Source organism: Sycon ciliatum, chromosome 13 (genome assembly GCF_964019385.1).
Source record: "Sycon ciliatum chromosome 13, ocSycCili1.1, whole genome shotgun sequence".
Taxonomy (NCBI): Eukaryota; Metazoa; Porifera; class Calcarea; order Leucosolenida; family Sycettidae; genus Sycon; species Sycon ciliatum.
Window position 1 is genome coordinate 16,872,148 of NC_088655.1, and position 117,500 is coordinate 16,989,647.

Sequence of the window (117,500 nt, forward strand, 5' to 3'; positions counted from 1 at the left end):
GACCAGCTGCCGTATTTAATATCATCAATATTGGCTGAGGCGCTCAGTAGTTTGCGAGTCCTAGAATTTGAAAAATCCGCACAAAATCCCTGAAATGATGTGGCGCTTATTTCAGACAGACAGTAATAAAGGACCTGCACTAGTTTCCGAGAATACGGTGTTCTACCAGCTTTCAATCTCTGCTGTGATATTGGGGCCGGTATTTTCGTCATCCCAGGCCCGTCTGGACAACTGACTGTCCTGTGTTTCGCTCCTCTAGTCATACCCCGTGTTTATAGTCATCTTTGACTTTATACTCAGATGGTGAGACAAGGAAAATGTTAAATTGAAACAAGGAAAACGGTGGGGCACAAGTTTTGCGTCAGAGTCCACCAACTAAAACTTGTCAGTCTGGTGCTACCTTGTGCACGTCTGACTGTTCAGAGCCTGGTTTAGTTGGTGAACTCTGCAGTCCATTCATTGGAAACTGGCACCTTTAAAACTTTTTGATGTCTCCCGCATATAGTTGTAGACATCGTGAAAACAACAGTACATCCTGCATTGTGTGACCCGTGCAATTACATGACTTTTACTCCTTGCCACATTTAAGGCCAGAAAAGTCGAAGAACAGGAAAATAGAAATTCAGCCCGGTTTTACTAAAACTAGGACAGGTATGCCATGGCAAAATGTATGAAGAAGCAGATCCCGAACCCGGATTTTTGAGCTTTAAAGTGGGTTTTTGATCCTCAATTCAGAGCAAATCGGATTTTCAAAAGCCAGCGAGACTGTTTCCGATGAATGGACTGTAACGCATAACTTGTGCCCCGCTGTTATCCTTGCTTCAATTGGACTTTAAAATAATTATGGTATTGATTTGGCTTGTTCCGTGCTCTACAGGTGAGTACATCACCCTGTATCAGCTACAGCGTGACACGTTGCGAAAGCGCTACGAGAAGAAGGACGAGTACATTGATCAGCTACGCGAGGAGCAAGCCAGAATGGAGGTATGCAGTGCGTGCCGTGTTCTGATATGCTGCGGTGTTCGGTCTTTGTGGGAGAACCCAGTCCGACTGAGTCGCATGCAGTTCTTGAATTTGTGTACTAAGTTTTTGAGAAGCCTCCCCACTTTTACTAAGTTTTTGAAAGTTTTCAGTAAAAGGTACCCTAGATATAACATACTATGGGTTATGAAGTACTGTGTTTGCTGACCCTGTACATTCCATTTCAAAACTATAGACGCGTACCTAGGCAAAAACCGTTATGCCAATATCTATACCACATAAAATCTGTGATCACTTTGTGCATAAGATTTTCCAAATTGGGCGTCTGTTATCCGATCGCTCAGAAACTATGTGAGAGTAATTGTGGAGCGGACCTGAGCAATATTCCGAAAACTACCGTATATTCTCTATTATAAGCGCCGTGCTTATATTTTTTCAACACCCCTCTACCCCGTGCTTATATTGGAGACCGCGCTTATATTGGAGACCGTGCTTATATTTTTTCAACCAATACATCGATACAGAGAAAGAAGAAATACATGCTAGATATCATGCATGCCGCATTGATTTCCAACAAGACCGTGCTAATAATAGAGACCGTGCTTATAATGTTTCGAAAGGTGCTCAAAGTGTGCTAGTATTAGAGACTGTGCTAGTAATGGAGACCTGTGCTTATAATAGAGAATATACGGTATTCTCAAAAAGTTCCAGCCAAATTTGAAATATTTCAAAAACACTGCGCGCGTCTATAGTTTTGAAATGGACTGGAGTGTCCTTTCCACTCCACTCGTAAGCATGTCCAGGTGTAAATAGGTCTGTGCACCCACATCGCGAACTTGAACCGTCGTGAACAGTTCCCGGTTTACAGTACGGACGTCTCGCTGTGGTGATCACTTCTTACTGCAGGTGTGGATGTTAAAACCGGGGGGGGGGGGGGGGGGGCAGTGGCGACGACCGAGGCCGGCGCTCTGTCTTAGCGCGTACACTCACTGTGGTCCCCACACACTCAAATGGACCAGCAATGCCCGCGGCTGCAAGGCCAGCGCCCCACAGCCGCTTGACTTCCCTACGGATTTCAACCTCCACAACAGTAGTAGTATACCGCAGGCATGCCGTGCGCTGCCTTTCCTTCATTCAACAGCTTCTGCTTCTGTGTCTGGGTTTTCCCCGTTACTTCCCCCACCGTGCACTTTCCCTGTGCATGTCACTTTGTGATCGTGTCCCCTAGTATACCACAGCCATGCTGTGTAGTGCCTTTTTTCTTCTTCCGTTCAACAGCTTCTGTTCCCGTGTATGTGTGTTTCCCCGTTATTGCCACCCCCCACCACTGTGCACAGGACAAGGTGGAGGAACTGCACAACCTGGTCATGGACCTGGTCGCGGATCGCAAGAGCCTGATCGGCCGGCTCCTGCAGCTCCAGTCTCACATCTCCGCGTACAGCACCATGAACGACGGCACAGCCGCTCTAGGTTCGGAGCTCAACACGCCAGCTCGGCCGTCCACCGGTCCGGGAGGAGGCATGGAAACGAGTACACCGTCGACTGCCGGCCAAGACGCTCTCTCTCCGTCGTCGATGCCGGGCGTCTTCGAGGGTGACGAGAGTGAGTTGTTTGCTCCACACCTCAGCAAGGTCGGATCAACGGACGTTTCCCTGGGGATGACGCCAAGCGGTGAGTTCACGGCTTCTCCATGTTTCTTCCAGTTGTAAGACGTTCCTGCTTGCGGTAACGTACACTGTCTATGTATGCTGCAATGGTTATAACTTTAATATACTGTAAACTGTCTACTGTTTGCGGCGTATTAATGTTTGCTAATTTTTCGAGAAGAGCATAACGCGAATATTAACCATCGTGAAATCAAACTTCAACAGTGGGTGTATGTGTGTGTGGCCACAGTGCTCCGCGAACATTTGCCATCGTAAACTTGCTGGTTCTCAGAGATGGCAAAACTTTAGTGACACGAATATTGGGCGGTTTACAGTACCAGCAAGAGTACATAACCCCCCTCCAGAGTGCGCAAGTTCACTTATCAAATCTGGGACGGCGAAATCCGTGTTGCACGTCCTAATAATGACATCATGAGTAGAGGAAGTGTGGACGTGGTGCGCGGCGTCGATGGAATGAGGCAAGTCCGACCCGAAAATTGACGTACATCACGGATTACGCCGTCCCACAACCCCAGCCCAGTTGCGCACTCTGGGGGTTATGTACTCTTGGGGACCGCTTGTTGACGAGTGGAGCATACGCACCGTGTTTCGCTGGTTATCAGTCGGCCCCGGTTATCAGCAGGCCCCAATACCCAGGGCTTCGATTTACTTGTTCAATGTCAACATGATCAATAGCGGGTAAACCCCGGTTGTAAGTCGACTACTGTACATGTATCTACAAGCAGAAATATTCGTCTGGAATTTATTTTCGTCTCTTTCGTCCAAGGAGCTTTTGGACTAAATTAAATGCCGGACTAATACAGATTTGTCCAGCTGTATTAGTCCGGCATTTAATAACACTCTCATGATCCATGGACGAAATTTACAGCCGGACGAACTCCCTTTCTTTGGACTTCGACGAAATTATTGACCGACGAAATTTATCTTCTTAATAAGAAAGTTCTTATACAGCATCCCTTTTTTAATTCCAATTTTAGATCACGAAGGAACTTGGGTCAACCTATAAGTATAAGGGGCCGTCCGGGGCTACCAATAGTTTTTGCAAAACGAAAAGGTTTAGTATTTTTCAGCACCCACCCACCCACCTATCTTTTCTGCAGGTAAAACGAACTCCAATAAAATATTGATGTCAATTTTCGACATCCAGAAGTAACTGGGCCTTCTCCATCTGGATTCAATAATTATTTTCAAAACGAACCTTCAAACTCACCCACCCCCAAACGAAAACTTTTCGTTTTGAAAATACTTTTGGTAACCTAACCGGATAGATACAGAACTTTTGGTGTAAGCCAACTCAGGACATGCCCGGTGACGTGGCAATTACCCTGATTTCATTGTCAAAGCATTGGTGTACTTACTATGTCGGGCTGACACCTGCACATAGCGCCTAAATAGATGGGAACCACTGAAACCAGTCCGGCCTTCGTCCCTCCCTATCCATGGTTACAAACGTGTGTGGCCATAAATGTGTTTGTGTTTCCATGAAACTTTTCTCTCTCTCTCCCTCCTCTCTCTCTCTCTCTCACTCTCTCTCTCACTCTCTCTCTCTCTCTCTCTCTCTCTCTCTCTCTCTCTCTCACACACACACACACACACACACACACACACACACACACACACGCACTCTCTCTCTCTCTCTCTCTCTCTCTCTCTCTCTCTCTCTCTCTCTCTCACACACACACACACACACACACTCTCTCTCTCTCTCTCCCCCTCCCTCTCCCTCCCTCCCTCCAGCTGATTTCCTCTGCCTCTTTCCCGTCTGCTCTCATTCTTGTACAGAATCCCAGGCCAGCCTGCCAAGTGGCATAGCCACTAGTGAACAACGCGCCGAGAAGATCTTAGCCATTCTTCAAGACCTGAAGCCTAGCATGCATGTTCCCGAGCTGACTGACGAAGACACTGCCCGCAATGGCTCCACGTACGCAGGCCCGCCGCGTATCGGCATCGACATGGAGTTCCACCCGTGCTCGCACTGCGAGGGTCGGCTGGTACGCCTCTAGAATTGGATTGCGTTCGTCTCCGATTGTTTGTACTGGTCTTTTTCACATGAGGAATGCGCTGTGCGCACTTCATTCTTTGGCTGGTATTGGAGCCTTACAAGACATTCTGTTTGAATAGAACTCAGCCCAGAGACCTAACAAACAGTCCATCCTGTCATGCTTCGTTCCTCTGACTTCTACGAGCCAATCCAGCTCTGGTAAGCCAGCATTGTTGATACTGTTCCATCTTTTCCCCCTCTCCCTTCCCTGCTTCATGTCCCGTCGACTTGTTAGCGTTGACGCCATATTTCCTCGGTTACCATGGTTACGGGTCACCTACAGTGCACACCCCCTAGAAAATGTGACGCTTTAAAAAATATTTTATTTATCCCCCCCCCCCCCCCCCCCCGAGCTGAATTTCCGCATTGTCTTCTGGTGCCGTGTAACCGTCTTTGTCCCCCGGCGGCCTTTACTAGTTTTTTTGTTTGTTTGTTGTCCAACGTCAACTCAAAGCACACTGTACGTGGCTCCCTGATATCCGGGACCTGTACTGTACTCTATTTTCACGGATGCCGCGCCATGTCCCAAGCATTCTAATTTACCCGGTCCGTCATTTTCTCTCGATTATTCTTCTGCCCAGTGAAGCTAGTTCGGCCGGGCTCTTCGTTTCGCCAATCCACTGTTAATGTGCAAATATAGTATTTCCTAACCTAATTAATTAGCCCTGCTGGCCAGCTCCCTGTTTTCCTGCTGTTGCTCGTGGCTCACGTGCAAGCATACATACACTAGTCGTGCAATAGCAATCATGTACACCTTATCACGGCTATTTTTGCATTGTAATTTATTGACTGGTCCTGAGGAAGGGTGCTCAGGATGTGTCTGAACCAAGGAGTCGTCGAATGCAGATAAGATTTTCAACTCCTGCCTCGTCTGAGAACCCGGGAGTCGTGAATTACTCTATAATTATGTGACGGCTCCCCGGTCTGAGCCGAGTTGTGCCGGGAGTAAATCAGCTCCTTGGAACTAATGTACACTTGCCATATTAGTAGCAGCAAGAGTGCATGCATAAACGTGTATTGACTCTTGGTAATAGCTAGGGAGTTCAGTTCCGGATTATTAGACTTGGTTGTGTGTACGGACGTGTGTGGTGTGTATGCGTTCGTCTGGTTGCCCCAGCAACTGTTCGGCACGGAGTTGGGAACTCCCTGGTGTAGGGTAGTAGCAAGAGTACATGTACCGTAAAGTACCGCCAGAGCGCCCCCACCTTGATTTTACAGCCAGGGAAAGGAAAATCGTATGGCACAGTCCCACGAAGTTTGTACGGTGTGAGAACCATAGTGTACTAAGGTCACACTAAGGGCACGTTCAGACGACCGTGAACCCCGTCAAACCGTGAATGCCGAAAAACCGTGAAAGACATTCACACTACCGCGTACCGATAACAAACTAACGTTACCGTGAAGTTTTCAGCTCTCACCGCAGCACTGACAAGGGATTTTCCCTTTTTTCCCAGCGCGCATGCAGCCTGAGCACTTTTTTACTGCCGGTAAAAGTTTACTGCAGCAGCAGCTAGCAGCCGCGGCAGTAAAACTTTCCCACCGGTAACGTGCCAGTAACGTCACGTGATCAAATCACCTTGCCGACTCTCCCAATCGGTCACTTTTTATCGGTAGTCTGAACGCGCCCTATAAAGCAGGTTTCTGTGTGGAGCTCGAGCGCGCGCTCGTGTCTGCTCGAAGGTACGGATTGTCTCCACAACGTGCAATATGTGTTCAAAGTTCGTGTCGTATGACCTACAGACAGGAGACCACCTCCACAATACGACCGCGAAAGGACGAGATGGTGGGGCGCTCTGGCGGTACTTTACGGTACATTTATATAGTCTGAGGGGGGGGGGGGGGGTAAAATCTTGGTACTATTTGTAGGGTGTGCACACAGTCATGTACAGTCCATTTCAAAACTATAGACGCGTAGGGTTTTTGAAATAATTTGGCTGGAACTTTTTGAGAATACTTTTCGGAATATTGCTCAGGTCCGCTCCACAATTACTCTCATATAGTTTCTAAACGATTGGATAACAGACGCCCAATTTGGAAAAAATTATGCACAAAGTGATCACAGATTTTATGTGGTGTAGATGCTGGCATAACGGTTTTTGCCTAGGTAGAACTACGCGTCTATATAGTTTTGAAATGGACTGTAGGTGATTGTTACACTATAATTCTGTTATGTACCGTGTGGTACGGATATCAGGTGTGCATTGGGAGGCTATTCACATAGCTTCGTCAGTTGTGTAGTTCTACTACTAAGTACTAGTTCGGGCAGTGATCTGGCGCTGTAGTCTTGATCTGCTTTATTTGTCTTTTCCACCAGCCTATCGTTGCTATAACCAAGAGTACATAACCTGGTGGGGAGTTTTGTACTCTTGCTATCTTTACTTATAAAAGAGAGGCACCTGTGACGTGTGTCTGTGTGTGTGTGTGTGTGTGTGTGTCACGCTCCTTATAAAGAAGAGGCACCTGTGACGTGTGTTTTTGTGTCACGCTGAAGCGCTGCGGATCGCGGAGCAGCGCTGCCCTGAGCACGCGAAGCGTGCGAACAGTGAAGCACAGTGTAGCTAGCGGCCGCAGAAGCACTGAGCACGCGAAGCGTGCGAATCGTGTAGCTAGCTAGCGGATCGCGGAAGCAGCCAACAGAAGCACTGAGCACGCGAAGCATTCGAATCGTGTAGCCACCACCACGTGCTGAGCACGCGAAGCGTGCGAACATGTGTGTATACATATTATAGGTGGTAGCGCTTATAGCAGACACGATCAGTACGAGTACGGAGTAGCAGTAGCAGCCGCGCGCAGAAGCACTGAGCACGCGAAGCGTGCGAATCATGTAGCCACCTAGCCGAAGCCATGGGTACTACTAGGTAGCACTAGCAGCCGCACAAGCGCTGCGGACCACGTGAACCGTTCTCTGCAAATAGAAACATCTGCAACAAAAGGATACAAAGGATCTGCACTGACTGCACTCTGCATCTGATCTGCAGTGAAGAGCGCATCGCACTTTTGTTCGTAAGTTTAGGGTTCACGGCTTGCCACTAAAAGCACCCGTCACGTGCGCCTCCATTTTGGATTATGGACGCGCGCTACAGGCCGCGACAGCGCCTATCGAAGTAAAAAAATATCGACTCGAAGTCTAGCCGGAGAGCGTACTTTTTGAATTTTTCCTTGGCTTCAGTGGCTTCACTTCACTCGGGCTTTGCATTTTTCTGACTGACCTGGACTTGATGATGGCGGCGGTGGCGGTCTTGGCGAAAGATCCAGTTCCATCTGAGACACTCTGTCGTCTTTTCTTATCTGCTGAGGTTCTGGCAAAGCGCAGCTGCATCGAACCTGACTAGATGTAGCTGCACGCATCCTTTGTTTGCCCTGCAAATCTCGATCTGTTGCTGTTTGGCCGCTGATGCCATGGAAGAAAATATTCTTCCTGTAAAGAGGCCGAAATTGAGCTAGGGCACGTCAAGATATGTAGGGTATACAAAGAAAAAGAAATGTCATGGTCGTTTCAGCAGCTCACGACAGCCAACACGCTCCATCGTCGGGATTGGAAGTATCCAGCACGGCTGTTCCGAGCGCTGCTGCTCTTGTTATTCTTCTTCTTCAGAAATTCTCCACACCTTGTCGGCCAAAGTACGCGCGCGCGTGCACGGAAAATAGATGCGCTGAGCCGTTTCTTGTTCGATTTTGACAAACAATGGCTTGTTGTTTTGCTCTCGACCTTGGCTATCCTTCTACCGTTCAGTATTTTACGGAAACGCAACGGCTCCCCCTGTTTTTTTAGCCGAACTTTGGCCAAAGTTACTGGAAAACCCGGAACTCGTTTGAAAAAATACGAACGGTGGAAGTCTTGGAACGTCTTTCGTGCGTGTGGATTCAAAAATTCAGGCAGTTTGAGCCAACCGGAATGAATCCCGTAGAGTTGAAAGTGAGTGATATTGATGGGAAAATGCGATTTGAGCACTGACCGATTGTGTGGGACAGTATTATGCAGTATTATGCACGCGCCTGTCACGTGCATGATGTAGCTGGCGACGCTAGCATGCCAATCCGTGAACCCTAAAGTTTATGAATTTTTTGAGCCGCTTCATCCGCCACCAGGTGATAGACAACCCTGACCAGCCTTCCGATTCCAACCATGAAGAACCTCCCTCACCAGGACTTCAGCGCGCGGTCTGGCCACCACCACGTGCTGAGCACGTGTGCTGTTCATGTACTTGCTTCACCCGCGCATGCCACATTCGGCCAGGCAACGCTGGCCTGGGGTGCTGCTAGTAACTTATGATAATCAGAGAAATCTCATTCTGTGCGTACAAATTGTACGCACAGAAGTACATAGTATTGTAACAATACTACACCAGGACATGTGTACGTGTGTCAAGTGCATTTGCGTATTTGTTGCGTGCTTCCCTTGCGACAGGCGTACATGGGGTGTTTGTGTGTGTGTGTGTGCGTGCACATACAGTACATGCATTTGTGTCTCTGCGTGTCCATGTGTGTGTGTGTGCGTGCACTTAGCCAGTTGGACTGGATGTAATGGTAACAAACACGTATACAATAGACCAATCCCGAAAAGATTGTCTGGGTTCGAAAGGGGGCATGTCAACTGAGAGTACACTGTACAACACATACATGGCACTACCTGATCAGCATGCGGCACAGGACGTGTTTGATAGTTCGCGTGTGAATGCGAGGGTAAGTACACGGTTTCCTCGTTAGTTGCATGCAAGAGAGACGATGCGACAGAAAGCAAAGCCGTTTGTAGTTTTCTCTCTCGCACTGGTAATGGTCTGCTGTTGGAGTTGAAATGCTAAGACATAATCCTTGTTTCGCTCTTCTGTGTAGTGTGAAGAGGTCAACGAACATGTAGAGCTCACTTTGATGAAGTAGGCAAGGCTGTGAGCGCTGTGGCTCAAAGCGATAGGCCCTAAATCTTACGAGATATTTCGAGTGCTATTGTTTGTTGCGAGCGCTTCGTCTTCGATGAGTTCTGCCTCTTTCCTGGCAGCTGCCCTCCTATAGGACCAACCACGAAGTGACTGTACTCATCTGCAGCCGATCAGTGTTATATTGTACAAGAAGATATCGTTTTCGCCAAGCCAGTGCCCCGCCAAAGACCATCGCCGTGTCACACCGTCGGAACGAGTTCATGATGAGAAACATCATTCGCGCGAGCGTGATGAAGAACTATTTCGAAAGACAACATAGTCTTTACCCCCGAGACGACAACTATGCGCACGTCCTGCAAGGGGAGAATGTCACCAGCGACATCAACGAAGACGACGGCAGTATTTCGGAAACCTGGAGTCAGCGGAGGTCGTCAAGCTCCTCCGCGACCCGGTACATGTACAAGACATGTCGACACGAGCGTGCGGAAACACAGCATACACTGTAGTAATGTTGCGAGAGTTTGCGGAAGGAGTCCAAGCTGTCGGGAAATCCATCAGCTCCAAAAGCTACCTGTAGGTGGGCGATGAGAGTCCAGCTTCAGACTACAACAGTCAGGACTTGTAAATAGTTGAACTTTGTGAAGCGGCAGATCGAGTTAGTTAGCTGAAATCGTAGCCTGTTGCAGTATGTCGGCGCTATGTAGCTTGCATTTTTTACGGAGAGTCCATCGCCACGCGAATGTTTCTCTCCTCACCGAGAGCTTGCTGGCCTCCAAACTCCGTCAGGGTCTGCCTAAGGTACCGAAGGTCCTTTGACTAGCTGCTGGCAGGACTCCATCAAATCCTTTAGCTTCAGCTCGGCGAGCAAAAGTCTCTCTCTCCTCCGCCATGAGCTGACACACACAAACTGAATTATAGCAATAAAAACTGCTTTATGGCAGTCTTCTAAAAAAAGTTATTGTGTTCTAGTCCATGGACCCCGTCTAAAAAGTAAGAAATTAACGAAATGTGATGGCCGAAAATTAAAATTTCACACAAAACCTCACAATAATCACAACACTTGAAATGCTGCTTTCAACACTAAACTTGTACTGCACCAACAATTGGCAACATGCATGCATAAGAAAGAGGATCACGAGGGGAAAGGTCTTCTACATGTAGCTTTTCATTCTGTGTGTGATTATTGTGAGGTTTTGTGTGAAATTTTAATTTTCGGCCATCACATTTCGTTAATTTCTTACTTTTTAGACGGGGTCCATGGACTAGAACACAATAACTTTTTTTAGAAGACTGCCATAAAGCAGTTTTTATTGCTATAATTTCTTTTGTTTTTTCTGTCACCAATCAATGGAATGCCCTATATCAATATGTAAATGATGGCCTTCACATCATATCAATACCGTATTATACGCATTGATGTGCAAGCCTTTTCTTGCAGAAAATGGCACTAGCCTAATGCTATTCTTCTGCGAGGAAACATGTGAGTACAGTAGAGTCGCGCGCCCAAGAACGTTGTTTCCAAGGGGTTAGCCTGGCACGTTCTTATTTTTCATGAAATCTGGCTGCGTTCTTATAGCACGTTCTTAGAAACAACCCGTACTGGATCATATGTATCCCACAAGATGCCAGAAAACCAACACCGCCGTTCTTAGCTGTAGGCTGGACGTTCTTGGGCTCCACGTTCTTCAACGCGCGACTCTACTGTAGTGGTCTGGTGGTGGTGATACTTGTTTTATACGGAGGTCATTCTGTGCATGTTGCAGCTTGCTGTTGCAGAATGTCATGACACTGTCATAAAATTGTCTTGCCTTTCAGATAATTCAGATTTCCCCACCCTCGATCAGATTTATTTGAGAAATAAAGCCAGGTGCGTGTCGCAGATGTTTTTGTTGATTCTGTGTTTATAATGGTTTATAATCATGGGTTATCGTGATAAGGTCATCCTGTATCATATTGCACTGAAATGGTAATCCTGTTGATGTCGATACAACTTTTGGAAGTAGTTCAATGACTTCAAACTGTCAGTCCACGATTTTCTAGAACACAGCAAAGGAGGAACAATAAACAATACCGTCATAAAATATAAAACACAAGATTTTCTCATCTTTTTCTATTTCTTGTTTTTCATTAGCTTTAACATGTTCATTCACATTCTTCATCATATGTGAGAACTAGACCTGGTCTAGTGAGAAGGCATTCTACTGCCTGTAATTCTGGTGAAGTAAAATATAGTAACAACAACAACAAACATGTATTAAAATGTAAACAAATACATTGCTGAGTCCGACACCTCGTTCCAACAACTACACTGATCCTGAGGATAAAAGGGGCAAGGCTATGGTTGGAGGTACTGAGAGATAAACAAGGCACTCCACAATAATAAAATGTTACACGTCTTTTGGTGAGTATGAATAATATCCAGTCGAACCTCTTTAGGACGAACACCAATGGACCGATGGTATTAATTCTGTGAGTTTGTCTTAACCTATTTTATAACCAGTGAATACTCAATCTTATTTCTCCAATAGACAGATGAATAGATTTCTTCTTCAGCGAAAGATTCTAAGCCACACCGACTCATCGACTCGTATCGTATGAAACAAACTAGAGAGGTTCTGCAAAACGAAAATGCGTACAAACTTTCGCTCTACATCATGAAGTGCGAAACTTCGCACGAACTTTCGCACCTTTGGACGCGAAACTGATTACTTGCAGGGAACGCGAAATGAACTGTCGTAGGAAATTTCGTGAGATCGGGCCATGGTGTACGTGCACTTGGCCCGCGCAAACTGTGCAGAACGTAAAGTTCGTGCAAAAATTCGTACACACTTTCACAAGGACTGTCGCGAAACTTCGTTCGAATTTTCGTTTTGCAGAACCTCTCTACTGAACCTTTCTTTAGCAACATGACGGCAACTGAAACAGAAAAAGTACGATACATGTACTCCACATTCTTGCAGGTACATGTACTACAAACAGATTGCAGGTCGTATTTCTAGCTTTGGCGGCACGAAACTTTATTTGGGGCAGTGCAATCTCGGCGGTACTCACAAATCAAACAGCCCAGGCTCGAGTAAACAAATCCAATCATACAAGTACGAGATTTTCACGAGACTCCACCCATTGGATTGTTTCGTATGAAGCAAACAACCTCTCCACAATGGAGATTTTCCCTGATATGCGAATTTATTTTGCAAACTCGGTCAATGGGTCCTTGAACCTTTCCCTCCAGATTGGGAACTGCCAACGATAGTATGCCACTGACCAGTGCCTTACTTGTAACGTACCAATGTACAATGAATATAAGTATTTCGAGAACACATCTAACATAAGCCTTACCGTCAAGAAGGTGAACTCGCGTTCTTCATACACTGTAGACAAGGGCAAAGAGACAAAAATGGATCTAAATCCGAATAAAATCAGCACACGTTTCCGTAAATGAAAGGGTGAGCATAAGCAAATGAATCGAAGGAAACCGGTCAACTCAGAGATCATCTGTCATCGAGTATTCCGTAAAAGGTGGCCTCGGCAGCGGAAAAGCTAAATTTAGAAAAGAGATCCTGTCAGCTTTTCCATTATTTATTGCATTCCGCCTAAAATCAGCACACTTTTCGTGAATGAAAGAGTCAACACAAGCAAGTGAATCAAAGGCAACTGGTCAACTCACCTGTAATTGAGTAATATTCCGCGAAAGGAGGTCTCAGCAGCGCCGAAACGAAATAAGCCAGGCCAGGAGACGAAATATCCGAAACAGCTCATGCAAGAAGCAGTTCCAAAGAAGGAAGTTCCTCGCGCATGCACATCCGAACACGGATATCCGCGGACTGAACACAAAGTCTGCTGTGCACGTGCACAGCACGCGGCTACCACCCGTTGGTAGATCTAATACCGAGCACCATACGTAGAGACTTACGTAGCCTAAGTGAAATACCGAGCACCTTACGTAGAAACTTACGTAGCATAGCGGTGTCGTTTTTCTTGCCATGTGAACACAATAATAGAAAAGCTGACAGGATCGCTTTTCTAAATACAAAACGATGCACTTCACACGTGCTGGCTTGCACGCGTGCCCCCTTTCACGAACCCAGACAATCTTTTCGGGATTGGTCTATTTTATTATCATTGACTGTGTGCCATCATTATCATAATAATATTTTATTACTACGTACAAACTTATGTAATGTTGTTACCATGGTTACCATCAACTTCAAAAGTACAGTGGCTGTATTCCATGCAGTGCGGAAGTATTAAACTCAGTAAAAAAAGGTCGCCGCGCCGTGCATGTGGGGCCGACTCAGCTGCATTGTGCTATGGGCCTGGCAAATGACTACACTTTCCGTACGAAGCCCAGCCTGAAAATTTAATAATGAATGGCGATCAATGACTGCGTGCAGGCAGGCAGCACATGCTCAGGGAGAGGATGGCGCAGCTGCATCGTGCTATGGCAAATGGCTTGTGGCTCAATGTAGCTGAACCATCGGACCTTATTTGTCAGCTTGGATCACGTGATCCATCCAGCTGCCGCGTGCGGCAAACAGCCCAAATAGCGCTAACTCTGGCCTGCGAGCGTTTGTTGAGACTAGCGCGCTAGCGCTCTTGACATACACAAACGCGCTAGCCAGAATGCTTTGACTTTGATGGCTTTCAGCTTCTATTTTTTGAAAAGTAGCGCGCTCAGACCAGCTCGCTCACTCTTTTCCTCTTCCATTTTTTTAGGGCTGATAGACGAAGCTTAGGGTCTCTTTGGGTTTGCAACCCTTACCCTCCTGGAAAAAATCATAGTTGCTAGACTGCGACACTTCAGACCAGGTACTATTAGAGCCGCTAATGGACGACGAGCTATTTACCGCTATCCGGAGCTCAAGCATTTGAGCCGCTAAATGGACGAGACTCCTGGGGTAAAGGATGCAGAGAATGAGGAGAAAACACTCGTATGGAGCAGGGAGTAGGTATTGTACTACTTCCTGGTATGGAGCACTGAGAAGCGGTAAGTCTTAGGGCAATTCTTAGCCAGTAATTACTTTCTCGCCATAATTATGTTCTCGTTTTTCGTGTCTTCTGTAATGCCAGTACACTAGCAGTACGACTACACTGTAGGCGAGAGTCCATAAGCCAGAGTGTGCAGCTCTCCATCTATGCAGCATAAACAAATTAATGACAAATTTCCTTTGCCTAAGGGCTGGGTTCCACTGCCGCTCCGCCGCACATCATCCACGGCATGAAACGTCATCATTACGAGCTGGCCCAGCGAGGCCGCGGCTCATCACCAGCTTTCGCTTCGCTGCTTGATACTTCAGTACAAAAAAATGCAAGCCGCGGTCACGGCTTGCATTGTTTCCCGCACTTAATTTGTTTTATTCGGGGGGATTTTAATTCGTTGCACAGGCCAGAATACGAGGATTTTTTTGGATTTCACGCGCGCGCAGGCAGGCAAAATGTCATCAAAAAACGTCGAGCACGATCGCGGTACCGTGAATGGCGAGTGTCACTGGAACCACGCCGCTCTGCTGCATGCAGCCAAGTACCGTGGAGCAGCGGAGCTGCGGAGCCGCAGTGGAACCCGGCCCTAACCAAACTTATAGCAATTTGAAAATGTTTGACAATTTTTCATAAAAACTTGACAACATTGTTCTTCTGTAGAGTGCCGCTGGCAACTCCATCGATGAACTCCATCAATGAGCGCAGGGATAAAGTTTAGAAACCCTTCGAGCGAGAACGTGTTTTCAAAAAGGAAGCACACATATGCCGCGTAACTTCCCCTCTAGTATGGCTCCATCAAAGCCACTCGCTGACTACTTACCAGTAAAATGGGGTTGGACGGTTGTCAGATTAGCTGATATGTTTTCTGCCAACACAACCATAAGCAGTTGTCAACTCTCAAGACTAAAAGAGCTTGCGAAGAAAGTGAGAAACCTTGGCTATGAAAGCACATGAAGCGTCAGAACATAATCGAGCAAACTTGGACCTAGATTACCAGTGTCTGCTCCAGAGCCGGGTCAGTGACCCTGTTTGTGAGTACTTGGACCTTTTGGAAAAAGAACACTGGGTTACCTGCGACCCGGTCGGAAGTCCTGTCGAGTACTATACTTTTTTATACTTCGAGGGTATACCGCCACTGACAGGCTGCATACGTGTGCGGCCAGAGTGCCCAGTGCGAGTACGTTCATACATGTACATCAGGAAGTCGAAAGTAAATTTACGACTCCCTGACACACAGTAGCCGCACTTGAACGCATCTGGCTCTGGCCCAGTGTTGCAGGAGTTGTGCCAGGTAGACGTGTACCCGGTTTGTGTTAAATCTTAGAGCAGGTACTGTATACCCTATCATATCTGTGTACATGGGTATACAGAGTCAGTGTTGTTGCGTCCCACTCAGCACCCTTCTGGTTCATTTCGGCACCAGCACTCTTTGCGTATGCAGAGTTGAGTAGAGTGCAAGTTCGGACCACAAGTACACTGTAGCAGCTAGTAGCAAACCTAACCTGTGCGGTGATGCACGGCATGTGTGTGCATCTACTTCATCCCTGAGGAACACACCTGGTATATTGTGCACAATAGGGCACAGTAAATAATCAGCATGCATCGCAGTTTTCTGCAACATATTCCTGAAGTCACTTTACACCTCAGAAGAATTGCACCGCTGACTGGAATTCGATACCGGTTTAGTTTCTCTCTGGGTCATTATGAATCATAGAAAACCCGTCATACAATAGGTTCAAGCTAAAGTATCGTATCACCATGGTAATTCCTGGAAATTCGGTGTGTTTTCTGCCTTTTGTTAAACAAGCAGCAATGTGCAACAGAAATTACAATGGTGATACAGTAGATTACTGTGTGAAGCGGTGTGAGATGCAGCAAAGGTGAGCCTGTTACTGTGAGTCTATGCCCTAAACAATAAACTTTGCCGTGGGAAGATTATCCTTGGGCTGCACACTCTGCACACTCTGCACACTTATTGCTAGGTATATCATTGGTCTTGTTCGGATCGTCCATTACGTTTGCAGCTGTTCAAACTTGTTTTGTTGTTTATTATTTTATTGATTTATTTATTCTACTTGCCTTTCCTATCTTCTTGTGTTTTAGCATTAGGCGATTTGATCGCAGGACAAGAGAGGAGCTGATGGACGATCTCTCCAGTGTCCCTCTTGGTTCGGAGCAGCGCCGAGTGCTGACGTTGGGACTTGGGTAAGGATGAGTGTTCCCTCATGTTTACAAGTTATCCGTTTTGTCCAACACTAACGGTTATAAGCAGAATACTGCTGAGTCAAAAATGTGCAACAATTAGCACAAAAACTGACTGATGAGATCCTGACATTCAACGACCTGATGCTTAGCTGCATCACGTTTATATCCGTTAGTGTTGGACAAAACGGAGAACTCGTAAACTGATGGTCCTCTTTTTCAATTTTAATCCTTGGCTCTCCATCCGAGTTCCCTCGTGTGTGTAGCTATTATTATTTTTTTGGTGACAGTCAATTTTTCTTCAGACTTTTCCCTCAAACTAGTCAATATTTTTATTTACTTATTTTTTTGCCCAGGGTCTACATTCTACCTTTATTTTACTTAGACTAGGGTTAGCTGTCCGTTTACTAGTACTCATCCACACATATGTGCACATAGGGTCTACACAGAACTCTATCAGTAGATATTTTGTGTATAGGGGGTTGTCTATCCACCGAGATAGCACTATATACTCCCATTCTGTGTGTTCTCTGGTAGCTATGTCCCTTGGAGACTATACAGTGCCAGTGTGGTGACCAAGGTCAGGCCGTGTCTGCACTGGCATTGTCAACTTTGCCTACTGCTACGTGCTCCCCAGTGCTCCATCTGTGTCCTGTAATTTGTTTGGGGAGGGGGGGGGGCAATACCGGTACTTCAGGTGCAGGGGGCAAGGGGGGAATGGGGTGGGGGGACATCATGCCCCCAATAAACCTCTCCAGGCGTTGTTCTGGAGTAGACTAACCATAGGCGGAGTGTACACATGCAGCACATAGTTTGGGAGCTAGAACGCGATCGGACTCAGGCATATTCAAAGGCAGTCTATTGTGATAGTAGTCCTGGACTGATCTCACTATGATGATACAGTCGTTCCTCTCTAATCCGGCACTTGTTTATCCGGAACCCTTGCCAACCGGCGCACTTTCTGACGAAACCGATTTTTTTCGTTCAATTCCTACATCTTAATCCGGCACTTGAATTCCGCCTCCGGCAGTGACTTTTTGAAACGAATCGCTCAAACTGCACGTAGTTTGATTTCATAATCCGGCAGTCGTAAATCGACTGTGCGTGTGTGTGCAAGAGTACGTATACATGTGAACATGTTCTCTGTTGTACTTTATCACTGTGTATATTCCTGGAGAAAAGTTGAGAATATAAAGCCGTGCACCAAAAACTGGGGTCGACACGGAAAAACCCTGCGTTTTGACGTATGATACATGCATGCAATTGGGTAGGGCCGGGTCAGAGGGCAGGCTTTCTTAATCCAGCACCCTCGTTAATCCAGCAGAAAATGCCGTAGCAAAAGGCGCCGGATTAGAGAGGGACGACTGTATAGGTCGTGCCCAGCATCACAATGCCAAACATTATAAATGACTGTTTTTTTTGCCTGAGGGGCTAGATGAGCATGCGGCTAGACTGCCGATGGCAACCAACAGGCTCAAGGCTGTGTTGAGACTTCGTGTGAGCGACCCGAGTCAATTGTTTACTCACCATGACTAGGCATCGCATTGAGCATCGTATGCCCACTAATATATGTCACTGTTCTTAGTCGCACCGGGGGCGCATGCCCGTTTTCAGGAGACTTCTCAAAACACATAAGCCCTGAGTCCTGAAGGTTAGGCCTATTGTTAATCTAAATAGTCCTGGCTACTATCCCGCTGAGTTCACTGACTTTCTACTGAACCCGTATGTACGTGAGGAAAGTACTGTTTTGACCTCGACTACGGATTTCATCAACTTGGTAGAAGGTTTGCCTGTGCGGGACGATCATTTATAATTGAGTATAGATGTGACCAGCCTTTACTACACCAACATCCCCAACGAGCTCGGTTGTCATGGTATATCACACACAGGTGTACAAGGTGGATGCCCCTCGCCCTTCGTACATGGTTATTAACAGCAGTGACTTCCTTGATGTCAGTCATTCGGAAGAAAAATGAGTTCGTGTATGGTAACGATGTGTTTCGGCAGATCCAAGGGACTGCCATGGGTTCGCCTGCAGCAGTGGTCTATGCCGACATTGTTATGCTGTATTTGGAGAAGCGGTACGTTTTGCCGATCTTAGAGGGGGAGGGTTTAGAGGTTCAGGTTTATAGACGCTTTATCATTGCATGGTTGCGAAGGTCAAGTTCAGCGTACTTTAGATAGGATTAATAAGTGTTCAGCCCTCAAGTTTTCTCATGAACTGGCACATGATGGCATTGATTTCCTGGACACCACAGTTTTCCGTAGTAAGGGATACATGGCGGTGAAGCCTCATTTCAAGTTCACCAATCGTTTCCTGTATCTGCTTGTCGGTAGTAACCACCCCTGTAGTATGGGCAAAGGTGTGTTCACTGGGGAGTTGATCCGTATCCGTCGGTCTTCGACCCTTGACCACCACTACGAAGCTGCTGCCGAGCGGCCGAAGCAGGATTTCCGGGCCCGTGTATACAAGCGCTCCATCTTTCATCTTTCAGACCCGTACACTAGGAATGGATGCACAGGGAAGGTATGTTGGTCAAATTGGCATGGGTTTGGGTTATTTCTGTAGTTGTATACAGTGCTCCTCATTGTATTTACCTGGGCCCGGCCTGCTGTCCTTCGCCCGTTGGTCTTGAGGTCCAGGTGTAATACCCCTACCATACAGTCCGGTGGCCAGCGCGGTTGTTGTTACACGGTGGAACATCGGCAAGAGGTTGCTTGCTCGTTTGCCTCATGCTCAGTGTCCTCAGGGAGTTAGTATTTTCCTCCTGTTTGCATTTTGCAGTGTCTATGGTGTCGGTAATTGAGTTTTTGTTTTGTATGCTTTTCTGTGGTGTGTGGCTGTTGTTCACACATCTTTATTTGACTTGCTTCCTGGTGTGGTGTACCTTTTTGTTTTATATTGGTGTTGGTCTGGCTGTAGAGTTCTAGCATCCGTAGCTGCCTCAGGGGGTGCCACTTCTCCCATCAGCGTCGACTAGTCTGCCGGTACGTGGTGCTATATTACGTTTAGTTGTCTGTTCCATCCTGTACGGGCTGTGTCCTGCTGACCACACAGTCTGGGTCTCCATACTTTGCATGTTCTCATCGTGTGTAGTGTTCACACGTACATATATGGACTGTCACACCCAGTACGTATCGCCTATAAGGTTGGCGGCTATAGTAATATACCGGATATAGTGATCAGTTTCTCAAATTCATTTTCATTTGCCATAACTAAGTATACACAGTTATCGCGTATAGTAATAATTGAAAAGAATTCGGGTGGACACACCCATTCCCATAGCGCTGCACATCACATCCGAACCAGTTCCGTTATTTTTACAACGTTTCGGCACTTGGCCATCGTCAGGTAATAACAATGAATACCGTGGAAGCCACACAAGAGCAGTATATACGCAGAGTGTAGCGCCAAAAAAGATGCGAATTATGTCACCTAGTATGCAGAAGGGGGGACAGAGAGAGAGAGAGAAAAGGCGCAACTAGCACATCACGGAGGAGAAGCAGCAGAAGGTAGCGCGCATTGTGCTCTGTGAATGGCGTTACGCAGAGTGTAGCGCCAAAACATAAAATGATGCGAGTTATGTCACCTCTATACAGAGGGGGGGGGGGGGGGGGGGAGAGAGAAGGTGCAACTGTGCACATCACGGAGAAGAAGAGCGCGCCGTTGTACTCTACGAAGTGAGGGTACATGCCAAATAATTATGGTGTTAATTCTAGCACAGGAGGGGAGCACGGAGCCCCATGAGTCAATGCACTATGAGGTTAAACTTCCATGCCAAACTGTTACCACCAGGGACGCGACGAGGCATCAGGAACAGAATGGATTTGAGTGACCCGCCTCATATTATAATTATTCAGTGATATTGAAGTAGCAGCAGGGGAAGCTGAGAAAATTCACAACAAATCCCATCCGGTGCTTATGTTCACATGGGGCTTGGCATCACGAATCTCAATCGCCTCGCGCAGTTTGCGACGGGCTCGATCAGGCTCTCTTCCTATTACTTCAATATGTTGGTGAGACTGGCCGCTTTCTGGAAACTCGCCTGGAAGCACATTATTACATTATTCTTGCATTGATTATAGTGATTGATGTAAAATCAAGTGGTGTCAGAGGAAAACAGGGTGTTACTTCTTCGTGAAGAACTAACTTGTCCAGTGTTGTTTGTTGAGTTCTGCTTGTACAAGTTGCCAAGTATGCCTCCATCGTGAGGAAATGCTGATGTTGTGTGACATGAGCTGTAGCCAGCTATGCAGTGCGTATGTGCACGGCGCCCTGAGTCGTTTGACACCCCACTCGCATACATTGCATGCAGTATCGGTCATAGTGATATATCGCTTATAGTGATAAACTGCTCAAAATCAAACACCAACGCTATAGGCGATACTGACTGTACATGTGGCTGCACGTGTTGTCTCTTTGTCGTACCTGCTGCTGTATTTGTGTCTCTGTGCTGCTGACCCGTACATGCTGCTGCGCTGCTTTGTTGTATTGCTGACACGTGCACCTTTTTGTGCTGATATGATATCGAGTACGCCACTTTTTGTGCTGATGAGGGCACCACTTTCCGATATCATGTTTCCTTTCGCCATGTCAGTTGTCAGTTCTCCCGTCGTCTCCTGAAGTGTAGTAATGAATAGCTCTCTCTCTAGCTCTAGAGAAAAACCACTCGACTAGTCCGTTTGATGTGTGGCGTGGCGAGGGTATAGTAGAGGTGTCATGGCGCATTGCGTGGCAGCTCGTTCTCCAACCGAGACGACATTTGGCGCCCAACGTGGGGCTCAAACCCACGACCCTGAGATTAAGAGTCTCATGCTCTACCGACACATATATGCACGCGGCACCGTTTGTGCTCCTATCCATTTACATATGCTGCTTTCCACACCTGTGCTGACAGTCGGTACGCACCGACTCTGTACGCATGCACGCACACCATTACATTCTGTTGGCATCATATTAGTGAGGTTTTGCATTCCGAAATTCGGCAAAAGATTCGGCACGCGGGAGCGAGGTCGAAAATGCACACGAAGATGCGGCATGTTTGTTCGGAAAAAGCTCACTTTGCCGAACATATTTTTCGGATGAATTTTCTTGTGGAAGAGCACTAGCACGTGATTTATTCAAAGAGGTTTCTTATCTTGGCATGGCTTCGCAGGCGTCTTTGACGACATCAGCATCGTCAGCTACCTCTGATTGCTCCTCTCCACTGCCTGTCTACTCTCTTTCGCCTGGAGTGTCCTCACCGTCATCTGTGTGGCTGAAAAGACTATGGCGATACCCATAAAATTTGACTTGGCCATGGAGTTGGTTTTTCTGAGGCGACAGAGGAGGCAGGTTTGGCCCTCGACTCTTTGGGCGCGATCAAAGTTTGTCGGAATCAGCAAGAAAAGGAGCACGGGACAGGACGTTGCTGATGCTGGGGCTCACGAAATCAAAACACATCATTTTCGACTTGCAAAACAAACGTCGGTGCGAAAATTCGACATTTTGATGTTCGACAAATGACCAAAGAACGCCGAGCCTAAATTCGGAATGCAAAACCTCACTATTGCGGAGCTTTCCAGAGCTCCGAGTTAGTTGTTGTTTGGAATACAGCAAGAGAACAACATTACATTGGCGCTGCGAGCAAACGCCTGATCCTCGCCACGTCCCTACTGTCACTACCGCCTCCGGAGCCATTCCCGATCTACAGCAGTCTCTACGACGCTGCTGCCCATTTTCCTGCCTGGGAACGGTGTTTCCGACTCTATGTCGCAGCAGCCGGAATCTCGGATGACACTCGCCAGAGAGACACTTTCCAGTATGTGGCCGGCAAGGACATCCAGCAGCTCGTCCCTACGTTAGCCAACACTGGCAACGATCTCGACGGCCTCATAACCGCCGCCGCCGACTACTTTCAGTCGAAGCAGAGCCCCAGCATGGCCCGCTTCCACTTCCGGCAGGTCACCCAGCAGCCTGGCGAAACGTTAGACACGTTTTATACTCGTTTGCTGGCATCGGCAACGACCTGCAGCTTCGCCGACGATGCCCAGAAGAACGTGGCTCTCTGTGATCAAATTGTGGCAGGATGCACGTCCGATCCACTCCGCAGAAAACTGCTGGAGACTGCGTCCCTTGATCTCGCCAAGGCGCTCAAGGCCGCCAGAGCATTTGAAGCGTCAGTGGAACAGACGACGGCGTTCCGGCGCACACAAGACTCGATCAATGCCCTCCGTCATCAGCCACCGTTCTACAAAAGGACACAGCCGCCTCCATCTACTGTTTCAACTCCGTCGCGTCGACCGATGCAGTCTTCGCCACATCCAGCTGCAAACTCGTACCACTAGCCACCTGCCCAAGACGCCACTCGCGCTCCAGGCCAGCGGGAATCCAGCACATCGCTCTGCTACCGCTGTGGAGAGCCAGGCCACCCTGAGTCACGTCGCTGCGCAGTTTTGCACTGTAAACGTCTGCCCATGGGCGTATCGTCCGCATCCGAGATCCTACAGCGCACACTGGACGCCATGGCTCGCTGGCCTTGACGGTGTGAAGAACGTCCATGACAACATCTTCAACTTTGGTAAGAGCGTCGAAGAGCACAACCGACGACTCGCCGCCTGCCTCCAGCGGCTCCAAGATCACAACGTTACACTCAACCGAGCCAAATGTCACAAATGTCACATCCTCAAGCCTCGGCTCGAGTTCATGGCTAGCGTCTACTCCGACAAGGGCATCCGCGCCTCTCCCAGCCACCAGCAGTCTGTGGCTACATTCTCTACGCCATCTTGCGTCAGCGACATGCAGAGTTTCCTGGGTCTCACCAACTTCCTCCGCCGTTACATTCGTAACATGGCCGATCTCACCACGCCACTTCCTGCTCTCACTAAGAAAGGTACTGTTTGGCGTTGAACTGATGTTGAGCAGCAATCATTTGATGCACTGAAGAAGGCCATCGCCGAAGACTGCATGCTGCAATACTTTGACCGCAAGCGATACACATCACTGTATGTCGACGCATCGCCCACCGGCCTCGGCGCAATCCTGTGTCAACGCCAAGACAACGGCCACGATGCACCTGTAGCATTCGCCAGCCGTGCACTCTCCGGCGTCGAGCAGCAATATTCTCAAACTGAACGGGAAGCATTGGGTGTCAAGTTTGGCTGCCTTCGCTTTCACCACTACTTGACAAGGTGATCCACAGTTCACCGTTGTCACCGACCACAAGCCGCTCCTGCAACTCATGGCCGTCGGATCGAGACCTCCGCCACGAATTGAGCGCATGGTCCTCCGCCTGCAGGATCTCAGCTTCCAGCTCCAGTACAAGCCTGGCCCAGAAAACCCGGCCGACGTCGTCAGTCGCAATCCGCGGCCTCATCCCGACTTGCCAAACATCGGCGCACAGGAAGACACTGCGTACATACATGCCCTAGCTACAGCAGCTAAGCCGAATGCGTTGGCTCTGAAGGAGATTGCGGACGCCACCACCGCAGACACCACACTGCAAGCCATCCTTTCCTCTCTGCAATCTGGCCGCTGGGATTCCAACCACACCACGGTCCGCCCGTACTTTGCCCTCCGCCATGAACTGTCTGAGAGTGACGGTCTACTACTCCGCAACGACCGTCTCGTCATTCCCACGGCCCTCCAACGGCTTACCCTGCAGCTTACACATGCGGGCCATCAAGATATTGTCCGCACCAAGCAACGGCTCAACGGCAAGGTTTGGTGGCCCAACATGGCTACTGAAGCCGAAGCACTCTGCCGGCAATGTATTCCGTGCCAAGCAACTCTCTCAACGACACCGCTACGTCCGGGAGTCCGTGCCAACACGACCGTCCACCAAGCCGTTGCAACGAGTCTTCGTCGATTTGTATGGACCCATGCCAAACGGTCAGCACCCGCTTGCCACTATCGACCAGTTGACTCGCTACCCGGTCATCAACGTGTTCAGCACGACACCCACTACGGCCGGTGTTGTTAAAGCTTTGCGCTCTACATTATCCATGTTCGGCTTGCCCGAAGAGCTAGTCTCGGACAACGGTCCTCAGTTCCGTTCTTCGGCTTTTGCTGATTTCCTCGCGCAACACGCTATCCAGCACCGCCACACCCCTCCTTTGTGGCCACAAGCAAACGGAGCAGTCGAGTGCCTCAACCGTACCATTGGCAAAGTTCTGCGAACTGCCAAACTAGCTGGCGAAGACATCAATGTTGCATTAGACCAATGGCTCCTAGCGTACCGCACCACGCCACACCCTGCCACTCACGAGGCACCGGCAACACTCATGTTTGGTCGCCCCATCCGCGACAGCATACCCTGCATTACGGCAGCCGCACCAGACTTGCCTTCAGCTGCCCACCGTGACCAGCAATTCCGCCAATCCCAGTGCGACGCTGCCAATGCCACCCGCCGGTCAAACGCCCCCATCCTCACTCCTGGTCAGCGCGTCTTACGCCGCAATGAGCTGGCACACAAGCTCTCACCACAGTGGGATCCCAACCCCTGGACCGTGGACCAGATCTCTGGGTCTACGGTGACGATCTCCAACTCAGCAACTGGCCAAAGATCGACTCGCCATAATTATGTCGTTCGTCAAGCCCGTAATTGGTGTCACACCGCCAGCCCATCACCCACTACCAGCTGAAAGTTCTGCCACCACACCTTACAAAATTACAACAAAATCACATGCAAGAAGTCCTTTCACTTTGACTACTGCTTGTTGCGTGACATCACTCCTCACCAAAGGACTTCCTGGGGATCACAATCCTAAGCAGACAAATGTACGAATACCGCAACTGACTCTGTTGTTCTGCACGCCACGATCAACACGACTGCGTGCAAGACACAGCTGATCATCGTTGCTGTACTCTTCCCTGAGCACGTTACCCTGTCGCTGCAGCCTGCGACGGACATTCCATAGTTCCACCAACTTGATGGCTTGATGTTCCCATTGACGTCGACCATGCGGTGTTGCCATTGACGACCTTCAACTTCAGGTCCTTGCCGTGGTCCGCACCATTCAAGAGATGGGCCACATTTGGTGTACTTTCACCCAGTTGGTCACTTATTTTAACCTTGCCGACTTTCCACTGCCGGACTGTTGCTTCAACAACTGGCGGAAAGCACATACGCATATCATCACTCTTCCTTGCAAACATCATTTCCGTCTCCACCACGTCCTTATCAGCCTGATCCATGGCTGACACCCCCAAGGCACTGTCCACTGTGCCGCCGGGCTGGTGGAGCGACGGACCGATTCTCCAGTGACGGTCGTCGTCCACAAGGCTGTTGGAGTGCGCATCCAAGATGTGCTAGAGCTGTTCAGTGTCGTGCAATGCTATCGCATGAGCTGATTGTTTAGTAACTGGTGGTGTTAGTGGACAGTATAGCGTAACTTGTAGTTCCTTGGTCTTTCTCTTTTGTATAAACAAACTAGTAAGCTAACGATAAACTAGTTACACTGAGACAATTCGACTGGCACAAATTACAACAAAATCACATGCAAAAAGTCCTTTCACTTTTACTACTGCTCGTTGTGTGACAACCACCATCATCAGTGTGCGCATTGCGCCTGGTTTGGTGCATGCCTGGTGGAATATGACACAGCGGCTGATGCAGTGGGCACGTCGGGTAACACCTAACGCATTGAAAATGACTCAACTATGACTTGGTTCGATTGCAACTAACCTAATAATAGTGGTACCGAAACATTCGGGTAACCGGAGTAAGTGCCAATTGATATTTTTGGCTCCAGTCAGTCAAGTGATTCAATTGCAATACAATTATATACGTACGGTGGAACTCACTTAGTACGTACCCGGGTAAGACATACACCTGCATAACACGGTCCTCTTTTGTCGCACGGATTTTCCTCCCATAACTTAAGCGCATATTCAGATGTGTACGGATACGACTGCTTCCTTCTGTTCATGTGATTCATTGTCGCTGTGTTACTGTATGCAGATCTCACTCAGCTCTGCTCTCCGAGCATTCTGCTTCCAACACGACTTCCCGAAAGGTAAGTTATGTATGGTGGCTAATAAATTAGTAATAATGCGAGAGTCTTTACAGATTCCAGTGCTCTCATGCCTTTTGCAAGTTCCGTTTGTAAGTCAAATGGAACATGGTTTGTGGTCAATACTTCAGCAGTAGTGGTGCGAGAATATTCGGGTGTCAAATTGCTCGGAATTTTATGTATGATAACGGAGAATATACCAACATGTGAATCACTTGGAGATATGGTTTGCCAGGTTCTGTTCACACTCACTAGGCAAGACCCTCTCGAATATTGTACAACAGTTTTGGCCCAGCAGTGGTAAAGGGCACGGGGCAAGCTATGTCGGGACCTGCTGTAAAGTCCGCCATACACGAGCTGTACGTCTTATCGGATGGGATATACCCCTGATATTGCTGATAATGAATGGCCCAGTTTCATTGTACTGCTGTCCGCGATATTATATCCTTAGTGGCATTGTTAACTTCTCATTGCTTGTGGGGACGCATGGATCATACGTCCAGCCAACACCTGCCAATCGGAACCCACCGACAACGCTGTCGGTTGGGTTGGACCACAATCGGTTGGTTTTTGAGTCCAAGATGCCGCCTAGGTAGCACACAGCATTGCTAATCTGATTTTAAATTAGCTGCGCAAATCCTGGCATACTGCCCGTAAATGCATCTACCGTAATGTCGCGTGCATTAGCCGGGGCTTATATGCCTATAAGCCGGTGATGGAGTCAGGCTTGTACACAAGACAGGCTTATACACGAGACAGGCTTATATGACAAGCACCACTCAATGACCAGGCTTGTATGCGCAAACTGCTGACTTTTGGACGTCAAAACCAACATTTTCCAACGGGATTTTTTTTCTTTTTTTTTTCGCTCCCTGAACCGCGTCCCCCCTCTCCTCTCTCTCTCTCTCTCTCTCTCTCTCTCTCTCTCTCTCTCTCTCTCTCTCTCTCACACACACACACACACACACACACACACACACAACGAACAAGCCAACTCATCAAACACCAGCAGCTTCACAGTAGAGTTCAACTCCTTTTCAGGTCATGAGGTGTGGAGTACGATGATAAAGAACATGCTCGTACATGGTGCCGTGAGAATGAGAGGCAAGCAACAGGATGTGCACGCACAGAGTGAGACAAGTGTCAGCTATCGACACAGCTATCAAAGATACTACGGGTACCGGTACCCAGTCTTGCGTAGTAGCCCGGCTTACGCACGCGACACGTGGCGCGTCTCGTGTACTGGCCCGGCTTATGCATGCGACAGGCTTGTACGCGAAAAGCTGTTGCAGATTTCATGCTTCTACACGAGACAGGCTTATGCACAAATCCGGCTTATGCACGCGACATTACGGTAACTCCCAGGGTACTTATGAGTTTTTAGGTCTATGTGGTACTTGTGTCGCATTGGCAGCCACTGTTCCGTTCTGTATTTTCCGATGTATGTGTCGTTGAATCTCCACAGAAAATGTGCTCGCGCATTAGAAGGAGGTGAAAGATGCACCTGCAGGAGAATACATGCTTAAGAGAAGGCAGAAACATGCCCGGATCCACCAGAACTAGTGCTGGCAAGTCAACAGAGGCGAGTACTGATAATGTTCCAGATTGTGGTAGGATCACATAAGCAAAATTGACACTGGGAGGCACGGCGGTGGGTCAGCTCATGGCCAGCGCCAGCTCCAGTGGATATCACGTGCATCCAGTTCTAGTACTATAGTATGACTGCTACAAAGTAGTGCGGCCCAAATAGAACTCGGGTCACGTGCCGAAGAACTGGGGGGGGGGGGGCATGTGTCAATGAATGGTAATAACTCCGGAAATCATGCTGGTGTATCGAGGGCGTGGGCCAATGAAGTGCTGGATTGATGGTGGACAACTGTACTGCAATCTTGGCTGGTCCCACTATCGCAGAGACAGCACTTCCTGGTGCAACCACCCTATCCTGCAATCTATATAATAATTATTATAAGAGATTTGTGTGAACGATTTTAGCATGATGCAAGTCAGCTTATTGTGCTGGGGGCCTGGCTACATGTCACTATAGCTTTTTATAGACTCGATCACCGCATTACGCTGCCTTGCGTTGACTTGATTGAGCACTCTTTTTGGTTAGTGTCAAAGGTATATGTAATATGTATCTGCCTTCGTGCAAAGCTCTCTTTGTGCGTGTCTTGCAGATAGCTCGCTGACTTTGATGCTTTGAGCCATTTTCAAATTGCTTTTTTTGTTCATTTCATATAGACCGTATTGCCATTTGTTTAACCTCCCGCTCTGAGCTCCACTGATGGGACCTAAAAAGGCTGAAACAGCTGTCTGGAGATTGAGCGTCAGTATTATGGATTTAGAATACACGATCTGGGGGCAGCACTAGTACTGTCTAGCTGTTTCGTCCTTTGTGGACTCATCAGCGAATCACGGAGAAATAACTCTTTTAAAACTAAGGATGAACCTAGCAGCCATGAAAATAGATAAATAATGCCTCCAAGCCAGAATTCAAGGCTACATGTGTAGGCCCGAATGTGCCTTGCCCGAGTGCTGAAACTGATAAGTTATTGAGATACGCATAGAACAACTGGCAAAGGAACTACTAAAGCCCCCACAAGCACGGTATTCTACTTCAACAAGGAAGAATTTTGAAAGCATGCACAGCCCTACATGTATAATGTTGGTATAGGTAAGCCTTGTTTGATAAATTAACATGACAAGGCGGGGGACGCACTGTGTTAAAAAACAGTGCTCCTGATACACTAGTGTGTCCTCGGCTTTGTCACATGCTGTCAACCGATCAACACATACAACGTTGCATGCAAAACGGCTGCAGCCTCGAAGTACGGAGTTCTATTTTGGAAAATGCTAGATATACAGCCTGTACTTATACAGGTGTTCTATCAACTAGTGCCATTATGACAACGGTAGCTGAATGATACATGTACATAAACCCGGGGTCATCATTGCAAGAACCTCTGGGTCTAAGCCCGAAGTAACATTCAACTACATGACTGTATACACCATCATGTATACACCATCTTCGTAGTAACTGAGTCTACCCCTCACCCACTACTGCCACTGTGACCACAATTGCGCACAAACAGAGGACCTTAGAGGACCTACTTCTAACTACAGTGCTGGCCAAAGAAATCCAACCTTATGAATAAAATTGCACCGGGCGCTACGCAGCCCTAGTAGTAAACATACTGGACCGGTCTGTGCTCTCGAACGCGGCGCTACTTTATTAACGAGGTTGGATTTCTCTGGCCAGCACTGTACAAAATACACACATGCACACACAACACTGCTAGGCTTTCCACCACCACACTAGGTTTTGAAACCGAAGAGTGGCAAAATTCAGGGCCAGACTAGAAAATCTGGGGAGACCTGACGGTTTTTTAAAGCAAAACACAGCCAACACTCTGCAGCCTCACAGCCTCAGGCAGGTTTTCCCGAGTGCACAAAATTAAAAGTTGTTGAGGCACCACGAATACAGTCGGGCGTCACAGAACGTGGGACCCAGGAATGTACGTGTATACCTCTAGGAACACCACAGCCAATAACGTTTAAAAAAGAAACGCAGTGTCAATAGACTCAAGTCTCTGCTTTTCTGGAATACAGATTCTGCTACACACGTATTGCTCACTATCCAGTGGGATGTGCATCTAAGAAAGTGGTACAAGAAGTCAAGGAATTAAGCCTAAGGCCAGATTGCTGAAAGGTTTCGTATAACTGACGAGCCTGACGAAACAACAGCCGTGGATGCGTGGCTCTACTGTAATAAATGTACAGGTACACAAACAATTTGAATGCAGAAATAACAACAACAAACAGGGAGAGGTGTAGGAAAATATACTCGGCCCCTAGTGAATTTGCTTGTGTATTAGCTTGAAAACTTTGGGTACACTTGTTGAGAGACCTAACTGCATGCAGCTAAAATATGGAGTGCCGTTGTCACCGACGACCTTTCCAGTAAAGTTGCGGCTAACATCTTTTCAGGTATTCCCGGGTCTTCGCTAAGGCCGTAAGGGTGAATGATATCATGTGCGTCTTCTATTGCTGATGTCGCTACACTCGATGGTGGTGCTGATGTACTGATTGTGGTGGAAGATATTGAGATGCCGTATGTCTCGAACCTTTTCGCCAAGTCTCCGCGGCCATCGCGCAAGAGGGTCGGGAGCACCACAACTGCAACGCCACAGATCCAAGGATCGATTCTCGGACAAAACATTCATCAGATTGCCAAAGGTCCCCAGTGCTTGGCAATACTGGCCTGTACAGCATGAACACACCACACATACGCCCACACACCATGTACCATGTAAACGCCCGTTGCAGGAGAAGCACACAAATCTGCAAATGAATTGGATGTGCACCCACAGATTTTCTCGTATAGGAACAATAGCTGATCTGAATCTGAATAAAACAGATCAAGACTAGTGCCAGATAACAGTCCAATCCGCACAAGGCAACTGGCGCAGCCATGTGAATCTCGAGCGAAATGGACAAACATATCCCCAATTATCAGCAAACGGGTGTGCGTTACAGGATTGGCCTGGCAACTTCAAACAGGCACAATCCACTAACGTGGTGCCCCGTCAACTTCAACGGGAACACACCGATACAAACACAGCCCCACAACAGCAAAACGGGAACGCCGTTACAAATATGGTGCCCTGGCAACTTAACGGGAACGCACCAACACAAGCTGGCCTGGCACCTTCAAACAGGCACAACTGACAAAACACGGCATCCGGCAACAGCAAATGGGTAGGTACACCGTTACAAGAACAGTCCATCGCACCAAAATGCTGCTGCCACAACATTATAGCAGCAGCACGCCAGATATGCATACATGGCATTCCCAAAAGCAGATACCTGGAGTCAAATTCATCCATCACACTGTTTGTTAGGGCTGAATTTTACAGTGACAATAGCAAATCCCACCTAAGGCACATGTGATGAGATCTGTACACCAACTATAGTCACAGAATCAATGCACATTAGTAGAGCATAAGAACTCACTTGCGCTCATACCCTGTCACGTAGAGATGCTACTCTACGTGTACTGTTCCGATGTCCATTGGGGTGGTATGCCGGCCACTTGCCAGATGTAGAGCTTTTAAGCCGTACTTTGCCACCGTCTGCTTGCCGTATCACCACCTCACTTGCAACTCTGGATTCCAGGACTGTCGCTCCAACAATGGGCATGGAGCGGGCGCTAACCTGATAACAGTTGAGAGCGTGACAGAGTATCTTATTTAAATAAGGCCGAGTAAGGTGGATCCCTTTGGCAAACGTGAACACAGGCTTGGTGCTACAGGCATGGGCTGTCATGTACCGGAATAGCCAATACCGGGCATGTTTCGTCGACAGTAGATGGAACTGCGACGGCTCCACCGTATATGGCCGAGTCTTAGTGACCTTCAGGCGCAACGTGACCAAGTCGGGTGTGAGACTCCCAGCCTCCCACACAAATACTCTTTGGCTGTCAAACGAGTGAATACTAGTAGATGATGCTAAATACTCGCTGGCAAACAATAAGCCATACAAGGCCAGTAGTATACTTACCCACAGCATAGCCTGATCTACAATATGACTGATTGGATCGTTGTAAGTATTGCCGAAAATGGATTAAGTCGTCCACTAAAAGCTCTTTGAAACTCGGATGTTGAGCCAATATGGCAATAATAGAATTAATGTAGAAAGGAAAAGGACGTATGGATATGAGTGTAGAGTACCTGTCACTATATACTAAATACAGTCAGAAAGTGCAACAACCAGGCACTAAAACATTTGACGACCCGACTCCTGGCTTCAACACATCTTCGTAGTGTTAAGGAGAGACCAAAGAGGGAAAGGTAATACTGGTTTCGTCATCGTCCAGTAACAATCAACATTTCTTGTTCTTGTGGGACTGTAGCTTCAACTACTAGCTTGTGCTCATTTTCGTTGCGCTTACCTTCCCCTCTTTGGTCTCTCCTTTTAACCTTGAACCTTCCAAGTTGGAAGGCTGTTGGTTAGCGCTACGGAGATGTGTTGAAGCTAGGAGTCAGGTCGTCGAATGTCTCAGCACTCTGTCAGTTTTGTGCCTAGTTGTTGCATTTTTTTCTGTAGTAGCTAGTTACAGTGGTGGACTGTTACTCTTAACTCGTATCCATATGTCCTTTTCCTTTCTAATAAAAGCTCTATCCGCAAATATGCCGAGGCGGCTTGCCGTCTCTCCCTCTATGCCATGCAACACAACTGTTGAGCGAGCAGCTTTTAGGCCAGCCCCATTGCACAACAGGTAATAGGCTACTAATAGCGTAACGCAGCTAGGTAAACACGAATCGATGAAAGAGGCAGACTTCTTAGAACAAAGAGACTAGTTGTGAAGGACACAACATTTTCAGCAGTCAGCAGTAGGAGAAATTGCTCTTAATTATGCAGCAATACTAGGCTTACACGTTTGTGTCATGCGTTCTGAGACGGAGTCCTTGACTAGCTCGTCACTGGCCGCACTCAGAGCAGCAGTCGTCACTACACATGGGTTGGGAAGCAATGGACAAAATTAACACTTGCCATGCACACATGCACTGCTTACCAGCTAAGTTAATATGTCATACTGCACTGCAGCAAGCAAGGAACTGGCAATACCTGCACCAGGCCTATCTACTGTGACCCATGCCATTGTGAATGAGAAGAGGCAGCATTTGACAGTATGAGCGGTGTGATGAACGGGAATGCATAATACAAGCCAGTCGAGCATTGGTACATGTACTTACGGACGCAAGTTGGCTGCACACCGCTCCACTGGCCGTTGATTTCACAAGTACGCACGGCCGAGCCCATAAGGACATAGGGAGATGTGCACACAAACGTGGTCGTGTTGCTGAACATCAAGCCGTTCACGGTCATTGAGCCCAGTGCCGGTGGTGACAGGACCTGGCAGTCGGTTTGACCTGCACAAGCACAGAGTGCACAGAGCACAGGCATTCAGTGCATGCATGTTTGGCCCGGGGGTGAAACGAGTGCCAAAATTGAGGACTCGAGTACTCTTTGAAAAAACGAGCGAGTATTCGAGCGAGTACGAGTATTTTACTGACAACATAAAACAATGTACTGCACACACTCTCGTAACACTGAACGTATTACACCTGATACACATGTAGTCTTGCATGCAGCCTAGTGCAGGAAATAGTCTGAACTACGTCTTTTGTTGGTAAGTAGGGACAAGTAATAATTTCACACTTGCATGGGTTATCAGTACTGGTCAGAGTAACAGACGTGCTTGATGTACAAGCATACAGTACACTATGCATAAGATACTTTGAGTATTTTGCGAAACGAGTCCTCACTCCTTTCGAATTTTCGAGCAAGCGCTCGAGTATTCGATATACTCGTTTCATCCCTAAAACGTTTTTTTTTTTTTTTTTACTAAAAAACACAGCCCTACTAATAATCAGGGGAAGAGGACAACTGAAGTGACACTGGACAACAAGACAAAGGGGAGTAGGGGCGATGTGCCGATGTGGTTGGCGAGGCTCATCCGACCGGAGGTCTCGGAATCACAGCCTACGGCCAGGCATCGATAGGAATGCAGCTAGGGAGGGAGGAAGATCAAGTGAGAAAGAGAGAGAGAGAGAGAGGGGGGGGGAGAGGGAGAGAGAGAGAGAGAGAGAGAGAGAGAGAGAGAGAGAGAGAGAGAGAGAGAGAGAGAGAGAGAGAGAGAGAGAGAGAGAGAGAGAGGGAGATAGAGAGATAGAGATAGAGAGATAGAGAGAGAGAGAGAAAGAGAGAGAGAGAGAGAGAGAGAGAGAGAGAGAGAGAGAGAGAGAGAGAGAGAGAGAGAGAGAGAGAGAGAGAGAGAGAGAAATAAAATAAAACAAGAAAGAGATGAGAAGAGAAATAAAACAAGAAAGAGATGAGAAGAGAAATAAAATAAAACAAGAAAGAGATGAGAAGAGAGATAAAATAAAACAAGAAAGAGATGATGGGCGAGGGTAGTTGCTCATTGACGGGTGGCATAGCCTCACAGGGAGTCCGTAGCCCAGAGCCAATTCTGTTGACGCAAGTGGCGATGGACCTTCGTCTTGAAGGATTGGAGAGACTTCAACTGGGGCATAGGATCCGGAAACATGTCTTGCGGAAGCCTGTTCCATTCATCCACTACACCATATGGGAACGAAAGCTGGAGAAAGTTGGGGGCCGTAGGGAGGAGCACTGCTTGTAGCTGATGCTGGTGGCGGACACGGAGCTGCGACCTTGTCCGCGGGACGAGGCTAGCTTCCTGGCGAGGCGGCACGAGCGCAGAGAGATCTGGATGGTCTTGAAGGCACATTAGCTTGTACATGTACGTGAGAGCGTACACTTGGCGGCGGGCAGCTAGGCTCTGCAGCAAGGCGTCAGGACCAATGATGGCAAGGGCCTTCCGCTGTACTCGGTCGAGTCTTTGCAGGTGAGAGTTGGCTGCGCCCATCCATGTCAATGGTGCGTATTCGAGTACAGGGCGTACGAAGCCTCTGTACGTTGTCAAGCGTCCTTCACGGCCAAGGAAACTTGATGCTCGACGCAGAAATCCTAGTCGGGCTACAGCACGAAGAGAAACATTGCGGAGGTGGTGTCTGAAGGTGAGTTTGCTGTCGAAGGTCACTCCCAGGAGCTTCAGCTCGTCCCCGCAGGGAATATCATGGGCTCCGAACGTTAGGTCTGGGAGTGGCCAGGGGTTGCGGTGGTGGCCAATATGCAGCAGCTGCGACTTTGTCGGCTCAAAGCGAACTCGCCATTGTTCTCCCCAGCTACTCAATCCATCCAGGCTAGATTGCATGTCTGCAATACTGCCAGCAGAGTCATCCCTGGATCGTATGATGGTGTACAGCATGGTGTCATCTGCGTACACACCCATTCGCGTTGATGGGGAAAGACAGGTCTCAGCATCGTTGACATACATCAAGAATAAGGTGGGTCCCAGGATGCTGCCTTGGGGTACGCCAGCTTTAATCTGGAATTGAGCAGATTCCTGTCCATTGACGATTGCGCTTAGTGTGCGATTCCGCAAATAGTCCCGTAGCCACTGCAGCAGGCTACCGCCAATACCGAGAGTGGCCGCTTTGTGTAGGACGCCGGGGTGCGACACGCGGTCAAACGCACCAGCAATGTCGACAGCCAGGACGTGGGCACAGCCACCAGAACCAGCGGCCAGCGACCAATCATGCCCAAGCACTGCTAGTAGGTCCGCTGTTCCAAGGCCACTGCGAAATCCGTACTGCTTGGTTGACAAGAGATGATGTTTTTCAAGGTGATTCACAATTTGACAGTTCACAATACGCTCCATCACTTTGGAGATGATGGGGAGGAGGGAGACTGGGCGGTAATTCTTAGGGTTGGATAGGCTGCCCTTCTTGTAGACTGGCACAACTCGAGCACTCTTCCAGGCCTCTGGCTGGACACCCTTACGGAAGCACAGGGAGAAGAGAGACGTGAGAGGCGATGCAAGTTCATGGGAGCACTCCTTGAGCACTCGGGCAGGGATGTTGTCCGGACCGGACGCCTTGCCAACGTCGAGCTGGTTCAGGAGGCGTTTCGTATGTGTGCGTGGCACAGACGTTGGTTTTGAATACATTGTAGTACACGCATTGTGTAAAGGAAATTGATGCGAAGACTGCCTCAACATGGCCATGCAAAGTAATAAAATAAATACAGCAGTGAATAGCGGTCAACAGTAGCTCTACATTTTGCTTGTAATAGAAGTCATTAGCGTCAGAGCAAGAAGAGGGACAAGACGAGTCAAGGGACAATCCGGAGGACGCAATACCATACGACCAACTGTTTGTTTCTACAAGCGTTATTGTACCGTCGACACAGCTCTGACGACGATATACTGGGCGAATGCCGCGGGGCCTCCCAGCGTGTCAGCGGTAGTGGGTGATGGGCAGATAACAAGGTAGCTTGCGGACAACATCGGTGGCATGAAGCCTAGTGACTGCCAAGCGTCTTGGCGCGACGGGCGAGCAGTACAGTGTCATGCCCCAGGGGCTGCTGTGGCTGTCGACGTCGGCGGGTCGTGAGGTGCGTTCGCAGGCCTTCATGGCGCTCGGACAACTGCAATACTAGTACACAGACTCTCACTACTAGCTACATAGTACTCTGATTCTGGCACGTTATTTATGCATTGAATAGTGATTGATTTTCCGCGCCGAATATCCGACGCTGCATGCATGTCCAATGCGCGTCAACAGTACTTCACACTTTCCTTTTCCCGCGTTATCACCTCAGCTATGCCAGTTTTGTATGTGGAAACCCCCTATATAATAGCAGTTTGGTCTATATTTTTAATCATTCAATATCTACCTTCACTGATGAGCTATGTATTAGCGAAACAGTTGTCTGAAGGAGTTTATCAATATCGTCTACGGAAGTGTCCTCGCAATGGTGATGGTTGTGTGCAGGAGGGTCTAGTCGGCTACAGAGCGCAGTGTGGTGGTGGAGGTGACTCAACATTTTCTTCAATGGCTGAGAGCTCTGTCGCACCCTGTAATAATAATAGAAGTCATGGTACTGCTATCAGTGCTGCTGCTGGTGCTTACCTGGAGCTGGTGTGACCTTGCCTGGGCAGTACTGTGCATCAGAGCCATCAGCACAGTCGTACCAAACACCGTCGCAGCGCTGTGATGGCAGGATACAGCCACTGGAACGCAGGCAGGGCAGGTAGCCAGACTGGCACTGCAGTTGAATGGCTGGATACACGTACCCATACACACAACACACAAAGCAGTCAAGAGATGAAGAAGGTGTCTGCTCGGCACATCTTTGGTACAGTCAAGAGATATTAGCATATTTGGAGGAGGTGGTAGCCTAAAACAGGCTCGACAAAAGTTACCGGCTTATGCCAACAACTCAGTAGACGGTTCGATACCGGAACGCCTTGACAGCCAAATTTGTATAGACCCAAACCGATCATCAGCGTTGATTTTTCACTCGAAATATGTTTGTGGAAGGAAACTGGCATGTTGAAGTTTGCTCTGGGGCCAGAGTCAATCGAACTGAGCCACTCCTTTGTGTTGACCCATTGCCTCCAAGTAATTTAGTTGCCCAATTTTTCGCTTCAAAAAAGTTCAAATCAGAGGTGGCTCCAAACCGGACACGTTTTAGAGTGCACGTCAAATTCACTCTGGGTCTGAAATTAGGTAATTGCTATCGCTCCACGACGGCCAGTACAGAGTAACAATACCGTATTATCTCTAATATAAGCACGGTCCTTTATTTTTTCAATGTACCTCCGTCCCGTGCTACTAATGGAGACGTTCCTTTATTGGAGACTGTTCCATTATTATTTCAACCTCATTTCAGAGGAATGTTTATACCATGCCAAATTCATGTATGACACACACATTTCAGGGTTTTTTTCGCCGGTACCGATAATGAATTTACACAGTGTGCTTATAATGGAGACTGAGCACTTTATTTTTTGAATGCCGCCCCAAGGTGTTCTATTATTGGAGACTTGCTATTATTGGAGACTGTGCTTATATTAGAGATAATACGGTAAGCCTTGTGTGTGCTTCCATTAGTTTTCATTGGTATGCGGTGCTTTATTGGCAAGAGGCGAGCCGCTGTTTACCTGCGACAAGAAGTTGATTTTTCGAAAGTCGTAAAACTCAAGTCGCAGTGCGAAGCAACACGTCAAAAACTCACCTGCTTGGTATGGCGCGTCTGGTCATCGCAGAGCCATGACATTTTGGCTCGGAGTATAACACATCGTAGTCTCACTGTGACATATGTTTTCTAATCAAAATACCAAGAGAGAAAGTGAATATTGAGTCTGTTCCGGTTTGCAACCTGTGTCCTATTTGAAACCGTCGCCTCTACCCGGTGAAACACCCTAACCATACACCTACAAGTATAACATATATCCTAAGGACTCAGGCTGAGATGCCCGACTGGTCCTGGGTCCTGTGATAAGCACGATCATCATTTGTGATGATGAAAAGTGGCAGGTAACACCCAGACTATTACATGCTCTGTAAATAGGAAAGATCAACGCCACCAGAATCTGCCTTCCTACAAGCCTGAAGCTTCTCTACACAAGAGGGATATATTGGCTCTCTTTAAATTCAACTTACGATTGCATGAGGCAGCTGCCCCACTCCAGGAACCGTCAATCTGGCAGATGCGCACAATGCTTCCCTGCAGGTTGTATCCGGAATTTCAGCCGAAGACGACGCTGCCTCCAGCAGAATAGGTTGTGCCCTGGGAGTAGCCGTTGGTCGGTTTAGCTAGCGGTGTGCACACACCGGCTGTACACGTCACAGGCACGTACACACACAGGCACACACACACACACACACACACTACTACTACTACTATGATACAGCTACCCTAAACGGGTCACGCCGCCCTCCACCCAAGCATGAGCACTATGAGGGGCAGTGGCAAATAAATAGAATCAGCTAGCAGAACTGGCAAAACAGATGAAACAATGGAGCAGAACGGACGACTGCTGTACTGTAACAACAACCTGACAGCTACAGTGCCAACGACTGAAAATGAACAGGAAGGAAAAAAAAATTCAAAATTTCACGTCACGAAAAAACACTGTCCACGAAAGAATCCACCAAGCAAAAGGAGTGTGGGCATCCGAAATCCCACCAGGACTCCACTAGCAGTTCTTCCACGTTGACGATGTAAGCGGCAGGGCAAGGCCTCACAAATCCGACAGACTTCCACAACGCTTGACCAGTGCACTCATGACGACGAAAGATTGAAGTTTCAATTCCCACCATTCCGCCATTGGGACCTTCCTCTCCGCACTCGCTCGTCCACTCCACTGAAAACAACGAGTTGTTCCAGCACTCCACCAGCCAATCCGCAATTCCCACCACTGCATTCTTCGAGCTTGGATTCTTCACAGCACTCGAGGGACAGCTACTCCACTGCGAGTGGTGGACCACGGCCGACGCAGCAGTGACAATATCAAAGTAAATTGTCCTGCAAGCTACATCGCGATTCCGCGCTCCAATCATGCAGCACTACCTTGGCAGTGTGCGAGGGTGCTCCAGGGTCGACTCTGGCTACGCCAGAGTCGCCCTGGGCAGGCAGAAAACTTGGGAGAAAGCCAAGAACACGGAGCTCAGAAAGTGTGACCTGCTCCCAAGGAGCACAAACACACACACACACACACACACACACACACACACACACACACACACACACACACACACACACACACACACACACACACACACACACACACACACACACACACACACACACATCTTGACCTTGATACACAAGGATTCTTCATTATTTGCAACGTTTGAGCTGAGCTGCGATCATCGCGCTTTGCTGCAGTGTGCTAAAAAAACAAGAACAAAAAAACGGCCAAAAAATGGGGCGGCTGAGGCCGCCCCAGCCACCCCAGCTGTGCCGGCCTTGCATGCCTGGTGTACGGTCTGAAAGATGAAAGATGGAGCTCTTGTATACCCGGACCCGGAAAGTCTGCTTCGCCTGCTCGGCAGCAGCTTCGTAGTGGTGGTCAAGGGTCGAAGATCGACGGATACGGATCAACTCCCCAGTGATCACACCTTTACCCATACTACGGGGGTGGTTACTACCGGCAAGCAGATACAGGAAACGATTGGTGACCTTGAAATGAGGCTTCACCGCCATGTATCCCTTACTACGGAAAACTGTGGTGTCCAGGAAATCAATGCCATCATGTGCCAGTTCATGCGCAAACTCGAGGGCCGAACACTTATTAATCCTGTCTAAAGCGTGCTGAACTTGACCTTGGCAACCATGCAATGAAACAAAAATGTCACTGATAAAGCGTCTATAAACCTGAACCTCTAAACCCTCCCCCTCTAAGATCGGCAAAATGTACCGATTCTCCAAATACAGCATAACAATGTCGGCATAGACCACTGCTGCAGGCGAACCCATGGCAGTCCCTTGGATCTGCGGAAACAAATCGTTATCGTACACGAACCCGTTAGTCTTCCGAATGACTTACATCAGGGAAGTCACTGCTATTGTTTACCGTGTACGAAGGGCCGGGGGCATCCACCTTGTATACCTGTGTGTGATATACCACGACAATGCCACGTGACCGAGCTCGTTGGGGATGTTGGTGTAAAGGCTGGTCACATCTATACTCAAAAATAAATGATCGTCCCGCACAGGCAAACCTTCTACCAAGTTGATGAAATCCGTAGTTCAGGCCAGAACAGTACTTTCCTCACGTACATACAGGTTCAGTAGAAAGTCAATGAACTTAGCGGGATAGTAGCCAGGACTATTCAGACTAACAATAGGCCTAACCTTCAGGGCACAGGGCTTATGTGTTTTGATAAGTCTCCTGAAAACGGGCATGCGCCCCCGGTGCGACTAAGAACAGTGACATATAAAATGGTCATACGATGCCCAATGCGATGCCTAGTCATGGTGAGTAAACAATTGACTCGGGTCGCAAACAAGAAGTCTCAACACAGCCTTGAGCCTGTTGGTTGCCATCGGCAGTCTAGCCGCATGCTCATCTAGCCCCTCAGGCAAAAAAAACAGTCATTTATAATGTTGGGCATTGTGATGCTGGGCACGACCTATATCATCATAGTGAGATCCGTCCAGGACTACTATCACAATAGACTGCCTTTGAATATGCCCGAGTCTGATCGCGTTCTAATTCCCAAACTATGTGCTGCATGTGTACACTCCGCCTATGGTTAGTCTACTCCAGAACAACGCCTGGAGAGGTTCATTGGGGGCATGATGTCCCCCACCCCATCCCCCTTGCCCCCTGCACCTGAAGTACCGGTATTGCCCCTCCCCCCCAAATAAAGTACAGGACACAGATGGACTCGCGGCACTGGGGAGCACGTAGCAGTAGGCAAGTTGACGATGCCAGTGCAGACACACCTCACCTCGGTCACCACACTGGCACAGTCATATGGTCTCCAAGGAACATAGCTACCAGAGAACACACACTAATGGGAGTATATAGTGCTATCCCGGAGGATAGACAACCTCCTATACAAAAATACCTACTGATAGAGTTCTGTGTAGACCCTATGTGCACATATGTGTGGATGAGTACTGGTAAACGGACAGCTAACCCTAGTCTAAGTAAAATAAATGTAGAATGTAGACCCTGGGCAAAAAATAAGTAAATAAAAATAATAGCAACACATGAGGGAACTCGGATGGAGAGCCAAGGATTAAAATTGAAAAAGAGGACCATCAGTTTACGAGTTATCCGTTTTGTCCAACACTAACGGGTATAAGCGTGATGCAGCTAAGCATCAGGTGGTTGAATGTCATGATCTCATCAGTCAGTTTTTGTGCTGATTGTTGCACATTTTTGACTCAGCAGTATTCTGCTTATAACCGTTAGTGTTGGACAAAACGGATAACTTGTAAAAATGAGGGAACACTCATCCTTACCCAAGGTCCAACGTCAGCACTCGGCGCCGCTCCGAACCAAGAGGAACATTGGAGAGATCGTCTATCAGCTCCTCTCTCGTCCTGCGATAAAATCGCCTAATGCCAAAACACAAGAAGATAGGAAAGGCAAGTAGAATAAATAAATCAATAAAATAATAAACAACAATACAAGTTTGAACAGCTGCAAACGTAATGGACGATCCGAACAAGACCAATGATATACCTAGAAATTCTAGAAGGCACTAGGAAACATCCATACCTGCTCAAACTGAAGAGGACAACATAGAAAAAGGTAAAAGAAGGCACTACTCAAGTGTTCCTGGGATAGCTATGGTCTTTGCTATGCTATTGATTTGCAGTCTGATTCATCTGAAAAACGAAGTTTCAAGTTTCAAGCATTTCGATTTGAATTTACAGTCCTACCCTTGTTAGTATGACATCGGTTGCAAGACAAACCTCATTAGTAGACAACAATCCAAAATCCCATGAATCATTAGCAGTCGTACATGCAAGTCCGGATAAGAGATTATTCGTTTGTAGACCAAATTCGTTATAACGTCCCCTTCAGCTGTCCCACAGGTTTGAATTCTCATTGCAAGAAAAAGCGGATGGCCGAGGATAGCTCGATTGATATTTCATGTTGTCTTGTATCGGGGTCCGATGAAACATTGTCTGATAATGGGTTGTCTTGTACAGGGTTTTGGTGGAAAACACTGTCTAATAACAAGGAAACATCAGTTCTGATGTGGACACAATATGGATGATGCAAAGCAGCAGAAAAATGTACTCGTTATCAGACAAAAAAAGTTGATACCCCCAGGGTTGTCTCCTAACAAGGGTAGACCTACGAAATAGTGGTTGCGACTTCGGCGAAGATTGTTAGGAAAGGGTTTGCTCTCGACACTGGAGCTCACGCTATTCCGCCGCCTTGACTTTACACTTGACTGACTGACAGCTGCCACCCAGAGCACACGAAAAGTCCATCCAACCTTCCACTCGGAAAACCTGCAAGAAGGGACCACTCCCTGCTCAATACACAGTGTTTCGGGAAAATTTTTACCCTCATCAGCCGAGTTTGAGTAGGCTGAGGAAGATTGTGCCTGAGAAGCACCATTTATATAGTGCTCTCCAGGTCCAAACATCACCAGGGATACAAACTTACAGAGATGCTCCGTTTGCAGCGCGACAAACACCTCGTGAGCACCAGATAGCAGTGCGAGTCAGTGTCGCTCCTGGACGGTGAAAGCTGTATGTTGACACACAGAGAGAGAGAGCGGGGAAGAGAGAGAGAGAGAGAGAGAGAGAGAGAGAGAGAGAGAGAGAGAGAGAGAGAGAGAGAGAGAGAGAGAGAGACACACACACACACACACACACACAAACACACAGAGACAGACAGACAGACAGGCAGACAGAAGGAGAAAAGACAGAGATCCGGGATGTGACATCATCATGACATCGGCCGTTGCTGTGTATGTTGGATCCAAGGTAACGAAAAGACGACACATGGGCAACCTCCATGGTTCGAGTCGCGAGCGGCTCTAGATCGTCGTTAGAGGTGTTGGGGCCCGAAACCATGAACTTGGGTTGGGTGGGGGGGGGGGGCACACGCACGCACACACACACACACACACACACACACACACACACACACACACACACACACACACACGCACACACACACACACACACACACACACACACACACACACACACACACATACACATACATACACACACACACACACACACACACACACACACATACACACACCTTCCTTCCTTCCTTCTTCCACTGCCATGACTGGCTATGTGGCCCCATACGGGGCAGACCAGGAGACGTGTTGTCCACCGGGCGGGGAACGCCATACTCAGCGCGCTCGGGCCGCGCGAACAGCGTTACACTTGTGCGTCGCAATATCCTGTGGCCGACGAAAACTGCGCGCACAAGTGCCACAAATGAGGGGCTTCGCCACAGGCTCCATGCGGGACTGGACAATAGCGTCGACAGCGTCACGGCAGGTGACCCGCCATCCCTGTCGATCTTGGACGATGTCACCAAGCTGCTCCAGAGGAACGCCAACACACACACACACACACACACACACACACACACACACACACACACACACACACACACACACACACACACACACACACATACACACATACTTTGTACCATGTATATGCCCGTCACAAGAAAAGCACGCAAAGTTGTGGAAGTCAGGTCTCGCTGGACCAACCAGAATGGAGCTGCTACGGGCCTGAGCACTCAGCTTTCCCCAGGTTGCAGAAGGCAATGCAGTGCGGCAAGTGGCAGGCAATCCTACGTGAAAATTGGCACATACACCTCCATATTAATAATTCCAACGAGAGAGCTCAGTTGAAAGCTCAGGGCCCTCACTATGCTTTTTTGCCTAGGTTATCATGCATTATGCGATAGCAATAAACAACAGTTTTATTCGGCTGAAATAAAGGATACCAATAGACCCCACTTGTACTTGGCTGAAATATATTGTTCATCGTTGTTATTGCATTTAGTTTTTCATTTCGATATCGCACAAATAAAGAGCGCTTGAGCTTGAAGGCTAGAGAGGGCTTGACCGCCCAGGAGCCCTCGCTATGCTTAATATTTGCCTAGGTTATCATGTGTGTTGTTCGAACTGATAGAAACGTCTTTGCAATACAAAAACATGTGCATGACAATCAAAACTTTAGTTCATAAACGCACATCGATACATAACTCAAAAACTCAAACTCTCAGACAGGTACATTCTACCAAGTAAAAGTAAATATAATAATAGATTACGCTTTGGTACTAGCTTATTTCATTTTTTAAGCCCTGTTTCAACATGTGGCCAGCAGTCTTTGCCAGAATGGTACGGAACATCAACGGAATAGGGCCAGGCTGGTGCGTAACATGATGATGGCCCCGCACACCGAACAAGTTCGAGCATGAGAGCATGTATTTTCTCCTGCTGAATGGATGCCTGTGCAGCGGTCTCTAGCTGTCAACGCGTCTTGTCACGAAGGCGGTGAGTCTCCAAACGACGGGATATTTGCTCCGTCATTTCTTGCTGTTGGCATAGCCTTTCGCAAGCACGGCGACTCTCGAGGCGGCGGGACCTCTCTTCTCCCTTCTTCTACTCTCTGTGTATGCACTCCTGCCGACGCCGTCTGCTCAGAGCTTTAATTAACAGTATCACCCCTGTCATTTTGCTCTTCCTCATAGTCCTCTTCTAATTATCTCAGCATTCTATTTATACAACAACTACGACCATTAAAACACTGCAATCTACCCGATCCTTACATTCCCAGCCCATTAGTACCACACCCCTAAACTTTCGACCGATAGTACGACACGTTCTATGAGACTATGGTCTTTTGAAATCAAACCGCGACCATTACAATAATGCGATCTAAACCATAATGAGCGTTAGCATGCTAACGCAAGTTAGCAGGCAGCCCAGCGAGCTGGCCCGACCTGCACGCATGCGCGAGTCACATGGTCATGCGCCCTCCAAGATCCTGTACAATGTCTCTTGCATGTCATTGCTGTTTTCGACTTTCGAGCATGCAACTTGCGGAACATGCGTTCCCAAACAATTTCCTCTACAATTGTGCTCGCCCCGGTGTATCTTGCTAAGCTCAATGTTAAAAGTGCATTCTGCCGAATTCCCGTCCGCCCGGAGGATTGGTCCTTGTCGATCCGCTGGCAGGATCAATACTTTTATGAGAGTGCCCTGCCCTTCAGACTGTATTACGCTCCAGTCCAGCTATATGGAACTCTGTCGCATCCGCCAGTGAATGGATTATGTGCTAGCAGTTCGCACTCACACGCCTGTTGCATTACGGGGAATACCTCAACTAACGTTACTTCCTCAGTGCATGCTCTGGACTTGTGTTAGCTTGCCAGCAATTCGCTATTCTGCTCCGAGCGTTTACATACTTCGATGGTTCTCTGGCCCCAGCAAAAGTGGAGGGTCCAGCTCAAGTCCTGACGTTATTGGCATCATCCCATTACGGGGAGTACCTCGACTAACGTTTCTGTCTCCATGCATGCTCTGAACTTGTGTTAGCTCGCCAGCAACTCGCTACTCGGCGCCGCGCGTTTACATACCTCGGTGTTTCTCTGGCGTCAGTAAAAGTGCTTCCTCAATGCATGCTCTGGACCTGTGTTAGCTCGCCAGCAACTCGCTACTCGGCGCCGCGCGTTTACATACCTCGGTGTTTTCTCTGGCGTCAGCAAAAGTGGAGGGTCCAGCCCACGTCCTGATGTTTATCGGCGTCATCCTGGACACCCGCCGCGCTAACATCAGTATGCCTATGGACGAACTTGCCGAGCTTCGTGATCTCCTTCGGGCCACTCTTCACACAGCTTCAACTACCCAATGTCAACTCGAGTCTCTTCTGGGAAAGCTCTCGTTTGCTACAAGAGTGATAGCCCCTGGATGCAAATTGCAGATTGTGGTCACTTGCCAACTGGTACCGGCAGCCGTGTTACCTGATCAAGCTCTCCAAAGAGTGCCTCAAAGATCTTCGCTGATGGCCTGAGCTCCTGGATTAGCGGAACGGCCGGTCCTTCTTCCTACACCCTAAATGGACGCCGTCCCCCGACTTGCTGGTATTCACTGATGCAAGTGGTGCACTTGGCCGGTGCTCGTACAATTGCGACCGGGGATAGGGCGATGGACAGTCAATCAAGCAGAGCAGCAATCGCAAAGGGTTGTTTGCAATAGTGGCAGCCCGCAGCACCTGGGAAAACTAGCGGCATCAGCTGCGAATGCCAATCGATGGGCATTTACAGCAACTGCAAGGATATTGCTCATCAGTTGTGGCTTTGGCCTGGCGTTGTACACCAGCCACTCGTTTCGAATCAGCTGCGGGACTCGATATTCAGAGAGGCGGGAAGGTGGAAAGCGATGTCTGCCCGAGTAACATTCGGACGCCACCTGCAGCCAAAGTATGGGTGGCTGCAGCAATGGCCTCAGCCCATGATATCAAGTTCTGACAGTCTTTACCTAGCTTGCACCGCTTACAGATTGCACGGGTAGCTGCACTTTGTGATCCGCTCCGGGAGTGCCGATTTATGGAATATATGCTCTCAACTGGTTATGCATACCAATATATTTAGCATTTGGAGGCTCTACTCAGAGTCATTGGCGGCTCCATGCGGAGTCATTGGCGGCTTCATGTGGAGTCATTGGCGGCTCCATGCGGAGTCATTGGCGGCTCCAAGCGGAGTCATTGGCGGCTCCATGCGGAGTCATAGGCGGCTCCATGCGGAGTCAATTTGCGGCTCCATGCGGGGTCATTCGGCGGCTCCATGCGGGGTCATTCGGCGGCTCCATGCGGGGTCATTCGGCGGCTCCATGCGAAGTCATTCGGTGGCTCCATGCGGAGTCATTTGACGGCTCCAAGCGGAGTCATTTGCCGGCTCAGCTGCGAGCCATCTAGTGGCTCCAAGCAGAGCCATCATACCAGTTGCTCGAATCGGCACTCCCAGCTTAATCCAAAACTCGGCTGCTCTGTTGTGAGGTGGGGGGATGCTAACCTAGGAATGGGTTTGCTCCCCACACTGGAGCTCGCGATATTCCGTCGACTTGACACTTGACGGACTCACGACTGCCATCCAGAGTCGCCACCACTATTTCTAAACCATACGGCTAATTATTTTAGTTAGCTATCCACTTACCGGTACAGTAAAACCTGTGACTACCGACCACCCCTTGGTGCCAGCAAAAGCGGTCTTTAGTAGCAGGTGGTCTTTAGTTAGAGGTTTGCACCGCGTGACCATATGTGGATCCCATTATATGATATGTATGTCAAAATGCAGCAGAGCTAATACAATTCCCCAGGACTTGCGCAATGTCAGAAAGATGGAGAGATGGAGAGAGAGAGAGAGAGAGAGAGAGAGAAGATTAATTTTTTGCAGACTTCAAATTCAGCTGCTACTTCTGAAGCCAGGAGTCAAACGTTCCCTGGGGAAGTTTCGTTTCGCGCTGGGCTTCAAATTTGTTCATGCGATCAATCATACCGACTGTCCTTGTTGTGACTTCTTGATTGCTTGAACGCGATCCTTCAGCATCAGGACCTTGTGGTGCTGCTTTGTTTCTGGATTCCTTGATGCCATCGTCGATCCGTCTGTATGACTGGGGTGACAGAGCCGCCCAGTCTTCGTTTCTCCTCCGAATAGTAACATCGATCAGAGAGCGCTTTCGATGCGCTCTCCAAGACGTTTCCTATCATGTTTTTTCTTGACAGCGCTTGAAATTTTGACAGGTGTAGTGCAGTCCACACCGACTCCACAGCCCAAATTACCTGCATTCATTTGTTCAGCTGTAGTATCGAAAGATTCTTTTCAGGACCATGGAAAATCAGTAAAATTTCAAGAAGGAGCTTCGAGCAACATTTGATTTCCTACATCGCGGTCGCTAGTTACGGGTCAAAAATTGTGTTTGGGACAGGAAAAGGCGGTCGCTGGTCGCGTTCAGAAGGTAGTCGCTAGTCACAGTGCATTTTGAATGTGAGACCTTCCGTGCCTGGCGAAGTGGCCGGTAGTACCAGGCTGGTCGCTAGTGACGGTGGTCTTTAGTTACAGGTTTTACTGTATATCCCTTACCGAAATTGTATTCTTGAACGCAATATTCTTCTTTCTTTTTATTCTACTCCGTTCCATCAGCACTCGGCCGATGGCAGGAGATTGGCACCCACTGGGCTAGCATGCAGCAGCCAAAGCTGGGGCCTTTTCTTACTCCGTCAAACCCACTTCTTAAAACGAAACTGACGTGCATATTCACATTGCATGTTGTGAATGTCCCCATATTTGCCCCGACATCTTAGCTCGTACAGCGCTCCAGATACATCTATGCTACGGTGCGCACCGCATACTCGAATTACAGTACGGGACACATACGGGATACTGCACCAACCATGGCATGCCACGTGAACCACCCTACCAGGCACCGTGACACGCACTGAATTACAGCGGTGTGGATGCTGGCTAGCGCCAGATGCTACTAAAGTACAACTGAATAGCGTCTTTTGCATAGCTACGGGAATAATCTCATATCCCAAGCATTGCAGCTCTGCTAATAGAATAATTCAGGTTACTCCCACTCCATTTCTCTAGTGCTTATTTTTCTGAAAAAATATCATCTTTGGCACCAGAATGCTGCCACCAAGAGTACATTAACCAGAGTGTGCAGCCCAAAGAGAATCATCCCACGGCAAAGTTTATTGTTTAGGGCATAGACTCGCAGTAACAGGCTCACCTTTGCTGCATCTCACACCGCTTCACACGGTCATCTACTCTATCAGTAATTTCTGTTGCACATTGCTGCAGATTCAGAAAAACATAACTTGCACATACAAAATGTGTCTTAGTTTTATGCTATAGGTCCATCATTACCGATGAGTACCCCGCGCATACATTAGATGCCTGGTACACAAAGGGTTAACAAAAACGTAGAAAACACACCGAATTTCCAGGTAATTACAGTCTGTATCGGCTATAGCGTACCCTTTTGATTTCCGTGATTTTATCACTATAACCGATGCATCACTATATGCGATATGATCGATTTTTTTCGAGCGACACATGAAAGGCAAGGGAATACTTCCAGCATGGCGTTTTGACAAATGAGCATGCTGCATAGTTGACAGTGCCCGCATTTCCATAAAAAATTCTGTTATGTACATGTACATGTGTCACTATCAAAATAAGCAACGTGAAGAAAGTAAAAAAAATAGGGCCTTTGATATTATTGCAACATGTATTTTAAAGTTATCACTATAGCCGATTATAATGTAGTGTGTTATGCATGTTTTGATTCTATGTTGCCATCATAATATCCGATATATCATTACATCCGATAATATTGGTTATAGTGATATTTGTACTGGATAAAATACGTTTTGCTTTTGATATTTCGTACCAATATCACTGTAGCCGATATATTCTTATATCCGGTCACTCTATAGCCGATACAGACTGTACCATGGTGATACGGTACTTTAGCTTGAACCTATTGTATGACGGGTTTTCTACGATTCATAATGACCCAGGGAATAACTAACAGTTAGCGACGCAATTCTTCTGAGGTGTAAAGTGACTTCAGGAATACATGTATGTTGCAGAAAACTGCGATGCATGCTGATTATTTACTGTGCCCTATCGTGCACCATATACCTGGTGGGTTACTCAGGGATAAAGTAGATGCACACAAGTACCGTGCATCACGGCACAGGTTAGGTTCGCAACTAGCTGCTACAGTGTACTTGTGGTCCGAACTTGCACTCTACTCAGCTCTGCATACGCAAAGAGTGCTGGTGCCGAAATGAACCAGAAGGGTGCTGAGTGGGACGCAACAACACTGACTCTGTATACCCATGTACACAGATATGATAGGGTATGCAGTACCTGCTCTAAGATTTAACACAAACCGGGTACACGTCTACCTGGCACAACTCCTACAACACTGGGCCAGGGCCAGATGCGTTCAAGTGCGGCTACTGTGTGTCAGGGAGTCGTAAACTTACTTTCGACTTCCTGATGTACATGATTGTACATGTACATGTATGAACGTACTCGCACTGGGCACTCTGGCCGCACGTATCTGCACGCGTGTGCAGCCTGTCAGTGGCGGTATACCCTCGAAGTATAAAAAAAGTATAGTACTCGACAGGACTTCCGACCGGGTCGCAGGTAACCCAGTGTTCTTTTTCCAAAAGGCGACGAGGAGACAATAACTTTATTAATGCGATTAATAGTATAAGTGAAGCGGACATTACAAAATGATGAATGAGAATACATGTATCTAAAATGGTTGTTCCTAATCGATTTTCTGGAGACTATCATCAGGGAAAATCGTCTCACAATAGAGGCTATACGGAGAAACAAACTACTTATAGGTTATCGGATAGTGGGAAGTATACAAGGTGAGGTGTGAAAAAAAACTAAAAAACACGATCTTCCCTCAAGAAAATCGATTAGGAACAACCATTTTAGATACATGTATTCTCATTCATCATTTTGTAATGTCCGCTTCACTTATACTATTTTTCCAAAAGGTCCAAGTACTCACAAACAGGGCCACTGACCCGGCTCTGGAGCAGACACTGGTAATCTAGGTCCAAGTTTGCTCGATTATGTTGACGCTTCATGTGCTTTCATAGCCAAGGTTTCTCACTTTCTTCGCAAGCTCTTTTAGTCTTGAGAGTTGACAACTGCTTATGGTTGTGTTGGCAGAAAACATGTCAGCTAATCTGACAACCGTCCAACCCCATTTTACTGGTAAGTAGTCAGTGAGTGGCTTTGATGGGGCCATACTAGAGGGGAAGTTCGCGGCATATTTGTGCTTCCTTTTTGAAAACACGTTCTCGCTCGAAGGGTTTCTAAACTTTATCCCTGCGCTCATTGATGGAGTTCATCGATGGAGTTGCCAGCGGCACTCTACAGAAGAACAACGTTGTCAAGTTTTTTATGAAAAATTATCAAACATTTTCAAATTGCTATAAGTTTGGTTAGGGCCGGGTTCCACTGCGGCTCCGCAGCTCCGCTGCTCCACGGTACTTGGCTGCATGCAGCAGAGCGGCGCGGTTCCAGTGACACTCGCCATTCACGGTACCGCGATCGTGCTCGACGTTTTTTGATGACATTTAGCCTGCCTGCGCGCGCGTGAAATCCAAAAAAATCCTCGTGTTCTGGCCTGTGCAACGAATTAAAATTCCCCCGAATAAATCAATTAAGTGCGGGAAACAATGCAAGCCGTGACCGCGGCTTGCATTTTTTTGTGTCAAGCAGCGAAGCGAAAGCTGGTGATGAGCCGCGGCCTCGCTGGACCAGCTCGTAAACGATGACGTTTCATGCCGTGGATGATGTGCGGCGGAGCGGCAGTGGAACCCAGCCCTTAGGAAATTTGTCATTAATTTGTTTATGCTGCATAGATGGAGAGCTGCACACTCTGGCTTATGGACTCTCGCCTACAGTGTAGTCGTACTGCTAGTGTACTGGCATTACAGAAGACACGAAAAACGAGAACATAATTATGGCGAGAAAGTAATTACTGGCTAAGAATTGCCCTAAGACTTACCGCTTCTCAGTGCTCCATACCAGGAAGTAGTACAATACCTACTCCCTGCTCCATACGAGTGTTTTCTCCTCATTCTTTACCCCAGGAGTCTCGTCCATTTAGCGGCTCAAATGCTTGAGCTCCGGATAGCGGAAAATAACTCGTCGTCCATTAGCGGCTCTAATAGTGCCTGGTCTGAAGTGTCGCAGTCTAGCAACCATGATTTTTTCCAGGAGGGTAAGGGTTGCAAACCCAAAGAGACCCTAAGCTTCGTCTATCAAACAAAACAATTGCCCTAAAAAATGGAAGAGGAAAAGAGTGAGCTCATGAGCGAGCTGGTCTGAGCGCGCTACTTTTCAAAAAATAGAAGCTGAAAGCCATCAAAGTCAAAGCATTCTGGCTAGCGCGTTTGTGTATGTCACGAGCGCTAGCGCGCTAGTCGCAGCAAACGCTCGCAGGCCAGAGTTAGCGCTATTTGGGCTGTTTGCCGCACGCGGCAGCTGGATGGATCACGTGATCCAAGCTGACAAATAAGGTCCGATGGTTCAGCTACATTGAGCCACAAGCATGGCAAATGACTACACTTTCTACGAAGCCCAGCCTGAAAATTTAATAATGAATGGCGATCAATAACTGCGTGCAGGCAGGCAGCACATGCTCAGGGAGAGGATGGCGCTTAGACCAATCCCGAAAAGATTGTCTGGGTTCGAAAGGGGGCATGTCAACAGAGAGTACACTGTACAACACATACATGACACTACCTGATCAGCATGCGACACATAACAGGACGTGTTTGATAGTTCGCGTGTGAATGCGAGGGTAAGTACACGGTTTTCTCGTTAGTTGCATGCAAGAGAGACGATGCGACAGAAAGCAAAGCCGTTTGTAGTTTTCTCTCTCGCACTGGTAATGGTCTGCTGTTGGAGTTGAAATGCTAAGACATAATCCTTGTTTCGCTCTTCTGTGTAGTGTGAAGAGGTCAACGAACATGTAGAGCTCACTTTGATGAAGTAGGCACGGCTGTGAGCGCTGTGGCTCAAAGCGATAGGCCCTAAATCTTACGAGATATTTCGAGTGCTATTGTTTGTTGCGAGCGCTTCGTCTTCGATGAGTTCTGCCTCTTTCCTGGCAGCTGCCCTCCTATAGGACCAACCACGAAGTGACTGTACTCATCTGCAGCCGATCAGTGTTATATTGTACAAGAAGATATCGTTTTCGCCAAACCAGTGCCCCGCCAAAGACCATCGCCGTGTCACACCGTCGGAACGAGTTCATGATGAGAAACATCATTCGCGCGAGCGTGATGAAGAACTATTTCGAAAGACAACATAGTCTTTACCCCCGGGACGACAACTATGCGCACGTCCTGCAAGGGGAGAATGTCACCAGCGACATCAACGAAGACGACGGCAGTATTTCGGAAACCTGGAGTCAGCGGAGGTCGTCAAGCTCCTCCGCGACCCGGTACATGTACAATAGGTGACATGTCGACACGAGCGTGCGGAAACACTGCATACACTGTAGTAATGTTGCGAGAGTTTGCGGAAGGAGTCCAAGTCGGGAAATCCATCAGCTCCAAAAGCTACCTGTAGGTGGGCGATGAGAGTCCAGCTTCAGACTACAACAGTCAGGACTTGTAAATAGTTGAACTTTGTGAAGCGGCAGATCGAGTTAGTTAGCTGAAATCGTAGACGGCTGTTGCAGTATGTCGGCGCTATGTAGCTTGCATTTTTTACGGAGAGTCCATCGCCACGTGAATGTTTCTCTCCTCACCGAGAGCTTGCTGGCCTCCAAACTCCGTCAGGGTCTGCCTAAGGTACCGAAGGTCCTTTGACTAGCTGCTGGCAGGACTCCATCAAATCCTTTAGCTTCAGCTCGGCGAGCAAAAGTCTCTCTCTCCTCCGCCATGAGCTGACACACACAAACTGAATACAAAACGATGCACTTCACACGTGCTGGCTTGCACGGGTGCCCCCTTTCACGAACCCAGACAATCTTTTCGGGATTGGTTCCCCCCCCCCCCCCCCCGGCCCCCAACAAATAAATATCTCACAGACTGTCGACATGTCAGTCTATGACCTGGTTCTGTTGTGTTGTGGCTGATGAGGCCAGAAAGATTGTCCATCAAAAATTTTTTTTTTAAATATTTCGAATGCTGCACCGACCGAGAATTCAGGTGACTGGTCCTCGAGCAAAACGCACTCAGCAACATAACACTTGACAAAAAGGTCAGCCACTTGAGGTCATCCATGATGACCCGTGGTCAAACTCAAGCGCTTCTGCAAGTAAAGTTAGTTTATGGAGGCACAAAATCAAGCAAGAACATGCGAAGTGGGGCAGTCTTTTACTTTTTAGGATCCGAACAATGCATGAGATCATTGCAGGCTAGGCTGAGGAATATCGAATGAGCACGTGCTGTGATTCAAGAGCATGAAACTCAAAAACGTTGCAAAGAATCTTTCGAATTTTGTCCTTATTGCTACTTTGCCATGGTTTACGAGGCAAGATCGCTGCGGAAACGGATTTCAGTGATGAATGTCTGGCGGTATTTGAAAACAGGGGCGTCAAAACGGCCAGGATTTCTCACAAGGAGCCGCAGGCGATGCACTCGAAACAAGCGGCAAACTCCAAGGCCAAAGCAGGATCGATGGAGTGCCTAGCCTGCCTTCGTTCAAGCAAATCATCAGAGCAAGATTGTTGTTGTGAAATTTTTATATCTTGAAATATTGAACTTGAACAAACCGATAATGTCTTTGTAGGGTCTCCCAGTTGGGGAGTCGAGTGGAAGGGCAGTTTTGGTTGAAGCCATGAAGGAGATGGCGGAGCTACAAAGTCAGAAGTCGTGTAGCCCGCCCCACAACGCGCAGCAATCCCCTCGTCGTCCCGATGTGCCTGCATCGGTGTTGCAGTCGGTTGGTCCTGCTCAAAACTCATGGCTGCTGAGGCTGTTTCAATCCAACCACTGCGATCCAGCCATGACAGTCGAGTATCTGTTCAAAACCAGCGAACCGGGAGTCTTGCAGTATCTTGCCAATAAGTTATTTGTGAGTGATCGATTTTCTGTTACAAAAACGTTTTGTGTGCATCCATTCAAAATTATAATTATAGGATATGTGGGTGCAGTCAAGGTCCCTGGGGCTTGAATTCCTAGGCACGTATCTCAGTTTGTTTCTGATCAATAGATGGTCCTTTATGGGTTTCTCACCAGTGTCCCGTTTATCGGTTTGGAAAGAACTTCAAAAGTGTGCTATGCCGCCTCTTTACCCCGCTGCTCTTTGGAGTTTCGAACGTGTGTTTACCGTTGTAGGTCGCGTTGTGACCTTACCCATAAACGTCCGCATCCTGGCCGGGTCTAAAGACACTCGTACCTCTACTGTTTGTGCGGCGATGTCTCTGTCTGTGTGCGTGTGCGCGCGTCCTTGGAACCGGCGGCGAACTCACATCCATGAGACTTGAATCTTGTGCTCACACACTGTCATTGTCAACAAGTCCTTATATGTAGTCCAACATTCAGCTTGCATGCAGTCATACAGATCTGTACACACAGAGCAGGCAGGTCATACTGACACTGTACTGCGTTCAAAGTAGTGCAGACATAGGCGTCACGCCGTGCACGAGTATCTAAACGAATTGGGGATATGATAAGACAATGCTGCACTGCGACTACAAATCAAGGACTTGACGCCAGCGTTGGACATGTCATGTACAGTCGCAGTGAACTCGGAGACAATGCAAGACCACAACACCAAAAGCAAGTTGCGTCCCAGCCCCGTATTTGGAACCTTTACGTGACAGTGTTTTTAAATCTTCCGATTGCGATCGCGGTCAGCCTCATGACCCGAAATGCAGCCCAGGTCAGCGATGCAACAGGGGTGAGCATGGAGAGAAATTTGCTCTGCCGCAGGGGCGGCGTGGACGGCAGGCCAGGAACGGAACCCATATCGTCTCCTGTTCCCGCTCGCCCATGCCGCATCCGCGGACTCTGCGATTCCATGAACAATTCAACATGGACTTGAGCCTGTTGGCGCTTGAGAACTTGAGAAGTCCTAGCCGTCGAGTGTTTGTGAAGACCCAGAGTATAGCAGAGAGATGTGTTAGGTAATGACCAGGTCTCGGGGTCACGATGGACCGTCCTGCAGTTCTCACCAGTGCCAGTCAAGATTTATGCGTGCCGTTTCGCTTCTAGGAAACTCCCCTGATAAGTTTCCATGTACTTTTGGGGAATCCTTCAAATATGATATTAATGAATGAATTTGCCGTGGATATCGCATAGCACGGAAATATTTTTCGTCATCAATCGTTTTGCGTTCTACCGAGCAGCGTTCCTGTTCCGCATGGTACTGGTCATTGCGAAAGACTCCGTAGTGCATGCCTCTTGCAGTGTGACTCGTGATCTCCAGAAAAGTTGACGGCAATAGCAGTTAATGATTGTGCCGTGAGCCAAACCAAGCAGAGCTGCACACTATGGCACTCTTGCCGGCATGTCTGCAGCGATGATTTCTTTTTTCTTTGCAGGGCAACTTGTCCCATATTTGGCAGGTACAGCAATCAGGTCTATAGATCTAGTACATTTGTGCCTGCGACTGTATGTGTACACTGCTCATGAATTTTTATGTGGAGCTGTTATCACCGTGTGCAAGAGATATAACCCCCAAGAGTGTGCAACTCCAGCTATGGGGTCTGCGACGGCAGAACTTCACATCACGTGATGAACCCGTACACATTATTTGCACTCTGTGCATGATTGATACAGGGTTGTACGCAACCCAGCTTTGGGTACAACTCTCTTGTGGTCACTTTGCACTGCACTGTTTGCCAGTGTAACCTTTTGAACCATGTCACGTGATGTGAAGTTCTGCCGTCGCAGCACTACATAGAGGTTGTGCAGGCAGTTGCACACTCTTGGGGGTCATGTACTCTTGCCGTGTGTAGGGTTGTAGTGGACTTGCCCCGCAAAAGCCTAACGGCGGGACAGTAGGGAGGTTCTGCTATACGTGAAACGTAGAGAAATCACGTAGAGAGCAGGTGTCTGGGTTAGAGTCTACGGCTTCGCGTGTTTTGGCTCCAGATTTCTACGCGGAGATGGGGTTCTCTACGTTGTGGCACACGCAGAGAAAATGCGTACGGATTTGCTGGGTATCGTTCAACTGCATGCAGAAAACTGCCAAATATGGAAGGGGAAATTCCTAGTACACATTCCACGTGACTTCTCTAGGTGAAACGTAGAGCAGAACAGCATTTCTTTACGTTACGGGAACGCGAAGAAAGTTCGCATGATTCTTTGCGTCGCGTTCCCAAAACGTAGAGCAGAACCTCCCTAGTATTGCATACTTCCCTATGTATAACTTTCCCCCACCTGTACAACTGGTTTACATCTTTTGTACACATCTACAGCTGCTGTACATGTACAACTGTCCTACACATGTACACAGTCATGGTGTGCAACTGTCCTACACATGTACACAGTCATGGTGTGCAACTGTCCTACACATGTACACAGTCATGGTGTGCAACTGTCCTACACATGTACACAGTCATGGTGTGCAACTGTCCTACACATGTACACAGTCATGGTGTGCAACTGTCCTGCACATGTACACAGTCATGGTGTGCAACTATCCTACACATGTACACAGTCATGGTGTGCAACTGTCCTACACATGTACACAGTCATGGTGTGCAACTGTCCTGCACACGTACTCCTACAGTCATGGCAAGCGAAATCCGACACTTGGCATAGGGGACTACCGTAAAAGTCCGTAAATAAGTACGTATTTACTTTCGAATTCAGTGATCACACCCGTGCTAACTTTCGGGCACGAACTAACTTTCGGACCTGACTTGTGTGTAGTGGAGAAGTCATTTTCATGTCGATGTACATGCTACGTGCGGCATGTGCACACCGTACCGGTACTTTTTTCGGGCAGTATGTTTATCGGGCTTGACTTGACTTCAACAGACAGAGCCAAAAGAATGAAGGGGGTAATGTACAAGCAGAAATATTCGTCTGGAATTTAATTTCGTCTTTTTCGTCCAAGGAGCTTTGGGACTAAATTAAGTGCCGGACGAATGTCGATTTGTCCAGCGTTTCAACACACTATTATAGTCCATGGACTAAGTTTTCAACCGGACGAAATCCCTTTCTTTGAAGTTGGACGAAATTATTGACCGACGAAATGTTCTGCCTGTACAGTATTTCTTTCCGGCAGGTACTTATTTACGGACTTTTACGGTACACCGTGCAGCGTGCAGCCCTGCATACATAGTACATGTGTACAATATAACTTGTATCTGTCTCATGACATGACAGTACGCGTACTCATCACAGTCAAGGTTCACCTGAAAGTTTCAAAGGTGCTTCAAAAAATATGAATTGGCACCGGTTGCCAATATTCCTTATGCGACCCATTTCTGTAAACTGTGTGTATCTACACTGTGACCGTTCGACTGTTTGGGATGCATATGGCTCTAATGCACAAATTAGGTGAAGTGCATTGCGTTATTGGTGTCCATTTGTGGCGCTGTCCCCTATGGCAAGTGTTTGACTTTGCTTTGCCACGACTGTACGAAATGATTGAAACTTTCTGTCTACACTGTAGTACGTTTTCAACGTAGCGTACTGCAATGCACCGGTATTTCCTTGTACACTCTCTCATGGATTATGCTGGTTTTGTACGAACATTCTCGAAAACGCGGATGGAGGCCAGTAGCATGGAAAGTTGCGCGTCCACAAAATCAACTTACCTGCCGGGGGACGGATGTTGCTGTAGCAACTTGAATGGAACACCAAACATCGAATATCTCTCCTTATCGTCTGCATCTCTCGTTACATGCATATACCTGGCTACCTCTCCTTTAAATATCTGCCTTTTTTCAAATGCCAGTACCGTACTAGTCAGTGGACAGCTTTACCATGCACCAGACGTGACCTGACGCCGAGACCTCTGGTCGGTTGAGTTGCTCCCAGCAGATCGGCACGTCGTCCTTACATCCCCTATGTTTTGTCCTTTTCCTCGTTTCTTTGTGTTCTCCACCTGTTTCCCGGTAGGGCTGTGTCAATAGTAAAAAACGAAAAGGAAAAAAAGAAAGAAGAAAAAACATGTCTGTAGGTCATCTGCAATCTGTAGGTGATCTGCAGTCTGTAGGCAACCTGCAATCTGCAATCTGTAGGCAACCTGCAATCTGCAATCTGTAGGCAATCTGCAATCTGTAGGCAATCTGCAATCTGTAGGCAATCTGCAATCTGTAGGCAATCTGCAATCTGTAGGCAACCTGCAATCTGTAGGTGATCTGCTATCTGTAGGCAATCTGCTATCTGTAGGCAATCTGCAATCTGTAGGCAACCTGCAATCTGCAATCTGTAGGCAATCTGCAATCTGTAGGCAATCTGTAGGCAATCTGCTATCTGTAGGCAATCTGCAATCTGTAGGCAACCTGCCATCTGTAGGCAATCTGCAATCTGTAGGTGATCTGCTATCTGTAGGCAATCTGCAATCTGTAGATGATCTGCTATCTGTAGATGATCTGCAATCTGTAGGCAATCTGCAATCTGTAGGCAATCTGCAATCTGTAGATGATCTGCAATCTGTAGGTGATCCCGGCTCACAGTAGGGCGTAATACCATCCTGTCCCTGTTTGACTGACGTCATACTCGCATACGCCATGCATCATGCTGGAACAGCTGCCGTGGAATGGTCTCCGCGACATACCATGTTTTTAGCAATACTGGCCCGAGGCGCTTAGCAGCTTGCGAGCCCTAGAATGTCACCCAATTTGAAGAGAATCCAAACAAACGCCCTGGTGACGCTTATTAATATTTCAGACAAGGCAGTAATAATAACCGGGCCCAAGTGAAATTCGAGTACCGTAACGTCACGTATTAGAACCGGGCTTATTCCTGTAGTAGCCGATGTAAGGGCTAGGCTTCTATTCAAACCAGGTATTTCTATGTTTGTCAACCCTAAAATCAGGCTTATGTGCCGACGGTGTATCTTGAAAATCAGGCTTGTATTCAAAACAGGCTTCAATATGAGACCGGCTATAATACAATTAGACACTACGTTATACTTCAGTAGCTTGAACTCTTCATATCTACGTGCCAATGTACCGCTCTAGCTAATTCCACTGCTTCTCTGCGCTGTTGTCTCTTGTGTTCTCGATGCCCAGACATTTGCTGATAGCGAGGTTGACAAATACCTGCCTCAGATTATGTAAGTCTTCTCTACCCTGTATACGATTTAAGATGGCTTGGGATCACGACGTTCAAAACTGCTACTAGTGCTTGGTGAAGTTGTGCTGTCTTATGATAGCGCAAGGGGCAAGAGTAGTGGATGCTTTGCCTGTCGTAGAATGGCAGGCTGCAAGGGAGTGGCAACGGAATATCTCTGCTGGCGCCTTCTGGGGGGGGGGGGGTGCGTGTGCAGGTCTGTGCTTTCCTTTCAAAAGTATGTATTGAAGAAGAATGGTGTGGATGTGAATTTGTTTGATTTTACTGGGATGCGGACACTGATCACTGGTTTTCAATATGCTCACTCCACTTCGGGTCCGGATAACCGAGGTGTGTATTTGTTCTTGTGCCCATGTGCGTGCACATGCGCTGTCCATCCTGCAGTCACATGTATGTACATCAAGAGGAGGTGGCCGAGGCCATCAATCAGTACCTTAGTTATCGCTGCTGTCATGGTATCGTCTTCTCATTACGGGTAAGTCATCATCACCCTTCTCTCTCTGCCTGTCTTTATCTATCTATCTATCTACAAAGGAGTAGTTTTGGCAATTGCTCTTTTCCGTATCTCTCTCTCTCTCTCTCTCTCTCTCTCTCTCTCTCTCTCTCTCTCTCTCTCTCTCTCTCTCTCTCTCTCTCTCTCTCTCTCTCTCTCTCTCTCTCTCTCTCTCTGTCTGTCTCTCTCTCTCTCTCTCTCTCTCTCTCTCTCTCTCTCTCTCTCTCTCTCTCTCTCTCTCTCTCTCTCTCTCTCTCTCTCTCTCTCTCTCTCTCTCTCTCTCCCTCTCTCTCTCTCTCTGTGTCTCTCTCTGTCTCTCTCTCTCGCGCACACGCACACACCATGTACACACACACACGCACACACACACACGCACACACACACACACACACCTGCCCTGTCATGTAGAGTAACTGCCGCGAAAGGGTCACGTGATCGCACACACACACACACACACACACCACACACACACACACACACACACACACACACACACACACACACACACACACACACACACACACACACACACACACACAACACACACACACACACACACACACACACACACACACACACACACACACACACACACACACACACACACACACACACACACACACACACACACACACACACACACACACACACACACACACACACACACACCTTGACCTTTGACGCCCCATCTCCAGTGGAGATGATAGGCTACTGAGTTGGGCAGTACTTGATGTGACGCTTCAAATCGCCACTTCTCCTAAACGCTCTGCCGCATGCGCAATGAAAGTCCTTCGGTGCCGGGGGAGGAAGACGATGTTGATGGACCCCGCCTGCGCCATTCCGGGCGATCTCTTGTGCGAGCCGATACCACTCGGACTCCGGAATATCCAGCGAGCGCAGATCACCAACAATCGTGTCTCGCCAACGCTTCTTTGGCCCATGCCGTGGTCTGGTTGCCTCGAGCTCCCCAAACAACACTTGTTGAGGAATCCGGGCCGCGTCCATACGGGCAACATGACCCAGCCTACGCAGACGGTACTCACGCAGGAGAGTGCCAATGTCCTCAGGAAGACGCGCTCTCTGGGCTAGATCAGCAGTAGTAAGATGACGGGAGTGCTGATCGCTCCTTGAGACTCCCAAGATGGAACGGACGCATGAGCGATGAAACAGATTCAGGCGATTCATCTGCCGGGCCTTCATGGGCCAAACACACACACACACACACACACACACACACACACACACACACACACACACACACACACACACACACTTATGCATGCACGTACGACCCACATTATGTTCCAATGGCGTTTTCCCTGTTATTCTGTGTTTTCCCCCCTTTTTTTATTGCTGTGCTTGCACTGCAGGTAAGCTGGTTATTGAGCTGCACACTAAACAATGGCTACTTGTCACAGGGAGCACGTAGTCGAGGCCGTCGTCTTCACTTTCTCATCACCAGCGAGGACCTGAGACCCGGCTTCAGCTCGCGTGGCTACGTCACCGCTCCGTCCAGCAGCTCACACCAGGCGAACGGCAGCGCCGCCAAGGCGATCGCGAACGGGCAGGTTGCCCGGACGACCAGCGCCCGCGCGTCGGTCCCCACCATGGACATGGGTGAGCGAGGCAACGCGGCAGCTGCCGCCGCGAGTGCGAGCACGGGCACTGGCAAGCACTCGCGCGTGGTGACCGTGCGTAAGGACTTCGGCGGTGGCCATCGTCGCAGCAAGTCCGACCTCGGCGTCGGTCACATGCACGTGGACGCGGCGGCCGCGCAGCACCATCATTACCGTAGCAACGGCGGCTTGCCGCATGTCAGCAGTGTTGTGCAGGTAAGGCATCTACTGTGAGACCTGTATTGTTTTAACGAACATATTAATTTCGCAATCTGTACCTTCGCATGCAAAGACGCAAATCCACACACAATCAAGTAGACACTTCCTTCTATGATAGAAGGAAGTGTTTACTTGATTGAATCACAATTGTCAAAAGTTACTTCTGTTCATTATCTAGATATCAAATGTGGAAACTGTCCGGCGAATCATCTTTTGATATGGTTTGTTACTGTATGGTGTAGCCAAGCCCCAGTGCAATGGCTCGCTAGTGCCGGTTTGCCGTACGAAAAGCTGTGTACCATGTCATTTGTGCAGTAAAACCTGTGACTAACGACCACCCCTTGGGGCCAGGGAAAGCGGTCTTTAGTGGCAGGTGGTCCTTAGTTAGAGGTTTGCACCGCACAACCATGCTATTGTATATGAATGTGAGACCGTCCGTGCCTGGCGCAGTGGTCTGTAGTACCAGGCTGGTCGCTAGTCACTGTGGTCTTTAGTTACAGGTTTTACTGTAGTACCAGGCTGGTCGCTAGTCACGGTGGTCTTTAGTTACAGGTTTTACTGTAGTACCAGGCTGGTCGCTAGTCACGGTGGTCTTTAGTTACAGGTTTTACTGTAGTACCAGGCTGGTCGCTAGTCACGGTGGTCTTTAGTTACAGGTTTTACTGTAGTACCAGGCTGGTCGCTAGTCACGGTGGTCTTTAGTTACAGGTTTTACTGTAGTACCAGGCTGGTCGCTAGTCACGGTGGTCTTTAGTTACAGGTTTTACTGTAGTACCAGGCTGGTCGCTAGTCACGGTGGTCTTTAGTTACAGGTTTTACTGTAGTACCAGGCTGGTCGCTAGTCACGGTGGTCTTTAGTTACAGGTTTTACTGTAGTACCAGGCTGGTCGCTAGTCACGGTGGTCTTTAGTTACAGGTTTTACTGTAGTACCAGGCTGGTCGCTAGTCACGGTGGTCTTTAGTTACAGGTTTTACTGTAGTACCAGGCTGGTCGCTAGTCACGGTGGTCTTTAGTTACAGGTTTTACTGTAGTACCAGGCTGGTCGCTAGTCACGGTGGTCTTTAGTTACAGGTTTTACTGTAGTACCAGGCTGGTCGCTAGTCACGGTGGTCTTTAGTTACAGGTTTTACTGTATGAATGTGAGACCGTCCGTGCCTGGCGAAGTTGTCTGTTTCACCATCTGGTCGCTAGTCACGGTGGTCTTTAGTTACAGGCTTTACTGTATATTTCTTATCCCAGGGCACTGGAGCGATGTCGTGTCCACTCGGTACTGGAATAGCGTTCAACAATGCCTGCGGCTGCGTATTGGATGATGGTGCGTCCATGCCGTCCGGTCCAACGAGAGGCATAGCGAGCGGAACTGTCCGCCCCGCCTGTCATTGTGGGGTGAGTAGATTTATGTCTGCGGATTATGTGCATGATGTGGATACGCGTGTGCGTGCGTGTGTGTGTGTTTGTGGGGGGGGGGGGGGATACTGGTGTGTGGTGTGTGTGTGTGTGTGTGTGTGTGTGTGTGTGTGTTGGGAAGGGGCTGACTTTGCATGCGAGTAGGGTGGTCAGAGCTGTTTGCTTACATTCTGCCTGCAGTGCATTAAATCCTGATGATCTTGCGGTTGTTGTTCTCTGCGTGTGTGCGTGTGTGTGTGTGTGGTATGTGTGTGTGTGTGTGCAGGCAGCACGGCTGAATCCTGTACAGGACTTTGTCAGTAGCCTGGAAGAGATAGGACGTAAGCTGCCACCACTCGAACAGAAGGACATGCAGATTGCGCAGCTCAAGGCGGAGATCTCGCAGATCAATCTGAATCTACCGGCTCGTATTCCGCTCATCATTCACCGAGATGGCGAACGTCATCAGATTGCGCGCATCCCCTACTCCGAAGTCATCCTGCTCAACTCGCGCACCAAGGTATGTGTACTCTGAAGGCATCTTAGTGCCTTGTGTGTTTTTGTATTGTTAATTCTTCAGTGGCGTTTATTCTATTTAGAATCCTGTAGAACACATCCCGCAGCTTCATTAGTAAAAGTAGGTTTTGAGCAACAATTGCTCACGCTCAATCACTGCATTTCACAAATTCTTTTCTCGTTAATTCTATGTTCAACTTTCTCGTGTTGCAGGCGCCGTTTTTCCTTCACGTTGAGGTGTTGACATGCGAAGACACGTTTCTTTCTCCACTCGTCCCGCGTCTTCTCGACAACTCTGCCGTGCCGAAGCCCGTCGTCTCCACTGTTAGGTAAGTAGCTCATCTGCCCTCGCTGCATCCCACGTTCTGGTAGTGCCGGGCGGATTAGGCTGCCGGAGATCACACACACACGCATGCACATGCACACACACACACATACACACACACACACACACACACACACACACACACACACTGGGAGGTATGTCCAGTATGATAGATCTACAATGAGAATCATACCCATGTTGCATTATGCGTTGAAGAAGCATACTTGCACATGTAATCAATTGATCTGAATACTGTAAAAGCAGAACTTTTCGGTGGTGTTATATTTTCAGTAACTTCAGTGCTCGAATTTTTACGGAAAATATAACGCACCGAAAATTTCGGTTTGGTACTAGTACACTTACCTGGAAAACGGGTTTACCGAAATTTCCCTCCACCGAACCGCCGATTTTGGAGAGTACCGAAAATACTACACCGCCGAAAATTTCTGCTTTCACAGTATGTCTGTGTGATCATGTTATCCTTTCTTTGCGTGTCTGGTTATGTGTTTAGGTCCGTAGGGAGTTCATCACATCATGCGATACCAAGCGCACCGAGTCGACAACCCACCCCGACATCAACATCTGGAGTGGTGTTCAGCGTGAGTCTTAAACTCTTTGCTGGCGCCCTTGTGGGTGGGTGGGAGGGTGGGCAGGTCATTATTTGCACACTGCAGCCACCTTGCAACCTGTATTGGCTGTGTATTCGACCACCTTGCCCTGTCTCATTGTCGGTGACGTACATCTCTGCAGTTCTCTCTCTCTCTCTCTCTCTCTCTCTCTCTATATATATATCTATCTATCTAAAAAAAAAAAAAAAAAAAAAATCCGTTGATCCCCGAGCTGCAGAGAGTGCTCAATGTCAGAGACAGAGCTTAGTACATAGTACCAGACCGCATTAAAGGCCAGTGGATACACCGAAGTGCTGAGCTTTCAGCCCGAGGCACATGAGCACAGGGGCAGGAAGAACCGCAGCCGGAAGGTCATATGGTTCAACCCTCCCTACTCCAAAAACGTTAGCACCAACGTCGCTGGTAGGTTCCTGAGCCTTGTCTCCAGGCACTTCCCGAAAACATCCAAGCTCGGGAAGATTTTTAACCGTAACACTCTGAAAGTGAGCTACAGTTGTATGCCCAACATGGGAGCGGTCATCAGCAGCCACAACAAGAGCAACCTGCGAGAGCCAGATCAAACCAAGGCATGCAACTGCAGAATTAAGGAATCCTGCCCGCTGCGCGGAGAGTGCCAGACGAAGGAGATTGTGTATGAGGCCACTGCAGAATCTACCAGCAAGATTTACATCGGCCTATCAGAGACACCTTTCAAAGCCCGTCACGCCAACCACCTGACCTCCATGCGTCATGAAAAATACAAAAACAGCACTGAGCTCGCAAAACACGTATGGGAGCTGAAGAGCGAGGGAAAGCCGTTGACCATCACATGGAAGGTGCGCGAGAAGAGCCGATCATACAGATGTGAGTCAAAATAATGCAATCTTTGTACCGCGGAAAAATTCCACATCCTGACTACACCCAAGAAGCTCCTACTCAACAAGCGGTCTGAGATGGTCTCGAAATGCAGGCATGAGAATAAGTTCCGCCTCGCAATTTCACACCTATCACATGAACTGACCAAGTACTGTACTGCACTTTGCCTGAGCACCCATTATTATTAATAACACAATCCCTTGGCCTGTTGTTGGCGATGCCACTCTGCTCACGCCTGCCCGTCACCAAACGACTCCCTACTTGCAGTGATCTCACTGGGCCATTGCCCGCCACCCTCCTGGCACCCCCCACACATCTGCTGTACACTGCCTCCCCATCGCCTCTTTCCCGCGCTTTCATGCTCACACCTGCCTGTTGCCCGCCACCCTCCTGGCACTTCCACTGTCGCGCCTTGGCCCGCGCCAGCTTTCTCCCCATACCTCACACCAGATTTAGCGCTAAATTTGTTTATGCGTGTGGCCCTATGTGTTTATAAGCATACTGTTGGGTAGACCCGAGTATCAGGTTGTCTGATGATTGCCTAGCGGCATGAAACTCAGAGTTACAACCAACCTGAACGTCCTCCGCTGAGTCTGCTATGTATCTATCTATCTATCTATCTATCTATCTATCTATCTATCTATCTATCTATCTATCTATCTATCTATCTATCTATCTATCTCTCTGTATGTTAAATACACCAACTTACGCCTCCTGTTGCAACATAACACATGTGTGTGGGCACTTTGCCACAGAAACCCAATTGATGGGCAAGTGTGCTTTTCTTTCCCTCTCTCTTGTCTCTGATGTTTGTGTTGGAAATGTGTTCTGCTTGCTGTGGTGTATATGCTCACACAGGTTTCCGATTCACCCGAAGCAAGCACTAAGCCGAGAAGTAACGACCTTGCCGCACCGGCATCGGCAGTGAGTGCCCTCTCTAAGAACTGGATCTCTGCTTTTCCTTTTGCCTACTTTAATCCATGGTGTTCTGCTCTCTCTCTCTCTCTCTCTCTCTCTCTCTCTCTCTCTCTCTCTCTCTCTCTCTCTCTCTCTCTCTCTCCTCTCTCTCTCTCTCTCTCTCTCTCTCTCTCTCTCTCTCTCTCTCTCTCTCTCTCTGTCTCTCTCTGTCTCTCTCTCTCTCTCTGTCTCTCTCTCTCTCTCTCTCTCTCTCTCTCTCTCTCTCTCTCTCTCTCTCTCTCTCTCTCTCTCTCTCTCTCTCTCTCTCTCTCTCTCTCTCTCCGTCACTCTCTCTCTCTCTCTCTCTCTCTCTCTCTCTCTCTCTCTCTCTCTCTCTCTCTCTCTCTCTCTCTCTCTCTCTCTCTCTCTCTCTCTCTCTTCCTGTCACGTCACTTCAATCCCCATAGTTCTCATTTTGTTTGTGATGTGTGTGTGTTGTTGTTGTTGTTTCTTTATTTTACTTCGTGTGTATGTGTGTATGTGTGCCTGCGTGTATGTGTGCCTGCGTTTGCATTTGCGTGTCACTTCAGGACGTAAATTTCAGTCCAAAGGATGTGTACGAGCGGCTGAAGGAATCACATAAGAACCGACGTCGCCAGTACACTGATGCGTCAGGTAAGTGTCACGTTTTCTTCGGATGGTGGAGGGATATTGCGATGGTGGTGGTGTTAAATATGATAGTTGTGTAGGTTGCCGTCGTGGTAGTGGTGATTGGTTCCATGTACTTATCCCTTGCCAACTTCCTGAAGCTGATCTATCGCCTGAACATTATCGGTATTGCTTTTTTGGCTGTTGATGACAAAGGAATTTGTTTGTCCCATCCTGTGTACTGTCCATACGCGAATATTTGATCTCTGAACTGTTTTTCAAGTCCAGAAACAGGTTTGGGGCAAGTACATCTGTACGAATATCCAAGCTAAACCGATCTGAGAAAATAACTTCAGTGTGGTCCATCCTTTGGAGACGTTGGTTCTCATTCGGTAGTGTAAGTGTCAGAGGATTCAATGCTGTATGGCAAAGCATTTTTGAGAGGTCAACAATTGCCTCATTTATGGTCGAAAGCAAGCTTAACATCATTTCCTGAATGGACTGTCTGCGTGTGTTTCTGTCACTTGTGACTGTCTGCGTGTGTTTCTGTCATTTGTTACAGTGGCACTACTAAAGGAACCATGGCACGAGAAAGTACAGAGAATACGAAAGAGTTCGCCCTATGGACACTACCCAAACTGGCAGCTCTTACCCGTCATCATCAAAGTGGGCGACGACTTACGGCAAGAGTCACTTGCATGTCAGCTGATTGCCGAGTTCGATGTAAGCCGCTTGACGTATATAGCGAATCTACTGTGCGATCGTATGCATGTACGGGGCGTGCTGCAGTGTCTTGTGTGCATGCACATTACACGCTGTGGAGATTGTGACCGTATTTTCCCCATTAAACGTACACGTCTCCATTACTAGTAGTATGTTCCCAATTGTAGTACATGTTGGGTGTGGATCGAAAATATAAAAGGACACGTCTCTATTAATAGTACATGCCGGAATGATATGATGGGCATTAGTGGGGTACAGATACCAGGGTCAACCTTACTTCGTTTTTCTTACCCGTTCATCGTCATTGTGTCTTTGTACACTGATTCTTACCATGGTTGGGTGTATTTGCAGCCTTACAGCATCATTATCACGAGTTGTTTGCCATCCAACCCAGGCAATCAATGTTTCCAGAAACAATAAAAGTACACGTCTCCAATACTAGTACAGTCTCCTATAGTAGTACAGGTCTGACCACCTTTAAAAAAATAAAACGACTGTACATTTATTGGGGAAAATACGGTAGTTGTTGTGCTAGTGGGTGGTGGTTATGCTGCTGGTGCTTGTGGTTATGGCGCTTGTGCTGCTGCTGCTGCTGCTGCTGGTGGTTGTTGTTATTTTGTTTTACTTCACCAGAATGCCTTCTCACTAGACCAGACCTAGTTCTCACGAATGGTGAAAACCAGGGGATGGAGTCGTGATTGTGGTGGTGGTGGTGCTGCTGATGATTGTGCTGCTGCTGCTGCTGATGCTGATGCTGCTGATGGTTGTGGCACTGGTTGTGGAGCTGATAGTGATCTACTGCTTGTTTTTGTATCTTCCAAGCAATACATGGCTGGGGTAGCCAATGACCACTTTGCGTGGCGATTGCAGGGTTTTTATAGCCAACCACGGCTAACAAAGAAAAGAGTCAGAAGTTAAAAAGAAAAGGAAAAAAGAAAGAAGCAAATGTCGACTAACATTGTGGTCTACCGGTAAAGCAAGGCGTTCCTGAATGCTGTTATTAAAGTAGAAAGGCCCTTTGTCTCCTGGTTGCACGTAGATCAACGCATGTGGCCGATTGGTTTGCAGGCCTGCCTGCGAATCATGAGGTCCCGAGTTCGAGACCCGCGTTGGTAGCAGGGAGCGTGCGTGTTGAACTGCCCCGACACCCACGGTCAACTGGGTAGGTACTCACAGCTCGGAGTGAGGATAACAAGGATGCAGTTTACAGGGTTATGGGCCGTTACACGCCCAATTGGTTGAGAGACTCACCTCCTCTCCCCTGACTCACTTGTGAGGTCTGCATCTGCCACTAAGGTGAAAAGGCATAGTGGTGGCCAGCGGATATAGCTTGTGTGTTTCTGAACATTCAAGTGATGCTAACGCGGATCCCGCGAATATTATTATTATTATTATTATTATTATTGCACGTAGCTATCTGGATATCCGATGTACTAGTAATGCAGGTGTACATACTGTCATACTGGGACAGGTGTCTATATGTTAGGGCTGTGGTATTTATGTGCGCTCCCTAGAGTGTGCAATGTTGTCGCGTGATGTCTTATCAATGTGTTCTCTTTATGTCTGCTTGCTCTCTCTCTCTCTCTCTCTACTGGCGCTGCCTTGCCTCAGGACGTGTGGAAAAAGGAAAACCTCAATCTGTGGCTTCGACCGTGAGTACTTGAATGTGGCACACTTGCTTTGCGCGTGAAAACGTATCCACTCTCTGTTTCTCTGGCTATCATTTTTATCCACTCTCCATCTTTCTGTTCATCTGTCTACTGTTAAACCGTAAAATTTCGGCGGAGATTTATTTTCGGTAACTTCGGTACGGGTAATTTTTACCTAAAATAAAACGCGACCTAAAATTCAACCATGCCATGCCGCACAGAGTGAAAAATGCAGTTTTCGATCTGGAAAACTGGTTTACCGAAAGTTTTGCGCTACCGAACTGTTGATATTGGGAAATACCGAAACATATTACACCACCGAAAATTCCCGGTTTTACGGTATGAAAGAAAATCGCAGGTTGCATAGAGCATGTAGCGTAACGGTGCCAAGCACATGTACATAGTTCTGTCACTGTTCCTCAGCTTTGTTGATGGCAAAATGGAGCTCCTGCCGTCACATGGATCCTGTGCCAGAGACCTAACAGGTTTTGGGGGTAATGTAGAATTAGGTGACCAGCTTTCCCTTCACACACTTTCTGCGTGTCGTCATTGTAGCTACAGCAGGAGCAACGCGTTCTCTTGGTGGGACCGGCTCACCGATCGATTACTAAAACACGGTTGCTTTCCTGCTTTTTGTTGTGGCGCGACGTGGCGTGGGCAGGTATGAAGTGCTGCCCACGAGTATAGACGGTGGAATGATCGAACCGATCTGCAACGCGGTGTCGCTACATCAGATCAATCAGCAGAGGAAAGGGCAGGACACTCTTCTCCAGTACTTCTACAAGGTATGATTTTGCAACCGCCATGCCTATACAATGTATCGTATTTGCTGGAGTATACTGCGCACCTGAGTGTAATGTGCACCCCTCTTCTTCTTTTTTTAGCAACGTTTTGTAGCTGGTAGTAATTTAGCCAGGTTTTACAAAATTGGGATAGGTATGCCATGGCAAAATGTATGGAGAAGCAGATCCAAATCCCAGATTTTTGAGATTTAAAGTGGGTTTTTGATCCTCAATTCGGCCCAAATCCGACTTTCAAAAGCCAGCGGGACAGTTTCCGATGAATGGGCAGAAATGCTTACTTATGGCTTGCGCGGGGTCAGAGGTGGCAAACGTCTCAACAGTTTGATGCATAGCACTACCTTTCGAAGTACCGTATTTGCTCGAATATAAGTCGCACCTTTTTACACTACATGTACACTTCAGGTGCTAAGAAGGGTGTGCGACTTACAATCGAGTGTGACTTCCTGCTCATGTGAATGTATTGAAACAATTTGGCTCGGACATGAAAATGGGGCTGCGACGTATAATCGGGAAAATAGGGTACATGCATTTTTTCATCTTTGGAGCATAGGGCGCACCTGCGATCTAAGGCTTGAAATAGTACATCTAACGTGCGCACTATGCTCCGGCAAATACGGCATATGCCCTTGTACTGGACAGGTATAGAATGTATATGCCCTTGTACTGGAAAGGTATAGAATGTGCTGTTAGTCTAAAAAATGTCGGCCCTTTCAAATTTAGGCGTCCCGGGGCTAACACCCATTTCGGCCCATTCAATTTTTCGGCCTGTACTGCTGCCGCCTGTATACACTGTCACACTGAACCTTGAAAACGAAATTTCCAAACATGGCCAGGCCGAAAATAGCCGAAAATAAATCTGCGCCGAATATTTGTCGACTTACAGTATGTGCCCTTGTACTGGTCAGGTATATAATGTATGTGCCCTTGTACTGGCCATGTATATTGGTTGAACCGTGTGTGTGAGCTGAAGAACCCCCGAGTGCCTTTTTGAAGAACTTACAGTGTACTTAAATTTTATTTGTTGACGTTTGCTCTCTTAGGAGTTTGGTTCAGAGCGATCGGAATCGTTCCTGACAGCGCGGCAAAACTTTGTCTACAGCTCTGCGGCGTATTGTCTGGTGTGCTACCTGCTTCAAGTGAAAGACAGGTGAGTGTGGCGGTAGGTTAGTAGCCGAACACTTCTCATCCCTGTCTCTTTCCTTTCTTCCTTTCCTCTCTATCTCTGCTGTCTTCCCTTGCCGTTTCGCAACCTAGAGATCTAGCCGACACCTACTACATGCCGTTACGTACACCGTAAAGAAGATACAGTTTGGTCTTGCCTTTGTCGGGGTTTGGCCTGTCTTGCTGCTGGAGTCTTACGCGTGAATACATTCTCCGGAAACAAACAAATTCATGCCTTTGATTGAGCTGTCAGTTCTCGCGGATTGAGCTCGGAGGAATCGGGTGACGGGGACTCAGAATCACACTCTAACGGTGCCTGTTTCTTATGTATATTGATATACGTTCTTCAAAACAAGTATATCCACTCGTTGTCTTGAAGTGTTTTTGTTCCACTGAATCCATTTTCTTGGTCACAGTAACTCATCAGGATGTAAAGAAACAGTCGTGAGGTTTTTTCTGGGGAAAGTGGATGCATATATTTGTGAGCATGTCACGTTTCTACACATTACGTCTTGGTGCATTAATGCAACCGTGGCAGCTGTCTCCGTGCTCCTGTGTTGCGGCTAACTTCCCCATTGCTTTTCCTTTCCTGTTGTTGTGTGCGAGTGTAGACACAACGGTAATATTCTACTGGATGACGAAGGTCACATCATACACATTGACTTTGGTTTCATCATGAATCACTCGCCGGGTGGCAATTTGGGCTTCGAGACGTCGCCATTCAAGATGACCAGCGATTTTGTGGAGGTGAGCACAGCTCTTGGCTTCTGTGTGTGTGTGTCTGTCTGTCTGTGTCTGTCTGTCTGTGTCTGTCTGTCTGTGTGCGTGTGTGTGTCTGTATGTGTATGTCTGTATGTGTCTGTGTCTGTGGGTGTCGTACATGTGGGTGGGTGTTGGGGGGGGGGGGGGGGGGGGGGTACATGCATGTAAAGCAAGTTACTCACCACATACCCAATGTGATACGGGTCACGTGACACTGGCTATGTGATAAGTGATTTGTGTTCAGTACTATCCAAAGTAGAAGCCTTAGCAAACGTGGACAAATATTTCATGCTTTGCCAGCTGTCGTGCAGTATTCACCTGTACATCATATGAAAGAAAGCCACTGGCATAACTCTGCTAGCAAACTCACAAGCAGACCGCTAAGCCTTGTACCTTGTACCATGTACCATGTATGCACCCGTCGCAAGAGAAGCACGCAAATCTGCAAATGCACTGGATGCGCACGCCCAGATTTTCTTTTATAGCAACGATAGTGGGTCTGATTCTGATTGAACCAGATCAAGACAAGCGCCAGATAACTGTCTAATCCGCACAACTTGCGAAGCTATCTGATTACTGGGTATTGGGAACCCAGGGCCAACAGACATACCGACAACCTCAGCCATGAAAGCGATAATATAGTAACGACACACTGGATTGTGGAGCCGAAACTAGTCCAACTTCCAAATGTAAAAAAAAGCCTTGTAGGGCACAGCATTAGGGACCATCCGTAAATACCGACATTTATTTAGAAACGAAAACTAGTCGCTCTGTCTCACTGACTCACACCTATACTGTCAATCAACAGGCTTGTGGCACACACCGGTACAGTAGATAGTCGGCTCTTTTCCGCCTCAGCCACCAAGGCCTAAATTTAGTGCCGCTGGATTTGTGTTTACGTGATGCGCTTTGCAAAAGTGAATGCAATCAGTAGCAGTACAGGATGAAGTTTTGATGTGCCCAAAATGGGTTGTATCCCTCAGAGAATGAGAGCCAGAAGCTGACAATACTCTGCCCTGGAATCTGTAGACCGACAGAAGTTATTGCATGAGTTCCGTGCTTTATTATGTGCCATGTTGGTCAGTGTGTGAGTAAAGTCAGTTTCTCTCTGTCTCACTGTCTCTCTCTCCGTCTCTCTCTCTCCCTCTCTGTCTCGCTGTCCCTCTCTCTCCCCCCCCCCTCTCTCTCTCTTTCTCTCTCTCTCTCTCTCTCTCTCTCTCTCTCTCTCTCTCTCTCCCCCTCTCTCTCTCGTTCTCATCTCTACGCCGCTGCAGGTCATGGGTGGCCCGACTAGTGATATGTATCGCTACTTTCGCATGCTGCTTCTCAAAGGTCTGGTGGCATCGCGCAAGCATATCGAACGTTTCATTACGCTTGTTGACATCATGGGGACAGGTGAGGGCTTCACTGTCCTGCGCAGTAATGTGTGTGTGTGTGTGTGTGTGTGTGCGTGTGTGTTTGTGTGTGTGTGTGCGTGTGTGTGTTTGTGTGTATGTGTGTGTTTGTGTGTGTGTGTGCGTGTGTGCGTGTGTGTGTGTGCGTGTGTGTGTGTGCGTGTGTGTCGGCATGTACTAGTATGTTTCCGTTGCTTGCTTTTCTTGTACATTGCTTCGTAGACAGCTGCAATGTAGCGTGGTTTTGCCTGTGTGTTTCTATCCTGACACAGTATAGCACAGGTCGGCCGTGTGGAAATAATTTCAAATAACTCCGGCCTAGCATTGATCAGGGCATAGATTAACGGCCGGACATCGGACATTTTCCGGCCATTTTCGGCCACTGACTGAACGTTTTCAATTTCACCGGACATAGTGTCCGGTCAAAAAGTAAAAAAATAGCAGCGACCTTTCGACCTTTTTATGCAGAGTTGGGCATTCTTCGGAGCTTCGTGCCAAATGCGACTTGCATATCGTACAACTAACACGTACACCGTAGTCTCAGGCGTAGACTTCACTATAATATTTTATTTACTTGATCCGCCTGTAGCAACGCGTTGTTGCTACAGTCAATTCACACATGTCCGGGCATGTCCGGACAGATTTCAAAACGGAAGGACATTTGTCCGAGCTAAATGAAATCCTTAAGCTATGCCCTGTTGATCTGCTTTCACGCATTAGTTCAGTTCTGCAGTGCTCTAACATCGCCGTATCCTACTCTCTCTCTCTCTCTCTCTCTCTCTCTCTGTCTCTCTCTCTCTCTCTCTCTCTCTCTCTGTCTCTCTCTCTCTTGTTTCCCTGCAGGCTCGCACATGCCCTGCTTTGGGCGCGGTGGCAGCGGTGTGCGGCAGATGCGCGAGCGTTTCTGCCAGGGCCTGACCGACGAGCAGCTGGAAGATCACGTGGACGCGCTGCTCAGCCGCAGCATCTACTCCATGTCGACGAAGCTGTACGACGGCTTCCAGTACCTCACCAACGGCATCATGTAGGCCCCAGGGAAGGGGCGTGTTTTTTCTCTGCTTTGCTTGCTGCTGGTGTTACTGGTTGTGGTGGGGCCTAGTTGTCAGCAGTGTAGTTAGTATTAGTATTATTATTATTTATTTTTGTTCTATTCTGGCTGCATGCTGCTAGGCTTGTGCCCAGTACTCTGCCCTGTCAGGTGGTGTACGGTAGTAGCGCCTGGCAGTTCCGTTCATGACACCACTGCCCGCTGTCCCGTCCTGGCGGTGACTGTACGCGCTGTGCTCGCAGCAGCACAGCGCGATATCCTGCGCAGAGCGTGTCGCGCTGCAGCAGCAGCAGTCAGAACAGCATGGCAGCGTGGCTCTGACCGCACTCGATGGCAACGCCGATACTCTGATTGTGCCCGAACTGTCCAGTTACCATGTAAATGCTTCGTGTCCGTCGCTCTCGAGTGCCTTCTGAGTGCGAGCAAAGCAACGCTATAGCCACGACATTGCCAGTAGCGCGTTGCCCCGCGGCTCTGCATGCAGAGGACTTCCCCGGTGCACTGCAAGCTCTGCATGCAGGGGACTTCCCCGGTGCCCTACATATCTGCATGCAGAAGAAGACTTCCCCGGCGCACTGCGGGCTCCACACCTCTGCGCACTGGTAGCTGTGAAAATTCGCCGGACGGGCGTGCGACGATTCCTGGCCCCGCGTGCTCTGTCCTCTCGTACTGAGAGAGAGAGAAAGAGAGAGAGAGAGAGAGAGAGAGAGAGAGAGAGAGAGAGAGAGAGAGAGAGAGAGAGAGAGAGAGAGTAGGTGCGGGCACACGATCTGCTCGCCACGCCATGCCGCTGTGTGGTGTGTGATGAGTGGTGTGTGATCGTCCTGCTCGAACTATTCGTGTTTGGCTCTAGCTATGACCCTAGTGCAATGGCAAGCAGTGAGCAGCTTGCTAGAGCGTAGGCGTAAGTGCTAGATGGCATCACCATGGGCACAAGTAGTGTCATTTGTCGCTCTGCAGCTCCTGGTGTTGTGCCGGCGCGGTTTAGTTTGTAGTGTTTTATTAGCCGCTCTGCCAGAAAGTACTACAGTGCCTGCTCCTCTTCGTCCGCTGCAGCACGTGCGTGTGTGCGTGTGTGTGTGTCTGCGTGCGTGCGTGCGTGCGAGAGATTGAGAGTGCGTGGGCGAGATGTTCTCGTACGAGTATATTGTATTGTATCTTCCGTCTACAGATAACGCTGTAGCGAAGTTGTAGTTGTTTGTGCGCACGTTGCCTGTACAGGCTGTGGCTGCAACACGCGTGCGTGCATCGTTCTCATTTTTATCCTGGCCATACCTCAGTCCAGCTGAACATACTAGATGTACGAGAACGTACCTATGAACATTATTTGTGCGTTCTCATATAAACAGCTGTTCGGTTAAACGTTCAACCGTCTTTTCATTCATTGCGCTGCTGAAGATGTGACAATGCATCTACTGAACCGTTAACTAGGCTTATTTCACTCTATTTTTTAAAAGCGTCATTTCTTTGATGCTGTTTCCCTTTCAACTTTTACCTACACTATGCTTGCATGTACGTATCAATTCGTTTGTCGCCTTTATAGTAACTGTTTACTCAAATTGTTGATACCGCAGGCTAGAGGGGCGATTCTATTCAAGATTAGTATCTTTCATTACAAAAATTAAAAAAACACGAGATTTAAAAAATAATAATAACCGAATCGAGATGCGAGTTGCCGGCATGCCGCGTGTGTGTCTGTGCGCGCGTGTGTGTGTTCCATGTCACCTGTTTCGTCGTCGGAACCCACGGAATTCAATTCCGCCGATTCCAAAGTGATTTTCTCATTGGCACAGAGGTGTTTTGGGCAGCATTCCTTTTTAAAACACTCCAACATCTTTTTTTCACTATTTCTTGCTCTTTTTTAACACTCTGCTTCAATCGATTGGGGTGTTGAGTACGACGACGTACAGAACTCACGGCGAGTTCCAGTTTTTTTCGTTTACATGCTTCATGGCCGTACCGTAATCCACTTCTATTCTGGTAGCAGGACATTTTCGGACGATTTCGTACACTAAATTAATTCTGCACTAAAATTTGTTAGAAAAGGGTTTGCTCCCCACACCGGAGCTCGCGCTATTCCGCCGACTTTACTTGACACTTGACTGACTCACGACTGCCATCCAGAGCACACGAGAAGTCCATCGAACCTTCGACTCGGCAAACCTGCAAGAAAGCACCACTCCCTGCTCAAAAATTTGTTCATATGAAAATAATTATGTACACTATACAGGTCTATTCTCCATTATAACGTAATCTCTGGGACCACGCAAAAATTATGTTTAACCCTTTGTGGGTCTTACTCAATGTATGTGAGGGGTGGTCACGCAAACACGCGTACAAACAACGAGCCATAACTCAAGTTCCGCGAGTTGTAGGTATGGGTAAACTATATATTTTCAAAATCTGTATGCCTGGACGCGTCCAGAAAACACAAATATGACTATGTCCAGGCAAGGATATGACCCGTGGTAGCCCTTCAAGTTGAGAGAAAATACAATTGCGAACAAAAAAGCACAAAAATCACAGCACGAAGTGCATACCAAGTTCGTGATGGAGCTGAAGTCCTATGATAAACAATCAGGTAAGCGCTACGTCTTGGTGAAGAATATATGCTCCTTATCCCGTCCTTGAACTCCAATACCTCGCCATCGGCGATGCTCCAGCAGCAACAGTTCCACAATATCACAATTATGGTTCGTTCACATCAGCGCCGCTCGCGTCAGATTCACTCTCGCTCAGATGAGTACTGAGGCGCGATGTCACGCGTGCCGTGATTCTCACGGCCAGGCGAATCAGCTGATCGCACCTGACAAGTCCTTGTGAGAGTTGCTGTTGCTGTGCTTCCTCGCTGGTTGGTAAATTTGATTTCTTCATTCGGGGACGATTTATTTGAGCAAGGAGGACTCAACGGAGCTCTCTTTCTCACGACATTACACTGGAAATCCTCCAGAGACATCCAGCCTAGACTGGTGCCGTCAGTGTCCCCAGAAAGCTTCTCTGACACGGCTTCAAGAGATGCACTCCCATTCTCGAAATGCGCGCATGGCGGATGGTCGTCTTTTCCAATTTCACCAGACTTCAGTCGATCGATACTGCAAAAATTTGTATGGTAAGTATGGTTGTTTTTTACACCGTTGGAAAGCCTGGGACCTCAGCTACGAGTGGAGCACCATTTTAGTTGTCTCCTAGCAACAAAACTCACAGAAAATGCGATTTTACTGTAAGGGTCACATACGACCCTTACGCTTATGTGAGACCCATAAAGGGTTAATAATACAAAAATATGTAGAAAACCGTGTGTAAAATACAAGATGTACCTCAAAATGAAGGGTATTGCAAGGCGCGTTCAACCGTGCAAACATATACACACTGTATCACCATCGACATCAGATACCATCAATGCCGCAGAATATATGCACAATAGGACTAAACTGGCTAGCTACGGCTACAGCTTGATTGTACCGCACATGTGAGTCTACGTTGTATCGAGAGTGTGCACGTCGGGGATCGCGCCGTAGGGTGCGTTATGGCGAGGTTATGTCACTTTTCTGCGCATGCGGTTGACTTCACAGTTTAAGAATGGGGCTGTTAAGTGTGACGTCACGGCTCCTTCGATACGCATAGCAACGGAGAGCACTGGGGACAAACAAAAGTCGCGTCCTCTGGATGGAACCAGATGTCAAGGGCAACAGCATCTAAATGACTGGAGAGACAGCAGTTTTTCTTTGCTTTTTCTTCAAGCGATTGTTGTCGCTCTTTACTCCTTGTTCTTTCCTCTACAAAACTCCTGTAGTCGTCGTCGAGTGCCTTCATGATGGCTGTGAAATTGGCTGCCCACAGTAAAACTCCATGTTTGAGAGTGCTTTGAAGATGTTTCGCGTCCTGATGGATCAAAGTATGAGCGCTCCTTGTGGATTCGATTATATATAGGTGAGTTGTTCAAGAAATCAGTGTCTTCTTTCTGTCTCTGCCCTCACGCTGGCACGATATCAGCCTCTATAATCCATGACAGCTCGCACCTCCCGTAAACTGCATGACTTAGATATATATTTTCGCCCTCCGTGGTGTTTGAAGACCCATGGAAGAATTACATTGACATGTACATTGGTGTGTCGAGTTGTATCAGGCTTGAATAATCATCCAACCAAGACGTCATCAGGTCCCAGACGCTGAGATCGCACGCCGAATGCAAAGTGCATCTAGCCTTGAACCTGTCGCACAAGGCACACATATATGGCAAAATGACATCCACTCTGATTATTTCCAGAGGCCAATCATGACAGAACACAGAAATGAAACCACGGGCTCAACCAAGTAAACGCAAAGGAAGTTAGTCAAAGTAATCCATGCAGTGCTCTTTTAATTGCAGCGCTGATTGCAGTGTTGCGTCATAGCCCGATACCCGCTGAGCACAGACACAACTCCATTCGTCAGGGGCAAGACATACTCTTTTGGAATAAAGTCATAAAGTACAGCGTTCCAATGACATTACGGACACCTCGTGCAAATGCATGGTCTGTTCATCTGGCCGACTCGGCCACGCATGAGAGTGTGTGCATGTACATGCGCGCGCGCACACGCACACACACACACACACACACACACACACACACACACACACACACACACACACACACACACACACACACACACACACACACACACACCATGTATTCGGTGTGTATGGTGTACCAGTTGCGGGACAATGAAGATGGAATCATTATCATGATATTACATGTACATCTACAGTGTATGTTTGAGTGTAAAACGAGAGAGCTTGGAAGCTCAGGGCCCTACGCTATGCTTTGTTGCCTAGCTCATCGTGCATGTTGTTAGAACTGATGGAAATGTTTTTTCCTTTGATTAGCTACATCATTGTATTGCAAAAACCTTTCAATGAGTTACTGAAGTAACGTCTTCTGCATAGCTATGGGACCGGCGTTGACTCTGCCGATCACGGGCGTTCTGGAGTCGACGGGATGTCTGTCCTGACGTTTCCTGGGACCGGCGCTCACTCTGCCGATCACGGGCGTTCGTCTTCTTCTTATTATACTGACGGCAACTAACATCCATTCTAATTGCATTTACTCGTCTCCCTACTTCTTTTTTCTTTCCAGAAAATCTCCCCATACAGCAGGGAGTCGTTTACATAATATGACTCCCTGCTGTACATCTACATGACTGTATACACGTTTTAATTACTAGTATGCTATTGGCCTACATGCGATTCCCAGCCTGCTAGTGGGATCTCGGCCTCGCACACAAATCCACACAAAATGTTACTGCACTGAATGCATTCCCCCGATACACTTCGCATATATACTCATTCTCTTGATGGTACCGTACTCTTGATGGTACGGGACACGTACGGGATAGCGCCAGGCATGCCGATGGCACAAACAAACAAAAATATTGTGGCCAGCTGTCTTTGTTGGTACGGTACGGTACGGGACAGATACGGGACAGCGCCAGGCGTGACACAAACAAACAAACAAACGAACACCAAACGAGAGAGCTTGGAAGCTCAGGGCCCTACGCTATGCTTTGTTACTTAGCTCATTGTGCATGTTGTGGGAACTGATGGAAATGTTTCCTGGAACGGCGCTGACTCTGCCGAGCACGCGCGTTCTGGAGTCGACGGGATCTCTCTGCCGACGTTTCCTGTGACCGGCGCTGACTCGCCCGTTCACTCCTATTTTGGAGACGACGGGATGTCTCTTCCAAAGTATGTTTTTACTGACGCATCCTATCACCTATTCGGCAACTAACATCCATTCTAATTTCATTTCCTCCTTGTCTCCCTATTTCTTTCCAGAAAGTCTCTCTATACATCAGGGAGTCGTACTGTATTGGCAGCTACCCTAACGGGTCACGCCGCCCACCACCCAAGCATGGGTATGATGAGGGACAGTCGCAACAGAAACAAAAAAACAGCAAGCAGGGAGAGAAAACAAGAGAAAGACGGCGATAGTAGTACATCTGGTGTGCGACGTATAGAAAAGAGAGATGACAAGAGATGCGCACAAAATAGGAAATTGACGCCTATTATGTAATGCTGTAGCACTTCCTTTTTTGTTCACACTTTTAATTATGCTGTTATAAAATGTTCTATTTTTGTACACAGTACCCTCAGTTCCGATACTATTCACTGATGAGCGGAACACGAAAATCGATTTTGAATAACATAAAAATCCTTAAAAATTCCATGAACTCGTTGTTGTCTGGCCATGTCTGCATCGATTATACTCCTAATTGCACTAATAAAATTGCTTTCTCCACGCCGACTCTTTAAAATAGGAAACAATAATTATTTTTGCAGTTCCGAAACAATCAACCAGGTGATGGAGTGTGGGCACCCGAAGTCCCACCTGGACTCCACTGGAAGAACATCCCACGCAGGGATATCAGCGATAGGCCAAGCGTTGAAAAACAGCCATGAGGACACATCGTCTAGAAGTCCACCGCGCTCGAACTGAAATTGCAGGTTCAAACAATTTCCCACGCGGCGTCAGGCAGCGTAACTCTTCTCCCTGCATCACCATCCATCTCCAGCAACCGTCTCAACTCAGAGCTCATGCCTCGGCCACCACTGTACTCCTCCGAGCTTCGCAGTTTGAAACCATTCGGGGGTCAGCTACACCACCGCGAATGGAGAGACGAGGCCGACAACGATCGTGACTGAAAAGACACTGCCTTGGCGACCGCGTCGCGGAACCCTCGCCCCAGCAAATTCAGAAATACGCCAGGGGCAACTCTGGTGGACCCAGAGCCACCCCCTTGGCAAGACTAGTAAGAGGAACGACTGAAAACTCAGATAAAACGGAGCTACGAAAAGTGCAACCGTCCCCTTAAAACACAGTTGCAACACACAGGGAGTCGTATACATGTACATGTACATAATATTGTGGCCAGCTGTTTGTAGCCAGCTGTGTTTGATGGTACGGTACGGTACGGGACAGATACGGGAGCCAGCAAATGGCCAGCTGTGCGATACGGTACGGGACAGATACGGGATAGCGCCAGTCGTGACACAAACAAACAAACAAACAAACAAACACCAAATTAAAGCTGTGTGGACCCTGGCTAGCGCCAGACGTTACTGAAGTAACGTCTTCTGCATAGCTACGGGAATTAAAGCTGTGTGGACCCTGGCTAGCGCCAGACGTTACTGAAGTAACGTCTTCTGCATAGCTACGGGAACGAGAGAGCTTGGAAGCTCGGGGCCCTACGCTATGCTTTTTTTGCCTTGATGACCTAGACAAATAAAAAGCATAGGGATGTTGTTGTGTTTGATCCTTTTTTTTAAGACATTACCTGGGATTCGAACCCGCACTATCGCGCGCCCTGCATGCATCCCCCGATACACTTCGCATACATACTAATTCTTCCAAGTTGTTTCACATTGTGATCTTGCATTTGAAAGCCCTATTTGAATATGCATTGTGGCCAGCCGTCTTTGATGGCACGGTACGGTAGGGGATAGGTACGGGACAGGTACGATCGAGGGTAATACGACACCGTCTCCCGTACCGTACCGTACCATCAAACACAGCTGGCCACATACAGCTGCCCGCAATATTCAAATAGGGCTTTCAAACGCAAGATAATAATTAACGTGAAGCAACTTGGAAGAATGGGTATGAATGCGAAGTGTATGGGGGGGAATGCATGTAGGGCGGTAGTGCGGGTTCGAATCCCAGGATATGCCTGAAAAAAATAGGAAAATTGAAAAATTTATAACATCCTATGCTTTTTTGCCGTCAGATACGGATAGCGCCAGGCGTGACACAAACAAACAAACACACAAACAAATACCAAACGAGAGAGCTTTGAAGCTCAGGGCCCTGCGCTATGCTTGTTGCCTAGCTCATCGTGCATGTTGTTAGAACTGATGAAAATGCTTTTTCCTTTGATTAGCTACATCATTGTATTGCAAAAATGTTTCAATGAGATACTGAAGTAACGCCTTCTGCATAGCTGACCCTGCCGATCACGGGCGTTCTGAAGTGGACGGGATGTCTGTCCTGACGTTTCCTGGGACCGGCGCTGACTCTGCCGATCACGGGCGTTCTTCTTCTTATCATTACTATACTGACGGCAACTAACATCCATTCTTTTCTTCTTTTTTTTTCTTTTTCTTTTTTTTTTGCAATAACATGTTATTTATAAAGACAGGACAAGTGAATAATTAGTCAGTCCATTGTTCATGATGATCTCCGACGGTTACGTCGGCAAGCGAGCCTCCGCCACTGCCAAAGCAGCGTGGGCTCCGCAGGAGGGTGCAAATTTCAAACCAAAATTTAAACGCATACAACCGCGAATGCATTTACTCGTCTCCCTACTTCGTATTTTCTTTCCAGAAAATCTCCCCATACAGCAGGAAGTCGTTTACATAATATGACTCCCTGCTATACATCTACATGACTGTATATACTTTATAATTATTATGCTATCGGCCTACATGCGATTCCCGGGCTGGTCGACAGGCGGCCCAGCCAGCCTGCATGCTAGTGGGATCTCGGCCTCGCACACAAATCCACACAAAATGTTACTGCACTGAATGCATTCCCCCGATACACTTCGCATATATACTCATTCTCTTGATGGTACCGTACTCTTGATGGTATGGGACAGGTACGGGATAGCGCCAGGCATGTCGATGGCACAAACAAGCAAAAATACTGTGGCCAGCTGTCTTGACGGGATGTCTGTACTGACGTTTCCTGGGACCGGCGCTGACTCTGGCGATCACGGGCGTTCTTCTTCTTCTTATTATTATACTGACGGCAACTAACATCCATTCTGATGCATTACTCGTCTCCCTACTTCGTATTTCTTTCCAGAAAATCTCCCAGTACCGCAGGGAGTCGTTTACATATTATGACTCCCTGCTATACATCTACATGACTGTATATACGTTATAATTATTATGGTATCTGTGTACATGCGATTCCCGGGCTGGTCGACAGGCGGCCCACCCAGCCTGCTAGTGGGATCTCGGCCTCGCACACAAATCCACACAAAATGTTACTGCACTGAATGCATTCCCCCGATACACTTCGCATATATACTCATTCCCTTCATGGTACCGTACTCTTGATGGTACGGGACAGGTACGGGATAGCGCCAGACATGTCGATGGCACAAACAAACAAAAATATTGTGGCCAGCTGTCTTTGCTGGTACGGTACAGTACGGGACAGATACGGGATAGCGCCAGGCGTGACACAAACAAACAAACACACAAACAAACACCAAATTAAAGCTGTGTGGACCCTGGCTAGCGCCAGACGTTACTGAAGTAACGTCTTCTGCATAGCTACGGGACTTAAAGCTGTGTGGACCCTGGCTAGCGCCAGACGTTACTGAAGTAACGTCTTCTGCATAGCTACGGGAATAAATTTTATTTTATTGCACATTTCTTCGACACAACTAATTACTTACTTCACATGTTCGCATTTCTCATAATCCATCCACCTGCACTCCGTATCAGTCGAGCAAAAATTCTCCCGGATATACACTAGTCACCACAACCATGTGATGACATTGGGATGGGCCCCAAGCACGATTGCACTCTCTAGTTACAATAAATTTGGCCAGATTATCTGTGAAGACAAAATGCAATGCATAGCGGCAATCGATGGATGAAGAGAGAGTTTGTAAATACCTATATCTTTCCACTTGTTCAGGAGCTTACCTTTTGGAGTTCACATCGTTTACACGATCTCTCATGCTGTCTTGCACCTTGGTGGTAAAGGTATAGTTTAGGGTCCCAAATTATTTTAGTGGGTCAGCATGCTCTACAGAGTCCCAGGCATGCGCATTAAACACACGAGACATGCATAGTACAAACCGGGCATGCGCAATGCACTCGAGGTCAACAAGGTCAATGCACTCGAGCCTCTTGGTCACCATTCACCAGCAGTATAACATGTAAGCTGTTGGCTAGTGCCACCCGATGTCTTCATGCCAATCATGGAAAACGAGTTGTGGTTGAGCTCTGCATGCTCCCAATTATTATGACCTTGTCGACCTCGACTGTCTGGTGCATGCCTTGTTTGCACTGCGCATGCCCTGTTTGTACTATGCATGTCTCGTGTGTGTAATGTGCATGCCTGGGACTCTGTAGAGCATGCTGGCCCACTAAAATAATTTGGGACCCTAAACTATACCTTTACCCGCCAATAAAATCCTCCGTGACACTGGCTACAGTCACAAGAGACGTCTCAGTAAGGTAATGAGCACGACAACATCGTCGAGATCAAGGACAAAGAGAAAACAAAACACTCACTGAAAACAGCAAAGAAGAAACGAAGAAATGTACACGATTCCTATATGTTGCCACTGACAACTGGTTCGGTGGAGACCACGCTACTTTTGTTTGTCCCCAGTGGGATCGTTGTTATGCGTAGCGAAGGAACTGTGACATCATCACTTTAAAACAGCCCCATTAGCAGAGAAGTAGTGTTCTCTGTCCACCCGGGAACGGGTACGAGGGAGCACGGTGTGGGATAAAAGGAGGTGACGAGTGCACGGTCGGCCTCTTTTGTCTTTGTGCGGAGAGTTGAGTGAGAGGCATCGCCAGGAATATTGAAGGAGGTGAGAGCGTCCTGCAGCGGCGCATCAAGCTACTGTATTACTGTTCGCGGACGCCGAAGGGTGGTCGGCCGCGAACATATACGACGGGAAGATGGAGTGCGGGTCAGATACGGACGATGAACGGAGGATGAGGAGGGCCAGGGCGGAGGCCAAGGAGGGAAAAAGGAGCAGTGGCAAGCCCTTTCCAGGAGGCCGCCCAGCCGGGGTCGGGCTCGGAGCGGCTGCTCGACCCCAGACCATGCCGGCTGCACCAAAACCACCCGGATTCGGCGCCCCGTTCAAAGAGCTGGCCTGTTGGCGCGGTGCGGAGGGAAGGGGCGTGTGCAGCGGGACTGCACGCAGCCTGCCCCAGGCCCAGCACCTGCCAGGTCATCCGCGGTGCAGCAGCAACAGCAGCCACGATGAACAAGATAAGTTGTTGTTGTGCATGTTGATGCTGATGAGGATGAGGATGATAAAAGACTTAAAAAGAGTGTTCAATCTTATTCAGATGTTGTTGTTGAAGGCGGATATGGTGGGGAAGGGGAAATCTGGGCAGAGGGTGAAACTGTGATGCATGGGAGATTGAAGCGGTGCATACCGTTTTGGAGGGAGACGGGGCTTCATCTTGGATTACCGTAAAGTACCGCCAGAGCGCCCCGTCTCGCGAGAGCGCCCCACCTTGATTTTACAGCCAGAGAAAGGAAAATCGTATGGCAGAGTGCAATGAAGTTTGTACGATGTAAGAAGCTTAGTGTACTAAGGTCACACTTGGCAGGTTTTTTGTGTGGAGCTTGTGTCCGCTCGAAGGTACGGATTGACTGCAAAACGTGCTATATGTGTACAAGGTTCATATCGTATGACCTACAGATAGCAGACCACCTCCACAATACGACCACGAAAGGATGAGATGGTGGTGGGGCGCTCTGGCGCTACTTTACGGTAGTAGTATTTTGGAGGTCGGTTATGCGTTGCCGTTTGTGACAGACCCTCCGTCTGGAAAGCTGTTGGAAGCATGCGTAATTTGTTGATGAGGCAGTGAAGGGGCTGGTAGACTGCGGGAGTGCGATGAAAGTAAAATAATCGGAGTTAAATTGTGTTAGCCCACTGGGCGTGGTGGAAGGTGCGAGGAAGCTGAGACTGACTTTAGACTTGAGGCAAGTGAATGAATGTTTGGCAAAATTCAGGTCTAAATTGGATGATATCAGGATGGCAGTGAAGCTTTTTCAGAAAGACGACTTTGTTGTAACATTCGATTTGAAGAGTGGTTATCACCATGTTGATATGGCAAGGGACCATTGGAAGTATTTGGGTTTCTCATGGGGAGGTGAATGTTATTGTTTCAAGTCATTGCCGTTTGGGCTCTCCACTGCTGCGTATCTTTTTAACAAATTGGTCCGTGTGATGGTTCGTTACTGGAGGGCTCAGGGCATTATGTGCATGATGTTCTTTGACGATGGCTCTGCAGGAGCGGGCACTGTGGAAGAGACAGTGAGGGTAGCAGGTGTGCTCACGGAAACGTTGGAAAGAGCGGGTTGGAAGATCAATGTGGAGAAATCGTGTCTTGTGCCTTCTCAGAAGCCTACCATTCTGGGTTTTGTGTTGGACCTGGTTCACGGGAGAGTAAGTGTGGCGGAGGCAGGAGTTCTGAGGTTTTTGGAGCATTTGAGGGTTTTGCATAGCAAGAGAAGACCGAATGCCAAAGAGTGTGCTAGGCTGGCTGGGTTCATCCTTTCAATGTCTTTCGCCATTGGGCCAGTTGCAACGTTGAGAACAAGGGCATTGTATGACATGATTCTCAGGAGGAAAAGCTGGTTTCATTCCCAGGAGTGGTCTGATGAGGCTTACCGTATTTCCGCAAATAAAAGACCGTCCTCGTATACAACGCCTTCCTCGAATACAAGGCCGGGGCAGGGGGCGATTTAAAAAAATACAAGACCGTCTCCGATTAGAAGAAAAATAAAATAGTCTTAGGACTGTGTGCTCAAAATTGTGGTAAAAGTAGAAGACCGTGCTCAAACTGTGGGAAAAAAATAGAAGACCGCGCTCAAACTGTGTAGAAGAAAATGGAAGAACGGGGGGGGGGGGGGGGGGGGTAAACTGTGTGGCGAAAAATGGAAGACCGGGGTCAAACTGAGTTGAAAATATAAAAGACCATCCTCGAATACAAGACCGTCCTCAATTATAAGGTGGGGTTAGGACGAGTTTGAAATAATAGTAGACCGGCCTACTATTTGCGGAAATACGGTATGCAGAAGTGAGCTTCTGGTGGTGTTTCCATGAGTTTCATCAAGAGTACATGGGGGTTATATACTCTTGGTTTCATGGAAGATTGGTTGTGGGTGATCCCAAGATAACAGCAGTTGTAGACACGTGGTCAGATGCTAGCGATGTAGCCTGGGGAGGTTTTGCGGTGTCCTGCAGGGAAACGATTGCAAGAGGGAATTGGCCGGAAGAGGTGTTAGAGGCTCAGAAGAGTTCTACGTGGAGGGAATTGAGGGCTACCGAGTTGGTGCTGCAATCGGTGGTCCAAGAATTGGCAGGCAAGGAACGTAGGCACCGGACGGATAATCAGGCGGCAGCTCGTATTCTGCAGGTGGGCAGCAAAGTTCCAGAACTGCAGGAGATTGCATGTCGGATTTTCAGGTTTTGCAGGCAAAATTGCATTCAACTTGTGCCAGAATGGGTTCCAGGGGAGGAGAACGTTCTGGCAGATTTTTTATCCAAGGTAGTGGATACTGATGACTGAAAATTGTCGTCTGAGGTATTCGATGAGGTAGACGGTTTGTGGGGCCCGCACACTGTTGGCTGCTTTGCCAGTGCAGATTCGGCACAGTTGCCTCGTTTCTGCTCACGTTGGTGGAATCCAGGATGTTTGGCCGTGGATGCTTTCACGATGTTCTGGGAGGGGAGAACTTATGGTTGTGCCCCCCCCCCTCATTTACGTCATTGGGGACGTTATTAGCAGAATTTCAGTGATTGTCAGTCATGGGACATTGGTTGTCCCAAAATGGACATCTGCATGGTGGTGGCCATACTTATTCACGTTGGTGAGGAGTTTTATTTTCCTGCCTAGAATATCATGTCTCTTTGGCAGTGGCTGGTTTGATGGGAAGGTGCCAAGGCGTGAAGTCATGGCAATCAGGTTCTGTAGTATCATGGGCTGTCGGTGCTGGGAGACAGAATGTCGGGAATGATATTGAACTTAAAGACAAGGTGTCTGCAGATGGTTCTGTGTTTTGCTGTGCGTTGGTTGTTGATTGGCTGCAGATTCTAGAGGCTAGTTCTGCAAGACGTACATGGTGCATAGCCTGAGGCAGGCTGGACGGTCCTGAGGGACTGTGCTGGTGGATCCAGCGCCAAGGAGCTGCCAACATACCAACAGAGGGAAGTCTGGTGTGGTACTTGCCTTGTAAAAGTTGTATTATTTTTAGCTGTGTTTCTGCATGTACCAAGATGTGAAGTCATGGCAACCAGATCCAGTAGTATCATGGGGTGTCGGCGCTGTGAGACATGATGTCTAGGCATCTGCAGAAGGTTCTGTGTTCTGCTATGTGTTGTTGATTGGCTACAGAATCTAGAGGCTGGTTCTGTAAGACGCACAGGGTGCATAGCCTGAGGCAGGCTGGAGGGTCGGGGGGGGGGGGGGGGGATGTGCTGGTGGATCTTGCACCATCGAGCTGTCAACATACCAACACAGGGTGTGAAAGTTGTCGCCTGCTGACGGAACAAAGAATGTCAATTGTCACTGGACGATGACGAGACCAGTACGATATTTGACAAAGCGGTCTTGGTGATTATATGTGCAGCTCCAGCCCGGGCTGGTCGACAGGCGGGCCAGCCCGCCTGCAACGGGATCTCGGGGTTGTACACAAATCCACACAAAACCTGTGGTGCGTTTACATGGCAAGCGGGCTGGCCCGGCGAGGCGGGATCCCGCCTCGGGGCACCCGGGATCCCGGCTAGGCGGGCCAGAAAAAGCACATATAAACAGACCAGCCCGGGCCAGAGTTGTATTATTATGGTGTCGACACTGCGTTCATACTACAAAATAGGTACTTTTACCCTTTGAGGGTAGTTATAAAGAGGATTCCCGATATTGTCTTGAAAATCTATGAAGCTTTTTGTACAACAACAAGAAGGACGTACAGTGAGCACTGTTTATTGTGTCGACATGCATGATTTACATTAAAGTGGAAGGGGAACTACTTGCAAAATACTTTGATGTGGACAGCTAAAAATGTGAAAAACAGGGAAAAGAAACGAGGTGATACAACACACCAAACATGTGCCACAGCGCGAAAAGAAATCAGCAGAAGAATACATTGTGTGAGAAAAAAGGTTTTTAGGTTTATAACCTGAGTATGGCTTGCAGCCCTGCGTTTCAGCCCGGTGCAGCACACTACAGTCGTAGTGTGTTTGCTGCATACTCACAACGGGCTGGCGTGTGCTCAGCGCATATAAACTCACTGCGGGCTGGCGACCAGCCCGGCCTTGACCATGTAAACACCCTTGGCGGGCTGGCCCGCTTGCTCCAGCCCGGGCTGGAGTTGCACATATAATAGGCCCCTAACAACAATTCGAAGCAGCAAAGCAGCACACCACCCAACTTGGTGGGTCATAAATATCAAAGATAAGTAAAGAAAGGGGAAGCTTTGCGAATTGTACAAGCCGAAAGCCAAACTCCTACAGTACTCCTCGTGTATGGCATTGTGATGGACTAGTTGACTACAAAACAAGTTGTTTCACGCATCGTCCAGTAACAATCGACATTCTTTGTTCCGTTGGGACTGTAGCTTTTGCTCGTTTTCGTTGCGCTTGCCTTCCCCTCTTTGGTCTTTCCATAACCTTGAACCTTCCAAGTTGGAAGACTGTCGGTTAGCGCTACGGAGATGTGTTGAAGCTAGGTGTCAGGACGTCGACGGTCTCAGTACTCTGTCAGTTTTGTGCCTAGTTATTGCACTTTCTGACTATTATATAGTATCCAGTTACAGTGATGGAGAGTTACTCTTAACTCGTATCCATAATTATGTCCTTTTCCTTTCTACATTTTATTTATGGCTCAACATCCGAGTTTCAAATTATTATTATTATTATTTGAAACTCGGATGTTGAGCCATAAATAAATGAAAGTGCAATAACTAGGCACAAAAGGCTGTCGGTTAGCGCTATGGAGATGTGTTGAAGCTAGGTGTCAGGACGTCGACTGTCTCGGTACTCTGTCAGTTTTGTGCCTAGTTGTTGCACTTTCTGACTGTATAATTATAGTATCCAGTTACAGTGATGGAGAGTTACTCTTAACTCTCCACCACCTCGTGCGTACGGCCGCGGGCGCAGGCCTCGGCGCGCTATGCGCCTTGGCCTGCGCCCTTGGCCGTACGCACTCGGCCTTGATTCAGCCGTAAAGTCCTGCCAGATCTCTATGATTGTGGCTCAGGTTTGCACGGTCACACGTAAAGCCTCTTGTACGGGCAAAGCAAAATAAAAAGAAGAAGAGAAGAAAAACTAAACTGAAAGGAAGAAAAAAAACTAAACTGAAAAGGAGCACCCATTTTGTTTTAAAGCCAGGGGCTGGCTCACGCCTGGCATGAAAATGATAGATTGAGAACTAAAGAAATTAAACATGATGACAACTGTCTAGCTGACCACCAGCTGTGCCTCTGCTCGGACCAGGTCGACAGGGGCATGGTCAAAGTGACGGCGGCAATTTGAGCGTGATCCACGGACACAGCGAATAGCAGACCTGGCTAGCGAAAAGCTTAGCATGCATCTGAGCCAACACACCATCTGGCTGTACGGCGCATGCCTCTTCACGGCTAAAGCACTTGCCAGCCTCTTCATCGTGATGGCAGCTTCGTGGCCCATCGGGGGATCCCCCCACAGGAAGAGAAGACCAGAGGGGTGAAGGAACCATGCTCGACGTGGAGAATTCTCTCCCCATACGCACGCTTCTTCTCCCCTTCAAAGCTTCGGTACAGAGAGGAGAGGGATCTGGAGCGGTAGCTTGACGCATGGGGATAGAACACCCTTGTATCAAAGAATGCGTTTCTGCTATCCGTCCAGAGCCCCCTCACTCTCAGGTCAGCGCGGGCATCCGGATCGGTGTTGGCGGTGCGTCGCTGGAGGACCTCACCGGTGAGAGGTTGGAGCTTCGGCTCCACCTCAACATCACAATGCACCTCCTTCATGCATGAGGCGATAAAGTCGGTAGGATCATTGTGACGCATATGGATGAAGCCGGAGAGTTTACAAATCTGCGCATGATCCACCTAGTAGCGTGCTCCACATGGGCAAGAAGCCGGCAGGTTGTCCAGTGGCCAACAACATCGCATGCGCACGTGGTCATGTAAGTCGGACTTGACGTCGAAGCAGAATCCGTGCTCAGCCACCGGTATTGTTGTGAGCGTGCTGGAGGCTCCCTTCCCTCTTGCCAACGCCATGGCCCGTTGTTGCGGCTCGAGCAGCCGAGACTGGATTTCGTTAGCCTTGGTGTCGAGGGTGGCGCGGTGACGCTGTTGCACGGCAGTCTTTGCTTCATGGTCTTGTCTGATGCTCCCTATCAGGTCCGAGCCGCCTGTGGCGATCTGGGTTGCAAGATTAGCGGTGCACTCCACCGATGCCGTGTGTTTGCGGGAGGAATCGATGACGGGGTTGTCCAACGACAGACCTCCATATCGAGCTGGAATTGCAACCATATCCATCTCGACGTCACTGGCCTCATGCTTGGTCAGGGCAGGTAACAAATGGCTGCGAATAGCACTGAGCAAGGGCTCCATATGAGTGCTCATTGTAGGCATGGTACGCTGAAGGAAGGTCCAACGATGTCGGAGGCCAAAAACATAGCCAGCAAATGCAGCATGGGGGTGTGTTGCGGCAATGTCGGCGAGGTGGTCCACTTGTGCTGTCCATGCATCAACTTTCGAGTCGAGGTACCTCTCGATGAACGCATTTGAGCCTATGGCTGCACCCAGATGACGCTGTCCAGCTTTGTGGGCCAGGTTGTCACCATCACCGGCTATCTTGATGCCTGTACCGGCAAAGATTCGCTCTGCTTCGTCGCGATGTTCGGGCTTCACTACCAAGAATGTTTTGCTGGGCTTCGGAAAGTAGCCATACGCAGGGCCTGCAGACATGAGCTTGTCCCAGAAGTGGCGGAGTGAAATCAGCCGGCCTCCGGCGGCGGCATCGTCAGCAAACCACACCTGGATGGCCTTGATGACGTCGCCGACGGGTACGTCGCTGCAGGCCGCGATCAACGGTACCACACTCAGTGCATACATGGCCATCGACAGAGGACACCCCTGAGTGGTCCCCTCCTCTGATGAGAGTTCCATGCCACCAGTGACGAACAGACGAGCAGGCGATCTGTATACGTTGTTGAGGACTGTGGCTAAAGGGGGGGGGGGGGCAGATGAACGGAGGTTTAGTTCCCACGTAACGGAAACGCGTACGTGGGTGATCCACGTAAAGTGGATGAAGGGCACCCACGTTGCAATGTTGTGTTTAGTCACATGGAACAAACAAAAGCATGAAGCGAAAGGCCCAAACCTGGTCAAAGACGAAGCTACCCGGGCCAAAGAAGCTCATCCAATATTTTGATTTTGTGCTTCGGAAACTTCTTCAGCTGAGCACCCTCACAGCTCGCACAATGCGCTTCATTCTGATTTTCACCCACGTTCTGGCGGAACGTGGGTGAGCCTCCATACACGGTATGTCGTGAATCAGAAAACGTCTGCACGTGGGTCACTGAGTATCACGTGGTACACACACGTAAAGTACCCACGGATTACGTGGGACTAAACCTCAGTACGTACACACAGCTTTCAAACATTCAGTTCAGGTCGGTTTCATGTTGGCTACGGTTGTGTGTAAGAACATGCAGAGTAGGTCTACGAGAGAAGATATGAAAGAAACAGCACCAGTGCAGTGAAACTGGCACCACGGAATTGGGAAAAATGATTGACCGCGGTTGAGTTTGATGATGTTTCTTCACTACCGACGAATTTTCAAAGAAGGAGTCTACTAGTATGTCGTAACCTGCCTGCTCTGGTGAAGCGGAGATACAGCCGGCTTGAGATAGGTCACATGATTGAAATTGTTCCTGATTTCCCTAGTCTCGTAGGTCAGGTCACGACAGATAGACCTAGTACATATGTTTGTGTTACACCAAAGTGCAGAAGTTATCGCATTTGTTATCGCATTTGCTCCTTTCGACATGTACATTGTACTTGTAGCTTCAAGGACATTGTTCAATATTTTCGAACTCCGGGTCTGCGAACAGAACAATCATGTTATTGTAGTCGTTGTTGGACTGTTTCTGTAGACATGAACATGCTATTGTAGTTCGGGTATCAATTGTTTTGGCACTTCTGTACCCTTGATAAACTGGCTTTTTGTATACTTGTAATAATAATAACGAGAGAGCTTGGAAGCTCAGGGCCCTACGCTATGCTTTGTTACTTAGCTCATCGTGCATGTTGTGGGAACTGATGGAAATGTTTCCTGGAACGGCGCTGACTCTGCCGAGCACGCGCGTTCTGGAGTCGACGGGATCTCTCTGCCGACGTTTCCTGTGACTGGCGCTGACTCGCCCGTTCACGCCTATTTTGGAGACGACGGGATGTCTCTCCCAAAGTATGTTTTTACTGACGCATCCTATCACCTATTCGGCAACTAACATCCATTCTAATTTCATTTCCTCCTCGTCTCCCTATTTCTTTCCAGAAAGTCTCTCTATACATCAGGGAGTCGTACTGTATTGGCAGCTACCCTAACGGGTCACGCCGCCCACCACCCAAGCATGGGTATGATGAGGGACAGTGGCAACAGAAACAAAAAAACAGCAAGCAGGGAGAGAAAGCAAGAGAAAGACGGCGATAGTAGTACATCTGGTGTGCAACGTATAGAAAAGAGAGATGACAAGAGATGCGCACAAAATAGGAAACAATAATTATTTTTGCAGTTCCGAAACAATCAACCAGGTGATGGAGTGTGGTAACCCGAAGTCCCACCTGGACTCCACTGGAAGAACATCCCACGCAGGGATATCAGCGATAGGCCAAGCGTTGAAAAACAGCCATGAGGACACATCGTCTAGAAGTCCACCGCGCTCGAACTGAAATTGCAGGTTCAAACAATTTCCCACGCGGCGTCAGGCAGCGTAACTCTTCTCCCTGCATCACCATCCATCTCCAGCAACCGTCTCCACTCACAGCTCATGCCTCTGCCACCACTGTACTCCTCCGAGCTTCGCAGTTTGAAACCATTCGGGGGTCAGCTACACCACCGCGAATGGAGAGACGAGGCCGACAACGGTCGTGACTGAAAAGACACTGCCTTGGCGACCGCGTCGCGGAACCCTCGCCCCAGCAAATTCAGAAATACGCCAGGGGCAAGTCTGGTGGACCCAGAGCCACCCCCTTGGCAAGATTAGTAAGAGGAACGACTGAAAACTCAGATTAAACGGAGCAACGAAAAGTGCAACCGTCCCCTTCAAGCACAGTTGCAACACACAGGGAGTCGTATACATGTACATGTACATAATATTGTGGCCAGCTGTTTGTAGCCAGCTGTGTTTGATGGTACGGTACGGTACGGGATAGATACGGGAGCCAGCAAATGGCCAGCTGTGCGATACGGTACGGGACAGATACGGGATAGCGCCAGGCGTGACACAAACAAACAAACAAACAAACAAACAAACAAACAAACACCAAATTAAAGCTGTGTGGACCCTGGCTAGCGCCAGACGTTACTGAAGTAACGTCTTCTGCATAGCTACGGGAATAATACGAAGTAGTGGTTGCGACTTCGGCGATGACTTGTAAGAAAGGGTCGTGAGTCAGTCAAGTGTCAAGTAAAGACTGGTTTGTGCGGAGCCGTTCAACCAGGGCACAAGTCTCGCTACCTGTAGCTCGCACTGTCCAGTTTACAAAATCCCCTTTGTTTCATTCCTATTCTGACTGGCTCAAGCTATCAAGCCTCGCCCACCACTGCCACAGCATGTCTCAGTTTCGCCAAGTTGTTTGTACTGAGTTGCGTTTTCCTGCAGCACTCACGCGTGTTTAGCTAAACAATGTAATTTCCGGCTATCTCACTTAATTGGCTGAGCTTTGTTTTCCTCCCTGTTCCTTTCTTGGCTGAGCTTTGTTTTCCTCCCTGTTCCTTTCTTTCTATTGTTTTCTTGTTTTCTTTTGTACTTTTACCATGGCTGGTTATCGCCCTCATCTCTGGGGTTGCTCCCCACATTAGCAATGCGTGCACACACACAACCAGCACCGGCGCTCCACTCGCCACCAGCAAAAGAACCAGCACCAGCACCAACTAGCACCGACACTGCCCGCCGGAGCCCGTAATAGTGCTCTCCGATCATTCCCCCATGCCACGATCCAAGACTGGAATCGTCTCCCATCTGCCCTGCTACGCAACCTTCCCACGCAGAAGGGAATGCAGGCATTCAAGGAAGGCGCCTACAAGTCGCTCCGCAGCCGAGACTGGCGTTCAGCCACAGATGCCCTCTGAACACTCCCTGAACACCCTCTCTGCTTGCACCCTGGCTCCCCCCTTTTTTATTTTTTTTATTTTTTATTATTTTATTTATTTTTATTTTTTATTTTTTATTTTTTATTTTCTTCCTCTATCACATGTATCATCTTTCCGTTTTCCTTCCTCTATATAAATGTACCCCCCCCTCCCCTCCCCCTGTGCCTACTCCTCCCCAGTTTTTGGTGCTCTGAAGTGTCGCTGAAGCCGAGACCTCAGGTCGGCGGAGATGCTCCAGTTTTCACCACCACAGTTGCGTCTGCAACCACCTCTACCATGCAGTATTCTGTTCTCGAGGTTCGTGGTTTCTCGTAAAAAAAAAAAAAAAAAAAAAAAAAACATGCTACGAGATTGAGTTTAATAATAATAATAAGTCGGCGGAATAGCGCGAGCTCCGGTGTGGGGAGCAAACCCTTTCTTAATAATAATAATAATAATAACTTTATTAGGATGACCCAAAGGCTGACCGCCTATCATGGGGTCCGTCGCATTGAAGGATGATGGTCCAAGAGAGTACAGATTGGGAAAGGGGGGGGGGGAGGGGGGGGGGGGGGGACTACGATGAACAGGGTAACGGCATGCCAGCGAGTAGACCTGAATACTGACAAGAATGTTTGCGCAGCTCTTTCTTGAATACATGGCCAGAAGATTCCGAAGTCAATGTGGGTGGGAGACAATTCCATAAAAGGGAGGTTTTGAATAAAAAAAGTGATTTGGATGTTGTCAAGGCTTTGGGGAGGATAATTTTGTTGGGGCGTCTCTCACTACGGGAAATATTAAAACTGAACTGAGCCAAGGTGTTCCGGTATTTGAAAATAAACTTGTGCAATGTAACTAGGCTAATGAATTGTGTACGGTACTGCAGTGATTCTAGTTTGGCGAATGCGTTCAGATCTTGCTTTGGCGTGTCGAAGGCAAATCGAAACTTACGCCGTCGCAAGTACGACCTGATGAATCTTGCTTGGAGTTTGTCTAGCTCACACAAATCAGACGCAGGTAGCCGGTACGCCCACACCACAACACCATACTCTATAACGGGTCGAACGTAGCTCTTGTAAAGGAGCATCATGGCTTTGGGAGTAAGGCGCTGGGCCATGTAACATAGCAACGTAATTCTCTGTGTTGTTGCCCATCCTTTCGTATCATGGTAACAGCATTGACAAAGAACTTCGTTGACCTGCCCATACCAGTGTATCTTATTTCTTCTAGTCACGGGTGAGGTTCGATGACTTTTCAGAAAAATTTTGAAATTTTTCCATCCTTAAAGCTGTTCTTTCTTTTGTATATTTCTTCACGAGTACAGCCCAACTGAGCCCATTCCGGCTCTGCTCTAGCTCTCCAAGTTCTCATCTATTACGGAAGCAAATCTTTTGGCATATTCTCCACTTTTAGGAGACAGGTAGGCTTTTCCACATTATTCGAAAAAAATATTGGAAAGATGTGGATGTAAAACTCGATTTCTTGGGGGAATGATGCTATTCTCAAAAATGGATAGATTTAAAAAAAATCTAAAAATATTCCAAAAATCACCCAATGTGCGAAAATTATTCACCCGTTGCCATGGCAACAAGATGGCTGCCAAATTCATTCGAAGCAGGGAGTCGTAAAATACCGGTATTTTACGACTCCCTGATTCGAAGCATGTACTAGTACATGTTGGCACTGAGGAACTCTACATACAGGACATGTACCCGTGCATGCATGCACATCATCATGCACTGCCGCGCCTGCCGGGCATATTTCGAGACTGACAAGAGTCAGCCTACTGTCAGGTTACGTCAGGTGCGGGGCAAGGTCAAGTCTTGCCAGCAGAAGAAAATGCCTGTAGCCAGTGTAGGCTAGCCTAAAGTTTAGCTAACACTTGCAAAATTTGTTGTTTTTGAAGAAAATCTGGCAAAAATCACGCCAAATTTGTTATTTTTGAAGAAAATCTTGCAAGAATCACGCAAACGTTGTTGGTTTTGAAGAAAATCTGGCAAAAATCACGAAAGATGCATTTTTACAACGGGGATTCATTTTTACCCCCAAGATGCAAAAATTATGCAAAACATAATGTGGAAAAGCCAAGAGACAGGTAGGTGGACAACCACAAAAGGTAAGTACAAGACAAAACGTAAGTTCCAGCTATAATAATCTACTATCTATTATAATCGCAACTGTGCCAGGAATGGGACGGTGGCGACTGGCTGCGCATGCCCACCGCCCCTAAACGGGCGGTGAGCATGCGCAGCCAGTAGCCACTGTACGAACCTGGCACAGCTGCGATTGGCTGGAAGAGGTCACGCGAACGAATTGTATTGTCCATCGATAAAGGCCTAGGCCTTTATCGCTCAATCTAGGATACCACATGAAGGGCGCTCATTGGCCACGGCCATGGAAACGGTACGCTAAAAACCTGAAGAGTCCATGAACTATTTATGGACTCTTGTTAGTACATGTACATGTATGTACAAAGACAAGTAGGGCGATTGCATACCGTACTCACTCGATTAGAAGCCTGGGGCTTCTATTTTTTTTTTTTTTTTTTTCAAGAGCGTGCTCCCAGGGCTTGTTGTTGTTGTTGTTGTTGTTGTTGTTGTTGTTGTTGTTGTTGTTGTTGTTGTTGTTGTTGTTGTTGTTGTTGTTTTATTTTACTTCATCAGATTTACAGGCAAGGATGCCTTCTCACCCGCCAGGGGCCAGTTGCTAGAAATGATGAAGAAATTGCATGGATGGCTAATGATGAAGATTAACCTAATATCTAGGATATGACAGACATACATTTTATGAATTTATAGAAAATATGCCACGTTTTGTGAAAAATTATGAGAAATTATGAGTTTGTAGAGTAGGGAGGTTCTGCTCTACGTTTTGGGAACGCGACGCAAAGAATCACGCGAACTTTCTTCGCGTTCCTGTAACGTAAAGAAATGCTGTTCTGCTCTACGTTTCACCTAGAGAAGTCACGTGGAATGTGTATTGGGAATTTCCCCTTCCATATTTGGCAGTTTTCTGCATGCAGTTGATCGATACCCAGCAAATCCGTACGCATTTTCTCTGCGTGTGCCACAACATAGAGAACCTCATCTCCGCGTAGAAATCTGGAGCCAAAACGCGCGAAGCCGTAGACTCTAACCCAGACACCTGCTCTCTACGTGATTTCTCTACGTTTCACGTATAGCAAAACCTCTCTAGTATCACATGCAGAACACGGGGTGTGGGAGAATAGATGAAACAGAAAGGTCAGTTGGTGACAGAAAGTACATCAATATGGTCCCGTCTCAAATGTAACCTTAGATTCACAGTGCCGTCCAGGCTTCGAATGTCAGCTGGAAGCATATTCCAGTAAATGCTGCCCATAAACTTAATCAGCGACCGCCCAGCAGGGCCGCGAATAAAAGGTACTTGTAGAAGGTGCGTGGCTTGCCCACGGGTGTTGCGACGAATAGCCTGATCTTGGTTGTTAAATTCAACGAAGAAATCGGAGAAGAGAATGCTTGTATTTGAGTGGAGGCATCTGTGAACAAAAACAATAATCTTTTCCTTATAAAGATGTACAAGAGAGGAAATATTAAGGCGGATAAAGAGAGGCACAGTTGGGGTACGAGATGGCAAACGCAGAACAGTACGAATGCCCGATTTACTGATCTTAGTGAGCTTCTTGAGAAGTGCGGCTGTAAGGCTGGGGTAAAATGCATTCGATGCATAGGATAAATGACTGGTTATCATGCTGATGTACCATGAACGGCGTGCTGACAGTGTTAGGCACCGCCCATGCCGCCACAATTGGCCAACAGTCTGCACTGTCTTTCTTACAACATGCTCTACATGAGGTTTCCATGTCAATGTGTCATCAACAACAACGCCTAGGTACTTCGCTGTGGATGTCACGTCCAGCTTATCAGTGCCGCAGAAAACAGGAGGTGGTTGGACAGTTGCTCCACGGGGCTGGATAAACAAGACCTGTGTTTTGCTGGCATTTATGAGCAGGCCGATGTCATTGAGCCAAAGTGCAGCATCCGTCACAGCCTTCGTGAGAGTTGTGCTGAGTTGTGAGATATCAGAGTTCGAGTATTCAATTATAGTATCGTCAGCAAACTCTTGATGATGGACAGCATGGGGTAGCACAGAACCCAGTTGGCGAGTGTAAAGCACAAACAAAATCGGCCCAAGAACACTCCCCTGTGGAACGCCCCTTGTGCAGTTAACAGAAGAAGATAAGTTGTCCACCACACGAACTTGTTGTGTTCGATCACTCAGGTAACGGCTGAACCATTGGAGGGCAACTCCCCAATGCCAATGGTGTAAAGCTCGTCCAGAAGTCTTGCGTGCTGGACTCGATCAAAAGCCTTTGACATATCGAGCATAGCAATGCCAGTGTACTCCCGCCTGGACCTGGCTGCCTGCCGCCGGTTTACTGCTAAGACCAATGCATCCTCTGTGGAGTGTGTGTGGGGGGGGGGGGGGGTCTGTAAGCAAATTCGGTAGGTGGGTAGAGTTCATTTTGGTGAAGGTAATCAGTTAAAGGGGAAGTGCATCGATTTTTCGAGTAGGGTCCAGAAGAAAGACAATTTGATATCGGTTCGAATGGCATATCTCTCGTTTCCATACAATAAGCCAAACTTGCCAAATCGCCAATTGTATGCTCACGTTGCCATAGCGACCAGCGGAGTGATGACGTACGAAAGGCTTAGCTCCTCCACAGAGAGGGTCGATCACTGCAGAATTTGGTCATTTTCAATTGGTTTATTGTATTCACGATGTGAAAGAAGTGCTGTGTTCAATGCTGTTAGTGCCGTGAACTATTTGTCACCCTTCTCATGCATTTCCCAAGGCTGACTGTGCCTAGGAAATGGTTTCCTCCAGGACAAGATGCTTGGAAGTCGCCGTCTCTCCTGAGACATTTTCAGCAAACTTTCAAACCTACTACATTATTTCATTCGTCAATCTCCACCACCCGTCGTCTCACCTGGCTTCAGAAGATGTTACGAAAGATAGGGAAGTCGCCAGGAAGCATCACAATCATCTTCAGGAAGTGGAAAGAGCAAACGGCATGGTCCTTGGTTGGGGGAAATGCTGAACGTCTGATTTGTCCCAACCAAGATTTCAGCATTTTGTTCGTCACTATTTTCGCTTGTTTGCTGGTGTCTCCGCGCTCCAGCTTTCTCCTGTCGGTGTCACGTCCAAGTACACAACCGAGAGGACTACTAACAAACAGTTCACTGCACTTACAGCATTGAACACAGCCCTTCTTTCACTTCGTGAATACAATAAACCAATTGAAAATGACCAAATTCTGCAGTGATCGACCTTCTCTGTGGTGGAGCTAAGCCTTTCGTACGTCATCACTGCGCTGGTCGCTATGGCAACGTGAGTATACAATTGGCGATTTGGCAAGTTTGGCTTATCGTATGGAAGCGAGAGATATGCCATTCGAACCGATATCAAATTGTCTTTCTTCTGGACCATACTCGAAAAATCGATGCACTTCCCCTTTAAGTGAAATTTTCCTGTGGCTCTTAAAGGGTTAACTGTTTCTTGACGCATTGCTTGAGAATACGGGACATGATGGGCAGAAGAGAAACGGGGCGGTAATAGACCGATCCCCTTATTATTGTCTGGGTTCGAGCAAGGGGGCAACTCCGCAGTCGCGTGGGATCCTGCTGCACACACGCGACCAACCTCACCTCGGCTGTGCGTGACTTCTCGCATGCGAAGTGCAGAGCACGCGAAATCTACATGCAGTGCAAGCCTGTCTACAAAAAATGTCACAAGGACTTTTGATTTGAGCTGTTTTGTTTTTGTTTAGACGTCTTCCTTTTTACGACTTCAGGATGCCTTCTCAGGATCATTGCTGCGTTCCTCACTGTCAGAACAGGAGGACGAAGCAAACAAGTCATTTCACTCCTTTCCTCGTGTGGAGCCACAGCGGCCTGGAGCAAGCGGATCCAGGCTATGCCCCGTGAGGAAGGACGTAGTTTTAGGGTCACTCTGAAATATTATTTGAGTTGCAGCGATCATTTCGATCCCGAAATCGAAATCGTTTTGCCCAGCTCTACAAGGGCAGGATAAGTCCAGGAACCCAAACAGCTGTCCTACGATACCAGGTTTGCTTTTCGCAAGAGAGTGGAGTCTGGACGCCCTGCTCCCCATGCTCGCAAAACAGTATTTGCTGAGCCTAGTGCAGTTCGGTCATGGAAGTGCAGCGTCTGCATCACGATCTCCCCATGCTCCCAAACCAGTATTTTGCTAGGAGGCAACGGTACTTTGAGTTGGAAAGGCACCTGGCTTAGTGCAGTTTGGTCCTGTAATGGAAGTGCAGCATCTGCATCAGGAGCTGGCAGCAAGTAGAGCTCTTGTACAGAGTCTCGTGGAGCAGTTGGACGATGTGAGGACTGGGGTGAAGAAAGCCGAAAAACAGCTTACGTACAATAACATAAAGAAAGACTCTGAGCCGCTCCAGTTTCTGACTGGTTTCCCTTCAGGTGTTCGGACCGCTCTGTGAGACTTCTTTGAACCTAGCCGAGAAAATGCACTGCGCCACGCCAGATCTGCGAAGACGGAAGCTGAGGGACGGCGGATACAGTTGGAGGCGGCCGTAAATCGCCAATGAGCATGTAATGGAGGCTCAGCTGCTATTGACATTGACGTGTCTAAACCTGAGCCGAATGGAACAGAAGCTGGCATGCGTAGCACAAGTTAATCATCCGTTTCACGGTATATAACTAGCTGAGCTGTAAAGATGTCTTGTTCCTCCGTTTGGGCGAGCTGGCGAGATGTTCGGTCATCAATGCCATGTACCGCAACACATTCTGCATTGTGGATGAAACAGTTCTATTTTGCCATGCACTTAGGGTTCTCGCACCGGCACGGCACAACAAGACCCAACAGATCCTTGCGCTCTTATTTTCTCTCATGGTAACATTGCTGATCACAACACCCGGTAGCCAGTCGCAGATGCAACCAAATCAACCAGGTTCTCTTACTCTTTCAATATTTGCATCGAATGCAGTGATCATTTCAATACTGTTCAGCAGTACAACGCATAACCAGACTGGCATATAATCATGATAATATTATCCATTTCGCAATCACTGTCATTGCTTTCTTAGATCTCCAATCATCAATATCCGACCATAAACCGTCTATCATCTTATATTATATCATCATTAGTATCCCGCTACTATCCTCCTCTAACGATGAGCTCGAAGAAACGAAACAGCTGTCTAGAGGCGTAAACAATATCTGTCAACAGAAGTGTCCTTGCTGTGCTGGTGTGTTTATGCTTCGTGCATTAGTTCGGCCAAGAGTGCATGGTGGTGGCGGGTTGAGGATGTAGTACAGCGGAGTATGACCGAAAGCTCTGTCACAATGTATTTTATTAGGAAGGTATAGAAACAGAAAAAAAACTGTATCTTCATCTTGGGCGTAAACAGCCCGTCTCACATTAAATATACTAGAAAATAGTTCACTCTCAACATGCAGTCTTCCTAAGAGAGAGAGTCAGGGGGGGGGGGGGGGGAGGGGGATATTCATAGGTTCGAAAGAACCGCACACACACTTTGCTGCAGACAGCGGCAAGCTTTGACCCTCGTGCTTCGAAGAGGGAGCAATCCACTGCGCAACGCTTGCGATTAACAGCAAGCTTCGACTTTTCAAAGGTACGACTCATCACTGGCTCCGGGGTAATGTTCCTGGAACACATGCCCCATTGCCGACTGAGGGCCAGGGAGCACGCAATCTGCATTCCGGGGCGAGAAGTGTTCCAGCACAAGAAGCAGCACGAATACATGCTGACAAAAACCACCATCACCACCAGCCGGCACACAGCACACTGTTCTTCAAACACCATCCACTCCGTCCATGTGTTTGCACTGTCCTCCTCTAGCTCTTCACGCTCAACAAATACCACGCACTGCTAATCGTTTTTTTTCAATGCTTCCTCTGGGTTGGCTAGCCCTTCGACTGGACAAAACAGCGATCACCACTGCTATCGTCACCTCATAGCAGTCGCTTCCACCAGTGCCTTTTCCTGTTTTTGCAAGGTGTCCAAGGATGGCTGCTGTTGTCACTACATGCAAATCAGAAGTACTTTAGTGGCTGATGTCCAACCAGATCGTTGGAAAATCGATTTTTCCACTTCAGGGCTGCTGATCGCGATCGCGACTTGGTGACTTGGCAGCACCATGGTTACCTTCATAGAAGATGGCTCTGGAGAGGAAAAGGCAGACCAGAAAAAGGTTACTATTATCTTCAGCACCGATCTCAAGGAGAAAGAAATACGGTCTGCTGTAGCCTAGGCACAAAATAAATCTCACAACACGATTCGCGATTCGAATATTTCAACAACAAAAAACTCACCTCTGGAGTAACTCCTGTTTGTGGGCCGAGATCGTTCCCTCCCGCGCCTTGAAAAAATCCTGCAGCTGCATCACAGTCCATGTCTCTCTCGGAGACTCTGCTCCTACCAGCAGGAGGTTCAGCACCGCTCGAAGCCATCGCAAACCACTTGAACTAAGCAGAAGACATTCCAAAACGAACCTGAAACACACTGTCAAAGATGCTGTCACGTTCAAAAACTAGCTCGATCGCGAGTGAGGTTGCCCCCGTGCTCGAACCCAGTATAATAAGGGGATCGGTCTATTGCCTGCTGGTGAAGGATCACCGGATTTGTAGAGAGGACTAACATGGGAGTGTTTGTAGCACTTTGGCAGAACACCACGAGACAAAGAGGCATTGATGACTTGCAAGACAATCCCGGGGACTGAGTCGCTGCCAGTTGCTTTGGTTGGGTCCACCGCTTGTAAGTATGCCGCAACATCTGCAACCGACACAGGGTGGAATGCTTGTAGACTGTTTTCAGGCATTGGTCCACATGGTATTGGGATGATAGCTGGCCTCGTAGGATCATGAACAACATCACCAAAAGTCTGACAGAGTTCCTGTAAAGGGGCTTGTGCAGATTGTTCACGAGGTCGAGATGACATCTCTGACTCTGCATCCGCAGCTGTACTCGAGGCGCCAAGTACTGGAGGTGGTGGCTGGGGTTCAGAGCTCTGGTGCACAGAGTTGTTGGCTTGACCTGCGCTTGACCCTACCATACTGGAGTACAGCATACATATGGCACGAAACTTTATTTGGGGCAGTGCAATCTCGGCGGTACTCACAAATCAAACAGCCCAGACTTGAGTAAACAAATCCAATCATACAAGTACGAGATTTTCACGAGACGAGACTGCACCCATTGGCTTTTTTCGTATGAAACAAACAAGTTACTGAACCTCTCCACAATAGAGATTTCCCCTGATATGCTAATTTATTTTGCAAACTCGGTCAATGGGTCCTTGAACCTTTCCCTCCAGATTGGGAACTGCCAACGATAGTATGCCACTGACCAGTGCCTTACTTGTAAAGTACCAATGTACAATGAATATGAGTATTTCGACAACACATCTAACATAAGCCTTACCGCCAAGAAGTTGAACTCGCGTTCTTCGCACACTGTAGACAAGGGCAAAAAGATAAAAATGGATCTAAATCCGAATAAAATCAGCACACGCTTCTGTAAATGAAAGGTGAACATAAGCGAATGAATCGAAGGAAACCGGTCAACTTAGAGATCACCTGTCATCGAGTATTCCGTAAAAGGAGGCCTCGCAGCTCGGCAGCAGAAAAGCAAAATTTAGAAAAGAGATCCTGTCAACTTTTCCATTATTTATTGCATTCCGCCCCAAAATCAGCACACTTTTCCGGAATGAAAGAGTCAACACAAGCAAATGAATCAAAGGCAACTGGTCAACTCACCTGTCATTGAGTAATATTCCGCGAAAGGAGGTCTCAGCAGCGCCGAAACGAAATAAGCCAGGCCATGAGACGAAATATCCGAAACAGCTCATGCAAGAAGCAGTTCCAAAGAAGGAAGTTCCTCGCGCATGCACATCCGAACACGGATCCGCGGACTGCATGCACTGAATTGAACACAATGTCTGCCGTGCACGTGCACAGCACACGGCTACCATGCGTTGGTAGATCTAATACCGAGCACCTTACGTAGAGACTTACGTAGCCTATGTGAAATACCGAGCACATTACGTAGAAAGTTACGTAGCATAGCGGTGTCGTTTTTTCTGCCATGTGAACACAATAATAGAAAAGCTGACAGGATCGCTTTTCTAAATGGAGCAGTGTCTGCTCCAGCGCCGGGTGAGCCGGGTAATCCACCCGGTTGGGCGGCGCTTGCACCCGGTTGAAAAGATAGTACCGGGTCACCTGAGACCCGGTTGGTACTTTACACTTTCGAACTTTGAAAGGACTAACTACATGGCTTGTATGTGTCAGATACTTCTTCTTCTTTCGTTTTTTCTAATTCCTGTCCTCTCTTTTTCTAAATGCGGCTTATCAATTCGCCTTTATATCATTGGGCCTAGTTCCCGTTTATTGTCCGAATTAAAATAAACCAACCAACTAGTTAAAGCATGTGACTCGGCTGGTGAGACAGCGCCAGGTTTATGTGTACCCGGCTCCAACCCGGTTGAAATAGTTGCGCCAGGTACACGTGTACCCGGTTGTCCTACAATCCTAGAGCAGACACTGTGGAGGGGAGGGAAACGTCCTCAACCACGCCAAAAGCATGGACTGACACTACGTACCATCTCCAACCACCAAGGTCAAAGGCGTTCCGTTAGCCTGCAGGCCTTTCGTCACAACATTGTCCCTTACTTCAGTGCTGCAAAATGTAATTCTGCAGAATCCACGTCGGCCATGTGTTTGGTTACGCTGCACAAGCAGCGCATTACTTTATCCCTTCCACTAATTGTTATCGGCCAATCAGCATACTCTCACCACCTCACATCCAATCAGCATACCCCACGTTACACTATCGTTACACAAACTTGTCTCATATTATGCGAAAAAATGGTACTGGATCATAGCAACATCCTCCTGGATAATGAACAAAATAACGATTAAAACACAACAACCGACAACAACCGACAACAACACCCAACAACCGACAGCAACCGACAACAACAACAAACAACAACCAACAACAACCAACAACAGCCAACAACAACCAACAACAACCAACAACAACCGACAACAACCGACAAAAACCGACAGCAACAACCAAAAACCAACAACAACCGACAACAACCAACTACAACCAACAACAACCAACAACAACAACCAACAACCGACAACAACAACCAACAACAACCAACAACAGCCAACAACAACCAACAACAACCAACAACAACCGACAACAACAACCAACAACCGACAACAACCGACAACAACCAACACCAACCAACAACAACACCCAACAACCGACAACAACACCCAACAACCGACAACAACCGACAACAACAACCAACAACAACCAACAACACCTGACAACAACCGACAACAACCAACAACAACCAACAACAACACCCAACAACAACCAACAACAACCAACAATAACCAACAATAACCAATAACAAACGACAACAACCGACAACAACCGACAACAACAGCCAACAACAACATCAACAACGACGACGATAACGACGACAACAACCGACAACAACATCAACAACGACGACGATAACGACGACAACCACAACACTGTCCGGTAATGTGTGGTAGAGAATGGCAGTCAGCCAGACTGAGTTGAACAGTTGAACATGTATAATAATAATAATAACACATTTCGCGTAGTTGAGCACTAAATAAAGAAATTCAGTGTTATTTCCCACTTCTGTCTTGTGAGCATCATCAGCAAGGTGTAGTAGCTGCTGATACTGATTTGTCCTCGAGTGTCGAGCTGCACAGTTTCTTCCAGTCTGTCTTGTCCTCTGCTTGTTGCCGGCACCTGGAAAGGTCGTCCATGGTCTTCATGGGCACACCCAGCTTATTCAACTGAGCGATCAGACTTGTGGCTAGTGTCAACCTTGGCCGCCCACGGGGTGCTTTGTAGCCCTTGTCCAAATAGCCGCTCATGGCTACTTAGGGTGGCGTGTCCGTGTCCATCTGTAGCACATGACTGGTCATTCGTGGTCGCCTACATGCGGCTGTGTCATGTATTACTACAAGAACTCAACCAAGTCCTCAGCAGTCATGGAGTAGTGGCAGGCTAGGCAAGTAGGGCTGGGGGCAGAACTGATCCACTCCTTGATACAGTGGAAGTGAAATTCATGACCGCACTCCAACTGGGATAGAGGGCGGTCCAGGGTATCCTGACAAATCACACAAATGGACTCATGACTTATTGCTGACGAGTCTACCTTAGTAGGCACTACATTGATGTACTGCAGCTCCATGGGGTGTATTGCCTGGTCTTGATGGTGGTCACCGTAATACACCCCGTTGAGGTACCACTGATAGACACCCTCCTCCTCCTGAGAGATGAAGGCAGGTCCATATTCCCTATGCCGAAGGTTGTATCGGTACCACTCCCGTACACGATTGTTACCTTCCCTGCGTATCACCGCTGGCGGAGCCTTCCGTGGCGATACCACCGTAGAATACAGCATGTGGCGTCACAATAGCTGACTGCAGGACCGCCGGCTCTAGGCGCCGTTGAGGTAGTACTCGATGCTACCCCGTCCTATCCAAGCCGGTTCATTAACGCGATGAAGGCGACCTCCATAGCACCAGGCGGACACTCCCCTACTATCAACAAGAGCTAACATCGACGTGCCAAATTTCTTGCTGCGCGTTTTGATCTGCCAACTCCACAACAGTTCTTATTGGCGTCCGCCTTTCTATTAGTAAAGGACCCGTGGTGAGAGACCACGACCGGTCGTCCAAGTCTACACCGAATGTATCAGCCATATCTATTTACTGAGAATAATGTAACAACTCCTCCACAAACGCTTCTACAACTGACGTCTTCTTCATCCTGGTTTTTTTCCTCTTGGTGGTTTTGGATAAGAGTTGAAAAGTCCAAAAGGTCAACTGATGACCTTTGCATTACTTGGTATGATTGGATTTTAGCGGATGATGTCGGTATGCAGCTGGGGAGTGAATTCGACAGGAAGAAGATAAAGGTCTTGCTTTGCGGTTCACACCTTCACTTCAGTATCATTACAGTATGGCTTTCACATGTCACTGCGGTGTTCACCTTACAGGGGTGATACCCCTGTTTCAGCACCTGAGGCGGTGCGTCAAGCGCCGCCTCTTTCTGATCATCTATTGTGATAAATGGTAAGTGCGCAGTGCTCCCAGCTCTCTCCCCCAACAATAGAGCTCTATGACACTCTGCTTTCTGCTGCTTCTTTCGTGTTATACAGTGGAGAAAGGCTGGTGGGCGCTTCAGCTGTGGTCTCACACCTCACGGGTGCGGCTCACCTGAGTCGTTATTGGAAGGGCCGGCAGGGACGCTGTCGCGCGTATTAGTACCCTGTAAGTAAACACTGCTCTGTTTACATGTATACTTACCCCCTCGTTATAGCGATACTTACTTGTTTCGTATCCTCTTGTCTTACCCTGCTTTCGTATTCGTGACACTGATAGTGTTTGTGTGCGCTCATGCTTGGTTTTACAGATGATGATGATGTACGAAGGTCTGGAGCTGCCGTCGGCAGGATGTGCCATTTGTTTCAAAATTATTTGTAAGTACTTGTAACAGGCGTAGTGTAGTAACTGTGTGTGCAGTGTAGTAACAGTGTATAGTGTTTTGTGATGGTCCTGTGCTATAGCGGTCGTAATGTGTTTCGTGACGGTCCTGTGCTATAGCGGTCGTAATGTGTTGGGCTATTGAAGTACACTGCATGAAGGGGTATGTGTGGGTGCTTCGACATATCTCGTGCTTCCTAAACCCTAGATACGTGTATAGCACTATAACCTAGATGTGTGTGCGCGCGCGCGCGTGTGTGTGTCTGTGTGTCTGTGTGTCCGCGCATGCGTGCGTGTGCGTGCATTGTGTTCTCTTCTACAGACTCATCCAAGTCCATTTAAATAAAAGTGTATTATAGTAAACAGTATTGTGTTTTGTTAGAGTGAATATGTGGGGAATGGTGGATATGCCTTAGTGTGACTGGATACCCGCGGGTTGTGACTCTTTGCTGGTCACTCTGGATTCTCCAGTATAGATTTGGTGCAGTGCAGAGGGGATTTGTGGTGCGTAGCAACACTGCTTCACTGTGACACCCCTTCAATAATTGTTTTGATGCATGATACTCCGGGCGTAGCCGGTTGATTCTAACTGTATCCCGATCAAAATAGAAATATGCATCTAATGCACCTGCATGGACAGTAGGCCTTTCCCAAATCGGCCGGCCGAAAAATTCGCCGAAAAAAGTGGTTTTTGAAGAAATCGCCCATCTTTTCGCCGAATTTTCAAATTTCGCTTGTTGAATTCGCCGAAAATCGATGTTTCAGTGCTTCAACAGAGTGTGTGTAAATGTACATGACGTAATATATATTATATTTATTACAACATCTCAAGACTCGGTGGAAACACCGGCCAATGTTAAAGAGAGTGGGTGATTGCCAACCACGGCGATAAATAAAAGTAAGGGGAGGGAAAAAGAAAGAGTAGCAAAATGAACAGCAACAACTCCGTAAAGAAAGAGAAAGATAATGTCAAATAAAAACAGTGAAAAACACAGAGACGCAAAGGACATGTGGAGCTATGCATGTCGTAGTAAATAAGGGGCGGCACGGATCTTAAACAGGCGGAGTGAGGTCAGGTCCTTAACTTCTCTGGGTAGAGTGAGCCAAACAGAATAAGCAATAAAGAGAGGGGAGCGCAAAAGAGTGGATGAGTTACACTTAGGGAGTAAGAGTGAGTTTCTAGTTCTTAGAGAAGAGAACCAATTAAAACACATGAGATGAGGTGGGCACAACTCAAGCTTAATAGAATGGACAAGAGAAGCCAGGTGTGCACTGCGTCCATGTGATAACGGGGTTGTGTGAGCGATTTTATAAAGGGCGGATGATTATTATTATTATTATTATTATTATTTTTTCTTATTTTGTTAGGGATTTCCCAACAGGCAATGTTGCCTTTTTACTGGGAACCCTAAATGAGACTTTGTGTGAGCGCGAAACAAAGCAGGCGACTCGGCCAGACGACAAGATGGAGGCAGCGCATTCCACCTGTCGGCACCAAGATACGCAATTGAATGGAAACCATACCGGGAGTGGCAGGCAGGCAAGACAAGAGCAGCTGTAGCTTGGCCCCGGGTTGTGGCAGCAGAATGTGGGCCAGTGCAGCGGGGAGTGAATAGGAGGCTGAGAAGTGGGCTAGATAAACCATGCAGACAGCGAAAGACAAAGACGTATTGCTTGAAATTTAAGCGTTGCTCTAGTGTGTAGATCTTGGTGTAAGCGTACAGTGTCTCAGTGGGAGTTCTGCGGTCAAGGGCAAATATTCTTTTAAGACTAGTACGGCTGGCTGTGATCAGCTGGTTGTATGAACGGTGAGATAGACAGTTAATGTAGGCAGAGCTAGCATACTCAAGGGTGGATTGAATAATAGATAGATAGAAAAGACGACGCGCTCTGTGGTTCAGGTTCTGCCTGGCATGCTTGTAGGCTCCGACCTTCTGCTTGACGGCAATGCAAACTCGCTCTACTTGAGCATCGAATGCCAAATGCTCATCCACAATGAGGCCCAGGTATTTGGCTGTGTGCGCAGGATAGAGAGTGGAGTTGCGGCATGATATGGACACAGTGGTGGGTAAGGGACTAGTTGGGCGACGTAATAGTAGAAATTGTGTCTTATCAGGGTTGAGAACCAGTCCCTTCCCTGTAAGGTAGCTGTCCAGAGCAGCAAGGTCCGCAGTGAGACGCTCCAACACAGTATCACAGTCACTATGCCGGACATAAAATGCAATATCATCGGCATATTCCTGGTCTTGGCTAAACTTAAAACAGGGTGTTATGTCGCGAATGTAGATACAAAACAAGACTGGGCCCAGAACGGAGCCTTGGGGCACTCCTCGGGAGCATGGGCGTGACTGTCCAAGTTCCTGACCAACTCTAACAGTTTGTATTCTGTCAGACAGGTAGCTACAAAACCAATTCAAGGCAACATCTCTGATGCCTGTGTCATGTAGACTCTGGATGAGGGCGGAGTGTGCCACCCTGTCAAAAGCTTTGCTCATGTCAGCGAAGATGACACCACAGTATTCGTTGCTATCCAATGCAGAAAGCCATCTGTTCACAGCTAGAGTCAAGCAGTCTTCGCAAGAGTGGTTGCGACGGTATGCAAATTGAGAGTCTGGTACGTGTTCAATGCCATTATCTGCGAAGAATTTCATTATCTGGTCCAGTACTATTCTTTCTAATACCTTGGCACATATAGGCAGCAGCGAAACTGGGCGATAGTTTGCCGCCAGATCAGGGTCTCCAGATTTCATAAGTGGACTTATGATAGCTTGCTTAAAGACGGTGGGGACATTACCAGTTTGGAGGGACTCGTTCACTATGTCCGTGAGGTACTCAGCAATAGCATCTCCACCATTCTTCAGTATGGATGGTAGCACGTTGTCTGGACCTGGTGATTTGCACAAATTAAGAGACTTCAGAATATCAGACACGTGTTGTACTGTCACTGGTTGGAAATTCGTGAGATGAGGTAGCTTTTCAATGCGGTGCCAGCTGTGGAGATGGAGGTCAAACACTACGAGGTGATGGTCACTAAGGTCGTCCACGGCAGTGACTGAGGGCTGCTCATGGCAAAGCCCAGCTTCCAGTAGAACCAGGTCCAGGCACGTGTTCGATGGTAGCCGTGTTGGTACTGTGATGATATTGTGCAGACAGTGCTCTGCACAGAGTTGGTTGAGGTACTTGAGTTGAGGAGAGTGAGGCGGGATAGCATTCGTGTTAAAATCTCCCAGGATAATTCGCTTACTCTTTGGCACTGGCTGACTGTCCAAATGGGCACTCAGATAATCCCAGAAATCCACTCCAGTGCTGGGAGGCTTATACACGGTGCTGACAATAAACTTCTCAGCTCTTGTGTCCTTTCCCTGACGGACTAAAATGTGGAGAGCTTCAAGCTCAGGGGGGCTACTAGCATGTACTACTGTTGCCTTCAGACTGGATGAAACATACAGACAGACACCACCACCATGAAGGGAACGGTCCTTCCTGTAAATACTGTATCCAGGGATATGGAGCAAGTGGTCGCTGACACTGCCATCCAGATGAGTTTCATTGATGGATAATATATGGATCTCATTGTCATGCAGTATTTCGTGGATTTGCTGAATTTTATGGCGCAGGCTACGAACGTTCAAATGGGCAATTGTTAAGCTAGGGTTCCCAGGAATGTCCTATGGCTGAGAGCTCGATCCAGGAACAGGTAGATCGTCGAGTGCTAGTGGGACACCCTTCTCATCAAGAATGACATCATACGGGAGTTGGCATTTGACATCCTTACTTCTCAGATGTTTGTACTGTGGTAGTACTGTCTTCCTTTTTTGCAGCTGTTTTCGGGTAAGATCGTTGGAGAAGTACACAGGTGAGCCATCATCGAGTTTCAGGTCAAATCTCCTGCGATAAATTGCGCCTTTGATGGCATTATTCTGGAACTTGATCCGTATTGGACGCGATTGTGTGCCCGTAGTACGCGCCGTGCCAAGCCTTTCCGTGGAAGATAAGGCGGTTTGGTCGACCCTCAGGGCTCTCGAGCAGATTTCCTCTAGTTTTTCCCCATCCATATCGGGGATTCCACGTACGATAGCGTACTGCTTCCGGTTTAGTCGCTCAGCTTCCTCTTGAATCAGAGCGGAAATATCAGGTGGAGCTAGTACTGTCGCTGCGGGTACGGGTGCGGGTACGGGACTGCCTTCAAGTGCAGCAAGTCGTTGTTCGAAAGATGACAGGGTCTTCTTCATCACGTCATACTCCTCCATGACCTTCTCCATCCTTGTCAGCACATCATCCATGAAACGATTGAGGGTCTCCTTACTGGCCGTCTGCTCGTTACGAATTTCCTTCAGCATATGAGAAATCCTACGCAGCTCGTCATCATTGCCCTGTCCTACCTGGGTCGCTAATCGTGGTGCCTGCGAGCGGAGTGTATCAGGCGGACTAACAGCTTTGGACTTGCCTCCACTGAGCCGAGCATGCAAAGATCCCGTCCCAACACTCGGACTATGGGATGAGGAGGTTGGCATGGTCTTCCAAAGCACTACGCAATCTACTTCAGTACTGATCCGCTAAATAAAGTATAAGGGCTAGAGGCTACCCCGAAAGATATCTGAAAAACGGCGGAGCACCAAAATTTGCATCCGCACACAACGAGATGTACGTAAGCAGAAAATGATGAGAGCATGCGGGGTTGACGGAGGAGAATTTTAAGGATTTTCTTGTGATGTATTTCAAGCTTTGCAGCAGCGGAAGAGGATAACCCAACCCAAGACGTATCTGCATAATGGGAACGGTGACTTCAAGTACTACGTTGAGCCGAATTCTGATCTTGGGGCTCATAATATGGCCGAATATGAACATTCCGATCGAAAAGCCGATTAGGCATGCTCTGTATGGGCAACTTGGCAATCAGTGCACATCTACGATGTGTGAATAAAACGAATGCAAGGAACGTGAACTCGTTTGCTGCACATCTACGAAGTGCGAATCAGGGAGTAGTATAATGACACGTGTACTAGTACACCTTGTGTTGCACTGCGTCTTTCCCGCAAGCAGGGTCTCTGAAGGTCGCACGCTCCGCGTGCTTATGCACGCATGCGCAATATGTCATTCACTGCATGCAATGCACATCTACGATGTGCGAATCAGGGAATAGTACCTGTTTTACTACTCCCTGGTGCGAATACAATGAATGCACCGAACGTGCACAAGTGCACAAGTGCACGTTCGCCATCTATGGCGAAAAGAACCTTAAGGATGACATTTATGGCATGCCAGGGTCAAAGGTCAAACTCTGGGGGGTCCCGGGGCCAGACCAAGCACGACCGACACAGTGTGCCTTATTTGGCCCAAAGGTCAAAGGTCAAAAAGTGCACCAGAACCCGCCCCGCACTAACTCGGCGACTTTCCCAATCGGTCACTTTTTATCGGTAGTCTGAACGCGCCCTTAGGGCGCGTTCAGACTACCGATAAAAAGTGACCGATTGGGAAAGTCGACAAGGTGATTTGATCACGTGACGTTACTGGCACGTTACCGGTGGGAAAGTTTTACTGCCGCGGCTGCTGCGGCAGTAAACTTTTATCGGCAGTAAAAAAGTGCTCAGGCTGCATGCGCGCTGCGAAAAAAAGGGAAAATCCCTTGTCAGTGCCGCGGTGAGAGCTGAAAACTTCACGGTAACGTTAGTTTGTTATCGGTAGTGTGAATGTCCTTCACGGTTTATCGGCATTCACGGTTTGACGGGGTTCACGGTAGTCTGAACGCGCCCTTACGCGACGGTCTTGATCTTCTCTCCGGAGCTCCCCGTATATGGCATACTGCTACATCAGGTACATCACTCACCAGTACAGTACAGTAGAGGACTGTCCGCGCACGCGCAATGAATGTGATGCTGTACACACATAATAAATACTAATGCACGAGTAGCATGTAGCAGTACAATACCTGTGTAGCTGTACTAACATTTCTCAGGTTGCTGTTTTCAATGAAGTGCCCCCGCCGCCTTGTTGTGACAACATATTCCATCATTACCCTGTCTTCACCAGGCCTGACAAACTACAGTGTATGATCCGGCAAAGCTACGTATTACCAAGAGTGGGCTATAGACTCAGTGTATGCTGCCCAAGCCCAAGGTAGCTTGTACCTCTTCAGTCGCGCATGCAGGAGTACAAAGGCTGGTTCTGTGTTGAATCAAACCGGGCCACCTGTTCAAAGCTTCCAGTGCCTCGAGTTTGACGAAGCCGAGCGTCATGTCGAAGCCATCAGCCGTCGGTTTCCAGTTTTGGAAAATCCGAGCATTGCTCCTTCGTGTGTGTTTGCTCGTGTGTGCGAATCATGCATGCAACCGTCCAGTAAGTGGTGTTGTGCTGGCAGACTCCATCAAAGCCATTCACGTCTCAGTAAGTCCCAATACAACTCGGCTGAGTGTGCTCGAAGACGCAGCCTCCGTTGCAGGCATTCCGACCTCGGTGTCTCTCGTTGTCAGACTAGTGTATTTAAACGGAAGCAGCAGTGAAGATGTGAGCTCACACAACGACACGACATTTAGCGTGAGTGATAACAGCATACTGCAGGTCTTGGAAAGACAAAGAGGAAGTGCGAGTGAAGTGGTGGTCGAGTCTAAAAACCTGACGACAGGTTTGAGCGTTGTAACGATAAGGCACACATTGTTGTCTGTTCATAGCAATATCACCTTCTCAGTAGTAGAGGCAACATCACTGTCTCTACGAATCACCCCATACCCTGAGTATCCCAGTTCAACCAACGTTGATGCATCTAATCTAAATATTATTGGTCATACGGGAAACAAACAACAGCAAGGACGACTTTGGACAACAATGTCGTTAAGTGACAGCACAACACTGGACATCTCGCAAAGCAGTAATCTCCAATACAACCTAACCAGTACACCAAACTCTCTTGCTAAAATTCAGAAGCTTTCAGCTTTTCATATTCTCAATACCCGCAAGTTAAGTATTGGCTCTGCAAACATCTCAGTAACACTGAAGGGCACTGCTGACGTTCCCCACAGTCCATTGACCGTTGAATTTGCAAACAATACTCTCTCAGTCTGTGCAATATTTGATCACAGCGTTGTGTCCCCAGGAGGTCCAACGCCAACTGTGCATGACATGCCAGATATGAATGCTGTAACTCTCCATGGCTTGCCGACTCAGGCAACCGCATCTGTTGATGGCAGCGTGATTTTGTCAGATGGCACAGTTCACTACGCCGTCAAAACGGGAATTA

The 117,500-nt window shown here is 48.0% G+C and overlaps 3 protein-coding genes and 1 long non-coding RNA gene across 10 annotated transcripts in view; 3 read left to right on the forward strand and 1 right to left on the reverse strand.

Moving 5' to 3' along the window:
• LOC135830063 (golgin subfamily A member 2-like) overlaps positions 1 to 5,514 on the forward strand; it is a 25,803-nt gene extending 20,289 nt beyond the window's left edge. For all 3 annotated transcript variants that reach the window (XM_065342446.1, XM_065342448.1, XM_065342449.1), the window contains 3 exons: positions 878 to 984; positions 2,319 to 2,652; positions 4,431 to 5,514. In XM_065342446.1, the coding sequence (XP_065198518.1) occupies positions 878 to 984; positions 2,319 to 2,652; positions 4,431 to 4,651 (662 nt within the window). In that variant the 3' untranslated portion in view covers positions 4,652 to 5,514. The remainder of the gene's footprint in view (positions 1 to 877; positions 985 to 2,318; positions 2,653 to 4,430) is intronic.
• An 8,691-nt stretch (positions 5,515 to 14,205) lies between these two features.
• LOC135829596 (uncharacterized) lies at positions 14,206 to 29,010 on the forward strand. Its single transcript, XR_010555869.1, has 5 exons — positions 14,206 to 14,553; positions 16,650 to 16,751; positions 19,672 to 19,736; positions 26,690 to 26,744; positions 28,207 to 29,010. It is a non-coding gene; the product is annotated as an uncharacterized LOC135829596 (long non-coding RNA).
• Positions 29,011 to 30,257: 1,247 nt separating this feature from the next.
• On the reverse strand, positions 30,258 to 52,744 carry LOC135829594 (uncharacterized). Of its 5 annotated transcripts, XM_065341984.1 has the most exons (11): positions 52,241 to 52,744; positions 49,421 to 49,485; positions 43,921 to 44,209; positions 43,312 to 43,395; positions 42,150 to 42,245; positions 38,834 to 39,007; positions 37,298 to 37,447; positions 33,497 to 33,673; positions 33,177 to 33,251; positions 31,755 to 31,955; positions 30,258 to 31,002 (listed from the first exon to the last, which is right to left on the reverse strand). In XM_065341984.1, the coding sequence occupies exons 2-6, from the start codon at positions 49,429 to 49,431 to the stop codon at positions 38,987 to 38,989; spliced, it is 501 nt and encodes a 166-aa protein (XP_065198056.1). In that variant the 5' UTR covers positions 49,432 to 49,485; positions 52,241 to 52,744; the 3' UTR covers positions 30,258 to 31,002; positions 31,755 to 31,955; positions 33,177 to 33,251; positions 33,497 to 33,673; positions 37,298 to 37,447; positions 38,834 to 38,986. The 5 variants fall into 5 exon arrangements, 4 of the variants coding, with proteins under 4 accessions (XP_065198056.1, XP_065198059.1, XP_065198058.1 ...); XR_010555868.1 differs by lacking the exon at positions 49,421 to 49,485 and having other exon boundaries at positions 52,241 to 52,574; XM_065341987.1 differs by lacking the exon at positions 52,241 to 52,744 and having other exon boundaries at positions 49,421 to 49,661.
• A 2,141-nt stretch (positions 52,745 to 54,885) lies between these two features.
• On the forward strand, positions 54,886 to 77,237 carry LOC135830021 (phosphatidylinositol 4-kinase beta-like). The gene is made up of 17 exons (XM_065342408.1): positions 54,886 to 55,263; positions 60,386 to 60,429; positions 60,831 to 60,921; positions 62,310 to 62,771; positions 64,015 to 64,161; positions 64,448 to 64,681; positions 64,891 to 65,006; positions 65,514 to 65,601; positions 67,345 to 67,410; positions 67,974 to 68,058; positions 68,594 to 68,754; positions 70,366 to 70,406; positions 71,065 to 71,188; positions 72,247 to 72,353; positions 72,979 to 73,114; positions 74,404 to 74,524; positions 75,367 to 77,237. The coding sequence occupies exons 1-17, from the start codon at positions 55,027 to 55,029 to the stop codon at positions 75,549 to 75,551; spliced, it is 2,445 nt and encodes an 814-aa protein (XP_065198480.1). The 5' UTR covers positions 54,886 to 55,026; the 3' UTR covers positions 75,552 to 77,237.
• The last annotated feature ends 40,263 nt before the right edge of the window (positions 77,238 to 117,500 follow it).

Coding starts and splice junctions, on each gene's coding strand:
- LOC135830021 (XM_065342408.1), top strand. CDS start 55,027: ATGAAGGAGATGGCGGAGCTACAAAGTCAGAAGTCGTGTAGCCCGCCC. Junction 64,682..64,890: donor TGCTCAACTCGCGCACCAAG/GTATGTGTACTC, acceptor CTCGTGTTGCAG/GCGCCGTTTTTCCTTCACGT. Junction 71,189..72,246: donor TTCTCCAGTACTTCTACAAG/GTATGATTTTGC, acceptor TTGCTCTCTTAG/GAGTTTGGTTCAGAGCGATC.
- LOC135829594 (XM_065341984.1), bottom strand. Junction 43,396..43,920: donor GGAAGAAGGAAGGAAGGAAG/GTGTGTGTATGT, acceptor GTCAACATACAG/CTTTCACCGTCCAGGAGCGA. Junction 42,246..43,311: donor GCTGCAAACGGAGCATCTCT/GTAAGTTTGTAT, acceptor TTTTGGCATTAG/GCGATTTTATCGCAGGACGA.